This window comes from Pongo abelii, chromosome 19 (assembly GCF_028885655.2).
Source record: "Pongo abelii isolate AG06213 chromosome 19, NHGRI_mPonAbe1-v2.0_pri, whole genome shotgun sequence".
Classification (NCBI taxonomy): domain Eukaryota; kingdom Metazoa; phylum Chordata; class Mammalia; order Primates; family Hominidae; genus Pongo; species Pongo abelii.
Genome location: NC_072004.2, coordinates 19,853,460 through 19,994,064, shown reverse-complemented (window position 1 = coordinate 19,994,064; position 140,605 = coordinate 19,853,460). Strand labels below are relative to the sequence as shown.

At 47.7% G+C, this 140,605-nt stretch overlaps 7 protein-coding genes and 1 pseudogene across 8 annotated transcripts; 2 read left to right on the top strand and 6 right to left on the bottom strand.

Annotated features, from left to right (window-relative positions):
* Positions 1–1,739: 1,739 nt before the first annotated feature.
* Positions 1,740–13,254, bottom strand: LOC129051033 (TBC1 domain family member 3F-like). The gene is made up of 10 exons (XM_054535520.2): positions 13,131–13,254; positions 10,934–10,973; positions 9,626–10,458; positions 8,321–8,369; positions 7,246–7,345; positions 6,431–6,525; positions 5,987–6,052; positions 5,412–5,511; positions 4,878–5,025; positions 1,740–3,915 (listed from the first exon to the last, which is right to left on the bottom strand). The coding sequence occupies exons 3-10, from the start codon at positions 9,730–9,732 to the stop codon at positions 3,876–3,878; spliced, it is 705 nt and encodes a 234-aa protein (XP_054391495.1). The 5' UTR covers positions 9,733–10,458; positions 10,934–10,973; positions 13,131–13,254; the 3' UTR covers positions 1,740–3,875.
* Positions 12,645–15,354, bottom strand: LOC100445217 (uncharacterized). Its single transcript, XM_063719047.1, has 5 exons — positions 15,280–15,354; positions 14,362–14,442; positions 14,152–14,281; positions 13,830–14,015; positions 12,645–13,285 (listed from the first exon to the last, which is right to left on the bottom strand). The coding sequence occupies exons 1-5, from the start codon at positions 15,352–15,354 to the stop codon at positions 12,645–12,647; spliced, it is 1,113 nt and encodes a 370-aa protein (XP_063575117.1).
* A 5,429-nt stretch (positions 15,355–20,783) lies between these two features.
* Positions 20,784–22,922, top strand: LOC129051032 (CMT1A duplicated region transcript 15 protein-like protein). Of its 2 annotated transcripts, XM_054535519.2 has the most exons (3): positions 20,784–20,866; positions 21,121–22,018; positions 22,159–22,915. In XM_054535519.2, exons 2-3 carry the CDS (start codon positions 21,754–21,756, stop codon positions 22,737–22,739), a joined length of 846 nt encoding a protein of 281 aa, XP_054391494.1. In that variant the 5' UTR covers positions 20,784–20,866; positions 21,121–21,753; the 3' UTR covers positions 22,740–22,915. The 2 variants fall into 2 exon arrangements, with proteins under 2 accessions (XP_054391494.1, XP_054391493.1); XM_054535518.2 differs by lacking the exon at positions 20,784–20,866 and having other exon boundaries at positions 21,021–22,018; positions 22,159–22,922.
* A 2,843-nt stretch (positions 22,923–25,765) lies between these two features.
* LOC112131430 (zinc finger SWIM domain-containing protein 5-like) lies at positions 25,766–38,092 on the bottom strand (annotated as a pseudogene).
* Positions 38,093–45,810: 7,718 nt separating this feature from the next.
* LOC134759386 (uncharacterized) lies at positions 45,811–53,356 on the bottom strand. Its single transcript, XM_063719046.1, has 4 exons — positions 52,806–53,356; positions 52,521–52,618; positions 50,613–52,274; positions 45,811–46,200 (listed from the first exon to the last, which is right to left on the bottom strand). The coding sequence occupies exons 1-3, from the start codon at positions 53,354–53,356 to the stop codon at positions 51,823–51,825; spliced, it is 1,101 nt and encodes a 366-aa protein (XP_063575116.1). The 3' UTR covers positions 45,811–46,200; positions 50,613–51,822.
* On the bottom strand, positions 53,291–85,866 carry LOC129051030 (envoplakin-like protein). Its single transcript, XM_063718052.1, is given in 14 exon segments — positions 53,291–53,420; positions 53,885–54,010; positions 55,736–55,831; positions 55,949–56,056; positions 56,142–56,255; positions 56,257–56,303; positions 56,473–56,511; positions 56,699–56,824; positions 57,580–57,707; positions 57,788–57,942; positions 58,306–58,405; positions 75,937–76,012; positions 78,936–79,065; positions 85,754–85,866. Coding segments are annotated over 10 exon segments (897 nt in total). The 5' UTR covers positions 58,369–58,405; positions 75,937–76,012; positions 78,936–79,065; positions 85,754–85,866; the 3' UTR covers positions 53,291–53,420; positions 53,885–53,989.
* LOC129056810 (protein FAM106C-like) lies at positions 81,311–82,611 on the top strand. Its single transcript, XM_054546877.2, has 2 exons — positions 81,311–81,404; positions 82,066–82,611. The coding sequence occupies exons 1-2, from the start codon at positions 81,311–81,313 to the stop codon at positions 82,584–82,586; spliced, it is 615 nt and encodes a 204-aa protein (XP_054402852.1). The 3' UTR covers positions 82,587–82,611.
* Positions 85,867–85,931: 65 nt separating the features above from the next.
* On the bottom strand, positions 85,932–136,059 carry LOC129056808 (ubiquitin carboxyl-terminal hydrolase 6). Its single transcript, XM_063718051.1, has 32 exons — positions 134,779–136,059; positions 133,611–133,764; positions 133,261–133,333; positions 133,016–133,098; positions 131,258–131,297; positions 130,704–130,784; positions 130,144–130,251; positions 129,708–129,817; positions 128,412–128,460; positions 127,766–127,886; positions 126,981–127,075; positions 126,529–126,594; positions 125,966–126,065; positions 125,443–125,595; positions 124,043–124,464; positions 122,770–122,851; positions 121,211–121,285; positions 120,570–120,708; positions 120,207–120,312; positions 118,594–118,767; positions 117,878–118,052; positions 117,280–117,431; positions 116,250–116,361; positions 114,678–114,889; positions 107,540–107,724; positions 101,625–101,702; positions 99,337–99,457; positions 94,205–94,396; positions 91,931–92,219; positions 90,076–90,512; positions 89,315–89,407; positions 85,932–88,168 (listed from the first exon to the last, which is right to left on the bottom strand). The coding sequence occupies exons 3-32, from the start codon at positions 133,330–133,332 to the stop codon at positions 87,995–87,997; spliced, it is 4,296 nt and encodes a 1,431-aa protein (XP_063574121.1). The 5' UTR covers position 133,333; positions 133,611–133,764; positions 134,779–136,059; the 3' UTR covers positions 85,932–87,994.
* Positions 136,060–140,605: the final 4,546 nt, after the last annotated feature.

Sequence of the window (140,605 nt, the reverse complement as noted above, 5' to 3'; positions counted from 1 at the left end):
GGTAGACTGTAATTAAACAATTGAATACCTGACTACAAACATTTAAATCTAAGTTCATATATTTGGTGATTTGGACCTGGAATGTGTCCTTAGTTTGGTTGAAGATGGAAAACATTCTTCTCTTTCTGACCTACTTATTAAACATGTTTGAATGATAGCATTACATATATTATGCAAAATCTTTCTCAAATATCACAAGATATATATAGTCTAGGAAGCAACTACTATATGACTTTATTAGCATTTTCACTGCTTAATAAATGCATTTTGTATTGAAAACTTAATAAGTACCCAAAAAATAATTAGGATATTCCTCCAAAATATTATAAATAATAAAATTAAACAACTATGGAAACGGAAAGAAAGGGTCAGCAGTGTGTGTTATGGCATAAACATTTGTTTCCCCCAGAATTTATGTGCTGAAGATCTAACTCTCAGTGTGATAGGATTTGGAAATAGGGCCTTTGAAGGTAATTAGGTTTACATGAGGTCATGAGAGTGGGGTCCTTATGCTGGAATTAATGCCCTTATAAGAAGAGGCCAGAAAGCCTGTTCAAGAACCAAATCAGCCATTGTCTTTGTCATAGACTTCCCAGCCTCCAGGGCTGTGAAAAATAAATGTCTCTTGTTGAAAGCACCCAGTTTATAGTATTTTGTTATAACAGCCTGAGGAGACTAATACAGCATGTAAATATTACATAATGACAACAGAATAAACAATGTGGCTAAAAAACAACAAAAGAATCTGGGACCATTATATCCTAAAGTCTGTTACAGCTAAATAAAAAAAATTAAAAAATTAAAAATGCACTTTCATTATGTCAAAAGCAGGCAGAAAAAAATAACAATTATCTAAGAGTGCTTGTGTCCAAGCACACAGTATAAAAATATCTGCACAATATATCATTAAATCTTCATAACGAAGCAGTTTTATGCTCATCTGTCATAAATGAATAAATTATAAACAATTGAAGCTTAGGGAAAACTATCAGCATACTAGTTAATAATTAGAGGGTCTAGAATCAGGAAAATAAACTTAAGTACGGTATAAGTGACTAAAGTATATTTAATTTAAAAATACATTAAAATACTGAAGACAGAATGTTGCTCCGTAAGCTTGTAACGCACCAATAATCAATTTATATAAATTATTCCCAATATTAATGAACATGGAGAAATCAGTGAATAACACATTGAAAAATGAATGCCTAGGAGATGAAGTAAAACTTTGGTCTTTTTGGAATATTTAATAAATTCCTACTTTAAACTAATGATGAAAAAATGAACACAATTCCAAATATGACAAACGAAAAGAGACAAAGAGATATACGAGACATTTTTTAATTCACAAAATGGTACCTGTTAACTCTAAGTTGGAAAACACGGATCACTAAGTGATTTTGTGAAACAAACAACAAAATCATTAACACAGAAGTTATACCAAAAATGCAAAGGAGTCTTTCCACCTCCGCACAAAACAACAAAAGCACAAAAGTTGTTAGGCTGAGACATTTCAAAGTAAATTATTTTATTACCTCAAGAAAAAGATCATATAAAAGCTATTTATTATTTATCAGTTCCAGGAAAGTTTCCAAAATGTTTAATCAAGTCAGCATAGAAATGATACCAAAATCTAGGAGAAAACGCGTAATAAAATAAAATGCTGCAAAACACAGTTCATCCTCCGTTATATCAGTAAAATACCCTAAATAACATTCTTGCCAATACAATGCAAAAACAGAGACAGAGTAAGAAAGGACACCGAGCAGGAGCCCACGAGGTTCACAGTAAGAAAACAAGTTGGCTGAGCAGCCGGACAGAAAGCAGCCCCGGGATTCTGCCACGTGACGTGCGGTGGACCCAGCCGCAGGGACCGGGCACGCTGCCCGCCCTTAAGCCTTTCAGCCCCTCAGCCCCTCACCCGCGTAAGCCCCTCATCCACTTCAGCCCCCTAGTCCCTCAGCCGCGTCAGCCGCCCTATCCCCTCGGCCCCTCAAGCCCCTCACCAGCCTCAGCCCCTCAGCCGCCTCAGCCCCTCAGCCCCTCAGCCCCTCACCAGCCTCAGCCCCTCAGCCGCCTCAGCCTCTCAGCCGCCTCAGCCGCCTCAGCCCCCTCAGCCCCTCAGACGCCTCAGCCGCCTCAGCCGCCTCACCCTCCTCAGCCCCTCAGCCGCCTCGGCCCCTCAGCCTCCTCAGCCCCTCAGCCGCCTCAGCCCCTCAGCCGCCTTAGACCCTCAGCCCCTCATCCCCTCAGCCCCTCAGCCGCCTCAGCCGCCTCAGCCGCCTCAGCCCCTCAGCCGCCTCAGCCTCTCAGCCGCCCGCGCCGCCGCTAGCTCACCCGCCCGGCTGCCTTAGGGGTTGGCGCTGCCCAGCGGGCTCCAGCGCAGCCTCCTGCCGGTCTTCCCACCGGCGGCTCCCGCCGCTGGCTCCTGGCCGCCGGCTACTACCCTCGCTCCGTGGGCAGGGCCAGTCCGGGGGAGCGGACCCCGAGAGGCGCGGCGGGTTGGCAGGCGGTGTCCAAAAGCCTCTGAAAGCCGCAGCCGGGCGCGAGTCGCTGACCGACCGGGAGGCCCTGATCTGTCCCAGCCAAGGCCTCCTGGCGCCATCACTCACGAGGAGTCCTGGGCGGGGGCATCGCTCCCTCCACGCTGTCGCGGGCTTCTGCCAGGCGGTGATCCGCGTCCAACGCCACCAAAGGGAAGCTTGTCCCCGAGAGTGGGGGAAAATGCATCCTTCACGGGGATCTGAAAACTCCAGGTCCTCCTGCTAGGAGCCCACGGCCTCAGATGGGGCCCAGGATGCGCCCGCGCTGGGGAAGCGCCCCCTGCACCTGAGCCCGAAATTGTCCCCAACAAACCCCACACCCGCAGGGCTGACGTTTGGACTCCGGGGTGCGGTGTCCATGAAATGGGCACCGCGCGCTTTCCATGCAAAAGACACGAAGTCTGGAGTTTATGAAATTATTGAAGGAAAGCCGCGCCAGTGCCGTGAGATCATGGCCCAGAGCTGGCAGAACCGATCTGACCAATGCTGAGCAAAAGGCCTGAAGAAGACCATCTGGAGGAGCATCCCGAGGGCCTTCCCCAAAGCACCAGATCGCCTTCCTTTCCGAGGCCACAAGGGCGAGAACCTCCAGAAATAGCATGAAACACGGTGACTTGGTGACTCCCAAGCCTGCTGCCACCGTGGTTTCCGGCAAGGCAGAATCAAGGCATGAAGTAATCCACCCCAACCACGCTCCTCTGAGGGCTGAACAAGACGTGGATAGTGGGTGAAGGCAAGTGTTTGTCCCAGGAGAGACCCAGGATGGTTGCTCCCTTGAAGTCACCCGCCAGTCTGAAGGCCCAGGTGACTTGAGCAATACCAAGAACTGGCCACGGTCACTAGGGTAAATATTGGCATCTTACCTGCAGAAGGGAGGGATGCAGCGAGCCAGGGCGGAGGATGCAGTGAGCTGAGATCGCACCACTGCACTCCAGCCTGGGCACAAGAGCGAGACTGAGTCTCAAAAAAAAGAAAACGAAAGAAAAAGAAAAGAGGAAGAAAGCAAATTTATTGTTTTCAGTGGCTTGAAATAACAAAAGCTGATTGCCAAATACAGTATGTGAAATAATTCCTGCTTAAATTGTTTAAGAAAGAAATGATATAGGGCAAACACAATAAATTAGTCTTGTGTGACATTTTTTGAGTACTTGAAAATTCTTCTATTTAAAAAAGGAACTTTTAAAAAGGAAAAGGAGTTTTGATTCATCTTGTCCAGCATTTAAAACACGAGCATGGCAGACATGGTCCTGAAGCCTCTTCCCAGTGAGGGTCTTCAGTGGCATTTACCGCAGTTGTCAGCTGATGCTGTGTCTCTCCTGGGCCTGGGTAACTTCAGGGACCTCCACTGAAGGCTTCTCCTCTCCTCAGGCTTCTAGAAAAGTAACAGCCAACCAGGGAAATAGATTTATCATTTTAAACAATCTTGACAAATCGTAGAAATTTTATTGGTACTACTCACAGCTCTAGGTTTTTGAGCATTTTTTTTCCATGGAGATTAGATGATAAACATTGGGTCTGTGCTTCTACATGTGTTCATGACCCAATTGGCCTCTTTGATACTCGAGTAGTAACACTATTCTGAAGAAGTGAAACTGTTGAAATATATTATAAATACGTATATTCTTATCTATAATTTATTAACATACACGTTCAACAATCTGAAATCTTTAAATTTTGGCAAACTTCAATGCTGACCGGTATAATATTCAATGAAATAGCTTCTTTAATTTTTAATCACTTTAATTTTTAATCACTTTCAATTTATGGCTCATTTGTTAATTTTTATGTTTTCATGCTCTTTTAGTATGTGAACATATAGTACATTCTTTTTCCTTTTTTGAGACAGAGTTTCGCTTTTGTTGCACAGGCTGGAGTGCAATGGCACAATCTTGGCTCACTGCAAACTCCGCCTCCCGGGTTCAAGCAATTCTCTTGCCTCAGCCTCCCGAGTAGCTGGGATTACAGGCATGTGCCACCACACCCAGCTAATTTTGTATTTTTAGTAGAGACAGGGTTTCTCCATGTTGGTCAGGCTGGTCTCGAACTCCCGAACTCAGGTGATCCGCCCAATGTGGAAAGTGGGGGAGGGGTGTTGCGGGGTCCTGCCCATGTCCCCTGCCTGTCCACACAGCATGTCCAGCACACACCCACGTGTGCTCAGCACCTGCCCTGAGAACCGGCAGACCCATTTGACTTTCTTAGAATAGAGGAGGGAGAGGAGGAAAAAGACGTGCAGGAGGAAGGCCAGGTAGGAGGGCTGATGGGGCCATGTCACTCCCCACCATTGACTGCCCCAGAGGGTGACTCCAGAGGGGACCTGGTGCTGGAGCCCACCTGGGGGTGGCAGGTCCCGGTGTTTTTTTGTGAGTTCCTTCATAGAGGTTTGAAGGATCCTGAGGACTGTGTTGTCCTCCAGGGCCCAGCTCTGAGAGAGTCGCTCCTGAAACTCCCAGATGATGCTCCAGGAAAGCTTCATGAGGTGCTGTAGGGACAAAGAGCCTCATGAAGCGCTCTAGGGACAAAGTATCAGGCCAGGAGGGTTCCCTGGGAGAGGTCAGTGCCTGCACCCCATTTCCACCAGGCCCCACCTCCCACTGGGTGGTGCCTGGTCCTTTTTGGCCACCCCGGGGTCCAGCTGTGCACAGGAGGCTACAGTTGGGGAAGGCAGGGCAGGGAAGTGCTCACCACACTCCTGACTTTCATCTGGGTCATGTGGGGGGAGGACTCAGTGTCATCATGCCTTGCCCAGCCCACCAGGCCAGATCCCCCCAACCTGGATGGAGCAGGCAGCGTAAGGACACTTCCCTCAGGCCAGCCGGGGTCTGTCGCACGTGTTCCCCCAAGCACCCTCGGGCACACGGGACTTACTCCTGTGTATTTTGAATGATGCATGCACCATGGCCGTCAGCACCCACTCGCCCTCCAAGATGAGCACATCCCACAGTCTCAGGGTGAGTCCGAAAGATTTCTGTGGGGACAGCAAGTGTAGGAGAACCTGGCCTTTCCAAGCTGGGGCCAGTGGCCTGAGCAGGGCCCACTGGGGTTTCACTCTCCTGGAGTGCTGGGGACCCCTCTCCATGGGATGAGACCCCCCATAAGACTGAGTCAGACAAGGTCCTGTAGCTCCTTGTGAGGGACTCATCTCAACTGCGCTGGGGCTTCTGGAAAGAGGACTTCCTGAGGACTTGGGGCTTCCCTGGGCCCTCCCAAGTTGGGTCCTGCCCCAGTCTGCCCACGAGGCTGGGCCTGAGCCCTGGCTTCTGCCATGGGATGCCCCCTCTTGAGCAGAGCCTGGCTTGTGAGCCCTGCAGGGACTTGCCTGTGCCTCCTGCGGGCTGGGGGTGAGCCAAGTCCTCCTGGGGGAGCTGCAGCCCTGAGCTGAGGGAACCACGCACTGTGGGACAGGAGGGTCCCTGGGCTGGGGTCTCCCTGTGCCTCCTTACCCCATCAAGGAAACACCAGAGGAGCCTCGTCAGCATGGAACCCTCAATGCACAGCCCTTCCTTGCACTGAAGGGAGGAGCAGAGGTGCTCAGAGCCCCCTGGGCTGCCCTGAAATCCTCCCACTTCCAGGTCCCTCTGCAGACCCTTCCTCAAGGGCACAACCCACGACGGTGGCCAGGGCTCCAACACCCGCCCCATGCATGGACGCCGGGTGGACACACTTCTTTTAGCCCTGCTCAGCTGCAGCTCCGCCCTGGTCCCAGCGCCTCTGCCTCCACCAGGGCAGGAAAAGGAAACCCAATGCTGAATCCATGGGGAATCCTCATCCCAGGTCAGGCCGTGGCTGGGAATCAGCCTCTTGCCAGCCCCATGAGGGACTCGAGCCTCCCCTGACCTTTGGGGCCCAGGGCGTCTGGTTAGGAGCTGAGGGTGTCATCCACTCACCACGTGTCTCATGATCTTTGGGAAGGACTTGTGCAGCACCTGCTCCTGGTGCGATAGGAGCCTCTCGAGCCGGGCAGTATTTGGGCTGTAGAATACTGAGAAGCCCCAGACCCATCACCCCATCAGACCCCACTCCCAAAATGTGGAGGCATCAGCTGGAAGAGCTGGGCAGGGTGGGGAACCCTGGACCCCGAGGCCTCCTTCCCTCCCATCTGGTGACCCCAGCATGCAGCCTCAGCCCTGGGGAGGAGGGCCTGGCTTGAGGCGCTGCCTAGTGGCATCCTGGGTCCAGGTGCCAGGAGGGCAACCTGCCTTTGACACCACGAGGCAAGCACCAGTGGGGAGAACAGGGTGGGAGCTGGGGGCTATGTGGCTATCTCTTGGATGTGGGGGTCATGCTGGGGACATGGGATGGGCAGACACTGCCATCTAGGCTTTGTTGGCCCATCTGTAGGGAGGGAGGGTGGCTGGGATCACAGCCAGCTGGGAGGCAGGAGGAGACTCAGGGAGGTGAGTGGCACCTGCACAAAGTCGGGGCTGGCTTCGGGCGACAGAGGGCAGCCGGGGGAAGGTATCCATGCCCTCTGATGTTAGGGATGAAAGGCGTCTGACTTGAGGTGAGGGGATCCCTGTCCAGATGCAGGCTGCTGTGGGACCCTCAGCAGGTACATCTGGAGGCTTACAAATAAGCTGGGATACAAGGAAGGCGCCTTGCCTGGAAGTCGGGATCACCGGTCAGGGTGGCCGTCCCCTGACATGACTGTGTAACACCCCAGGGGCAGCTGTCCACCTATCCTGCAGGGAGTGCCTCTCACCGGCCAGCAGCTGGGTCAGTGCCCAGAAAGTATCTTCCTCCTGCAGATACAGGAGGAGGACGGCGGTGATGCGGCTCAGGTCCCTGTGGTAGCCCACCTCCTGCAAGAGCCAGAGTCACCGTGGAAGGATGTCACCTGGGAGGGCTGAGGCCACCTGGGAGGACTTATGTCACCAGAGATGGCAGAGGTCCTTCGGGACACCTGTCTCAGGCCCCACGAGATTTGAAGTGCAGCCTCTGCACCCCTCCCCTGGCACTGGGCATGAGGACTGAGCAGGTCACGCACAACTCAGTTGACAAGGAGCATGAGGGGACTCCTGCAGCAAGTGTCCAAGCTCACATGGCCCAAAAGGGCACAGTCAGGGATTGTTCACACCCCCTCCCCTGGGCCAGGCTGGGGAGGCCACTGTGCCAGGCCTGGGGCAGCACCTGTGAACTGCACCCGCCACAAGGGCAGGCGGCGGGGCGCTGACCACCACACAAAAGGTCCTGCAACAGCCCAAGGGCTGCCTGCCGGACACAGGGGGCGGCTGGGTCCTCCATGTGGGCAGCTCATGCAGTCAGCTCAGCACTCTCCCTGCCTGGAATGGTCTGGAAAGTGGAGGCCAAGCAGGAGCAGCCACCTGGGTGACCCCCCTCACTATCTGCTATGCTCCAATGGGGTTTGTGCAAAGGGGAAACTGGATCCTTGACAAGTTTCCAGTGAAGAAGAGACTCCCCCAGGATGCAAACTCATTTCATGACAAAAGCCTGGCCCATCAGGCACCTCAGCAACTTTTCAAACCTGTCTCCTACGAGGACCATCCTGCGTAGGACCCTGCCAAGCTCCTAGGCCCTGGGGCAACACCGGGAGTGGAAGGTCATTTCTTCATCTGAGACGTGGTGTTTGGGTCCATGTGACACCAGGAGTCTGGGTTTCAACCCTTTTCTGCCAGCAGCGAGCTGGAGTCCTGCCTACTACGTGCTATTGGGTCACGAACACTGAATTTTCAAGAAGTGCTGATACTCCTGAGAGACACCCATGCCTGTGAATACGGGCACATGGCCCAGGAATATCGCTGCCCGGGAATACTCACAGGGTTATATGTAGAGGAGGCCATGAGGATGTCACATAATTCCTGCTGCCTAGAAAAAAGGGAAAAGAGGGTTTTCTTTGTTTTATGCAGATGCTGTTAGTTTCATTTTGTCTACAAACCCGGACAAGGTACACAATTCCGGGTTCAGATCATCCGCCAAATAAGCAGTGAGCTCTTCAGGACACCTGAGTTTTTAGGTGTTTTTTCAGTAAAATCCACGTTTCTTGCAATGCAAATATCACAGGTGTAAAGTTGGATTAGTGATCATTTTCACTCTGGTTAATTTTTTCTTCCCCTCTTTCTCGGTTTGCACACATGGAAGTCCAGTCTTTGGGACGTGCAGTTCCACGGTTCTGAACCAATGTGCAGAGCCTCCCATCCATGGCTGCAGCCCTTCCCAGGGCAGCTCCTTCATCGTCCAAGTCCCCAGCGTGTCCCCTTTGCAGCCGACATCTCTCAGCTCCGTCAGCGCCTGGCCATCCTGACTTGTTCTCTGTCTCTGTGGTTTGCCCTTTCCCAGAATGGCCGATGAATTGGAATCCCACAGTGGTAGCCTGAGGGGTCTGGCATCATTCCCTCAGCAATATGCACCTGAGATCCACCCATGTTCCTGCGGGCATCAAGGGTTCATTCCTTTTCCTCACTAAGTCATTTCTGTCTGAAGAGTGGAACCCCCTTCCTCCTAAGTACCTGTGTTGAAGATCATCTTGGTAGCCTCCGGGTGTGATTGACAATCAAGTGGTGAATGTGGCATGTGGCTTTTACTTGGACATCAGTTTTCAAATCAGTGTGGTCAATATCTGTGACACTTTGGGGGTGTGTGGTACAAGGCCACTGAGCTTTGTGAGCCATGGCCCATTTGACCTCCAAAGTGGCTGTGCCCTGTCACATGCCCAACAGCCATGGATGAGAGTTTCCAGGGCCCTGCATCCTCCCTAGTATTTTTGACTGTCAGTGTTGCCTGGCAGGTCTCCCATGCCCCGCCATCCTGCCACTTTCCCATGGGTCCCTACCCCGGGTAGTTGTGGGTCAGGAGAGCACTTTTCACCATCTGCATGATATTTTTTTTCTGCCTTCTGTCCTCTTGGGAGCCGCCTGGGTTCTAGCTCCACATGTTCCAGCCTGGCCCAGGGCTTAGAGCCGGGGTGGTGCTCAGTCTATGGTGCCGGCTGCTCCCTGGGCCAGGAGAGCCCTTGGTGCTCTGTCACCCCTCCTGGGTGACCCTGGCCTCTGCCCTGGGGACACCCTCATTCCTCTGGATTGCCCCCATCTTCCCTGGGACCCCTGCAGCCCCCTAGGCCTTACTTGACTCCGAATATTTGTATGAACATCAGGTGGTTCTGTAGGGTGTGGCTGACATCTAGCTGGATGTGGTGGCTGATCCTGGAGGACCTCTTGCCCTTCTCCTTCATGACCCGTAGGGCAGGGCCAAGAGGAGGAAGCAGCCTCAGAACAGACAAAAGATTCCCTGCCCCTAACAGCAGTCATCCCACAGTCAGTACTTCTGGAAGGAAGGGAGGAAGGTTTCCTTCTGCAGAAAGCTCCTTTTTGCCTTGTTTCTGAAGCCAGGGAGGGTCAGCAGGCCCTAGTGCACCTGCAGTACCTGAGTTGCCATCTATGTCCAGGATGTGCATCTGACCACAGCCCCCACCCCCAACCCGGGCTTGACATTCCTTCCAGCGGGAGTCCTGGGCTCCTGATACAGCCTGCTTGTTTGTCCTGCCCTGGCTGAGTGTGGGAGGGTCTTACCTTATATTTTCCTGGGTTCTGGGACTTGACTTTGTCAATATCTAGCAGGAGTGACCACACCCAGCCCCACACTGCCAGGGGAATGCCTTTATACACTCTTTGAGACAGCCACAGACAGAAGAACACTCCAGTGAGACAGGACACAGGGCGACCCCGTGGAGGAAAGGTGGCAGACAGGCCTGCTATCCTATGATGAGGACAGGGTGCCACCCACCCACTGAGAGGCAGACAGTGCCAGGTCTGCCATGGGCGCCTGTCCCCTGGCTCTGCAGAGAGCAGTCACAGGGTCCACTCCCTCCCCATGTTACCTTCTTGCTGCTTCTATATTTTGTCCAGTCTGCAAACATCTTTAGCCACTTGTTGGTATGTTTACTTTCCTTACGTCTTTGCTGTCAAATGAGCCATGATGGAATTAGCGGAGGTACCAGGCCCCTGGCAGTGGCCCGTGGATGCTGGGTCCAGGGCTTGAGGCCCTAAAGGGACCCAACCTGAAGGAGCCAGGAAAGGGCAGACTCCAGGGACTGAGACCCTCTGAAAGAACTGGAGCTGGTGGTCTGGACTGGTGATGCCAGGGCACGCTGTCCTCAGGCCACAGATGCCCCGAGTTTTGGTCAGGTCTCAGCCTTCAGCTGGGGACTTGGTACAATCAGGCAGTGGACTCTGAGCCAGGATTGCAGTGCTTGGTTTGGGTTTTGGTCAAGCCCTCATGAGAACAGAGTCCAGCAGGAAAGGCTGCCCCTCCCAGTGACAGCCGTGGCCCACTTACCACCTGCTGGGCCCACTGGCCACCCCCTCTGCTTCACCAACCACCCCTGATTCCTGGTCCCTGGACTGGCCTCCCACGCAGCAGGCACAGGCTCTTACCTTCACCTCCAGGGCACTGACCGGGTGCAGTTCAGTCTCACTGTAAGGCAACCCAGGCAGAGCTTAGGACCTGCCCAAGCCAGGAGCCATCCCCCTCCCTGAGAGGGCCCCAGGGAAGGACTACCTTATCCCCATCCACCCTAAGTCTCAGCCTGGGACAAGGCACAGAGAGGGAAGGCAAGGGCCTCCCTGCGGACCTGACACTCATGAGGCACTGGGACCCTGGAGAAGAGGGAGCTCCAGGCTGGCCTGGAAGGGGCGACTCAGGGCCCATGGGGTGCCTCAGGCTGCACAGTGGGGCTGCTCCTCTAGGGCTGGAGGTGACACCCTCTGTGGATGTTGAGAAAATCCAGTCCTGAGACAGCATGGGTGCTGCCCAGGGTGGGTAGCTGAGCCCTGACTGACAGCATTGCCTTGGGAGTGACCACATCACCCACCAGAGTCCAGGGAGCCTGGCCTGAGGGCTGCCCAGTGCCCTGAGTACACACCTGGCGCCCATCCCACCCGATATTCCCCATGGGCCTTGCAAGGTGTGACCTCCCAGCGTGCACCTGCCTCTGCCTGCGCCCTGGCCGCTGACCCTTCCTATTCCCCACCTTCCCCCGTCCTGCCTGGCCCAGACTCCCTCTGGCCACCTGGCCCTTCTTTGGCCCTTTTCCTGTCAGAGCCTAAGAATGAGCCCTCCCTCCCTGACCCATCCACACCCCTGCCTTGGCCACTTTCTCACGGGGCTGCCCAGTGCTGCTGGGGAGAAGCCTGGGGTGACAAGGGTGACCAAGGGCCCTGCAGGCAGTGGGGATGCCCCTACCACCCCACCTCCAGCCTCGGCCAGCTCTCAGGGCAGTCAGCCTTTAGCCCTCAGCCTCCTCCCAGCCACTGCAAAAACCAGGACATGGGGTGCCTGACTGTCCTCCCCCTACTGTCCTACCTGCCCCGACTCCACCTCCCCCATCCACCCTCTGTGGTGCTGACTGAGCCAGTGGGAAGCAGAGTCTCTGGAGGGCCATGCAGAGCCTTGGGGACTGACCAAGTGCCCCCACTGAGGGGTCCCACCTGGGCCACAGTTCCCTGCCTACCCCATCTCCCATGGGATTCATTGGGGGCTGTAGGTATGCAAGATAATTTTGGGGGGTGCAGGGTGAAGAATTTCAGTGTACATTATCATGTATTATCTTACTGTGTAAATGCTTCTAAGAATAGTTAAGTAACTTAAGGTTTGCATGCTATTCAAAATATAGCTTTAAATGCTAATAAAAAATGGATGCAAATGAAAAGTCTGTCTTGCTGTGGTCCAGGGAATCTCGATCTTTCTTTCAGAGAGACTTGCAGCTTTGAGTTGGAGCTGCCCTCTCCTTCCTGTCCACTGCACACCCCCACAACACACACACATGCACACACACACACATGCAGACACACATGCACACACACATGCATACACACATGCACACACACATGCATACACACATGCACACACACATGCATACACACACGTGCATGCACACACCTGCACATACACACACACTGTGCTTCATGCCCTCACTAAGGAGGCATAGAAGGGAATGTGTGTCTATAAGGAAATGAAGACGGCTCAAGCACCTGGTTCCCTGGGTGTTTGCACAGGCGCCCTCCCTGCAGACTGCTCTTTGGTCTCTTTCTCCCTCTTAGTGAAAGAGAGAAGCAGAGCCCTAGAGGGTACCCGGCTGCTTAGGGCTCAACCCAAGGTCACAAGCTTCCTCAGGAGCTTGGTGAGATGGGGGCACCACAGGTCCTCCCAAAACGAGGGGGCAGCATTTTGTGGAGCCTTGAGCCCAGGAAGGTGATAGGCGGGACATCTTGGTTCATTAGACACAACTACAATGCAGTGAGGAAGGGCAGCTGCCAAAGGCTTTATTCTCCAGGAGGAGGGGCTCTCGGGGGCTGTGAGCAGGAGGCACAAGGACTTTATTGCACATGTGTTTAGGTGATGATGACCTACAGCTGCACTCGGAACTGGGACCCAGAAAGCCATGACCTCCTGCTCTGTCTCTCTCTTCCTCTCTGCCTCCTCTGTTTCTCTCCTCTTCTCTCCTTTCCTCTCTGTCTCTCTCCATCTCTTTCCCTCCTCCTGTTCCTCCTTGCCCCTGTTCAGGCACCTGGGACCCTCTCCAGGGTGCATCCGCACACAATGCCAAGGCCACCATCTATCAGGGCACCTCACAGGGTGCCTCCACCTTCCATCACCCACGGGGTTGAGGGTCCCAGGTATGACCGCACTCTCCTGGGTGGGGGTCCTGTGATCGGGGAAGCAGAAGCTGCAGGTCTCCACTGGCTCAGGAGATGTGCCCACAGGGCTGCTGGCTTCCACCTCGTGATCTGCAGAGGCGAGAGTGGAGGGTGTGGGCCAGGCCTGGCCCTGCACCGGGGTAGGGGTGATGGTGTGGGCAGCTATACTCTCCCCTGACCCAGGAACTAAGGGCAATCAGCAGGCTATGATCACCAGGGGGACCAGGGGACCCAGGTGGGTGTCAGTGTCCCTCACTTTCTGACCAGAACCTGTGCTGGGGCAGGGGTAGGCAGGCAAATCTTGGCTCTCACTTCTGTCCAGGCCCAAGCCTGCCATGCCCGCCAAAGGGACACCTCCTCCAGGGCTTAGCCCTGATGTCCCTGAATCCTGAGAACCCCCAGCCCAGGCAAGCCCGAAGCCCAGCACCCCACACCCACCCTTCCCAGGTGCCGCTCTCCTAGGTATCTGCCTGCCAGGATGTCTTAATCTGATTTTATCAAGCTACAGTGAATAACAGGGATGAGCCCCAGGCCTCTCCACCTAGAAGCAGGGGCAGTGACAGGACTGAGGGATGGCCGGAGGCTTGTCACCCAAGCAGCAAGAAGGGCGAGGACCCCAGTTTCATGCACTCACCCTGGGAAGACTTGGTCGAACTTTGACAGGGCCTTGAGCAGGGCTGGCAGGAGCAGGGATCCCCCCTCTTCTTGAGGAAGCAGGCCATTGCCACTAGGAAGCAGCAGAAGATGGCACACAGGCAGAGCCCCAGTATACTGTAGACCAGGGCCAGCTGATCCGCACTCAGCTTCAGCCCCAGGAGAGCTGCAAGACAGCATGAGACCCCTCTCTGCAGTGCCTCCTCCTCTTCCCCTCATTAGGCTCAAGCAATCCACATGCCCCCAACCCACCCTGCTGTGAGCCTGTCTGGCTCCTGGAGAGGCTGGGCTCCTTTCCTGACCCTGAGGCTGGCTGGGATGCTCTCTGGATCCTGGAGGAAGTTGATCCACACCCCATCCTGGTGGCAACTTCCCAGGGCCTCGAAGCTGGACAACGTGAGCTGGTCCAGGATTAATAGGTCCAGGATTAATCTGTTACAAATCTGATGAATCTCTCACTGGCCGTGGATTTCAAACTCACATTGGAAACAGAAGGCTCACATTGCTATTGCCAGAGAGTGAACTTGTTCCACGATGGGGGTCACCCACGCTTGCAGCAGATGCTTCCGATCTGAGCACTGGAGATACAGACCCTAGAAAGACAGAGAGATTTCCTGCATGGAGCTTACTGTCTGGGGGAGCCGACCACCTCACCATCCCAAGCAGAAACAGACCGTCACAGTGCAACAATAGCCTGCAGGAGGGGTGCATAGAACCCTGGCAGCTCATGCTGGAGAAGGTGCTCTAGTCTGGGAAAAGGCTTCTCAGAGAAAGGGGTCTGTTTTATTTTTACTTTTTCATCGTAGGGAGAGTGCACAGTTTAAGTGTTCAGCTTGATGAACTTTTACCCACGGGTGCACTCAGGCTCAGCCCCCAGACCAAGCTGCACAAGACCAAGTTCATGACCAGCCCCTAAAGGGCTCTTTTGTTCCCTCCCATCTAATATTTCCCTCCAGAAGTAACCACTCTTCTTAGCCCTTTGCTGTAGATTAATTCTGCTTCTTTTTGCCTTCTATAGATGCATGCAGAAGGTGCTCTTTTGAGTCCAGCTTCTTCACTCAACAATGACATCTGTGAGATCCTCTTATATTGTTGCATGTGGTCATAGGTCATTCTTTTTCATTGCTGTATAGTATTTCATTGCATGAATACACTGTCATTTGTTGATGTTTTCTGTTTATGGATATTTAGGTTGTGCTAGACTGTGATAGTTTTGACTGAGTAGAAGTTACCTTGCTATGCAGCGGCAGAGACGATAGGAAGGAACATTTGAGAAGGCAGGAACAACATGCACAAAGGTCTTTGGCAGGAGGGAGCCTGCCTGGGGCCCTGAAGGCTGGTATGGCTTCCTGGTACCCCGCTTCTAGGCCACTGTGTTCTGAGTGCCTGCTGCCCTGGCCTGGTGTGTGGCCCTCCACACCCATTCCCACCTCCTCCTCCTGTGCCTTCGTGACCTGCAGGGGCTGGGAAGCTGAAGGGGAGTGATGTAGCCACAGAAGAAACATGTGGAACCATGGCAGCTGGAGGCGGTGAGAAATGGAATCCCCCTAGGCCCTTTGCAGGAAGCGCGGCCCTGCCAACACCTTGATTGCAGATTTCTCACCTCTAGAACTGTGAGAAAAATAATTTCTATTGTTTTAAGCCACCAAGGCTTTGGTCAATTGTCACAGATCCACAGGAAACTCATATGTGTCTCACACATTAGTAAGCAGCATGGTATTCTGGATCTACTGGAACAATCTTGCAATGAGTTCAGGCAAGAATTACTAAAGGCAATTGGTGAAATTTAACATCTTTCCAGCCTGCTGGCCAAGGTGAGGAGAGACAGCTTTTTACTGGTATTTGCCCATCCTTGTTCACATTTCTGCCCTTAACCTCTAAAGTCACAGAGCACAGAGAAGGATTTGCTTAGTCTATTCCACTCATGAAGCCAGCATTCCAGCTTGAAGGCCTGTTAGATTGCAGACAGATTGGCAGTGGGATACAAAAAGGAAACACCCAAATTTCTGATGGTAGACAGTTCGAAGTGTAGTTGGGATGTGGAGAATCAAAGCAGAGAGTACAATGCACTGATAAAGAATATCAGCTGGGCACAGTGGCTCACACCTGTAATCCTGGGACTTTGGGAGGTCAAGGTGGGCAGATCACCTGAAGTCAGGAGTTTGAGACCAGCCTGGCCAACAATGGCAAAAACCCATCTTTACTAAAAATACAAAAATTATCTGGGAGTGGTGGCGGTTGTCTGTAATCCCAGCTACTTGGGAGGCTGAGGCAGGAGAATTGGTTGAACCTGGGAGGCAGAGGTTGCAGTGAGCTGAGAAGATCGTGCCAGTGCACTTCAGCCTAGGCGACACAATGAGAAAAAGAAAAAGAGAGAGAGAGAGAAAGAGAGAAAAGAAAGAAAGAAACAAAAAGGAAGGAAGGAAGGAAGGAAGGAAAGAAAGAAAGAATATCACAGAGTTATGCCCAGACTCTAGTCTACTGCAAAGCAGAACACCTAGTATAATACGGGGCTGAGTAGCACAGGAGGGCTTCCTGGAAGAAGTGGCACCTGAGTTGAGTTCTGAAGATTGAGTGGGAGTTTGCCAGGTCTATTGGCATGCTTTTAGCTGCTAGTAACAGACAATTAAAATCACTCCCGATTTTACCTCCAAAACATTGCCACTATTTTGGAGTTTTCTTCCAGATATATGTGTGCATATGTGTATCTCATAAGTTTAAAAAGTTTTAGAATAGGCCGGGTGCAGTGGCTCATGCCTGTAATCCCAGCACTTTGGGAGGCAATGGAGGTTGGATCACCTGAGGTCAGGAGTTCGAGACCAGCCTGACCAACATGGTGAAACCCCGTGTCTACTAAAAATGCAAAAATTAGCTGGGCGTGGTGGTGGGCACCTGTAATCTCAGCTGCTCAGGAGACTGAGGCAGGAGAATTGCTGGAAACTGGGAGGTGGAGGTTACAGTGAGCTGAGATCACTCCATTGCACTCCAGCCCAGGCGACAACAGTGAGACTGCATCTCAAAAAAAAAAAAAAAAAAAAAGAATAATCTTGTACATGTTATTAACTTTCATTTTGCATTTAACTTTTTAAAAATGATTAAACTTTTCTCAGCATATTCTCATCATTAAATATTATTTAAAACATGATTTTAAGGTTAGATAGTATTTTATCATACAAATAATTCATATTTACTAGTCCCCTGTTGTTGAACATATATGTATTATTGAACCTTTATGTTCTTTCCAGTCTTTCAATATTGTAAATACTTTTTTCATCTGTCTTATTACTTATTTAGTAAAAATTCCTAGATGTTGAATTACTGAGTCAGAGCATAAACATTTTAAAGGCTTCTAATATATCCAGCCAGATTGCCCTTCAGAAATATTAAACCAATTTGTTCCAGCAGTCTTGAGAACACGCACTTCCCTGAGCTCTTGCCAACACTTGATATTACATTGTTATTGCCTTCCAATCTGTTAATCATTTCTTTTTCCTTCTTTTTACCCTTTTTGCTTGGAAATATCTTCCCTAGCCCAAGATCAAATAAATGATAACTTTTCTCATTTAAAAATTAATCAGTCTAGAATTTTGGTTTTTGATATAAGAATCATGATGATTGTATGATATTCTGCTCACCAACCAGAGCAGTGCTGGAGAGGTGCAGAGATGGCCTCCTGTTTCCTGTTTCCTCCAAGTTCTGGGTCTGTGATTTAGGGATCTGCTGCTGAGAGAGGTTCAAAACATCTTCCCACCTTATTTCATGGACTGTCATTGTTTCAAGAAGCAAATTATACCATCAGCTCCAGGAAGATTTTTCTCCATTGCTTCATCTGTCTTAAGATCAGTCCATTGCAACCTGATTCTGCATTCTGCCATCTGATGGGCTTCATGGTGGGTCATGTGAGGAGTTTCTATCTTTGTCTGTGTTCTAAATTTGCAGATATTTTATTTAAAGTATAGAAGTAGTTTTAATAGAATTTACTAGCCAGGCTCTGCATTAGGTTTTAATATCTTGTAGAATAAGATTACTTTCTCTTTTTTTGCTTTAAGATTCCTCATTACTCTTTTTTTATTTTTGAGATGGGGTCTCGCTCTGTTGCCCAAGCTGGAGTGCAGTGGCACCATCTCAGCCCACTGCAAGCTCTGCCTCCCGGGTTCACGCCATTCTCCTGCCTCAGCTTCCCGAGTAGCTGGGACTACAGGCGCCCGCGACCACGCCCGGCTAATTTTTTGTATTTTTAGTAGAGATGGGGTTTCACCATGTTAGCCAGGCTGGTCTTGATCTCCTGACCTTGTCATCCACCCACCTCGGCTTCCCAAAGTGCTGGGATTACAGGCATGAGCCACTGCGCCCGGCCTAGATTCCTCATTATTCTTTTGCATAATGTTTAATCTCCCAAGTGGCCCTTTTTGAAGTTCTTCCCCAGTCCCTCATCTGACTCTTTTATTATATTTACATATTTATTACATTTATTTATTTATTTATTTATTATTTTGATTGGCATTTGCATTATATGTATTAACAAGAAGTAATTTGGCATCTTAAAAATGTCTTATTCTTTCCTGATCATAAAATCACATGTTCATTACAGAAGATTTAGAAAATATAGAAAAGTGTAAAAAAGAAAAGTATTACCTTTAATTTCACCACTTAAAGGAAAAAAACTGCAAACATTTTGCTGTCTGTCCTTTCAGATTTGTTCTTAGTTTATACATGTTTGAGCATGCATAAAACTTGCATTGATATGATTATGATATTTCATCTTCCTATCCAGAAGAATAGAATATGTCTTTCCACATTCCATTACAAAGAACCAGTTGGATTCATTTATTTATTCCACTGTTAATCTGTTTTGATTAATTCTTGTATACTACTTTTTGGACATTTCTTTGATTTCTCACTAGTTTCTTGAGTAAAATTCTTTGTTCATTTCACTTTGTTCTTTCTTGATTGATAATGAAAGCATTTAAAGATATGAATTTGACTCTTCTTGTAGCTTTGGGTAAATAGAGACAATAAAATCTAGAAACTTCTGAAATAAATTAAACCTAATTTAGAGAAAAAAGGAAAGTGTACATTTTCTGTAGAGTACAAGGCACTATATATGTTTAAAATTAAGCTGTTATTAATATTATAAAATCAAGTTATTATTCATATATCCATATCTTAGTGCATGCTAGCTAGAATTATCAAATACTAACAGCAGGACAAAGAAGTCCTCACTAGTAATTTTAGGTGAGCGTTTGAGGCAAAGATGTGGGCATGATATCACATAGGGTTGCTTTCATATCTATCAAGACCTTAGGTCTCTGATTTTCTGCTTTCTTATATGCACAGAAACTGATTTGTAATTGCAGTGAACTTGTAACATACTAATCTTCCTGCCTTTTTACATTACCATAGATAAAGCAAAACCCAGACCTCCTAATCAAACTGATAGCTTATTGTATCTCTACCTCAGAATATCAACTATAATAATATATATAATTTTGTGTCTGCCGCAAGGGCAGAGTCCTCATGGAGAACCTCTGCTAGGGCAGGGTAGAAGTGAAATGTGGGGTTGGAGCCCCCATACAGGGTCCCCACAGGGGCACTGCCTAGCAGAGCTGTGAGAAGAGGGCCACCATCCTCCAGACTCCCGAATGGTAGATCCATCAACAGCTGTACCATGTCCCTGGAAAAGCTGCAGGCACTCAATGCCAGCCTGTAAAAACAGCCAAAGGGGCTATACCCAGCAGTGCCACAGGGGCAGAGCTGCCCAGGGCCTTGGGAGTGCACATCAGAATGCCCTGGATGTGAGATATGAAGTCAAAGGAGATCATGTTGGAGCTTTAAGATTTAATGACTCCCCTACCAGATTCGGGACTTGCATGAGGCCCGTTGGCCCCTTTGTTTTGGCCAATTTCTCCCATTTGGAATGGGAACATTTACCCAATGCCTATACCTGCATTGTATCTTGGAAGTCACTAACTTGCTTTTGATTTCACAGGCTCATAGGTGGAAGGGACTTGCCTTGTCTCAGATGAGACTTTGAACTTGGACTTTTGGGTTAATGCTGGAATGAGTTAAGACTTTGGGGGACTGTTGGGAAGGCATAATTGGTTTTGAAATGTGTAACGGGCATGAGATTTGGGAGGGGCCAGCAGCAGAATGATATGGTTTGGCTCTGTGTCCCCACCTAAATCTCATCTTGAATTTTAATCCCCATGTGTCAAGGGAGGGACCTGGTGGGAGGTGATTGGATCATGGGGGCGGTTTGCCCCATGCTGTTCTCATGATAGTGAGTGAGTTTTCATGAGGTCTGATGATTTTATAAGTCACAGTTTCCCCTGCTCTCCCCTGTCTCCTGCTGTCTTGTGAAGAAATTGCCTGCTTCCCCTTTGCCTTCCATCATGATTGTAAGTTCCCTGAGGCCTTCGCAGCCATGCAGAACTCTGAGCCAATTAAACCTCTTTTGCTTATAAATTACCCAGTCTCAGGCATTCTTTAGAGCAGTGTGAAAATGAACTAATATATGTGAATTCAAATGATAATACTTAAGAGACTCATGTTCGAAGGATAACAGGAGCAGTTTTAGAACAAAACTAAAATGAAGGATCTAAAGTGCTGTACTGGGTTCTCTTGACTTACCCAGTGAGCAATGTTATGACCTTGGGCAAGCCCCTTTACATTGTGCAATGTGGAATTGAAGTGTGATGGTGGATGGAATCTTGTCTTGAACCTAATTCTATGGGAAGCATTTAATATTTCATCATGACATATGTTTGTTGTAGGCATTTGGTGCTTACCTTTTATTACCTCATGCAAGTATTTTGCTAAGAGGGGTTTCATTTGTTTGTGGTGTTTGGTTTGTTTGCTTGCTTGTTTTTTAGAGAGACAGGGTCTCATTCTGTCACCTAGGCTGGAATTCAGTGTTGTGATCCTCACCCACTGCAGCCTTGAACTCCTGGGTTGAAGCGATCCTCCCACCTCAGCCTCCTGAATAGCTGGGACTGCAGGCACATGCCACCATGCCTGGTAAATTTTTTAATTTTTTTTTAGGAGATGGGGTCTCACTATATTGCCCAAGCTGGTCTCAAACTGTTGGCCTCTAGTGATCCTCCCACCTTGGGTTCCCAAACAGGTGGGATTACAGATGTGAGCCACTGTACCCAGGCAAAAGATAACTTTGGAACACCAACTGAAAATGTTACTTACAATGAATCCTATATCCTCATTCTCATTTACTTATTTGGATGGAGTTTCCTGAAATTTGTCTCACTATCATCTAGGATCCTTTTTCTTTCTCCAACTGGGAGATTGTGTCTGGTTTGGAAACTGCAAGCCCTGCTCAGGAAAAGGGAAAAGACCCAAGGTACACACCCAGTCCCCAGGTGATCATCAGGCCCAGGTGAAAACTCAGGGCTTAGGTGCACATCCGGCCTTAAGTGGACACCCAGGCCCCAGGTGATCACCAGTCCCCAGGTGGACACAAGGCCTTAGGTGAACAACAAGACCTGGTAGGCCATCAGGCCCCAGCTGGATACAGTCCCCAGGTGAACACAAGGCCCCCAGAGGGACATAGGCCCAAGGCAGACATCAGGCCCTAGGTGGACATCAGGCCTGAGGACATCCGGCCCCTGGTGAACATCAGGCACAGGTGTCCAAACAGGCCCTGGGTGGACATAACTGTGGACAGGTAAGGAGTTGACCTGGGGGGAGGGTGAGCAGTCAGCAGCCCAGTGGAGTCCTGAGTAGGTCTTAAGGAAGGAGGGGGCCGAGGGGACAGAACCTTAAAGAAGCGACCTCACTTCCTTGATGATGACACACAGGAACAGAACTTAGAACTCTGGTAACCAGGTGCCCATATCCTAGAGTCAGTGCCATAACCAGCTCACTTGGTGGGAGACGCTCAAGAGAGCAAGATGTTCTCGTGTTGCTTCCCCACTTCAAGAGGTTGCTGCTTCAGGAATGGCAGGAGTGACAGCCTTTTCCGACGATGCCAAAGAAGGCTCATCCCTCACCCCAGATGCCTGTGGCCCTTTGTAAGAAGGCGCACCCAGGTGCCACAGGGCAGCCCGGGGCAGGTCCTAGCAGGCCAGGCCACACCAGAGATCCCATCGGGGCTGCATCTGCACATTGTCCCTGTCCAGGAGGAGATTCGGGAGCCCATGGAGGCACAGACACATGGTGAGGTGGCTGCAGCCTGGAAGACTTTGCAGGGGTGGTGCTTTTGGGATGGAATTCCTTTGAATTCAGTGAGGTTGTCTCTGTGTTTGGAAATTCCAGTGGAAAGTGACTGATGCTGGTGACCCTTTCTCCATTTTCAGCTCCTGGTCAATATGCAGAAATAGCAACACCTGCGGCACCAGCTGTAGAGCCAGAGCCAGCATGGGAAGAGCCCCCTCCAGAGAGAGTGCTGGAGCTGGAGGGAGCTCCAGCCAAGGACCAGATCAAGGAGGATCTGCCTGAAATCATGGCACCTACTGTAGCCACTGGCCTTAGCCCTGGAGCTGAAAGCGTGGGTGGAGAGAGAAGTGGGAGGGAAGGGGTGACTAGCACAGCTTCAGCCAGCAGCTCCCATGCTGCCCCTCATCCTGGGCATGGTGGCAAACATGGAGGTGGGGACCAGGGCATTCAAACTGGACTCCTGTACGTTGCTGGAAAGGAGCTTCTCTCATTCATTAGAACCACAGCCCTGCTGCTGCAGGGCCTGTTTGTTGTGCTAATACTGCTGGGATATATCCTTGAGCAGAAGGTGCTCAAAAGCATTAAAAGAAGGCTGGGAAGAAGAGTTCCAGTAGCTCCTCCTGCTCTCAGATGCAATCTCCTCTGCCAGGCATGGATGCGTGTCTGCAACTGGGCATCCAGGCTGTTTGCCCCTAATGTGCTGCCCCGAACGGGCTCTTAACAGGTGGGCAGGGGTTGGGGGACCAGGAGGTGGCTCCAAAGGGTACAACAAGGAAAGCTTTTAAAGACAGCTGTTGTGCCCCAGGCTCTCCATGCCACCACCTGCCCTACCATTTATTAATAGTGTTAGAATTACAAGTTTATGAAATGAAATATAAATAAAGTTTGATTTCTGAAACTTCTCACCTTTTTGAACTCCCTAATATTAGATGGTGTTTTTGAGGCTATCCTGAAAATCTCTGATAGTTGTGTCTTTTGTTGTGGTTGTTTGTGTGACTGAATTACCATCGAGTCAACTGTTATTGGAAACTTTTCAGGTATGGCTTTTAGAAGACCTTGACCCACTCTTGCCTGTTTTGACTCTCTGGTTTATTGTGGAAAGAGGGAAGATGTAGGCTCATGTCTCCAGCAGATCAATCACCTTTTGCCATCAAGGATTTGGCATCAGAGTTTCCAAGAATTATGTGTGCAAGTTGACATGCTGGTACTTTAGCTAATCTGGGTGTCAAAACAGAATGCCATAGACTAGGTAGCACAGAAAATTGATTTCTCACAGTTCTGTAGATGGTAAAATCCAAGGTCAAATGGTCAGCAGATTCCATGTCTGCAGAGGGCTGGTTTCCTGGTTCAGAGACAGCCATTTTTTTTACTGTGTGTTTACAGTGACAGAAGGGATGAGGGAGCTCTCTGCGGTCCCCTTGATAGGGGCACCAATTCCATTCATGAGGTCCCTGCCTTCATGAACTTTATCACCTTCCAAGGCCCCACCCCCAAATACTATCACATAGAATTCAACACATGAATTTGAGGAGGACAATAACATTTGCTTTACAGAATCAGGTCACCCCGAGCCATATGCACTCACAGGAAATCTATAATCTTCTATTAAGTATTTGCTGGTCCCCTCTGGGGATTGTCTAAACAAAATTGTCTAAACAAAAATTTAGACAATTTTTGTTTTCTTTAAGAAAAATGATCTTTCATGTGATCCGTGGTTTATTCATAGAAAAGCACTGTGAGTTCACACATTTGCTAAAAAGAAGGGCAATTGTGATACAAAAATGAGAGTGACCTCTCTCTCTCATTTCTCTCTCTCTTTAACCAACCCAATGGGCTGAGACATTGTAGGGGCTCTTGGCTGGGCAGTAGGACTTGAGTAGCCATGAATGGCAAATACAACTTCTTGGTCAGTTTGGAGTAGAAAAGGTGACAGTTTGTCAACAAAAGAAAAAGTAAAGCAGATGGGGAAGTTCTTATTTTGCATTCTAGCTATACCACCACTTCTTTATCAAACTCCACCCCCAACTCAGGATCTAACACATAAAAGAGTAAACACGAAGGCACTGGTAACCAACTGACTCTTCTGAATGTCCTTGCTGTCTCCTCCAACAATTCCAGGCTGAGCATAGGGGTCGGGAAGGTAGCAGGAACATGACGATACACTGTGGAGGGCAGCCAGGGCTAAGACAGGGCTGCTCACTAGGGCTAGAAATTAGGAAGGGAGAGGCTAAGTGCAGACCAGCCCTAGCCTCCAAGTCAGCAAGCATTGGACTGTGACAAAAGCAGGCAGAGGAAGCTTGAGGTAGAAAGGCAGGGGAAGAAAGCAAGTATGGGGTGAGAAGGGAACTGTGCAGTGAAAGCATCCAATCTGATGGCAGAGGGAGACCGGTGCTTAGAAGCTCATTTGGTGAGAGAGAATGAATAGAGGAGGCACAGAGATGGGGAACAAACATTTAACTAGTGAGAGAGATTGAAGACGACTGCGAAGAGAAACCTCGCAAAAAGGACACATTCATGCAGATCCTCAAAGATGAACATGCAGTCATCCCTACATGTAGAAATACGCTCAGTTACACATATAAAATCACAGATGCATGGAGAGCAAGCATACACACAGACACATATTTCTACACATGCACTCATGTGTGCCCAGATACACACACACTAAACATGCAAAACATGACAGCATTTACACATAGATATGCACCCTCACATGTACACAAATGTTACATCCTCACACAGAGACCCACAGTCCAGTGTGCACATATCCACACAGGTACACAGCCATAGAACTGACATACGTACACATCAACATATAATGTGCACATACAGACAGGCATGCGCAGATATATCTATGCACATAGACACATGTACTCAGTCATACAGATACACACACTCTCTAACACAAAGGTGACCAGTGTCGATGAATATTGTGAGCTCTGTGGCTTCCCAGACCTTCATCTTTTCCCTGCAGTTGTTTCAAAGGTGCTCAGCAGACTCCTGGCGAGGCTGTGTGAGGCAGGGGCAGGAGCTTCAGAGTCCTCACAGCTTTGTGAGGCAAAAGTCTGAGTCCAGTCCTGGCCTCTGCCACTCACCCACCACTGGGCTATTAATGTCCTGTCTGTAGGTGAGAGATTCTGCATAGACTAATCTTGGGATTTTTTCTAACTGGCCATTTTTCTCCTTGGCACCCCCACTATCCCACTGGTAATGGCATACACTCTGCAAGGGAAACCTGAGAAATGGTTGTGAGTCTCCTCAGACAATAAGCATATCCTCCCACCCACAGCTACCTCAAGCGCCCATCAAATCAGAACCAGAATTATAAATACTTATGACTTTAGATTAATTGACAACACATATACTATAGTATTTACAGTATCATAAATGCATCTATTTCTCTGGTTAAGCAATCTCTGAGATGGAACAGTGTTCTGTGTTTGCCAGTGGAGACAGGGCCAATGCCCAGGACACGCAGGACATAGGGGCAGAATGTGGCATATTGTGGAGGTTTCTGGTCGATTTGCAGGGCCCACTTCCTCCATCAGCAGTGGGCTGTAGTGAGAAGCTTGCAAAGGTATGCATATCGACTAGAGTTGGACTCCCCCATCCTTAGCCCCGTGGTCCTTTGGCCTCAGCCACAGGTGCTCAGAGTCCTCTCAGTGTGGACAAATGTTTCAGTGTTTTTGGCCTGACCTGATACTACCTGGGGACCCAGGCTGCTGGGCCAGTGAGCTATCTGCTTTCTCAGCCAAAGGGCTCTCGAACCAGCAGCATCAGCTTTTTCTTGCCTTTGTAGATCTGTTTGTGGTTGTTGATGAACAGGGCAAATTGCAGGTAGCCATCCTAGGGCAGCAGGGGGGTCTCCCGAGCCTTGCTTAGAAACTCAATGAACTGTCCATACTGGCAATGGCTAATGTGTGTTAGGTGTAGTGTGTGGTGTTGATGTAAGCATTGCATCAGCAACTGGTGCCATGGAGCTCTGTCAGTGGAGATGAGCTTTCCAGAGCTGCGGCGGCCTGAGGTGCTGGCCAGGCCAGGTGCAGTCACCTTGCAGCCTTGCACACAGGATATCTGAAAGCACCATGGCAATGTGCACACTCTTCATCACCAGGGGGATGAGAACTGCCAGCTCATTCTTGCCCAGAGAGTGGCTGAGGGCACAAACCCAGAGCACATCATTGATGGCTGTGTGGGTATCCTGGTTATGAGCCAGGTTAAGATGGCTCATGGCCAATGAGGCCAGCTTGAAGGCATGGAGCGCGTAGCCACGGAGCTCCACATAGCAGGCAATGGTGAACAGCTGTGAATGGGTCATGCCACCGGCAGCAGCCTCAGTGGCAATCTGGCAGGCTGCCTCAAAGGCAATGTGGTCTTTCTCACAGAGTGTAAGGGCTGACAGGGCACAGCTCTGTGGATGCTTCATAGCACACTGCAAGGCCAGTGTGCAAGCACAGCTAGCCAGTTCCTCCCGCTGTGGATAGTCAAGACTGAGGCACAGGATAGTGGTGTGGGATATGGCTGTGGCAGCTACAATACTAGCAGCCTCAGTATGGGTGAAGAGTGTGTACCAGCTCTGCAAGATGCTCCCTGGGGCCCGCACACCTGTCAGGGAGAGCCTGAGCTCAGCCGTGGCCATCTGGGTCCTGATTCAGGTCGGCCCAGATTACCATGTGGGGTTTGAACTTGGCCTACAGAGATAAGTTCTCCCTCCTCCTCGGCAACCTTGAGATGATCTGAGGCAAACCAGGGAAAGGGAAGCCTCCCAGATGGCCAAACCTTGTTTAGGGTCTCTTCCTATCTCTTCCTTCCCCAGGTCAGAGGGTTGAAGGTTTCTGCAGGTGCTCTTAGCCCCTCACAAGGATGGAGCAGTAGAGCCTGAGGTTTGCTTGCCCCGAGGCCAGGGTTGCAGATCTGCCAGGGGTTCTAGCTGAACTGGGGCCTCTCAGGGTAGAATCTTGTGCTGGGGCTTTGGGCTTTAGAAACGGTCCTGAGCCTCCAAGCTGTCTGGGGTTTCTCACAAGCATGGACAGGGACGGGGACCAAACCACCAGGCCGACTACCTCCCAAGGACACACTTGAGTATTGGCAGCTGAAAATTCATTCCCTTAGACTTGTCTCTGATGAGAGGGTCAAAGTGCTGCTGACATCAGCATATGGTTGGTTTAAGCAGTGAGGACAGAACTTGGGCTGGCTGAACAGAGGCCATCTTCTCCCACCAGCAGCCCCATCCTTTCTTAGGCCATCAGGAATAGGAATATGAGAGCTCCAAGTATTCGTTGTCCTGTCCCAAGAGTAGAGTATAGAAACTCCTTTCCTGTGGGGGTAGAGGGAGGTGGGCTATACTCATTTCTGAAGCACAGGTCACCAACCATCGTACCATCTCTCCGTGTCTCCAGTTAAGGGATGATAAGGTCATCTCATCACCTGTAACCCAGGTTCCAGGGCCACGTTGAGCAGGGTGCTGTCAGTACTACTGTTAGTGGGAGCAGCAATCTTGAACGCATTTTGGGCCACTTTGAAGATGAGGGGGGAAGAATGAATGTGCTTCTGCATTGCTTCCAGAATTGTTCAGAGCCTCAAAGTGTCTCCTTTGGCAGCAGTCAGCACGGTGGAGGCCAGTTCCCACCGCTGTGATTCCAAGTGTCCAAGCGTGAACCAGGGAGGATAATGGCTGGGCACCAGAGACACCATATGGTGAGGGAGGGACATGTCACCTGCACAACATGAATTTTCTAAAACAGGTAACCTTATGACACGTAAGCCTAATTTACAGGTGGGGTCTGGATCGTGAGACAGCAGAGCTGAGAACAAATACTTGGCAGAGATATGAATGGAAACACTCTCTCGGTGGATGACTTCTCCCAGATCCCTGAAAGGGCCCCCTTCCAGCAGCAAGATGCACTATTTTTGGAATGTTTGCACTGGGTCATCATCCAATTGCTGTTCTTGGAGTTGGCTGAGGAGCTGTTCCTCATTACGGCACACCTTGTCCTGTGCATAGGAGACTTCAGGCATTACCCTCTGTGACCCAGGCCCATGGATGCAGCCTCCAGGGCCAATGACAAGTAGGACTCACTGCTGTTTGGGGAGCTTACAGCCACAGGTACATGTTGGTACACAGGGGGTCTGCTTTCATTCATATCTAGATAGCCATCATCATTCAGGAGGCAGGTCTCAGTCAAAGTTAGAAAGAGGCAGCCGATGGGATCCAGGGGGTGGCCAACCCAGCCTTCCAGGTTTGTGATGGTTGTGGCTCCTCTCTGCAGCACTTGTTTCTTCTGATGCTTGTAGATTTTCAGGTGCCACCGCTGCTGAACCTCAGAGTATTAATAATGGCCACTGTGAGTCTGAGGGCCTCTTTTGGATAACCATGGGAATGTGGGGCATCAACCCGAGCACAGGATGTGGCACATGCTGAAACCACAGTGGCTGGCCTTGGGAATTAAAGAATAGTCTTGGCTGGGCATGGTGGCTCGTGCCTGTAATCCCAGCATTTTGGGAGGCCAAGGTGGGTGGATCATGAGGTCAGGAGATCAAGACCATCCTGGCCAACATGGAGAAACCCCGTCTCTACTGAAAATAGAAACAATTTAGCTGGGCATGGTGGTGGGCCCCTATAGTCCCAGCTACTCATGAGGCTGAGGCAAGAGAGTCATATGAACCTGGGAAGCGGAGCTTGGACTGAGCCGAGATCATGCTACTGCACTCCAGCCTGGGCGACAGAGCGAGACTCCATCTCAAAAACAAACAAACAAACAAACAAACAAAAAATATTAGCTTGGCATGGGGGCACATGCCTGTAATCCCAGCTATTCGGGAGGCTGAGGCAAGAGAATTGCTTGAACCTGGGAGGTGGAGGTTGCAGTGAGCCCAGATCGCCCCACTGCACTCCAGCCTGGCAACAGAGCTACTTGATTCTGTCTCAAAAAAAAAAAAAAAAAAAAAAATTGCACAGATCCCTGAAAATATGATTATATACATTTTCTTTTTTGTTTTGTTTTGTTTTGGCTTGGTTTTTTGTGATGAAGTTTCACTCTTGCACCCAGCCTGGAGCAGTGGTGCATTCTTGGCTCACTGCAACATCCGCCTCCCGGGTTCAAGCCATTCTCCCACCTCAGCCTTTCAACCAAGTAGCTACTTTTTTTTTTTTTTTTTTTTTTTTTTTTTTTTTTTTTTTTGAGAGGGAGCTTTGCTCTTGTCGCCCAGGCTGGAGTGCAATGGTAAGTTCTTGGCTCACTGCAACATCCAACTCCAGGCTTCAAGAGATTCTCCCACCTCAGCCTCCTGAGTAGCTGGGATTACAGGCTCCCACCAGCAAGCCCGGCTAATTTTTTTGTATTTTTAGTAGAGATGGGGTTTCATGATGTTAGCCAGGCTAGTCTCAAACTCCTGACCTCAAGTGATCCACTCGCCTTGGCCTCCCAAAGTGCTGGGATGGCAAGCATGAGCCACTGTGCCCAGCCTGATTGTATACATTTTCAATAAACATATATGAAAATGGTCTCAGGCATTTTAATAATTAGAAGACCAAAATCAATGAAAATGTAATAACATTACCCACTAACCAGAATATATAAAAGAAAGACTGACAAAATCAGGTGTTGGAAAGGACATCTAATTAGAATGCTCTTAAACTTGTGGTTGGGTTGTGTATTAGTCAAAAAAACTTTGGAATTAAAAAACTTAATTGATAAATTGTGTGTATTTGTGGTGTACCACATTGTACATATATACACACACAGACACGCATTGTAGAATAGCTGAATCTGTATGTATATATATAGCCACAGACATACATTGTAGAATGGCTAAATCAAGCTACCTAGCATATCAGTTAGCTTAGAATCTTATCTTTTTTTTAAATTTTTTTATTTTTAGATGGAGTCTCCCTCTGTCACCCAGGCTAGAGTGCAATGGTGCAATCTCAGCTCACTGCAACCTCTGCCTCCCAGGTTCAAGTGATTCTCCTACCTCAGTCTCCTGAGTGGCTGGGATTACAGGTGCCTGCCACCACACTTGGCTAATTTTTGTATTTTTAGTAGAGATAGGGTTTCACCATCTTGGCCAGGCTGGTCTCAAACTCCTGACCTCAAGTGATCCTCCTGCCTTGGCTTCCCAAAGTGCTGGGATTACAGGCATGAGCCACTGCACCGGGCCTCTTTCTTTTATTTCTTAACCTAAAGCAGAACTTCCTAGTGTATATGAGTTGGAAGGATTCTTTTTTACATGAAAACATTTCATAAATTTCTACACAATAGTAGTTGTACTTTCATCCAGTCTACAGATAGTATTAAATAATGTAAAGAGTAACTTACCTCCCATCTTAAGTCATGAAGCTTAGGAATCACATACGATCTAGAGAATGAATAAAATGGGTCATAGAAGCTATGACTGGGAGAAATGGTATTATAAAGTATATCTGGGATGAGTGTGCATTTTATTTTGTGATTTGGTTGAGGTTTTTTATAGACTTGGAGACCTTTCATTTCTTTGTATTGTTGCTATATGTAATTAAAATTGATATTAACCAGTAGTACTGACAAGACTTGCTTTTGTTGACAGTATTTTTAAATGACTAGATTTTTTCTTGAAAGCACTGTGTAACTAACTACAAAATAAAATTGTTTTCCATCTATGAATTCTTGTGGGAATAAGACCATTTAAAGCTGCTTTTGCCATTATGATATAAGTTAATGCACTTTGGCAATAATGTATTAATTGCTCAAACATTGTCTGGACACAATTAATGTAGATCCCAGAAGTGTTTGTTAGGACCCAAGAGTAGTTTATGTGTCAGGAATTTCTTCTTAAATGATTAAATATAAAAGTATGCTAGGTATAGATTATTATATTTAATCTATATTTGTGACCTTTTTCTTTTATGTGCAGTTTCTGTGAAAAGAGCTTTTAAAGAAACTGTTCCAAATAGAATGCTACTATCTCTGCACCTCCATTGACTTCCTTTCTGTAAAGCCTCAGGTTGGCTGTACTGGAGATCATTTGCTTTCCAAATTACCATCTGATGGCAAAGAAGTACCACTGGTGGTGCCAAAGTTTAAGTTATTTTATATTCAACCCAGGACACAAAGGAACTCCTTCACCTCTGGAAGAACTTTAAGGCAAACAAAAAAAAGCATTTAAAAATCAATATGTAGCATTTAAATGCTGTTACTTTCTCTTTTATATCTTTTTTTTTTTTTTTTTTGAGACAGAGTCTTGTTCTGTCACCAGGCTGGAGTGCAGTGGGGCGAACTCGGCTCACTGCAACCTCCGCCTCCCAGGTTCAAGTGATTATCCTGTCTCAACCTCCCAAGTAGCTGGGACTACAGGCGTGCACCACCAGGCCTAGCTAATTTTTATAGTTTCAGTAGAGATGGGGTTTCACCATGTTGGTCAGAATGGTCTCGATCTCTTGACCTCATGATCTGCCTGCCTTGGCCTTCCAAAGTGCTGGGATTACAGGTGTGAGCCACTGCACCCGGCCAATTTGGACTTTTTTAAAGAAATAATATATAATTGGCCATCCATATCCATGGGTTCCACATCTGTAGATTTAACCAACTGCAGATCAAAAATATTCAGAAAAAAATGATGGTTGTACTGTACATGTACAGCCTTTTTTCTTTGCATTTTTTCCTGAATGATACAATACAACAACTATCTCAATACGATTTACATTGTATTAGGTATTATAAGTAATCAAGAGATGATTTAAAGCATATGGGAGGATGTGTGTAGGTTATATGCAAATATTACACCATTTATATAAGGGACTTGAGTATTTATGGATTTTGGTATCCAAGGAGGGTCCTGGAACCAATCCCCCACATATACTGAGGGATAACTGTAATAATAATACCTCAGTTATCTTTCCCATATCTAGAATGAAAGAGAAAGGAATTATTTTGTATTTCATTAGTAAACATAGAAAACATGTCTCTTATCTATTATTTTCTAATATTTGGTGCAATGAAAAATAGGGAAGCAATCAAGTAGTCCTTTTCCTTCCCTGCTTTCTCCACCAGTCTATACTTCCCAGTCTAAATAGTTACTTGAATAAGGTAGATCCATTGGCTGAATTTGGCTGATGAAGCCAAAGGATTAATAGAGAGAAGATGAAACAACATGTAGTTCTTGTTTTTTAAAGAACAATTTGTCTTAGCCCATTGAAACACCATAAGCCACAATGGCTTTTTTCCCCTCAAAATTTTATTAGAAAAATTTCAGGTCAGGTGCGGTGGCTTACACCTGTAATCCCAACACTTTGGGAGGCTGAGGCAGGTGGATTATGAGGTCAGGGGTTTGAGACCAGCCTGACCAACATGGGGAAACCCCATCTCTACTAAAAATACAAAAATTAGCTGGGTGTGGTGGTGGGTGCCTATAATCCCAGCTACTCAGAAGGCTGAGGCAGGAGAATTGCATGAACCCAGGAGGTGGAGGTTGCAGTGAGCTGAGATCACGCCACTGCACTCCAGCCTGGGTGACAGAGTGAGAATGCGTCTCAAAAAAAAAAAAAAAAAAAGGAAAAGAAATATTTCAAACATCCAGGAAAGTAAAACACTTAATAGCAAATACCCGTATGTCTTCCACATAGATTCTGCCATTAACATTACTTACTACACTTGCTTTATCAAATATCCATCCTCCAATGCATTCTTCTATCCATTATTAATCCTCCTTTTGGGGGGAATGAATTTCAGAGTAAATTGAAGACACCAATAAATATTTCCTTCTAAATACTTAAACATATACATCATTTACTGGACTTCAACAATCTCTTTACAGTTTTCTTCTGACATCAATTTTATGCACAATGAGCTCTACAAGTGAATGTTTGTTGAATTTTGTGTATATTTGTGAATTTTAAGTGTATATTTATTAAATATTGACAAACGTATGGCGGTATAATACAAATCTCTATGAAGATCTACAGTATTTGTCCAAATATGTTTTGTCTTATCCCCTCTCTTTTCTTCTTCTGGGATTCCAATTAGGGAAATAGGTATATGTTGGACCTTTTGATATGGTTCTGTGGGTCTCTGAGACTGTTTTTTTCTAGTATCTTTTTTCTCTCTTCTTTAGAGTCAATAATATTGATCTTTTTTCAAGTTCACTGTCTCTTCTTCTGTTATCTTCATTCTGCAGTTAAGCCTATCGATGAATTTTTTATTTAGACATTGCATTTTTTTAGTTCTAGAGTTTACAGTTCGTTGTTATAGTTTTCCTCTACTGCAATTTCTGATTTTTACATTATTGTAAACCGATTTTCTTTCATGTATGTGAGCTTTAAAATCTTTTTCTGCTAATTTCAGCATCTGGGATCTGGGTTTGAATTCTGTGGATTGTCTTTCTTCTTGAAAAGGGATCACATTTTCTTGTTTCTTTGGAGTAATTTGGGGTTGGATTCTTGGTATCAGTATCAAAAATATTGAATGTTACGTTGTGGAGACTCTAGGTTCAGTTATATTCCTCTGAGAAGGTTCCTTCCTCCCTCCCTCTCTTCTTTCCTCCCTCCTTTCCTCCTTCCCTTTCTCCTTTCCTTCCTGATATGGTTTGGATGTTTGTCCCCTCTATATCTCATGTGATTCCCAATGTTGGAGGTGGGGCCTGATGGGAGGTGATTGGATCACGGGGCAGATCCCTCATGAATGGCTTAGCACCATCACCTTGATTCAAAGTGAGTTTCTCGCTCTGAGTTCCTGTGAGATCTGCTTGTTTAAAAGAGCATGGCACCTCTGCTGTGCATCTCTTGCTCCTGCTGTGACCAGGTGATGTGCCTGCTCCCCCTTTGACTCTGGCCATGAGTGTAAGCTTCCTGAGGCCCTTACGAGAAGCAGATGCTGGCACTATGCTTCCTGTGCACTCTGCAAAACTGTGAGCAAATGAAACCACATTTTTTTATAAATTACCCAGCTTCAAGTATTCCTTTATAATAAGATGCAAACAGCCTAACACAACTCTCTCCCTTTCTTTCCTTTCTTTCTTCCTCCCTTCTGCCAGACAAGTAAGTTGGTTGGACTTAAACTACAAATTTTGTCTTGGGTGGTAGTTCAGAGATCAGCCAGATATTTGAACAGGCTTTATTTACAGAATTTGGGAATCTCTCCTTTCCAGGAATCCCCACCTTACTTTTCTGCAGCTCTGATTTCCCTGAACTCTACCCTGTGGTTCTTCAGGCCAGAAAGACTGAGTTTTCTATTGGAGCTTTACATAACCTGTGTGGTGCCAACTTTGATGTGTACTCAGGCTAAAAGTCATTAAAAACAGATAACTCACTTTGTGCCATTACCTTTTTCCCAAGAGTCAACTGCTGTCTGGATCTGTATTACTTTTCTTTACTCTTCCTTGCCTAAAGGATTTTTATTTGCTTGTTTTGTTTTAGTTTTGGTCTAGAGTTTATTGTTACCTGCAAGAGAGTTGGGTCTGGCAGGAGTGATTATTTTTTTAATTTTAATTTTAATTTTAATTTTTTTGTTTTGAGACAGAGTTTCACTTTGTCACTCAGGCTGGAGTGCAGTGGCGTGGTCTGGGCTCCCTGCAATTTCCACCTCCTGGGTTCAAAGAATTCTTGTGCCTCAGCCTCCAGAGTAGCTGGGACAACAGGCACACACCACCACGCCCAGCTAATTTTTGTAATTTTTAAGAGTAGAGATGGGGTTTCACCACGTTGGCCCGGCTAGTCTCCAATTTCTGTCCTCAAGCAGTTCACTCACCTTGGCTTCCCAAAGTGCTGGGATTACAGACGTGAACCACTGTTCCCCGCCAAATTTTCATTACTTAAAGAAAGAAGAAAATATGGACCCAGTGTCCTGCCTACCATCTTATTTTGTACATATCAATAGTACTTCTCAAAAAACAGTTTTTGAAAGTTCTGGCTCACAGATTGCCCAATCAATTGATCTCTGTCTTTTTTTCATACTTGTTAACAATGTTGGGATCAAGCCATGCAGCCTTGTAATCTGTTTTATCCACATAATATATTGTGACCATTTCATGTTTGTTGCTTTTTGATGACTTCATAGTATTTCTTCATATGGATTTACCATAATTCGTCCAAAAAATTTTCTATTTTTAGGTAATTTTGAGTTTTTAATGTATTATTGTTATCAGAAAAAAGGTAAGAAATATCTTCCTGGCAATATGTGATAGCTTTTCTTATGTTCTTCACGTCACACTCATCAAAAAGCATTGCCTTTTAAGTTGAATGAGGGAGAAATTGGTTAACTCTTAAATTATAGGCTATGTATTAGAGAGAAAATTACTTTTATTAGAGTCAAGAAAGTAAGGTGGTACCTCATTATAAAGAAGCTAAATATGTGTATATATGTATGCATACATATGTGAATAATGGGTTGAGATAGAGAAGATTTTGAGAGGATAGGGCAGACTGCTATCAATGACTAATATTGTCTTTCAAGAATAGTCATGAATCATTTAACAATGGGGATATGTTCTGAGAAATGTGTTGCTAAGCTATTCCATCATTGCATGGACAGTATAGAGGCACTTAACACAAACCTAGATGGTTTAGCCTACTAAACACTTAGGCTATATGGATATAGCCTAAGCTGTCACATATTGTAGCTCCTAGACTACAGACCTATATAGTATGTTACTATACTGAATACTGTAGGCAGTTATAACACAATGGAAAGTGTTAGTGTATCTAAATATATCTCAGCATAGAAAAGGTACAGTAAAAATATGATATAAAAGATGATACACCTTCTATTAGTCCATTTTCACACTGCTGATAAAGACATGCCTGAGACTGGGTAATTTATGATGAAAAGAGGTTTAATGGGTTCACAATTCCATGTGGCTGGAGAGGTCTCACAACAATGGTAGAAGGCGAAAGGCACATCTTACATGGCAGCAGGTGAGAGAGAATGAGAGGGAAGCCAAAGGGGAAGCCTCTTATAAAACCATAAGATCTTGTGAGACTTATTCACTACTACAAGAACAGTATGGGGAAAACTGGCCCCATGACTCCATTATCTCCTACCACGTCCCTCCCACAACATGTGGGAATTCTGGGAGCAACAACTCAAGATGAGATTTGGGTGGGACACAGCCAAACCATATCATTCTTCCCCAGTCCCTCCCAAATCTCATGTCCTCACATTTGAAAACCAATCATACCTTCCCAACAGTCCCCCAAAGTCTTAACTCATTTCATCATTAACTTAAATGTCCACAGTCCAGTCTCATCTGAGACAAGGCAAGTCCCTTCCACCTATGAGCCTGCAAAATCAAAAGTGAGTTAGTTACTTCCTAGATACAGAGGGGGTAAAGGCATTGGATAAATACACCATTCCAAATGGGAGAAATTGGTCAAAATGAAGGCGCTAAAGGCCCCATGCAAGTCCGAAGTCCAGGGGGGCAGTAAAATCTTTTTTTTTTTTTTTTTTTTTTGTGAGATGGAGTCTCACTCTGTCACCCAGGCTGGAGTTCAGTGGTGCGATCTCGGCTCACTGCAAGCTCCATCTCCCAGGTTCATGCCATTCTCCTGCCTCAGCCTCCTGAGTAGCTGGGACTACAGGTGCCCACCACCACACCTGGCTAATTTTTTGTATTTTTAGTAGAGATGGGGTTTCACTGTGTTAGCCAGGATGGTCTCAATCTCCTGACCTCGTGATCCACCTGCCTCAGCCTCCCAAAGTCCTGGAATTACAGGTGTGAGCCACTGCACCCGGCCAGGGCAGTCAAATCTTAAAGCACCAAATTCATCTCCTTTGACTCCATGTCTTGCATCCAGGTCACACTGATGCAAGAGGTGCGTTCTCATGGTCTTGGGCAGCTCCACCCATGTAGCTTTGCTCCTGGCTGCTTTCATGGGCTGGTGTTGAGTCTCTGTGGCTTTTCTAGATGCACAGTGCAAGCTGTTGGTGAATCTACCATTCTGGAGTCTGGAAGATGGTGGCTCTCACAGCTCCACTAAGGCAGTGCCCCAGTGGGGACTCTGTGTTTGGTCTTCAACTTCACCTTTCCCCTCTGCACTGCCCTAGCAGAGGTTCTCTATGAGGCCCCTACCCCTACAGCAAACATCTGCCTGGACATCCAGGCATTTCTGCACATTCTCTGAAATCTAAGCAGAGGTTCCCAAACCTCAATTTTTGACTTCTGTGTACCCACAGGCTCAACACCACATGGAAGCTGCCAAGGCTTGGGGCTTGCACCCTCTGAAGCCATGGCCCAAGTCATACCTTGGTCTCTTTTGTCCATGGCTAGAGTGGCTGAGATGTCCCTAGGCCGCACACAGCAGGGAGGCCCTAGGCCCAGCCCACAGACCCATTTTTTCCTCCTAGGCCTCTGGGCCCATGATGGGAGGGGCTGCTGCAAAGGTCTTTGACATGCCCTGGAGACATTTTCCCCATTGTCTTGGTGATTAACATTTGGCTGCTTGTCATTTATGCAAATTTCTGCAGCTGGCTTGAATTTCTCCTCAGAAAATGGGTTTTTTTATTTTCTATTGCATTGTCAGGCTGCAAATTTTTTGGACTTCTGTCCCCTGTTTCTGTTTCAAAACTGAGTGCTTTTAACAGCACCCAAATTACCTCTTGAATGCTTTGCTGCTTAGAAATTTCTTCTGCCAGACACCCTCAATTATCTCCCTCAACTTCAAGGTTCCACAAATTTCTAGGGCAGGGACAAAATGCCACCAATCTCTTTGCTAAAACATAGCAAGAGTTGCTTTTACTTCATTTCCCAACAAATTCCTTATCTCCATCTAAGATCATCTCAGCCTGGATTTTATTGTCCACATGATTATCAGCATTTTGGTGAAAGCCATTCAGCCAGTCTCTAGGAAGTTCCAAACTTTCCCACATCTTCCTGTCTTCTTCTGAGCCCTACAAACAGTTCCAGACTCAGGCTGTTATCCAATTCCAAAATCACTTTCACATTTTTGGGTATCTTTATAGCAGCACCCCACTCCTGGCACCAATTTACTGTATTACTCCTTTTTCATGATGCTGATAAAGACATACCCGGGACTGGGTAATTTATGATGCAAAAGATGTTTTATGGACTCACTGTTCCACTTGGCTGGTGAGGCCTCACAATCATGGTGGAAGGTGAAAGGCACATATTACATGGTGACAGGCAAGACAGAATGAGTGCCAAGTGAAAGGGGATACCCCTTATAAAACCATCAGATCATGTGAGACTTATTCATTACCACAAGAACAGTGTGGGGGAAACTGCCTCCATGATTCAATTATCTCCCACTGGCTCCTCCCACAACACTTGGGAATTATGGCAGCCACAGTTGAAGATGAGATTTGGGTAGAAACACAGTCAACCCATATCACACTTGTTTTGGGCATTTACCATGAATGGAGCTTGCAGGGCTGTAAGTTGTTTTGGGTGAGTCAGTGAGTAAGTAATGAATGAATGGGAAGCCTAGGACATTACTGTATGTATACTATTGTGGACTTTATAAACACTCTACACTTAGGACACACTAAATTTATTGAATATATTTTTGTTCCTTCAATAATAAATCTTAGCTTACTATAACTTTCTTACTTTATAATCCTTTAAATATTCTTAAACTTTTTGACTCTTTTGTAATAACACTTGGCTTAAAACACCAAACAACAGTGTGCAGCTATCCAAAAATACTTTCTGTATGTCCTGACTGTACAAGCTTTTTTTCTATTAAAAATTTCTTTTTTTTACTTTTTAAACTTTTTTGTTAAAAACTAAGACCCAAACATACACATTAGCCTAGGCCTACATATCTTGATGACAACCATCGCGATGTCACTAGGCGATAGGAACTTTTCAGCTTCATTATATTCTTATGGCACCACTGTCGTATATGTGGTCCATAGTTAACCACAACATTGTTATATGGAGAATTATGATAATTTAAACCTTTGAAGAATTTAGTTTTATGTCTATACTAGTCCCAATGTGATCACTAACCTTGAAAGGAATTTGAGCTATGTTTTATCCTTTTTAAATTATGAGATACAATACACATAGAAAAATCCACAAAACAGAAATATACAGCTCAGTGATTTATTACAAAGTGGAACACCTGTGTAGGTATCACCCAGGTAAAGAAAGAGTATTACTAGTAACCCAATAGCCTCTCTCTTTTTCTTTGCCTTTCAGTCATTCTAGAGTAATCAGTATCACAATTATTATAATCATAACTCTTGCTTTTCTTCAACCACCAACTTGACTTCTGTTTCCATAAATGACTTTTGCCTGTTGTTGTTTTGTTTTGTTTTGTTTTTCTTTTTTTTTGAGGCAGAGTCTCGCTCTGTTGCCCAGGCTGGAGTGCAGAGGCACAATCTTGACTCACTACAAGCTCCGCCTCCTGGGTTCATGACATTCTCCCGCCTCAGCCTCCCGAGTAGCTGGGACTACTGGCACCTGCCATTGCACCCGGCTAATTTTTTGTATTTTTAGTAGAGGTGGGGTTTCACCATTCACAGGATGGTCTCGATCTCCTGACCTTAGGTGATACCACCTGCCTCGGCCTCCCAAAGTGCTGGGATTATAGGCAGAGCCACCACGCCCGCCCTGTTTCAGCCTATTTTTTATGTGTCTTTTTATTGAGGAATAATCAATATAAAATAAACCCCTGATATTTAAAGTGCCCAATATTGTGTATTTTAAGATGTTTATACACCCTTGGATAATCACCACAATGAATCAGTGATTCCATCAGAAGAAATCGGTGACTGGTTCTGGCAGAATCCAGGGAACTCTCTCTAATATCTCGTGAAATTCTACTTGGACTCAAGTAAGAAACTGGGCTCTGGGGCTCCCAGCCACATCTTGGGATCTAAAGATGCATCGGCCTTTGCAAGGATTTTGCACATTGCGGTGCTGCAGCCTGAGAATGGGTCTATCTCGGGGTCTGCACAGGGGCAGTGGATTTCACAGTGGCTCTGAGGCTTACGCAGTGCCCCAGGCCCATGGGAAAGTGAGATACAAATCTTCCCTCTGCTCTCTAGGCCTGGTGCAGTGATCCCAGTTGGTGGCTCTGACAAATCTAGCTCAGAATGTAACTTCTGTTGTGAACACCTGATTTTCCTTGGACAAATAGTTCTGACAATATCTTATTTCAGTTCAACTAGTATATTGATCCATTGCTCATAGTTCTCATTCCATTCTTGCTTTCACAATTGGTGGACCCTGTCTTGTGCCCACAGTTCTCTGCCTCTCTCCCTGCTAGTCCAGCCTCCTGCAATGGTTCAGCTCCCAGAAGAGACTCCTACATCCACTGCCCTGGAAGAAGCAACACTATGAGTAGAATGGCAAGATTTTATCACATCGGCACTGGGGATATCTCATCACTACTCTGGGCCCATTGAAGCAATCACATACTCTCTGAACCTGAGTTTTCATTTTTGGCTCCATGTAACCCTACCTCAGCAGCTTTTGCTTTCAACATGGGGATGAGCTGAAGAAGAGGTTTGTAAATGACAAGTATCGGTCACTCTTCACCATGCAGGGGTGGCTGTGTCCTTCTGTGTCAGGCTTTGTGCCAGCAGGGCTGTGCCCCACAAGCTCTTCCAAGGTCCTCCATGTGGTCCATGTTCCCTCAGCTGGCCACATTGTCTGGAAGTTAAGGTCACCTCCTCATGCACTGGAAGAAGCAGCAGAGTCAAGTGGACAGTGTGGCTTGGCACCACCAGCTCCTATGGGAGCCCTAGATGGTAATGCCCGCTGGTCTCCAGCTTGCAGGTTTCTGATTTCGGGCTCTTGCTCTAGGGCTGGCCACTTGGGCTCCTGCAATACTCTGGGATCCTGTCTGAGGATACAGGTGATGATCACAGTCAGGATGTGGAAAGGGCTCAGTGTTAACCCAGGACACTGTCTTATGGGGACACGAGGCAAAAGCCTCCCATCTGATCCCACAGCCTGGCCTATAGACTCACTTTCATTTTGCATGACTGTCACCTGACTCAGGACATTCCTGCAGTCATTTTTTCCTCCAGGACTGATGGACTAAGGCCTTTCCATTTGTCTGTCACCTCATATCCAGTCAACCTATATACTGGGCTTTTAGGATAAAACATTCCCAGCCTGGGCATTGCCACACAGGCGGGTAGCTCAGAAGGAAAATACTCTTGGTGATTCCAGATCTCTGGGTACATGGACTTGGCATGTGTTTGTGTCCATGACTAAGGTCAGGTTTGGGGTTAGGAGTGAGAGTGGTCACTACATGGTCCAGGAAAAATGTGCTGAGGTTTCTGTTGTCAAAGATAAAATTTATACACCTTCCTGCCCTTCCCTGTACCTGAGGCAGCCTCCTGAAGCCGGCAGGTTTCTGAGATTCTCCATAAATGGAGAGGAAACATCCCATAGAATGGATGACTGGGACAAAAAGACAAGACAGGATGAGGGTACAGATGTCAGCAAGGGCTAAACAGCAGGTGTGCACTTGATCATGCCAAAGAATACTGAAATAGCTTTGAGGGTAATTCAGTGTCCTTGAGGATTAAAAACAAATTGGAGATTGAGGGCTTCAAACCCCCATTAGGTCCTTGTGCAAACAGATGCTGAATTCCAACCCACATTAAGAAAGAGGCGAAAAAGATGAGGAAAAATCTCTGAAAGACAGGAGGAGGGGATTTCTGCAGTTTCTTGATGCTTAAGAGACAGGGACCTACCAGGCACTCACCTAAAAAATCCTGCAGGGTCACAGCACAGGGAAGGAAATGTGTTGGATACATAAGATGACTTTGATGTTGAAAATACCACCTCCACCACCGATAATGGATTTCATCATTCATACTTAGGTGCATATACAACCTCTAGCAACCATAATTACCACAAAGAACAGGCATTGTGTAAACTTTTATGAGGTTCTGTGTTATAAAATAATTACACAAAATGTATAAATAATGTGGGCACTAATAAGGTGAGGTTATATGTTGCAATATCTAGGGTTCCTATTGAATTTATAGAATGTAAAACTAAATAGGTACCAATGTAAAATGATACAGTTAGAAACACTTGATTCCTGAAAAATAAAAAGTGAATGAAAAGAAATAAAGCAAAAAGCCCAAATAAGATAAAGAGAAAGGTGAACTCACACACAATATCAGCAATTATATTCAATGTAAATGTACTGATGAACCAGATAAAAATACATTTCCTTAAAATAAAGTTACTTGTGTGTTAAATTTTAAAGGATGCTAAAAATACACTATGCAAACATTTACCTGCAGAAAGCTCTTGTGGTTGTCCTGTTATCAGACCAAATAATTTTAATGAACATTATTTACATCAGGAAATGTGGGACATTTTATGTGTATAAAATGAAATATTCAACAAGAACACATAACAATTATAAAATACACATGAGTCCATGTGTGGTGGCTCACGCCTGTAATCCCAGCACTTTGGGAGGCCAAGGCAGGTGGATTGCTTGAGCTCAGGAGCTCTAGACCAGCCTGGGTAGCGTGGCAAAATTTCATCTCTAAAATGTACAGAGAAAAAAAATTAGCCAGGCACAGTGGCATATGTGTCTGTAGTCCGAGATACTTGGGAGCCTGAGGTAGGAGGATCCCTTGAGCCTGAGAGGTGGAGGTTGCAGTGAGCCAAGATAGCGCCACTGCACTCCTACCAGGGTGACAGAGTGAGATCCCATCTCAAAGAACAACAACAAACAAACAAACAAACAAACAAAACAAAAAAACACACACAAAAAAAACCAAAAAACATGTCCCTAATAATACAATCTATACAAAATATAAATTAGCAGGACTAGGGAAAAGAATCAATTCACAATTATAGTTATAAATAATGGCACACACTTTTATTGACTGAGTGAATCAGCAGAAAAAAATTGCACATAACAATATGTGAACAACCTGATAAACCAAATTCACCCACTGACACCAGGAGCCCAAACCTGAGGAGTAGTTGGCTAGTGACTATGTATTACTGAAACAATTGAATAAGTGCAAGAAGAAATAAATGAGGCATTCATTATTTCTGCCCGATTTGATGCTTCTCCTCTCTGTCCTGTGAGCAGGGGGCACTCCTGTGTCTATTCCTAATCCCGTTCTTATCTCCTCCTCTCTCTCCCCAAGACTGAGCTGCATTCTGCAGGGTGGCTCTCACACCCCGGAGTAAATGACTGACGTGAGGAGCCCTGTCTTCCAGTGCTGCTGTTTTCATCCTGCTCTGGTTTGAATGTCTCCCTTCCAAAAGGATTTATACTTAATTGCCAGTGTGATAGTACTAAGAGGTGTGGGCCTTCAAAAGGTGATAATAGTCTTGAACATGGAGACCTCATGGTTGGGATCAGGGCTCTTATACAAAGGCTGGAGGTAGCGGTGTGCTCTGTCTCTCTTCTTTCCACCATCTGCCATGTGAGGACACAGAAAGAAGACTCTTATCAGATGACAGTGCCTTGATCCTGAACTTCCCAGCCTCAAAAACTGTGAGAAGGCCAGGCGCAGTGCCTCATGCCTGTAATCCTAGTATTTGGGGAGGCTGAGGCAGAGGAATCATGAGATCAGGAGTTTGAGACCAGCCTGACCAACATGATGAAACTCTGTCTCTACTAAAAATACAAAAAATTAGCCGGGCATGGTGGTGCACACCTGTAGTCCCAGCTACTCAGGAGGCTGAGGCAGGAGAATTGCTAGAACCTGGGAGTTGGAGGTTGCAGTGAGCCGAGATCGTGCCACTGCACTCCAGCCTGGTGACAGAGCGAGACTCTGTAAAAAAAAAAAAAAAAAAAAAAGTAAACAAAACAAAACAAAAAAACCTGTGAGAAAATGAATATCTGTTCTCTATTAACTACCCAGTCTGTGGGATTTTGTCGTAGCAGCACAAAGTGGACTAAAACGTGTCTGTGTCCTACAGACCTGGATTTTACAAAAAGAATATAAAACAAATTTGCTTCTCTTCATATTGCACGTGCGCTCTCTCTCTCATCCTGCAATAACAGCAAATGAAGACAAAAACCAATCAACCCAACTGCAGCCATCAGCCTCATCCCCACTCCTCCCTCACTTTGTGTCAAGGGCCACAGTCACCCATGGGTTCTTCCTCCTGAGCCTCCTCCAGCTCCCAGGGACCAGCCCTCAGCCTCCTGACACATCCTCACCTGCTCTGCTGCCTTCAGGCTCTTTGTTGAAAATGACACCAATGATGTATTTCTAAAGTGTCTGTTTCATCCATCCTGTCTCCTGTCTACAACCCCAGAGAATGAACCAATCCATTCTTTGTGGAAGGAGCTGCTCAGGCCTCTGCTCCCAGAGCCCTCTGCATTCTCCCCTCACTGCAGCCTCCTCACATTGGACGGTCCTCATATTCCTTACATGCCCTTCTTCTAGTAACTAAGAAATCCTTATGGAAAAGCTCTTTGTTAATATCAGTAACTCAGGACAGAGTGAGTGTGTGACCCATGGATGCTGTGGACCGACGGGGACCAGGCTCTCAGGTGACTCCACTCACATGATTCCCACTGAGAGACTGCGATCTAACCAGTGAGCAGCAGGGGGCACTGTGAGTCTGCCTCAGGGTCTGCACAGAGGGAACCCACAGCTGGGCCACCCCCAGACTCCCCAGGGCAGAGTCTCCTGCCCACAGAACCGTGGAAGGTCCCAGCAGCTTCTTCCTCCCTGGTCCTTCCCATGGGGCCAATTCTGAGTCTCACACATTAGTCGTCTCCGTACCAAGAACCAAGCTCAGACTGCAGCTGCTTCTCAGGGTGGGGCCGCGGTCACCAGGAAGACAAACAAATGTGTAGGAACAGCCCCTCCTCTGTCAGGCCAGTGAAGAAGATAAAAGCAGCCTCAGGTGACAGAGCTGAGACTGGTGTGTCAGCTGTGCCCACCATGGCCTGGACATCTCTTCTCCTTGTGCTTCTCTCCCACTGCACAGGTGAGGCCAGTTTTCTGGGACCTGGGGCAGCCCCCAGCCTGTGTCAGCATCTCTGGCTTTGAGCCCCAAGGAGTTTAACACTTAACAGCTCCATCACCAAAGTGTGTCTGTGTTTGCAGGTTCCATCTCCCAGCCTGTGCTGACTCAGCCACCCTCCCTCTCCACATCCCCGGGAGCATCTGCCAGACTCACCTGCACCCTGAGCTGTGACCTCAATGTCAGTGGGAAAAAATTGTATACTGGTACCAGCAGAAGTCAGGGAGCAACCCCCAGTATCTCCTGAGCTCCTACTCAGACTCAGTTAAGCACCAGGGCTCTGGAGTCTCCAGATGCTTCTGTGGATCCAAAGATGCCTCAACTAATGACCAATGTCTCCATCTCTAGATTCTCATGTCTGAGGAGAGGTGAGAATCTATAGATGGAGACATTAGTCATTCCAGTCAATGAGAAAAGTGACTTTGGCCTGAACCTAAGGTCATCGGATCAGGGAAGGGGCCAGGAGGAGCTCCTTGAAGGGAGGCTGCAGAGCTTGAGAGGTAGGTTGAGGCAGATCAGCATGATGGCCCCCCAAGAAGGGCTCACAGAGTCACTGAAAGACTGACATGGCAGGGACAAGCTCACATGGGCCTTCGGTTAGTGACCCTCCAGTTGCAATGAGAATAAAATGGAGAAGATCTGGGACAGGGAGAGAGGCTGGGGGTGCTGATGCCATCCTGGCGAGATGGTGGTGGGTGGTTCTAGGTTGGTTAGAGTGGGGATGAAGAGCATAAAGCAGCTTTGTGATGTCTTTATGTTACAGGAAGACATAAGAGGACTTGGACTTTGTGCATGAACAATATAGATGCTTCCAGGCTGACTCCCATGTTTCTGGCTGAGAATTTGGATAGTGACTATAGTCCAAAGAAACAAAGAACATTGAAATCATACTTTATTTTATTTTTAACTCACCAATTAGGAAGGTAGATATTTGTATGTTTTTTCTTTATTCGCTCAATAATTTTTTTAATAGTTAAAAAAATTACTTAGAAACTACTAGGTGTCTATATTCTCTAGGGTTTTGTCTCCTGTCCTGATATCTTTTTTTCCTCTGGGTTCAGGAGTCACTTCCCAGGTTGTGGTTACACAGGAACTTCCACTGTCCACACCTCCTAGAGGGACAGTGACATTCACCTATGGCTCCAAAATTGGGGCTGTCATCAGGGCATCTCATGACAGCTGGGTCCAACAGAACATCTGTGAATGTCTTCGGGGTCAATGGTGGATACAAGCAATCAGGTCCTGGGACCCCTGCACAATCTACTGGTTCTCTGCATAAAGAAAAAACCACCCTGATTATAAAGGGGGACAGAACAAAAATGAAGCCCAGTATTACATGATCAGTCAGTGGCATCTGCAACATCAGCACAGGGACAAATACAGGTGGGAAGCTAGACTCTAACACCTTGGATCAAGCCTCAGTCCTGTGCTTCTGAAGCACATTTTTTGCTTTTGAAGGCTAGTTTCCAACTACTGCAGACTCAGGTCGTTAGTTCCTCAGGCCCCCAGTGGATCACCACAATCACTTTTTCTATCAATCATGGCAGTCATTTCAGATTAAAGGTACGCTTCCTCCTACTTAAGTTATAGGTAACACTGTGACATATTTGGTGACTTCAATTTAAAAGACTAAGGTAGAGGATGGGAGAGATATGAGGCTTCAGAAACATTTCAGCAGATGGAAAGCAGGCTACAGAGTGATTCATTTCCAATATGATTTGATTGATTAAAAAATCTGAAATTAAATACATACAAAGGGGAATGTATCTCATTTCTCCTGATGCTGACAAAGTTAAAAAATAAGGAAAAAACAAGAAAACAAAAGTAAGTACTATTTCAGATCTATTGACAAAACTCTAGAAAGTCTTATAATATCCAGAATATCTAGGATACAGTAAAAAATTAACTTTCCATATGAAGAACCAGAGGAACACAACTTAAATAAGAAAAGACAATCAACAGACACCAATACTGAAATAATTTAGGTGCTGACATTATGTAACTGAGATTATTTAAGCAGCAATTATACAATCCCTTCAGTGAGCAATTTTAGACATTATTTTTTGAAGTTTTATTTTAGGCTCAGGGGTACATGTGCAGGGATGTTACATAGGTAAACATGGGTCACAAGGAACATTCTTGAAACAAGTGGAAAAGAAGTAAATCCCAGAAAAGAAAAAGAGGTCACAAAAACAAACCAAATTAAAATTAGAGAACTGAAAAATACAATAAATTAAATTAAAAACAATAGTCTGGAGAGACTCTGGAACAGGTAACAGCAAAATTAAAAATCAAGCATTAGAGGAATTATTTACCATAGAGAAGTACAAACAATAGTCATCTAATCCCAGCAAGGGGCGCTGTGGATCTTCTCAGAGGTGAGTAAGGCCTGAAATTAACTCCCAGGGCTCTCATTTATGGCTCCCGGGCCCATACTCACTGGCTTGAGTTGGGGGTCAGGGCAGGTGCTTTCTACCAAAGGGCAAATTCAGAGCTCCCAGCAGCCCAGCCTCCCTGACAGAGCGGCTGCTCCCTGGCTGAGCACTCAGAACCCATGGAGCTGGTGGTTTTGGTAAAGAACCCATAGTTGCGTAATGCTCCACCCAAACACACATCTTCACCCAGGGAGCTGATGAAGAGCTAGAGGAACTGTCCAAGAGTCCAGCAGTGGCTGAGGGTCCTGGGGATCTTTGGAAAGTCCACACCGTGGCCTGGATGCTTCTCCTCCACCTCTGCTTTCTCCTCAATCTATGTCTGGGTTCATGGAGATTTCAGAGACAGGCCTTTGGAGGTATCCCTCTGCTTCTCTTCCTCATTCCTAACATGTATCTGTGTTTGTTTCTTGGTTCAGTTCTCAGGCTGTGGTGACTCAGGAGCCCTCACTGACTGTGTCCCAAAGAGAGACACTCATTCTCATGTGTGGCTCTGGTCAGCCAGGAGGAAGGAGGAGGGAGCAGCTCCAGGTGCCCTGGAAGGAGGTGCTGCACTGTCCTTGCTGGGTTTTTTGCTCTGCTGCCCCCAGTGGAGGCTCCTCAGGGAGGAAGAGCTCCAGGACTGCCCTGTAAACCACACAGGGAGCTGGGCAGGTGAGTCCAGGGGGAGGAGGGCTGTGTGGAAACCTGAGACTCAGGTACTTAGTGGCATGGACCCTGTCCAGCTCTGTCCTTTTTGGGGAGGACAAAATGGGCACTGGAAGGGACAGCATACATGGGTGCATCTGGGCCTTGGGCAGCAGGGGACACTGAGGCCTGTGCTGTGGATCTTAGCTGGGAGACCCGCCCCTGGCCCTGCGCTGGAGTTCACTGCCCCCACCCACTGGGGCCAGCAGCTGTGTCCTCACAGGTCCCTGTGGAGCCACAAAACAGCCCCACCTAAGTCCACACCCCCAGGGTCAGCTTTCCAGGCAGAGGTAAGGGGCAGGTCCCATGGTGGGGTTTAGACAGCCCAGAGGAGGAGACTTGTTTGCATGAAGTGTCCCCCCTTGGCCTGGGCTGCTGGAGGTAGTAGGAGGGACTTGGGCAGCTCAGGCCCAGCTGAGGATCCTCAGGATGCAGAGCTGTGTGGGGGTACCCACCACGGCCTGGGATTCTCCCCTTCTCCCTCTTCTTATTTACTACGCAGGTGGCTGGGGCCAGGCATCAGGGCTGTAGATAAAAGGACCAAGGATTGTGCATGTGTCTGTACCCACCGTCCTGCCTCTGTCACCCTGTGTTCGTCCTAATGTCCGGGACCCAGGGCCCAATCCGTGCTGACTTAGCCATCTGCAGCACCCGAGTCTGTGGGGAGACGAACACCAGCACCTGCGCTGGAAGCAGCAGCAACGCTGGGCAAGGGCATGGTCCTGATACCAGAAGTTCCCAGTGGGGTCTCCAAACTCCTCATCTATGACAGCCGTCGTCGGCCCACAGCAGGTGAACACTGCCTTCCTGAGCATTTCTGGGCTCCTCATCCCAAGGATGAAGCTGATTATCCCTGCTCAGCTTGGGACCGGGACATCAAGCTCATGCAGTGCTGCAGGCACTGTGAGACTAAAACATGTGGCACACGCAGTGAGATGTTCTCCCTGTGCAGCCCCCAGCCCTCGGCCAAGTCAGCGGCTTAGCCCCGGTGGGTTCTTTCTTTCTCTTTTTTGTTTTTTTGTTCAAAGTTTAGAGATTTAGACCCACCGCAGTGAATATGGTCTAGAAACTGTGTCTCCTTCCTCTCAATTCTACCCACACATCCAGCCCTGACAGGAACACATTGTCATATTGTCTCATATTAAGAAATATTTCTCAATACCAGGGTCAGGCTGCCCTGAGAATCTGATGGCTCAGGACAGAACCAAAGACAGAGTCCACTGTCCACAGAGTGACCCAGGATAGTTTATTCCCAGAGGTCTGAACACCTACTGTGTGCCAGCTTCAAGTCAAGGGGCTCAGGACACAAGATGAACAAAACAGGAAGGCTCATTGTTCTTCTTGGCCAAGCGTTAGCCAAGAAGCTTACATCATCTGGTAGAATAGATAAGACTAACAAGCATATATGTCAATGCAATTAGAGAAAATTACCTGTGAGGAGAGAAGCGCTCGGTGGGCAGGGGGTAGGGGAGAGGAGCCATTAGAGGGTTAGACTGGGATGACACAAGATCTGACTTCAGTTTGTGCAGAAAAGTTTAGATTTCTCAGAGAAGATGGACAAGGAATTGAGAAGTGTGAAGGCTGTGGGACCAGCCTGGGTCACTGGAGAGAATGGTGGGATTCAGCATGTGTTTGGGGGAGGGAAAAGGGACTGAAGCCTGGGTGAGGAGAGAGGGCTCAAGGCTGGCTGCCTTAGGACCAGGATGGGGCATACTGAGCCTCCTGCTGGGAAGCCTTCATGGGCAAGGGGAGTTGGGGAGGCCCTAAGCTCATCGCCACAATGGAAACATTGAAAACTGCCTCCTAGCATCATTCAAAGGTGTCACAGGAACTTTTCCTTTTAGATGGCAAAAGCAGAATCTCCCTCTGAGACTTAATCTGAGATGTCCCTTCTCCATGTCCTTTCCTGTCCCCTGGCTGAATTCCCATGGGAACAAAATACCTCTGCTGTCCTGGGAATCACATTTGGATACAAACCCTCCAGAATGATTAAGACCTGGAGTCCCTGACCTACTGATCAGGAATCCTGGCCTTCAGGACAACTTGTCTAGATCACTCACACCGTCTCCCCTGACACCATCATAGTGACTGGGAGTGGACAGTCAGATTGGTTGGATAGTGCATGGCCTGTCCCTGGAGCTGCAGCTGGTGTTAGTCATATGCTAACCATGTGGCTGGGTGATTTGTGGTCCTGACAGGAGAGGAAAACAACAGGTTTGCCTAAGTGGCCCAGTATGTGTATCACTGTGGCCCACACCTGCCCCCTTAGCTCATGATGAGCGTTGTCCTGTGGATGCTGGGACATGGGAAGGGACACAGGCCAGGCTGTTTCTATCACAGAAAGTTACAGTTCTGGCTTCACGACCTTTCCAATAGTCCTTCAACAGCAACCAGGTCAAGACACAGCCGCTCCCATGTATAAAACATCAATCTGAAATTCAGGCAGTCTTGTGAAACAAGGGAAAAAATACCCTTGTGATGGCCTTCTCATCCCAGAGGGGAAAGAAAGGAAAAGAAGTTCAAGGAGTTATGAGAGTGGCCACTGTCCACCATCATCTGGGTACCTGTCCTCCACTTGCCCGTTCCTCAGGTGAAGACCAGGTTCACAGGCCAGCACCTGCACCTCTTCCTGTGTCCACGTGCTCCACATGGGGGCTCTTCCTCCTCCCATTCCAAGACGACTGCTCCCCCAGGTCACCTCTGTGTCGTTGCTGAGAGTCCTGGTCACAGGGATCTGGGTCAGTGTCAGCCTGACTCTGATTCAGCTGGGTGACCGCCCCTTCAGGACACAAAACCAATTACTGGAGCCCTGAGTGAACTCCCCTGGATTTCCCACACCCTGAACTCCCATTCTGTGTTCTCCTAGAATGTTCTGCCTCTACCCAATAATGTCATGTTACGTTCTCAGACCTGCAGCCATTTATGTCCCCAGTTTCTACACTGTCTCATGTTCTCACCCCATTTCACGGCTCATTTTCTAGTAATCATCCGATGACTCCAAACGTTCCTCTACAGCTCACTGTCCCATGAGCTGGGCAACATGGCAAAACCCCATCTCCACCAAAAAAATTAGCTGGCTCAGTGTTGCACCTGTGGTCCCAACTACTTGGGAGGCTGAGGTGGGAGGATCACTCAAGCCTGGGAGGTGGAGGTTGCAGTGAGCTGAGATTATACCACTGCACACCACTGCACTCCAGCCTGGGTGACAAAGTGAGACCCCATCTCAAGAAACAGACCAGGCGCGTGGGTCACGCCTGTAATCCCAGCACTCAGGGAGGCCAAGATGGGTGGATCACTTGAGGTCAGGAGTTCGACATCAGCCTGGCCAACATGGTGAAACCCCGTCTCTACTAAAAATACAAAAATTAGTTGGGCATGGTGGTGTGCACCTGTAATCCCAGCTACTCCGGAGGTTAAGGCAGGAGAATTGCTTGAACCTGGGGGGCAGAAGTTGCAGTGAGCCGAGATCGCGCCACTGCACTCCAGCCTGGGTGATGCAGAGAGACTTTGTCTCAAGAAAATAAAACAAACTAGTTTGGAAAGATAACCCAGACTGTGGCCCGATGTGGGTTTCACTTTGAGCACTTTTGGGAGTGTTGAGTCCTCGTGGCAGAGAGCTTGCTGTTCTTGGGTAAGGAGTTTACACAATGCTGCAACCTCCCCAGGAAGGCTCCCCCTTGCAGCCAGGGGACATCTCTTCCTCAGATTCTCCAGGCTTCCTTGCTATTTCAGGAGCTTTGCCAGAATACCTCCTGGGGGTGTTGACATTGGGCCCTACTGGAACCTTCCTGAATGATCAGGTGAGCTGGGCATTATTACGTCTGCTTCAAGGATGAGGAAACCAAAGCCCAGAAAGTTATCTAGTCTAAGATCACAGAGCTGGTCAGTGGAGGAGCCAGGAGGGGAATAAGCTTGTCTGAGCCCGGGTCTGTCCACACCCTTCTCCACCTCTGTCCCAGCCACTGCTCCTGCACTTGCCTCACCTCCCTCAAGTGTGAGCACCAGGGCCGGGCCGCTTCTCATCCCAGCCGCCCCTTTCCGCTGCTTACCCACCTCGTGGCTGTGGATGTGGCCCCCCAGGTCCTCCAGGGGTGTGGTGCGGCTCAGCTGGGTCGGCGCCCAGGCCAGCACCTGCCTCTCTATCTGTCCCAGGTCTCCATCCAGCCGGGTCATCTGTGTCAGGAGCTTCTGGGCCTGTGGGTTGGCCAGGGCCGAGCCAGATGGAGCTGGGGGCAGAGGTGTTGGTGGAGGGCCCAGGGCCTATCTCCAGACTGCCAGATGCCCCCACCAGATGCCCACAGAGGGTCCTGTTGGGGTAGGGTGGAGGGGATGGGCAGGGCCACCCCAGAGATGAAATCCCCAGAGTGATGGTCCCTAACCCAAGGCGACCTCTGCCCATCACAGACCAGTCGGAAGTCAGAATCTACTCCTTCTAGCCCCACAGCCACCCCTCCCCGGGCCACCCTGGGTACCCTGCTGGCTGGGCCGAACAGACTCCGCAGCGCTGGCCTTCAGGCGGCTCTGGACTGTGGCCCATTTCTGCTTCAGGGCCTGCAGCTCCGAGGCCAGCCTAGAACGAAGAGGGGATCAGAGAAAGAGGTCCTCACTCTGCCTCTCTCCCTCCCCAGCCCCAGTAGACGCAGCTTCAGGTGGAGGCCGGCCTTTCAGCAGGGGTCTGCCGGGCCATAGGCTTGGACAGCGCAGGGCCGGCCTGCTCTGCCTACAGCCTGCCCCTGAGTATCCCTCCACAGACCTACCGGGAGGCACTGGCCACGGCATCAGGGTCTGGTGCTGGGATGCAGAAGCAGGCGGTGGGAGCATACTTGTTCTCCCCACCAGGGCCTCGCATGACCCAGGTGTGCGGGTCAGTGTTATCTATCAGCTTATACCACTCACCCCGCAGCAGCTGCACCTGGGGGCACAGAAAGGGAGCGGCTCCTGCGGGCTCAGGGGCAGGGGTCCAAGGCCAGGGCAGAGTAGGGGCTGGGGACAGAGACAGATGGGGACAGCAGCTGGAACAGGGACAAGAGTAGGGTGGGAGGTGCTGGGGTAGAAAAGAGGCAGGACAGGACTTGGAGAGAGGAGGGTCTGGGTCAAGGGAAGGAGTAGGGCAAAAGTGGGTGCAGGAGACAGCTGGGGATGGAGCAGGGATGGGCTTGGGCAGGGGCAGGGGATGGGCTGGGTGGGGCTGGATGGTGGCAGGGGTGAGGTGGGGGAGTTCGCACTTCTCCTGAGTCCCAGTCACAGATGCTGTCCACGTGCAGGGGCTGCTGAGGCAGGCTTCTTTGCTGTGGCAGAGGGACCACATCCTGGCTTCGCCGCTGCAGGTCCCCAGTGGCCCTCTCAGTGACGGCCAGCTGTTTCTCCTCTGCCTGCCGGGGGCCCAGGCAGAGGGGACTCAGGCCAGGCTGCATTGGAGGCTGGCCACACCATACCTGTCCTTCAAAAGGACTAGAGGCTGGCCTTCATGAAGGCAGGGGTCTCTAAATCAGCAAAGTAAAAGGAGCCCCTCTCTGGGGGCCTAGGATCCTGGGATCTGCTAGTTGCAGGGAGGGGGATGGCACAGCATCACCCAGGCCTCTGAGCAGAAGCTAGACAGGCCTCAGAGCTCTCCCAGGCTGCCCTTGTCCCACTGCAAATGAGGAAACTGATGTCCAGAGGTGGGAGGAGCTTGCTGGTACCTGGCCAGCCTCCTGCTAAAGCAGACCCCTCGCCAGCACCCAGGCCAGGGCTTGGGACAGGACTAGGTACCGAGGCAGAAGGGTTGAGGCCCAGAAAGATGGACAGGACCAATTCGCAGAAGTCGGGTGCAGATGGCCTGGTGGGGCTGTCTCACCTCCAGCTGTTGCAGCAGCTCTGTGGGGGTGCCAGGGGGGCCCCCAGGTGCAGGGCTGGACTTGGCATCCAAGTTGGAGTTGAGCTTCTCCAGGGTCTGGCTGACTCAGTCGGCCTCTTCCTGGAACTGATTTCACTGGGTGGTCGAGGGCAGAGCCTGGGGCAACCTGCTGCCCATTGACTCTACAAACCAGCTGAACTTAAGCCAGCTAAACCTAAGCCAGCTAAACACAAAGCAGCTAAACCTAAACCAGGTAAACCTAAACCAGCTAAACTTAAACCAGCTAAATCTAAACCTGCTAAACACAAACCACCTAAACCGAAACCAGCTAAACCTAAACCAGCCAAACACAAACCAGATAAACCGAAACCAGCTAAACCTAAACCAGCTAAACACAAAGCAGCTAAACCTAAACCAGAAAAACCTAAACCAGGTAAACCTAAACCAGCTAAACTTAAACCAGCTAAATCTAAACCTGCTAAACACAAACCACCTAAACCGAAACCAGCTAAACCTAAACCAGCCAAACACAAACCAGATAAACCTAAACCAGCTAAACACAAACCAGATAAACCTAAACCAGCTAAACTTAAACCAGCTAAACCTAAACTGTCACTCTCTGCTACTCTGGTCGGTCTTTCTTTTTCCTACACAGGCGGCAGGGCCTTTTATCACTGGTGTGCTCTTGCAAATGGGCTCTTATTCGTGCACTGAACTTAATTTTTTTAAGTGGGTCATAAAACACTTGGTCTTTGTCCTTCCTGCACAAATGAAGGGCACCGTCACCTGCCTCCCTCCAGCACCTGAAGTCTTTCTTGCTGGGACAGAGGGTATTGGAGCTGCACTTGTCCCAGCCCGGGAGAAGAAGCTGTGCTTTAAAGAAGCATTCCAGGTGCTTTTACGGAATTTTTGTCAGTGTGTGATCACAGTCTTGTGGTTCTATAGGAAAATGTATGAAACATTATCTGCCCCCAAATCCCAGTTGTATATTATATCAGGGTTTCTCAACCATTTTTTTCATTATTATTCTCCTAAAGAGCCTTTTAAGAAATCTTTTCTTTTTTCCCCCCACCTCATCCCCATAAAATTTTATTTATTTATTTATTTTGATAGAGATTTATCTGTTTGTATAGAGACAAGATCTTGCTATGTTGCCCAGGCTGGTCTGGAACTACTGGGGTCAAGCAATTCTCCTGGCTTGGCCTCCCAAAGTGCTGGAATTACAGGTGTGAGCCACCACACCTGGCCCCCATGAAATTTTTATACCACAGATATGCTGTATACAGCTTAAGTGCTGTATGTGGATCTGTACTTCATGCATAAAAAGAGTTATTTTTCTGCCATTAAGAACCGATTTTCACCCCCCCCCGGGAACCGCTTCACCCTGTTGAGAATGTGCCCATGTCTTTCCTTCCCTCTGGGACCGAGTGGCTACCACACAGCTCTATTTTATTTTATTTTTGAGGTGGAGTCTCTCTTTGTCACCCAGGCTGGAATGCAGTGGACCAATCTCGGCCCACTGCAACCTCCACCTCCTGGGTTCAAGCGATTCTCCTGCCTCAGCCTCCTGAGTAGCTGGGATTACAGGCGTGCGCCACCACGTCTGGCTAATTTTGATATTTTTAGTAGAGACGGGGTTTCACCATGTTGGCCAGGCTGATCTCGAACTCCTGACCTCAAGTGATCCGCCAGCTTCGGCCTCCCAAAGTGCTGGGATTACAGGTGTGAGCCACCGCGCCCTGCCAGCTCTGTCTAGTTGAGAGGTGCAGTGCCTCTACTGTGGGCAGGTGTGCTGTGGGACCTCCCGCCCCTGCCGCCCCTGCCGCCCCTGCCGCCTGCCCCAGGGCTCACCTGGCTGTAGTCCTCCAGGTGCTGCAGCTGGGTCTCCTGGCAGATGCACAGGTTCAGGAAGTTCTGCCACTCCATCTTCAGGGCCTCCTGGTGGGCCTGGGTACGGCAGCACGGAGCCCTCCGACCACGCCCCGCTCCCCCCACGTCCACCCCACCTCCCCCTCTTCTCCACCCACCACGTCCCTTCTCACTCTTGCCCTGTCCCCAGCGCACCTGAATGGGCCCCACCGCGGGGTGCCGCAGCTCCACCATGCGCTCGCCGTCGTCCTCCAGCTGGTTTAAGCTCTGCTCCTGGCTCAGCAGCTCGTGCTGCTTGAAGTGCTGGGGGCGAGTCGGGTGGGGAGCGGCGGTGAGGACCAGGATGGCCCTGGCCGCCCCCGCCTGGCCCCAACCTCTGCCAGCCGACCTCGTATTTCCGCCGCACGCCCGCAGGGTCGGCCATGAGGTCGCTCCAGTCCTGCTGCAGGATGCGGCGCTGCTGCTCCGCCAGGGCGCTCAGCTGCCGCGTGCAGCCCTGCAGGTGCGTGCACAGGCTGCCTAGGCTCTGCCCGCGCCACGACACCGCCTTCTGTGCTCAGGACCCGCCGCCAGCAGCAGGGTGGGGAGAGAGAAAGGGGGGCAAAAGGCGCCATTGGGCCGCGCTCAGGAACACTGGCCCCGGGCAGGGTCCAGGCAGGGTCCGGGCCGCCACCCAGGCCCACCCGCAGCCACCCTGCCCGACCCTCCCTCCTGCTCACCAGTAGGTCTCGGTATTGGCTCCGGATGGTGGCTGCATCCTGCCTCGACCAAGGGGAGAAACAAGCCCGTGAGAGGTGAGGTGCAGGGAGACGGCCCCCTAAGATCTGGGCCAGCCATCCCCAACCCACCCCTATCCCCAGGGCCCAGCCGATCTAGCTCCGGCTCTGACTGGAGAAACAGGTGCTGGGGCTGGCCCCGGATGTGACATCCTGCCGGCTCACCCACCGGCCCCACGAGGCTCCGCAGCTGCTGTCCATAGGCGTCGATCTCCTTCTGCAGGATGTTGAGCTCGGCGATCTGTTGCTCCAGCTCCGCCATGCCGGGCCCGTACTGGCCTGCGCAGACCTGCTTCTGCAGGAGAGCCGGCGGCTCAGTCACCACAGGACCGCGGTGGGGAGCCAGAGAACCCACGAGCCTCCCACTCGGAGAAGTGGACTTGGTCATTTGGGCAGAGCGTGGACGAGCCTGGGAGCAGCCCGGGTGCACGCCCTGAAGCTCACCCAGGGGCGAGGCCATTCTGCAGTGGCCCCTGAGTCCTACAGGTTCCCAGACGCTGCTGGGCTCAGCCTCTGAGAAGTCTCCAGCTCCATCCTGCCTTGTCTGTGAGCCAGCCTCAGTGCTTCCTGCCTGGACACCTCCAGCCAAGCTCCAGGGCCCTCAGAACGCCCTGCTCCACCCGGGCCCTTCCCCACTGTCCCTCTGTTGTCATGATGACACCCCTTCTGTGTGGCATCAAAGCACAACTCCTCACCCAGGGATCAGAATGCCCCATGACCTGGCTCTGCCCACCTGCCCAGAAATCCCCATTTCCCGTCGAACCCTAGGCTTCCTCCTGGCAGGAACCTTTGCTCCTTCTTTCTGGAATTGTCCTCTCCTCACTACTTCACCCTGGCCCAACCGAGCCCTCTCACCCCTCTGAAGTCTCTTCATGTGCCTCCTCCTGCAGGAAGTCTTCCCTGACTGCACTGTCTGCTCTGCTGTCTCCCTGCCCAGACCCCTGAGCCACCCCTACACCCTGACTGTTCAAGCCTACAGTCAGGCCCTGGGTTAAATTCAGTTCCTTATCGCCCTCTGATCACACTGGGGTGTGACTTTGAGCTCCTGACCTGTTTCTGCTCCAGCACGTGTGCCCAGTCGATCCTGGGTCCCATGTCGGGGCGGCAGCACCATCTTCTCGTACAGGGCACGGTACTCGGCCCACTCCTGGGTTACCCGCTCGTGCAGCTGCTCGATGCTGTCAAGAAGGTGGCCGGCAGGTCAGGCTGGGCCTGGGTCTTCCCCAGGGACCCCCAGCCCTGCCGCAGCCCCACTCACTCCTTCTCAATCTCCTCAGTCTGTGGGTGCTTGAGCCGCCGGGCCTTGTCCACGTCCAGGAAGAGGTCCTTGAGCAGCACCTCGGCCTCCTTCAGGCTGTGGCCTATCTCCTGCTGGTGCTGCAGGGCCTGGCTCTGCTCATTGTTCAGCTGGTCCTGTGGGCAGGGGATGGGCAGACTCGCCAGGGCCCAGAGCCCCCACACCCCTGATGCCCATCACTGTGGGCCTGAGCCCCACCTTTGGGACCACAGCTATGCTGGCCAACCTCAAGGCCCACGCCAGGCACAGGGTCAGGCCCAGGGCGTCCGTGGGGCAGGTGACAGGACACGGGAGCCCAGCAAAGAAGGAAGCTGAGCCCCCTCTCCCACCGTGTGTTAGGGGACGGGCGGTGCAGGACAAAGGTCATCTGTCCCATCTTCACCATCACCAGGGGGCACTCAGGGAGTGCCAGGCCTGATGATGGGCCTCCCATGCCACCCAGCCTGCCTACACCATGCCAACTGCTGCCGGGGCCTCACCTGCTGCAGCCTCTTCTGCGTCTCCAGGATGTCCCGCTCCACCTGGTCGGTGCTGGCTTGCATGTGGCAGATGAGCAGGGCCAGCTCCCGGGTGGCAGGCCTGGTGGGTGGAGGGGACAGTGGGCAGCTCGGTGGAAGAGGCCCCTCTGTGCCCCATCCAGGTGGCGTCCTCTGCCCTCCCTCCACCCCATCCTGCCCCCACAGCCTAGCTCACTGCCCTGACTTTGGGGTCTCTCTCTGCAGGAGGCTCTGTGAGCTAGAACTGGTTGGGGGTGTTAGCACTGCCCCACCACATGAGGGGTCAAAAGGTGAGGGTCTCAGGTCTCTCTGGTGCTGCGGGGGGGGGGGGGGGGAAGGCGGCCTCGGTGTCCCAGCCTCAGCCAGCTGTGCTGGCAGTGAGTTCCTGACCCCACCCAGCTGCCTGCCACCTCCTCCCCGAGAGCCAGTGAATCAGCAGCTCAGCCACTAGTACCTGAGCCAGCCTGGCTGGGCCCTGGGAGGGGCAGTTGGGTTGGCTGGAGCAGGGAGGCAGCAGCATGTCCCCCACCCCCACCTCCTCCCACTCCAGCCCTGTGTTCCCCTATACCTCCTCCACCCCGGGGAGCTTTGCCAGGATGCTGGCTTCAGTAGCCGTCTAGAGGAGCCTCACACTGTCGGAGCCGGGGAGCGGGGGCAGGCGCAAGAGACTGCTGGGCACCCTAACATTCTCCAGAGTTGAGGGTTCAAAGCCCAGATTGGGCCCTGACTTGCTCTGAGTCACATGGTCAGGGACGGAGGGGAAACCTTGCTTCCACCCCAGGGCTTTTTCTGTGCATTCGCCCTGCAGCCTCCATAGAGCACCTGCTGTGTGCATGCAGTCACTCTGTGGAGGTCACGAGGTCAAGCAGACCTAAAAGAGGGCAGATTGGTCCAAGCCTCATGAGCACAGTGCCTTATGGGGGATCATTATCCTGGGGCAGGGGAAGCCTTGAACTGGGTCAAAGGATGCCCCCCCACTCCCCCCAAGCAAAGGGACAGTGCTGGTGAAGGCACAGCAGTCTGGAAGAACTCTGTGGCCAGGACAGCCTGGTTTCATCTTTCTCCATCATTAATGCTGTGTGACCTTGGACAAGTTACTCAACCTCTCTGTGCCTGAGGTTCCTCGCTCGTAAAGCGGGATTTTAATAAAAATATCTATGCCTTAGGGCTATTGTGAGCATTAATTGAATTTATCCGTCTGAAACATCCAGTGCAGGCCTGGTGCAGGGTCGGCACCCAGCACGTGTTAGTTTTTATCCCACTAGAGGGCTAGTGCCTTGAAGGCAGGGGCCTGTTGGTTCTGTCTACAGCAACATCTCCAGTGCCTAGAACAGTCCTGGCATGCAGTAAGTGCTCAGTAAGTTCATGTCAAACGAGTGGATCGCCCGTGAGGTGATGCAGAGCCAACAGGGCCCTGAGGACCGAGCTGCCCCATGCCAGGAGCGCACTGCTGGGGAACCTGCTTGGACAGTGGGAGATGCAGGTGCTGGGCCCCAGGTGCTCCTGCTCAGGTCCCGCCTCCTGGGATGGCTGCTCCCACCGGGAGCTGCATGCTCCACCCTGGGTGGGGCTCAGGTGCCCCAGGGAGGACAGGTCACTCAGCGAGAGTGTTAGCTGAGAGTCTTAACCACTGTCTTTCCCATCCGCCCAGACGCCCAGCCTCGGTGTCTGTTGGTGCCTTGATCCCTATCGGGGTAATGGGCACCCCCACTCCCACACCAGCCTTTCATCCCTGAGCTTATCTCGACACCCTGGACCCAGGCGGGCTGCCGCCTCCTCTGCAGACGAGCTGAAGCCAGTGAGTGGGAAGAGCACCACCCAGTCCATCCACAGAGAGCTGGGGCTGGGTGCCAGAGAACCGGGTGGTCCAAGGGAGGCCCAGTGCCCCCTGCACCACACCCACTGGAAAAGAAGCCCCAGCTCTATTTTGTTTTGTTTTAACAGACAGGGTCTTGCTCTGTCACCCAGGCTAGAGTGCAGTGGAGTGATCACAGCTCACTGCAGCCTCGACTTCCCGGGCTCAAGTGATCCTCTCACCTCAGCCTCCCAAGTAGCTCTGACTACAGGCATGCACCACTACATCCAGATAATTTTTGTATATTTTTTATGGAGACGGGATTTCGTCATGTTGCCCAGGCTGGTCTCCAACTCCTGGGCTCAAGTGATCCACCCGCCTCGGCTTCCCAAAGTGGTAGGATTGCAGGCGTGAGGTATTGCACCAGGATTTTTTTTTTTTTTTTAAAGACAGAGTCTCAGTCTGTCACCCAGGTGGGAGCACAGTGGTGTGATCATGGCTCACTGCAGCCTCAAACTCCTGGGCTCAAGCAATAGGCACGAGCCACCATGCCTGGCTAGTTTTTACTTTTATTTTTTTATAGAAACAAGATCTCCCTATGTTGCCCAGGCTGGTCTCGAACTCCTGGGCTCAAGGAATCCTCCCACATTGGCCTCCTGAAGTTCGGGGATTATAGGCATGAGCTACCGTGCCCGGCCATGAACCCCTAACTCTTCAATACAACAAGGCCCTGGGTGAGAATTCTGGGGAGGGCTCTGGCTTAGACAGGAGGCAGCACAGCCCCTGCGTCCCTACCCCAGGGATCCCACCCCGCCCCCTCAGTCCTCATGCCCTGCACCCAGGCTCCAGGGGTCATCCCAGCCAAGTAGAGCCTTGGGACAGAGCTGCAGTCAGGCAGCCAGGCTCTCCTGTCTCCCAGCCTCTGGCAGAGGAGGGCATCGGTGCAGGCTCCTGTCCAGCCCTTCTCCCGCTGAGTGGCCTCAATCCGTGGCCCGCAGGCCCCCTTAGAGGATGTAGGGAGCCCCAGGCCACCCCCTGCCTCCTGCCAGGGCTGAAGTTCGGCCTGGGCCTGCGGCTCCCAAGGCAGGGAGAGAGTCCACCCCTGGGCCCTTTGGCCTCGGGACACCAAATGCCAGCACGGGGCTGGTCCTGGGCTCTGGGCCGCCGCCAGGTGGCTCAAGGACCTGGGCCTGGCACCACCCCCACCCCAGCTCCCCGGCTCCCCATCCCCCAGTCCCACTCACCAGCTATGCTTGCTGGGAGAGCCTTTGGGGGACCCCTTGGCTGGGAAGCCCCTGGGGGACCCCTTCCCCTGGGAGCCTTTTCTCAGTCCCTTGAACATGGTTGTAAAGGCAGGTGCTGGCTCAGGCTGGGCTTGGATGGCGAAGGAGGGCAGGAGGGCAGGTGGGAGGCAGTGGGCGTCCTTGCTGGCTGGTCAGCTAAGTCTGGCAAGGTAGGGCGGCTGGGCACTGGGGAAGGGAGTTTCTGGGAGGCCCCTCCTTGCAGGTGAGGCAGCAGGCAGCCAGGCCTCAGGCTTGCCGTGCATGCACCCACAACGACCACACTCATGCCTGCTCTTGCATAACTAGTCTGGGAGGAAAGGGCACACAGCCTTGAGGGCAGGGCCGAGCCTGCCTGACTCCCACAGAAGGTTTGGACTTGTTACACCCACATGCCCAGGGGAGCGCGGCGGCGATCACACCCAGATAGGGAAGGAGCTGGGCCAGGACAGACAGGGCTGGAGACAGACGTGCACATGCAGGCGCAGGCTCGGCGGAGAGGCCCCAGCCCCGGAGCTCAGGATTAATAAACACCTCCAGCCAGCTCAGAGGCCCTGCTGCCAGGCAGGCCCCCACTCACAGCTCTCAATCCCCCAGGAGAGGAGGGGGTGTACTGCCAGCCCAGGGCCTGGCTCTCTGTTCTCCACTGACGTGATGGGGCAGCCAGGGGACGTTCACTCCAGACAACTGGCACAAGGTCCATTTTTTTTTTTTTTAAGAGACAAAGTCTCGCTCTGTCACCCAGGCTGGAGCGCAATGGCATGATCTTGGCTCACTGCAACCTCTGCCTCCCGGGTTCAAGCGATTCTCCCGCCTCAGCCTCCCGAGTAGCTGGGATTATAGGTGCCCATCACCACGCCCAGAAAATTTTTGTATTTTTAGCAGAGAAGGGGATTCACCATGTTGGCCAGGCTGGTCTCGAACTCCTGACCTCAAGTGATCCACCCGCCTTGGCCTCCCAAAGTGCTGGGATTACAGGCATAAGCCACCGCACCCGGCCCCATTTTATAAAGTGTGCACAGTGCAGCAGCACCAGGGCTGGCTTCAGGTGCCACTAAGCCTGGGCTCTGGCTGAGGCCCGGGAGCCTGATGCACTTGGCTTTTCCTACCTGCCTCTTGCCCCACCCGGAAATGGCCCCTGGTGGCTTTTATGAAGTCAGATTGAGTGGCAGACAGTGATGCCAGCTTATTAGTCTTTTCCTCACACTGGGGACCAGGGCTGCTGCCTTTTCCTTCTGTGGTGACCCTGAGCATCTTCAAGAAAGGGGTGATGGCATCTCCCTTTCCAGGCGCTCATTTCACTGTCCCAGCGTAACAGGCCCCTTCTGCGGAGGTGGCGTCGCTTTCCAGGTCATTCCTGAAATCCCCGTGGTTTTAGTGGAAGGAGGGCTTGAGGGGGAGCCAGGGGATGGAACAGGCTGACTGGGTGACATCACCTGGTCATCCTGGCAGGCCTCGCTGAGGACAAAACACAGCCTGGCAGGAGAGAAAGGTCCCAGCAGACGGGGGAGACCAGGGACCGACGCCTGATACTGGCCTCAGGCCCCCATGAGATAGAAAAGGCCTGCGCCCTTTTTGGCTGAATCTCGTGGGAAGCCCCTGAACTTGGCTGTGGAGAGGGGATGCAGGAAACCCCCATTCCTAGAGGTGGAGGAGCTGACAGGGGCAGTGGGGGTGGGGAGGGCAGCGGTGGCCCCTGACAGCAATGAGGAAAAGTGGCCTCCAGTGTCCTCAGCTCCCGGCCCATGTCTTCAGTGAGATGTCACCAGAGATGACTGGCCACTCAGCCTCTGCCCCAGCCTGCTCCCACTTTATTCCTGGTGACACTTGTCTTCTAACCACTCACTGTACGCCTGCAATCAATTGTCTTCAGAAAGGAGCCGTTTGTGTGAATGACTACGGGGGCCAACGCCAGCCTCACCCCTGGCCTCCCTGACTCACCTTTTCTTTTCTTTTTTTTTTTGAGATGGAGTCTCGCTTTATCACCCAGGCTGGAGTGCAGTGGCACCATCTCGGCTTACTGCAACCCCTGCCTCCCAGGTTCAAGCAATTCTTTTGTCTCAGCCTCCCGAGTAGCTGGGACTACAGGTGCACGCCACCACACCCAGTTAATTTTTGTATTTTTAGTATAGATGGGGTTTCACCATGTTGGCCAGGCTGGTCTCAAACTCCTGACCTGAGGTGATTCGCCCACCTCAGCCTCTCAAAGTGCTGGGATTACAGGCATCAGCCACCGAGCCCGGCTGCTTCACCTTTGAGCTTGGCCCCTCCCTGGGAGGTGGCAGTCATTGGAAGTGGGGCCCTGGGGAGAGGTGTCCAGACTCCAGACAGAGAGCAGCCAGGCAAAGCCTCTGAGCTGTGCAGTGGGAGGTGCCCTGGGCGGAGGGCAGCGAGTCTGAGGTCTGGAACACTGGAGCTTCGACCCCTCTGCAGAAGCCCTCCAGGAAGGAAATGAGCACTGTAGGGGGCCCTCACACGCCCCGGAGATTAAGGGCTAACTCATTTACTGCAAGAAATTGTGGAAGTCAGTGTGGCGATTCCTCAGGGATCTAGAACTAGAAATACCATTTGACCCAGCCATCCCATTACTGGGTATATACCCAAAGGACTATAAATCATGCTGCTATAAAGACACATGCACACGTATGTTTATTGCAGCACTATTCACAATAGCAAAGACTTGGAACCAACCCAAATGTCCAACAATGACAGACTGAATTAAGAAAATGTGGCACATATACACCATGGAATACTATGCAGCCATAACAAATGATGAGTTCATATCCTTTGTAGGGACATGGATGAAATTGGAAATCATCATTCTCAGTAAACTATCGCAAGGACAAAAAACCAAACACCGCATGTTCTCACTCATAGATGGGAATTGCACAATGAGAACACATGGACACAGGAAGGGGAACATCACACTCTGGGGACGGTTGTGGGGTGAGGGGAGGGGGGAGGGATAGCATTAGGAGATATACCTAATGCTAAATGGCGAGTTAATGGGTGCAGCACACCAGCATGGCACATGTATACTTATGTAACTAACCTGCACATTGTGCACAGGTACCCTAAAATTTAAAGTATAATAATAATAATAATAATGATAATAATAATAATAATAATAATAATAAAAAGAAAAACAAGAGCTGACTTCCTGGAGTGATCTTCTCATGCCAGATCAAATCAGGCCCAGCATCTCTGATAAGGGCTGCCAGGCGGCAGGCAGGAACACCCCGAGCCCTGAGGCAGTCTCTCACGTGGGATGCTCCTGTCTGATGGCAGCAACCCTGGCCCCAGAAGAAAACAGGAGAAAGGACAGGGACACAGAGTGGGGCATGGCTGTCTTTGTGCTTCACCTCTGGCCTCACACTTTGGAGAGAAAGGAGCCCTTTATCTAAAAGGTCAAGATGGGGCTGACTGCCTGGATCAAGACCCTCAGCGTCCGTTTCTGTAACCACAAGTCCTGCTGTGTGTGGCTACAGTGCATTCGAAGGTGCCCGGACCAAAGTGAGATGTGTTATACATGCAAAATTCACACCAGATTTCAAAGACGTACTATGGAAAAAGAATGTAAAACAGCCGGCTGCGGTGGCTCATGCCTGTAATCCCAGCACTTTGGGAGGCCGAGGTGGGCAGATCATGAGGTCAGGAGTTCAAGACCAGCCTGACCAACATGGTGAAACCTCGTCTCTACTAAAAAAAATTAGCTGGGCATGGTGGCACTTGCCTGTAGTCCCAGCTACTCGGGAGGCTGAGGAAGAAGAATCACTTGAATCTGGGAGGCGGAGGTTGCAGTGAGCTGAGATTGTGTCACGGCACTCCAGCCTAGGAGACAGAGCAAAACTCAGTCTCAAAAAAAAAAAAAAAAAAAGTAAAGCATCTCATTAATTTTTCTATTGATTACATATTGAAATATTTTGGATATGTTGAATTAAATGAAATGTATTTTTAGTTTTATTTGTTTATTTTTTTGAGACAGAGTCTTGCTCTGTTGCCTAGGCTGGAGTGCAGTGGCACAATCTCAGCTCACTGCAACCTCCACCTCCCGGGTTCAGGTGATTCTCCTACCTCAGCCTCCCGAGTAGCTGGGACTACAGGCTCGTGCCACCACGACTGGCTAATTTTTGTATTTTTAGTGGAGACGAGGGTTCACCATGTTGGTCAGGCTGGTCTCGAATTCCCGACCTCATGATACGGGATTACAGGCATATTTTAAATTTTGACCTGTTGCTTTTTACTCTTTAAAATGTGGCTACCGATAAATCTAAAGTGACAAATGAGGCTTGCATTTGGGGCTTATCGGGATTCCTTCAGACAGCTCTGGCCTGGAAGTTAGATAGGATGCCCCGACCTTCAACCCTCCTAAGCCCTGGCTTCTGCCATGTCTCTTTGCTTGCAGTTAAAAAAAATTTATTTTTGGCCAGGTGGGGTGGCTCACACCTGTAATCCCAGCACTTTGGGAGGCCAAGGCGGGCAGATCACCTGAGGTCAGGAGTTTGAGACCAGCCTGACCAACATGGAGAAACCCCGTCTCTACTAAAAATACAAAATAACAAAACCAGGCATGTGCGTGGTGGTGCATGCCTGTAATCCCAGCTACTTGTGAGGCTGAGGCAGGAGAATCGCTTGAACCCAGGAGGTGGAGGTTGCGGTGAGCCGAGATCACACCATTGCACTCCAGCCTGGGCAACAGGAGCGAAACTCCATCTCAAAAAAAAAAAAAAAAAAAAAAAAAAAAAAAAAATATATATATATATATATATATATATATATATATATGTTTTGGCCAGGCACAGTGGCTCACGCTTGTAATCCCAGCACTTTGGGAGGCCAAGGAGGGTGGATCACTTGAAGTCAGGAGTTCGAGAACAGCCTGGCCAACAAGAGTGAAACTCCATCTCAAAAAAATATATATATGTATATATATTTTTTTTGGCCGGGCACAGTGGCTCATGCCTGTAATCCCAGCACTTTGGGAGGCTGAGGAGGGTGGATCACTTGAAGTCAGGAGTTCAAGACCAGCCTGGCCAACATGGTGAAACCCCATTTCTACTAAAAATACAAAAATTAGCCAGGCATTGTGGTGGGTGCATGTAATCCCAGCTACCTGGGAGGCTGAGGCAGTAGAATCACTTGAACCCAGTAGGTGGAGGTTGCAGTGAGTCAAAATTGTGCCACTACACTCCAGCCTGGGTGACGTGGGTGCCAGAGTGAGACTTCGTCTCAAAAAAAAAAAAAAAAAAAGCAAAACCCTGTCTCTACTAAAAATACAAAACAACAAAATTAGCCAGGCGTTGTGGTGGGTGCCTATAGTCCCAGCTACTCGGGAGGCTGAGGCAGGAGGATCGCTTGAACCCAGGAGGTGGAGGGAGGTTGCAGTGAGCCGAGATTGAGTCACTGCATTCCAGCCTGGATGACAGAAGTGAGACTCCATCTAAAAAAAAAAAAAAAAAAATTCTTTTGGCCAGGCACGGTGGCTCATGCTTATAACCCCAGCACTTTGGGAGGCCAAGGTGGGTGGATCATGAGGTCAAGAGTTCAAGACCAGCCTGACCAACATGGTGAAACCTCGTCTCTACTGAAAATACAAAAATTAGCTGGGCTTGGTGGCACACACTTGTAATCCCAGCTACTCAGGAGGCTGAGGCAGGAGAATCACTTGAACCCGGGAGGTGGAAGTTGCAGTGAACCGAGATCTCATCACTGAACTCCAGCCTGGGTGACAGAGCGAGACTCCGGCTCAAAAAAAAAAAAAAAAAAAAAAAACAAAATTTTTTAAAGGCATTCATACAAGGATAGCATCTCCCCACTTAAGGGCCTGGTGAGTCCTTCCCCTCGCCTGGCCCTGGCTTGTTCCTTGGTGGATTGAGAGGTTAGAGATGAAACGATCCCTGGGGCTGCTCAACCCTCTGCCAGCCATGATTTTGCGTGGCAGCTTACTCACTCCTTGCTCCTGGAGCTCCACGCTGATGTGGGCAGCTGGCAGCTCACCTGGCCTGGGACGTAAGCAAGAGGCCTGATCAGACCGAAAACAGTGAGACTCTCGGCTCCAAGACTGCCAGACACAGCTGGACACATGTGCAGCCCAGCCACAGGGTGGCCGCTTGGCAAGTGTGCCAGCAGCTAAGCCCTCTGGTGCCCACTATCTCCTCCAGCTCTGGGGCTCCTGTGGGGAGGCATCCTTCTCCCTGCTGAGGCTGATGGTGGTGATTGCCTCCTTTGCCCCGGGAGCCGTAAGCTACCAGGCACCCATGTGTTCCTGATGAGGTAAGGCTTTGCTGTCTCAGGAAATTGCCCTGTTTGTACAAAAGCTCCGCTGCCAGACCCTTGGACCAAAGTTGAGTGATGACCTCTTTCCTTCACTCCTCTGGCCCGCTGAGCAAAGCAGAGGTGCCCTCCTCCAGCTGGGCCTAGAGGAGCACAGTCAGGTGGACTGGGGGTTCAAGGGACCAGCCTCCTTCCATTGTCTGCAGGTATAGTGTTGAGGGGTAGAGGCTGTGGCCCAGGAATCTGCAGGGCCACCGGGAGGAGGCTCTTTTGGCTGTGAGTCTGCCTAGCAAGTCCGATAAAAAGAACTGAAATGCCAAGGTCAGCCTAGAGAGAAGCAAAAGGTGGCACAGCTTGCTTAACCAGACAAGAGTAGAGAGGAACAGATGCTAGTGATTCCTTTTGGGACTTTTACGGGGAAGACTTAGAGGAAGCAACTACAAAAACTCCAAAAAACAGAAAACAACCAAATCTTGTGTGTGTTAAGAGAGCAGGCAGGATTCCTCATACTAAATGGCAAGAAAGAGAACATAGAGGGAACCCCTGGAATCCTCAAAACCAAGGCTGCCTTAGGGTATCTCTACCTCCCTCTGAACCATCCCCTTTCCCTGGAAGAAAGGGGACCCACCGCACCAGCCCCAGTTCAGCTGTAGGACTGGTGCTGGTGCAGCCCACTCCCCAGCCCCTGCAGCCACCTGGTGCATGAGCCATCCCTGCATTCCAGAAGTCTGCAGCCCAGCCAGTTTTACTCAGGAACTGGTAGGCCCAAGAGCTCTGGGCCTCTCTGCCACCTTTAAGTTAATAGCTGTTCTTACTAGCTAGGTCTGGGGACCTGCAGCCCTATTTTGGAGAAGTGCAGATGTGACAGAGGCAGCCAGCTAACTGTGCATGCCAAGATAACGACCCGTGTGGCCACTTGAGAAAATGTTCCACCGGCTGCACCACAGCAGCAGGGGTCTGGTGGCATCTGGCACTGTTCACTGGTCAGAGGGAGAAAAAGGTTTATAAAACAGACAAACATGAAAACAAAGGAACAAGCAGTTCTTATAGCTGCCTCATTTGTCTCTATTGTCAGGAAGCTGGAAAGGGGAGGTTAAACCGCCCAGCACAGACAGCGGCTCGTCAGACCCAAACTATTGTCTGAATGGCATTGCATAGACTTAGGAGGACTTCCTGGGAAGGGGAAGACAAGGACGCAGGCTGGCTGAGTGGAAGGCTCTGTCAGCTATGTGTGCCCATCGACTCGGGGTGCAGCAGCCCACGCTGTCTTGGGGTCTGGGCTCAGAACATTTTGGGGGAACCTCCTCACTGTCTCCTCCCAGTAACTTTGAGACACAGCCGCCCCTGTTGTACAGGAGCTGGAGAGTGCTCAGCTAGACTAGTAATGGACTAGTAAGTGCGGGGCAGGGATCCACCAGCTCGGAGGACCCTGGGCACCTGCTGTCTCTCTGCCTCACACCTCTTCTTAGGCAGCATGGGTGGCACTGCCTGCCGAGGCCTTTGCACAGCCACACCCATCTCCATTCCACAGATGAGCTGCAGCTAACGTTACTCAGCTTTCACTGGCCCAGGTACCTGCCCGCCATAGCTGGATTGCTAGGTCAGAAGATCCCTGGGGAAGCACTTTGGGAGGCCGAGGCTGCAGATCACCTGAGGTCAGGAGTTCAAGACCAGCCTATTCAACATGGTGAAACCTCATCTCTACTAAAAATAGAAAAATTAGCTGGGCTTGGTGGCGCATGCCTGTAATCCCAGCTACTCAGGAGGCTGAGGCAGGAGAATCACTTGAACCCAGGAGGCGGAGGTTGTGGTGAGCTGAGATTGTGCCATTGCACTCTAGCCTGGGCAACAAGAGTGAAACCTCATCTCGGAATAATAATAATAATACCTCTAGTGGACGCTTGTAGAGCCCCTCACTCTGTGCCAGATGGTGCTTAGAGCAGAGGGTGGACCCAGAGGCCAGGAGCTATCTAATGTGTGCAACCTGCACAGCCTGCCACCCCAGCTGGCCCTGGGCGGTGCCCCCAGCCATGACCCCTCCCAGGTCCTGCTCCCAAGTGTCTAACATTATAACAGGTCGGATTCTTTCAGTTGGTGTTGTCAGGATGCAGACAATTTCCAATTTATCCTCTTTGCTTTGGAGCATCGATAAATTTTACAGCTAAATCTGCTTTCCATCCCCTCTGTAGCAACAAGTGTCTTCAAACAAAAAATTAGAACCAACACATATTTTTACTATCTTTGGATATTTTCCTAGACCTCTAAATGTCCCAGGCTTTTCAAGGCTGCAGACAGAATTGTGCTGTTTAGAATTCTGTGATCAGTTAGCTTTTTTGTGTGTGACTAACGACACCTCGTATGTGAAAAATTAGCGCTGCCACAGCAATGACAGTGAACAGAGCACGGTCCCACCCTCAAAGCCCCTGGTGTTGGCCTTCCTCTCCTAGGGGGGTGAAGCCTCTGCCTTGGCTTTTGGGAGGAAACTCCCAGCTCTGGCCCAGGGCTGCTATGGGTTGAGGGTGCCCTGTCATCACAGGCTGTCACCTTGTGGTCGTGGTGACAGGCTCAGGTTGCCACCAGGGGAAGGGGTCAGAACCAAGCCTGGCACCATTTCATTTCAAGGAGGGAATCCAAGAGTTCTCACTGATTTAATGTAAAACCAGAGAGGAGACAGCACATCCAAACAACATTTGGGAAGAGAGGAACAGGCCCGGAGACCCAGCAGCGAAGGCCAGTGCCATCCTCAGCCACCTCACGCTCCTGACCCTCACCCAGCAGGCCTGGTGGGGCTTGCCTGGAACAGAGAATAGAAACCATGGTCACATAGGCCGGGCGTGGTGGCTCACACCTGTAACCCCAGCACTTTGGGAGGCCGAGGCGGGTGGATCACGAGGTCAGGCATTTGAGACCAACCTGGCCAACATAGTAAAACCCCATCTCTACTAAAAATACAAAAAATTAGCTAGGCGTGGTGGTGCATGCCTGTAATCCCAGCTACTCGGAAGTCTGAGGCAGGAGAATCACTTGAATGGGAGGCAGAGGTTGCAGTCAGCAGAGATCACACCACTGAGCTCCAGCCCATGCGACAGTGTCAGATTCCATCTCAAAAAAAAAAAAAAGGCCAGGTGCGGTGGCTCATGCCTGTAATCCCAGCACTTTGGGAGGCCAAGGTGGGTAGATCATGAGGTCAGGAGTTTGAGACCAGCCTGGCCAAGATGGTGAAACCCCATCTCTACTAAAAATACAAAAATTAGCTGGGCATGGTGGTGGCCACCTGTAATCCCAGCTTCTTGGGAGGCAGAGGCAGGAGAATTGCTTGAACCTGGGAGGTGGAGTGAGCCAAGATTGCGCCACTGCACTCCAGCCTGGGTGACAGAGTGAGACTCTGCTCAAAAAAAAAAAAAAAAAAAGGAAAGAAACCACGATCACAGCCACAACAGACCAACAGACCTCGGGCAGGCTTTAAAAGTATGAGACTGGGCCAGGCATGGTGACTCACGCCTGTAATCCCAGCACTTTGGGAGGTTGAGGCAGGTGGATCACTTGAGGCCAGGGGTTTGAGACCAGCCTGCCCAACACGGTGAAACTCCGCCTCTACTAAAAATACAAATATTAGCTGGGCATAATGGCACACACCTGTAGTCCCAGCTACTTGGGAGATTGAGGCAGGAGAATCACTTGAACCTGGGAGGCAGAGGCTGCAGTGAGCTGAGATCATGCCACTGCACTCCAGGCTGGGTGACAGAGTGAGACTCTGTCTCTAAATAAATAAATAAATAAATAAAACTATAAGGGACTGAGTGGAGCTCTCTTCGTCCTCTCTTGCTGTTGGAGACAGAAGCCTCCTCCAGGGTCAGAGCTTGCTGACAGCACCAGAGTCCATCCTGGAGGAGGGACCGGAGCCAGCACAACACGGGAACACCCACTTGGAACAGACCCATTCGCGGCCCCCGGGGCCTCATCTGCATGTCATGCTCCGTGGGAAGGCAGGACTGTGTGGCCCCTGAAGTATCTTTCTGTGAAAACCCCCGGCGAACAGCCTGCAGGGCCCAGGGGCAGTGAGGGCCTGATTTGAAACCTGCTCCCTTCAGAGGCAGAGCCGCTTCCCAGGAGGACAGGAGGGGGTCCTGCATCTGGCGCTCTGTCTCCCACGACACAGCCTGCTTAATGTCCAGGAATCCCACGTGAAGGGATGTGAGAGCTTGCCAGAGACCTTGGCCCTGCCAGATCTGTCTTCTTATGTAAACACCTGCTTTTAATACTAAACAGCATCACTGGCCGTTAACAGCCAATGCTGCTCAGAGCGCCTGGCAGGAGCACCGGGAGGAATGGAATTTGTAGTGTGGCTGTGAGACAAAGCATTAGGCAACCTGAGAAGGAAAAGGTGCAGTTGGGATTCGCCTCCATCTCTAGTTTATAGGTCCTGGGTCCCCACTGAGGCCAGCACTCTAGAGTGGGAGGAGCTGGGAGGGCTGTGGGCAGGACAAAGGGACATCTTCCAGGAGGATGAGCAGTTCCCCATGCCCGTCCCCCTCACAATGCTGCAGACAACGGCCTGAGGCAGGCTTGAGACTGCAGCACAGCAGGGCCTGCAATTGGATTCTTGGAGCTGGAGGACAGCGCGGCTGTCAGCACAGAGACGAGACAAGGGAGGTGCAGAATCTTGGCCCATGGCCCTGGGAGGAGGATGAGGACATGGATGAAGACCCCCTAACCCCCAAACTGTGGTTCCTCAGCCCGCAGGGACACTGACCTGATCAAAACCCAGGACCTCAACCTGAGACCAGTCATCTGTGCTATATATATTTTTCTTTTAAAAAAGTTTTTTTGGTAGAGACAAGGTCTTGCCATGTTGCCCAGGCTGGTCTCGAACTTCTGGCCTCAAGTGATCTGCCTGCCTCGGCCTCCCAAAGTGCTGGGATTACAGGCGTGAGCCACTGTGTCCAGCCTATCTGTGCTATATTTTCAGAAGTAGGGGTGAGGTTAGTCCTAAATTTATATGGCATAGATGATGAAACTTTCAATTAAAAAAAAAACCCAGCTTCCTGAGGCTCTCCAACCCAAAACAAACCCCAGGGGATCAGGGCCCCTCTGCGAGCATCTCAAGGTTCTAAGCCACCACACCATTCTAACAAGAAGTCTGATTTGTGTCTCACCATCCTTTCTAGCTCTTAGCCTTCCCTCCCTGCAACTTACTGGGAAAACAAAAGGCACAGCCAAGCCCACAGTGGCATTCTAAAACCACCTTTACAAAAATTCTAATGGTGAGATTATTAGAGTGAAAAAGGTCTAGCCTAACCCACTCCACCTTGCTTCTAACCTCCAAGCTGTCCTTGTTCATTCCTGGGAATAAGCCGAACTAATTTTGGGAGAAGTTTACAGTTTAACTGTTTAACTTTGAAACAAAGATGGTAACGGCACTTTCCGGAAATAAACCCCCTTCTTGCCTGGGGACCAGACTGCCTTTGTAGGACTAACAAATTAGCCACAAGAATTGAAATTATGGTTTAGGAGTCATGCAGCCAGAGGCCCAAGATTCTGAGCCTTGCCAGTTGCTCCTAGGGATGACATCGCTATTGTAAAACCTAAGAATGGTGCTCAAGATATTTCTCAGACCCTGCACTTTATGGATCAGCTGGCACCATCCATCCAAACTGGCTCATCTGGTCTTGTGGCCCCCACCCAGGAAACCGACTCAGCACAAGAGGCCAGCTTCAACTCCCTATGACTTCATCTTCAACTCCCTATGACTTCATCTCCAACCTGACCAATCAGCACTCCCCACTTCCTGACCCCCTACCCACCAAATTATCCTTAAAATTCCCAGTCTCTGAATTTTCAGGGAGACCAATTTGAGTAACAAACTCCAGTCTCCTGTTTAGCTGGCTCTGTGTTAATTAAACTTTCCCTCTATTGCAATTCCTCTGTTTCGATGAATCAGCTCCATCTGGGCAGTGGGCAAGAAGTCTCAGGGGGTTACAATGCCATCCTGAAACAATGCTCTTGGATTTTTAACCAGTTGGCCTTTTCTTCAAGCCACTGGGTTTGCTCAAAAACTGAAAACATCTAAGCCAACATTTCTCATGGTGAATTTTCTTTCCTATGTGACAGGTGAGTTTTGATTTCCAAAGGGAATCATAAGTGTCAGGTACATGTTTAAATCACTTTTATTCCTTGCTTTCTTACATTGTTTGTGTGACTTCTATTACTGATGTTATAATAGAAGTGAAAAGGGATGACTAAGAAAAAATGGGGGGTAACGAAGGGGATTAAAATGTAATAGCATCTAAAAATTACACATTGGGAAGTCCTGATAAATAGTGCCTCTAACATGTGTATCCAGCATCAGCCTCACCTAGTTGCCGGTAAGTCAGGTTACACTAGACCTCACCAGCTTCACACAACCAGGCTCCCAAGGAGAGAACGGGGACTGGACATGAGGGAGAGCACATAAGAAATGGGCACAGTCTCCATCATCTTTGCCTTTTAATATAAGATTTGGTTTCATCATTTCTGAGTGTAACATATTTCTTCTAAAAATAGAGCTCTCTGCTTGTCTGAAACTTTTTAGCGTTCACTGGGAGGTGAAGGGGAATAAGGCTGACCGTAATTCTGGGGTGATGTTGCCAGTTTCATAGTCACAGATAAACTTTTCAAGGGATCCTGGATGCTCACAGCAAGGATGAGTTCATTTCAAATCATGACATGACATGACATGAAGCATGACAAAGCGTTTCAAGGCCCCATCTGTGCCTGGTGTGGACTCCTGAACGCATTACTGACCAAAGGCAATCAATCACAGCTCACAGGGCACCAGACAGCAGCGGCCCCTCTCCCAGGAGGTACAGGAGACAGGATGACCCCGCACACATTTACCAGAAGACAACAGGGTGCTCTCCTAACACACTGCTTAAGACTGTGTGTACAGACACAAGCTGTAGGAATGCAGGGCCAAAGATGTTAAACTCTTGCCCCGGGCCAATGCAGACCTGGATTTAATATCATGGAACTTGCTGGGATTTTCTCACAATACAGATTAAGAGTCAGGATCTCCCCTGCCCCCGAGGAAGAGCCTGGTTAGCTCCTGAATCCAAAGATGCCCTTGATGTATCCAGTGAGGCCACTCTTGGTCTTCTGTTCCAACTTGTCCTCGAGGGGTGGGAAAGCCACGTGGCTGAGGGCCAGGTCAAAGGACAAAGGCTTGCAGGGGACAGGCTGGAAGCCTGGTGGGAAGCGCACAAGGTTGGCTTGCCTGGTGACAAGGGAAGGGTCCAGGCAGAATGTCTCAAACCGTTCAACCAGAGGCTGGAAGTCAAATCAAACAGACATACGTAGCATCGGTCACAGAACAACACCCTTGGTGAACATTCCTGAGTGCCGACTGCTTGGTTCAGAGCTTTACAGGGGCCATCTCCCTCAATCACTCAATCCCGACAGCCTCCTACGAGGAGGGGCTACCACATCGCTGCCTTGTAGTCAGAGTCACTGAAACCCAGAGAGGTTAAGAGAGGGCCAGGCTAAGACTGGGGTGCAGGTCTGTTGGCCATGTTACAAGTTAGAGCTCTTACCCACGGGTGCTACTCTGCACAGCAACAGGTTCCTCAACCCTCTTCCCAGGGATGATCTGACATCTTGGAAGATTTATGCAAGAAGCTTTGAGGTTGGGTAAGAGAAGGGAGGGAGGTGGGGGGTTTCCTTAGAAATTTAGGGTCCACTGCTCTACAATGAGCATGCATTCCTAGTTTGTTGCTAATCCTGCTTCATATTCCTCAAAAACCATGGCCCAGACTTCCCTTATTGTCCTTGACTTGGGAGGAGGAGGTCTCTGTTTGATGAGTGTCATTTGCATCTGAAAGTTTGTAAGAACAAGGATTTATAATAGCACACTAGTCACAAATGAGACCTATCACACAGGTGGCCCCTACATCCCAAAAGCAAAAGGAGCCAGCACGTGGGGAAGCCAGTCCTGTCTCGTGCTGAGAAGTGGTGGAGATAAACAGATCAATCCCACATCCAACGCCGTCGGCCTGTGAAGCCAGTACAGTTGCATGAGAACAGTAACAGGGAGAAGGACGAGTGTAACAGCACATCTCAAAATGCTTCTACGTGATCTGATGCCCAGCTGGTGCAAGTATAGGCCAGGAACATCTTACAGATGAACCGAGACAACCCTTTCAACCTTAAAACAGTAGTGTGGGGTGTGAGACAGAAGGGGAGTGGCAGGAAGGGAAGTCTGGGGATACAAAGGCCAGGCAGGGGGCTCACCGAGGATGGCTGCGGCCTGCAGGGAGCACTTCTCTGACCACACTTGAGTGATGAGCTCTTGCATGTCAGGCAGGCCCTGTAAGATTCAGAAAACCTGTACTCCTGAGCCAGGGCCAGGTCAGAGAAGCACACCAAGCTAACCTGAGTTAAGCGAACCCACTGGTATTTTCACAGGACTTTAGACTTTCTAAACGGTTCTCCGTATTAGAACAAAACAAAACAAAACACTAGCCTGTTTCAAATGGGAAAAGCTATGCCATGGCTTAAGTAATAATGCCTGGAAATAAAGATGATGTTGATAATATTAATAAATTCATCATACACTAAACAGTGTGCCAGGCATTGTTCTAAGCTGGTTACATAATCACTAGCTTAACCTTCTCAATAATCCTGAGGCAGTTTGCACTCCCATTTTACAGATGAGAAAATGGAAGCATGGAGAGGTTAAGCAATGTGCGGGCCATGCCCCCAAGTGGCAGCGGGCTGGGGTAAAGGGCTGGGCCATCTGGCTCAAGGGCATAAGCCCTTAGTCATTACATCCCACTGCTTCATCGAGGGTGATGAATTTTCCTGGCCTCGGTCTCTTGCTTGGCGTATTGGGAATGACCCGAGAAGGTCTGGAAGCCACAGAATCCATCATGCCTCCATTCTCTGACACTTCCCCCACAAAACAATTCAGCACATGAAATCAGGTCCACACTGGTTTGCACCACATCCCAAGATGATATCCCATGGTGGTGATGCTGCCACGTCCATCACCCCCACCTGCCCACATCCCTCTGCTCTTTCCTAGCTCTGCCTTTGCTGGGGGTCTCTCTTACTTCTTCTGCATCCATAGGTGGGCTCCTGCATGCCAGTCTGTGGCTACAACAAAACTACAAGCTCTCTGAAGGCAGAGAGCTTCTTCTCTACTCTGAGCTTGCACGGGATCCAGCAGCTCCTACACTGGTGTGACTCCATCAACAACAGGAACCTTTGCTTGCTTTTCTTTTTTTCTTTTTCTTTTTTTTTTTTTTGAGATAGAGCCTTGCTCTGTCACCCAGGCTGGGGTGCAATGGCACTCTTGGCTCACTGCAAGCTCCGCCTCCCGGGTTCACACCATTCTCCTGCCTCAGCCTCCTGAGTAACTGGGACCACAGGTGCCCGCCACCACGCCCGGCTAATTTTTTTGTATTTTTAGTAGAGACGGGGTTTCACCATGTTAGCCAGGATGGTCTTGATCTCTTGACCTTGTGATTCGCCCACCTCAGCCTCCCACAGTGCTGGGATTACAGGCGTGAGCCACGGTGCCCGGCCCCTGCTTGCTTTTCTAAATGGTCTCTACTTGTCAAATATACATGGATTCCTTAGACCAGCTGATGTTGCAACAAGTTCTATATCATCACAGCAGGCCACAAGCTGAAGAAGCTAGTTATCTTTCAATAATCAGTAAAGCACCGGGCGTGGTGGCTCACACCTGTAATCCTAGCACTTTGGGAGGCTGAGGTCAGCGGATCAAGAGGCTTGATCACTTGAAGTCAGGAGTCCAAGATCAGCCTGGCCAACGTGGTGAAACCCTGTCTCTACTAAAAATACCAACATTAGCCGGGCTTCGTGGCACATGCCTGTAGTCCCAGCTACTTGGGAGGCTGAGATAGAACAATCGCTTGAACCTGGGAGGCAGAGGTTGCAGTGAGCCGAGATTGTGCCACTGCACTCTAGCCTGGGAGACGGAGACTCCATCTTAAAAAAAAAAAAAGTAAAGCAAAGCAAGCCTTCCATGGCTGCACTTTATTTATTTATTTTGAGATGGAGTCTCACTCTGTCACTCAGGCTGGAGTGCAGTGGTGTGATCTTGGCTCACTGCAACCTCTGCATCCCAGGTTCAAGTGAGCCTCCTGCCTCAGCTTCCCAAGTAGCTGGGATTACAGGTGTGCACCACCACGCCTGGCTAATTTTTTTTTATTTTTGTAGAGACAGGGTTTTGCCATGTTGCCCAACCTGGTCTTGAACTCCTTACCTCAAGTGATCTGCCCACCTCAGCTTCCCAAAGTGCTGGGATTACAGGCATGAGCCACTGCATCCAGTCCTGTGGCTGTACTTTAGATCAACCATTTCCTTAGCTTTAATGGACCCCCAAATGGCCTGGGGATCTTGTTAAAATGCAGATACTGGCCAGCATGGTGGCTCATGCCTCCAATCTCAAGGTTTTGGGAGGCAGAGGCAGGAGGACTGCTTGAGGCCAGGAGTTCAAGACCAGCCTGGGCAACATAGTGAGATCCCCATCTCTACAAAAAAATAAAAATTGGCCAGGCATGGTGGCTCATGCCCGTAGTCTCAGCTACTCAGGAGGCTGAGGTGGGAGGGTCACTTGAGCCCAGGAGTTCAAGGCTGCAGTGGACTATGATGGTGCCACTTGCATTCCAGCCTGAGTGACAGAGTGAGACCCTGTCTCAAGAAAGAAAGAAAGAAAAAAAACAAGCAGAAGGTTCCGGGTGGGAGCTGAGAGGCTGCATTCCTAGCCAGGCCCCCGCCGCTGCTGCTGGTCTTGCACATGCCCTGCAGGATGGCTGCACCAGTGCTTCTCACTTTGTTGCATGTCAAAATCATTAAGGGGCCTTTCAAAGTCCCAGTGCCCACTTCAGATCCCTCACACTGATTAGAACCACAATCTCTGGGGGTGCCACCCAGACATCTACCTTGAAAAAAATCTTCCTAAGAGATTTCAATGTGTAGTCAAGTCTGAGAGCAGTACTTCAGGTTTTCCTGTGGAGGTTTTTGTTTCTTTGAAATCAGAAAAACGCCTTCCCTTCTTCAAACTTAAATCCTCCTCAGGCCTGGAGCACAGCCATGAGTGACACAGCCTGCAGCTCCTGGGCAGTCAGGGCCACACCAGGTCCCATGCACAGCCAGGGAGGACCAGCCTGAGGTGGAGCCCAGCTGTTGTACCCTCACGGCTCCTCCACAGCCAACTCCATAACGTGCCAGGGCTTACAAACAAGGAGAGGCCAACCTCTCACCTTTAGGCTGTTCTTGAAGGTGCCAGCATCAGAATTTACTTCATCTGCATATTTCAGGATGCTATCATGCAGGACAAGTGCTTCACTCCACTTCTTCACCAGCGCATAGGACTGAGCAATGAAAAAACACCTGATGGGGAGGGGAAAACAGCCACAAAATTCTAAAGCTGCAATTACCCAAGACCAAGGCTTTCCTTGCAGTTTAGGCAAAATTTCACATTTGGAAACAGATTTCTTAATGTGGGGTCACCACATGGAAATCCGCTTCATGGGAAGCTTTCAGATTTGTAGGCTACCCTGCAGAGATGCTTCCCAGCAATCAGAGATGCCCAGGTAGGCCCAACACTGAGCCATGGTTTTTTACTGACTGGCTGACTCTGCAGAGGAGGAACAGTTCCCAGAAGGAGCATGGTGAGACCAGGGACAGGACAGAAGGAAGAACGCTGCCCAACTCAAACAGAAATCCCACCCCCATCCACACACCCAAGTCACAATCATTCATCTCTGCTCATCGCTTTCCAACAACAAAACTCACAGAAGGTTCTTCCTGAGTCAAATTCCTCTCCTGGGCTCAGCAGAGCCTGAGCACTGTGGGTCCCTGACAGGACAAAAGAGGCCATGCAGTGAAGACAGGCCACGCTGGAGCGCCAGAGCACACTGGCGTGTGAGGGCCAGATGAGGAAGGGCAAGAATGCATGGGGCTCTGCCTTCCGTCCCGGCTGGGCCCCATCGTGCTACCCAGCCCACTTCCGAGTTCCAAATGATACAAGTCATTTAAGAAACTGAGTTTAGCTTTATCCCGAGTTAGTTCAAGTTCCTTGAACTGGCCACACTGGTTCTGCTAATTAACACCCTTTCAAGGCATGCCCCTTTTCCCCTGGGAGGGAGGAGGCAAGTAGAGGAAGACAAGTTTTTTGTTTTTTGTCTTTTTTTTGAGATGGAGTTTCACTCTTGTCACCCAGGCTGGAGTGCAATGGTGCGATCTTGGCTCACCGCAACCTCTGCCTCCCAGGTTCAAGCTATTCTTCTGCCTCAGCCTCCTGAGTAGCTGGGTTTACAGGCATGCACCACCATGCCTGGCTAATTTTGTATTTTTAATACAGACAGAGTTTCTCCATGTCAGTCAGGCTGGTCTCAAACTCCCGACCTCAGGTGATCCACCTGCCTTTGCCTCCCAAAGTGCTGGGATTACAAGCCTGAGCCACCATACCCAGTGAGGAAGCCAAGTTTAACGTGTGTGCTCCACTCCTCCAACATGGCCAAAGGGCAGTCATCATCACTGGCCACTACTGACCACAGCCTTTAGAAACTCCCCTTGAACATGCTGGGCTGACCTTCCTCTGATCACAGGCAAGGTAACCATACACTCAAGGCCAATGATCCCATCTGCTATGGGCTGGGTCATGCTCCCAATGCTTACAGAACCTGGGAGGCAGAGGAAAACTCTGCCCATCCCATGGGACATTACCTGTAAGCTTTGAACACCAGAATCTTGAGGCCTATCTCTTTCTGGAAGACTTTGTCTTCCTCTAAACCAGGAAGCTGGAGCAATTCCAAAAGATTCTGTACAACAGATGCAACAAGAAAATTCATGAAGAGTAGATCTTAGGTTGAATTTTTCACAGAAGACCTTGTAAGAACAGACAATGGTGAGAAAAAAAAGCCCGAGATCAATACAATGGGGAAAAGCCTGTGAAGTGACCTGGCAGCAGCCACACCTGCTGTCACCTCCATTCCCCTCTCATCTTGGAAACATATTTGCCCTTTTCAACTCAACTCATAGCTCACCCGCCTTCAGAGACTTCTTGGCCCATCTTAGCTGGAAGGGATCTGTTCCAGCTCTGAGCTTTTATTTTGCTTAGCATCTACTCAGATGCCTTGACTGTGTGTGTCTCACAGTCCTACTGACTGACAAACTCCCTGGGGGCTGAGATGGCATGGATTCAGGTCTCAGATGCTCTATGGCAGCTGGGAGCATCTTACATAGGTGAAGTGCTCAGTGATGATCTGGGGTCACTATTCTCTGCAGATCAGCATGTCTGAGAGGTAGGGGCTCACAGACTGTGGAACTGGTGTAAGACATTTGTCTTTTCCCAGCTACTAATAGATTCTGCTTGTCATAGCCCTTCCATGATACAAAGTTAAGTCATTTTGTGTCTGACACAGGCAAAGGAAAACGACAGGCCCTTGCCTTCCCGGTCCTCAAGGATCAGCTGTAAGATGATGTCATAAAGCCGGATCAGGTCCTGGGGCCGGGGGGAGCACTTGCTGTCATCCTCTGGATGCTGCTGCAGCAGAGCCCTGTGCAGACCTTTGGCCATGCTCTCATTATGCTTGATTGCCATTGACAGCTTGATGTAAGTCAGATAGCTGGAATGCATCACAAGTCAGCTCAAGTTATACTCAGAGAAGCAGAGGAACTGGGAGGACTGGACTACAAGCTGGGGCCGACCCAGAGGAAGTGCGGGGGTGAGTTGGGGCAAGGCCACAACAGGGCCATTTGGCCTGGGCTTCAAGGGACCCTGTAATCCCAACTACTTGGCAGGCTGAGGCAGGAGAATCACTTGAATCTGGGAGGTGGAGGTTTCAGTGAGGCGAGATAGTGCCACTTCACTGCAGCCTCGGCGACAAGAGTGAAACTCCGTCTCAAAAAAAAAACTAAAATAGGCCGGGTGCAGTGACTCACGCCTGTAATCCCAGCACTTTGGGAGGCCCAGATGGGCGGATCACCTGAGGCTGGGAGTTCAAGATGAGCCTGACCAACATGGAGAAACCCCATCTCTACTAAAAATACAAAATTAGCTGGGCACGATGGCTCATGCCTGTAATCCTAGCTACTCAGGAGGCTGAGGCAGGAGAATTGCTTGAACCTGAGAGGCGGAGGTTGTAGTGAGCCGGGATCGCTCCATTGCACTCCAGCCTGGGCAACAAGAGCGAAACTCCGTCTCAAAATAAATAAATAAATAAATAAATAAATAAATAAAATAAATACATAAAATAAATAAATACATAAATAAAATAGATATGTATTTATGCAAACCATAGAAAAATGTTTGGCAGCCATCCCAAGATACCTGACGATGTGAAATACTTTTATTACAACTGGCCTGATCTTCAAAGGCCTTCGCAGCTCCTGCCTTCCTGTTACCGTCTACTATGTTCCTCATGCACCTTCCACTCGGCACAAGCAGGATGCACTGCCTCCGAAATGCATCACTTGAATCCTGCCTCTGCTCCTTTGTCCATCTGAATCACCCTCTCCACATTTCTGACCCTGTAATCGTGATCTCACTTCATGAGGCCGTTTGCTTCCCTTTTGCATTTAGCTTTCCCGGGGGTACACTGTCAATAGCCTACTGTCTGATGTCATCAGTCAGCACTTCATCAGAGGCAATTATGTCTACAGAGCTTTTGGCTCATTACTGTCACTCCTCCTTACATGTGTGCATATGCATATCATCTTTCCCTAATGAGATGGGAAATAATGATTCATTCCCTCGAGCAGTGGTTTCCATAAATGACCAACCCACAGACCAGTGCAAACGGGCTGCAAAAGAGCTTCCTCTGAGGAACTTATTAGAATGCAGATTCTTGGACTGCGTGGGAGAGGAGGATCTCATAAATCTGGGTGTAATAGGCACAGAACATTAAGTGTAATATGGGCAGGACTCTGGACTCAGCATATCCAACAAGCTGCTGGCTGATTCCGATGACGCCGATGAATTGCCAGGTTGGGAACTGCTGCCCCCAGAGAACCTAGCAGAGAGCTCTGTACGTGATAGGTGCTCACTCCCCTATTGTTTGGGTGTATGCCTCCTGATAATGAACTTGATCATAACATTATTGTTGTATTATGCCTGTATTGTTTCCTTAAGTGAAGGAAGAATGCTTTTGAGTACCTAATAGGTGGCAAGCTCTGTGCCTGCTTACATACATGAACTATTCCTTTTAATAACCTTTGGAAATAAAGTGGTATTTTCATTGGGCATTAGAAATCTGAAAACTTTGGTTTACAGCTGTTGCAACAGCAGAACTAGAATTTGACCTCCGACATAATGGGCTCAAAATCTATGACCTTTCTGCTCACCAGAGGGCGTGAACTGCTGGTTTGTACCTGGCTTGCAGATACCTTCTTTGGGCAGCACAATGTTCAATATTAAAAAAATTTACCAACACTTCTAAACTGGATACTTTGTATTAATATCTGGGTTTCTGGCTTCTCTTCATGGGGGAAAAAAAAAAGGTTTGGTGAACACTGGGGCCCACATTCCTGCAGGGCAACAGTCACATGGAGCCTTTAGATGGGCATGTGCCTAGAACACGCTAGAGTCCCCATCGCTCCCCATTCTCTTACATTCTATTCCCAACTAGGTTCTTATAGGCCCGGGTTTGTGACTGTTGCACACTTATCTACTCTCTTGCTTCCCACTGGTCAGGAAGTCTGGCAAACTTAAAAGGCCTCTTTTTGTTGCTCTCTCCTGTATGGATCTCTGATCACAGAGGTGTGTGCATTTCTGACTTTGTGATTTCAATACTAAGGAAGCTGTTGGCACATTATCAAGGGAAACTGGGATCGCTGCTCCCCAACTTACACATTCTGGTGTGTCCCAGTAAAATTCTATATTCAGCCTCCAAACTAGCTGGGAAAAACATGGCAAATCATCTACTTGCTCCAGTTCAATGGTGTTTAGAAGTAAAAAGTCACTGTGAGCAGTGCCACCAAGTGGTGGAGAGACTCCATGCAGAATCGCCACCTTCAGCCAGAGAGGCTGGGAGGCCGAAGACCTCTCTCAATGCACAGGGCCGTTCAGAAACTAGAAATGAAATGCTTGCCCATCTCCCTAGGCCGCTCCTTCTGAGGCTTTTTGAGACAAGGTCTCACTGTCACCCAGGCTGGAGTGCAGTGGCACAATCGAGGCTCACTGCAACCTCAACCTTCTGGGTTCAAGCGATCCTCCCACCTCAGCCTCCTGAGTAGCTGGGGTGACTACAGGCACGGGCCATCACACCCAGCTGATTTTTTTTTTTTTTTTTAGTAGAAATGAGGTCTCGCCATATTGCTCAGACTGGTCTTGAACCAGCCCATTTTTAGCTTTTTAAAAGACAGCCGTGGCCAGCCATGGCAGCTCACACTTGTAATCACTGCACTTTGGGAAGCTGAGGTGGGCAGATAGCTTGAGCTGAGGAGTTCAAGACCAGCCTGGGCAACATGGTGAAACCCCATCTCTACAAAAAATACACAAATTAGCTGGGTGTGATTGGGCACATCTGTGGTCCCAGCTACTGGGGAGGCCGAGGTGGGAGGATTGCTTGAGCCTGGGAGGTCAAGGCTGCAGTGAGCCATGATTACCTCACTGCATTCCAGCCTGGGCAACAGAGACCCTGTCTCTATTTAAAAAAAAAAAAGAAAGAAACCTAAAAACAGACTGGCACTTAAAAGAGTTGTGCTTCATTTTTTGACTTTCTGTACTCATTTTCTGTTTGTTCCTTTCCTTAAACAAGCTGCCACTGCTGCTGATTCAACGTTTCATTTTATATATTTATATATATATATATATATATATATATATATATATATATTTTTTTTTTTTTTTTTGAGACAGAGTTTCGCTCTTGTTGCCCAGGCTGGAGTGCAATGGTGTGATCTCGGCTCACTGCAACCTCTGTCTCCCGGGTTCAAGCAATTCTCCTGCCTCAGCCTCCCAAGTAGCTGGGTTTACAGGCATGCACCACCATGCCCAGCTAATTTTGTATTTTTAGTAGAGACGGGGTTTCTCCATGTTGGTCAGGCTGGTCTGGAACTCTCAGCCTTAGGTGATCTGCCTGCCTTGGCCTTCCAAAGTGCTGGGATTACAGGCATAAGCCACTGGGCCTGGCCCATTTTATACATTTTTAATGTGTATTCTTGTTTTTGGAAAATGTGAACAGAGGACTATTAAACTCTTTTAGCATCAGTATAGCAAGGAGGTAAAACAACAAACAACAAAACAAACAAAAAAAACCCTTTTTGTAAAATAGGATTGAGTATCGTTGGATTGAGCACTTATCAAGCAAATGTGCCAGGCATTTGTGTCCTTCATTTAATTCTTACAAGCCTGAGTGTTCAGTATTTTAATTTTATAGGTGAACAAATAGAAGCTGAGGGTGAAGGACCTACAGCTGTCACGTTCATCTCTTCTCAACACTGCCAACTGTCCCCTTGGATCTCCCAGACAGACAAGGGACATCTCTGGTTTCTCAGTGCCCCCTAGAAACCTAGGGTCATTTCAAGGCATTATGCAAATGAGAAGCTTTCCTTCTCTTCACCTCATCTCCTGATCTGCACAAAAATGACTGTAGGACCCACTGCAGGTACCGATGTAGTCACCAATCCTCAGTTTACCACCTGCTCTCTACTTGCTTCCCTGCCATAACTTTCTAAAAGGGATGTGAGCCATGTTTAAAGTCACCTGGTCACTGGAGGGATCTTGTTCTACCCTCTGTAGTAGTACCTCTGTAGGGTAGTACCCACTGTAGGGATCTTGTTCTACATCAGTGGTTGCCAACGTTTTTGGCTCCAGGGACTGGTATTGTGGAAGACAATTTTTCCACGGACTGGGGGGATGGGGGAATGGTTTCAGGATAAAACTGTTCCACCTCAAATCATCAGGCATTAGATTCTCATAAGGAGCACACAACCTAGATTGCTAGCATGTGCAGTTCACAATAGGGTTCATTCTCCTGTGAGAATGACATGCTGCTGCTGATCTAACAGGAGGCAGAGCTCAGGTGGTAATGAGAGCAAGGGGGAGTGGCTATAAATACAGCTCACCGCTCACCTCCTGCTGTGCAGCCCGGTTCCTAACAGGCCATGGACGGTACTGGTCTGTAGCCCAGGAGTTGGGGAATCCTGCTCTACAGTTTCCAACCTCAGAGATGAAGCATCCCCTCTGTAAGTCAGAAAGAAACTATTCAAGTAGGAGAATTAAAACAGGATCACAGAGAGGGAGGCTGAAGAGTTTGACATTCTGTGTTTACTTGTATGAGGAAAAACAGCACATAGAGGCATCCACAGTATTTAATTCGTTTGGATAACAGTTACAGATAAACAGGTACACCCATATACAATTACCAATACTTTTTATACAGTTCATATTTCAGTACATCAACACTATTTTATTTACACTCTATTTATGTACATTAACATCTTTCTAAAGCCATTGCATTGTCAACAAGTTTTATACAGTAATTTACAAGATGAGTGTAGTTAATAGTTAATTTAATAAATTTTCAGCTAGTTCATGAATTAAAAAAATTAATTACAACCAGTATAACAAACACAGAGCAAACAACATTAGTAGATTGTGCTACCTGCTTAAATAAAACATCTGTAAAGAAAGTATTTAAAATCTTCCACTTTTTAATGGGATATGTCCAGGTAGGAATGGACAGATTTTATATACTGAAAATCTTGAAACTATAAAGTATGCATTTTGTCTGACTTTATTACATTAGACAATTTAGGCCACTCCTACCTACTTGCAATTATATTTTTTCTGAAAAGGATTTCAATTTAGGTAGCCATTTCAGATAACCTTTCCAAATGCTCTGAGAACTAGATATTCATAGTTACTGGCCTCAGATATCAGAACGCAAATGCTTAGTTACACTGGTAATTACTACCTATGAGGAAGAAAGGGTAGTGGAATCTGACAGTTAATGAGAATCAACTTGCAAGGTCTAAATGAATAAACAAAGGCCAAAAATAAGGTGAAACATTTCCTTCAAGTATGTATTAAAAAACTACATGAAAAAAACTCTACCTGAAATAAATAATATTTATACTTTTGTTCCAGTCTTGAATAATTAGAGCAAAAACGAAGTAAACAAAGAAACATAACTTTCAATGACTACTGTAAAATTAAAAAAAAAGGCAAATATCAAAATAAAAAAATTAGTGAACATGCAAACAAAGCAAAACTAAAGTTGACTTCCTAAAACCACCAATTTCATTAAATATACTTATGAACTCCTAATGTCTGGGACATGTTTTGTTTGTAATTTATAGCCCTTAGAGCCACCAAATACACACAAGCAAGTTCATTTGCATGTGTTCTCTCTTTTTTAAAATGCAAAATAAACACAGAAAAGAACAACCACTAATTGCGAAACGTGATCTAGCTCTGATGCCGCTTACTTTCCCAGAAGCTCTTGTTGCAACATGTGCATGTGAAGATGCTGCAAATATTGGCAACTGCTCCCCTTCCCTCAGCATGGGCAGGGCCAGGGGTGCAGAATACATTTCTGAGGATACTTGAAGTATCCTAAATGTAAGATGCCTCCACTGGGAGGGCCATGGTAGCTGGATTTCCCAGGATGTTTTTCTTTCTACTGGGTCTCCCTCTGGGTGGAAGGCACATAGCTCTTAAGAGAGCCTCCCTTTCAGACTGATCACTCTATGCCCCTGCCACCAATGACTGGTTGTGCCTCAAACATAAACACAACGGCAAAAACAAAAAGCAAGAAAGACAAAGAAAGGGTATGGAAACTTTAAAAAATAAATTGAAAAATCCTCGCCCGTGCCGTAAGAATCATTTGCACACCTTCATGATCTGGCTTTCTCCATCTTGTCAATATAATGGAATAAACTTCGGGAAGAAGGAGGTAGCATATCATGTCATCCCTAGACAACATTACAATTTTTTGTTTTTTACTTTGACTCCAAGGAAATCTTTAATATTTGTTATGATTATTGGTAAACTCTATACTCACTACATATTTGTTCATATCTGGACAAGCACAATTGAATTCTTATTTGGTCCCAGGTGGCTGGTGCCAAACCTTTTGTTTGCAGGCTGATGGTGGGATCTGCCTGAAAGTTCTCTATCGAACAACTTGTATGAGAGTTTAAAATAAAATTATTGCTACTCTTAAAGTTAACTATTTTAATTAGAATTTGTATTCTAACAGGATAAAATAACTACATTTAGCTTGCCTTTCAGTGACACTTTTGCCAAGTACAGCTTGGCAAGGAGTCATCTCCCTCACCACCAAGCTGTCTAGCAGCCAGAGTGGTAGCTTTACTGTAACATACAGTACTTTTTGTAATCAGACTCAAAGTCTTCATCCATACTGCTTGTGTCTGCCATCTTTTTGTCATCAATCTTTGGCAGAAATTGTGCATAGTCTATCCCCTGCTGCTCATAGAAAAGAATGTAGGCAGAGTCGGTGTCAATTTCATCAGGGTGACATTCCTGAAAGGGCAAGAAAAACCTTTAACAAAAAGCCATCGCTATTATGGCTCTAAATCCTTGCCGGGAAAGGGAAGACCAACCCTCTGTAATTACTAAACCTGATTGCTTCCAATAAGCTCACTAGTTTGGCTGTCTCACACCTGCCCCTTTAAAATGAGCCCCATTATTTCCAATGTTTGCTTTGGGGAAAATATTTTGACCACAGACAAGTCAAAACAGAATGACCTAAAACCCCATCAAATTCTATTTATTTATTTTGTATGTATGTATTTATTTTTTTGAGATGGAGTCTCACTCTGTCACCAGGCTGGTGTGCACTGGTGTGATCTCAGCTCACTGCAATCTCTGCCTCCTGGGTTCAAGGGATTCTCCTGCCTCAGCCTCCTGAGTAGCTGGGACTACAGGTATGTGCCACCACGCCTGGCTAATTTTTTGTATTTTTAGTAGAGACAGGGTTTCACCATATTAGCCAGGATGGTCTCGATCTCCTGATCTCATGATCCACCCTCCTTGGCCTCCCAAAGTGCTGGGATTACAGGCATGAGCCACCGCACTCAGCCCAACCCCATCGAATTCTAACAGTCTAGAAGATAGGAGCTTTTTGCATTAACTAACTCCTTTTTTTTTTTTTTTTTTTTTTTTTTTGAGACAGAGTCTTGCTCTGTTGCCCAGGCTGGAGTGCAGTGCTATAGTCTTGGCTCACTGCAACCTCCACCTCCCAGGTTCAAGCCATTCTCCTGCCTCAGCCTCCCGAGTAGCTGGGATTACAGGCATGCGCCAACATGCCCAACTAATTTTTGTATTTTTAGTAGAGATGGGGTTTCACCATTTTGGCCAGTCTGGTCTCGAACTCCTGACATCAAGTGATCTACCTCCTAAGCCTACCTCAGCCTCCCAAAGTGCTGGGATTACAGGCATGAGCCACTGTGCCCGGTCAACTAACTCTTTATTTTTCCTCACTACTCATGTTTTCATTCCCTACTCTGCATATCACTTTTGTTCCTTTAATACTGACAGCATCTATATATTGATTCTAAAAGAAATATCTATTTCCTATTTAAGAGATAGTCCATTATTTCAACAAATGTTCCCCAGTTCTGTTGATATTCTGTTTCTAACTTTCATTCAAAGATTGAGAATGTTTACCTCACAGATGCTGTCATTGTAGCAGTACCACTTGCAGTTTGGATTTTTGGCATAAGTGACGTAATGGCCCCCACTCAGAATTCCTGAATGGCACTGTAAGAAATAAGAGAATGGAGGTATGTTAGTAGTTAACTGTACTATGGCCAGGATATAGCACTAGGATCTAAGCAGAAGAACACTGATCATGTAAAGGATCAGTAGGTGAGAAAATATTTTAGAACCCTCTAACTTTCTCTAAAACCAAAATAAGCAAAAAGCAAAATACAAAAGTCATAAGCTCCAAGTCTTGTGTGGATAAACAATCATTTTATAATGTAATTACTATTATTATTATTATTATTTTGAGACAGGGGCTTGCTCTATCACCCAGTCTGGGGTGCAGTCAAGTGATCACAACTCTCTAAAGACTTGACCTCCTGGGCTCAGGTGATCCTCCTGCCTCAGCCTTCCAAGTAGCTGGGACCACAGGCACATGCCACCATACGTCGCTCCATTTTAAAATTATTTGTAGAGATGGGGCCCAGGCTGGTCTCAAACTCCTGGGCTCAAGCGATCCTCCTGCCTCAGCCTTCTAAAGTGCTGGGATTACAGGTGTGAGCCACCACACCTGGGCAAACCCAGATTTCTATGTTAACTTTGACTATCACTAAGCTCAATGCTAGGAAATAAGCAGGACCTGAAAAATACTTGCTCATGAATACATGAAGACAAGTGAACAAAACACAGACCACTCTCTGAAAACCATACAATAAACCACTTACTGAAATTGCATATAGATTATAAATAGGCTTAATATGAGTGTCTTCTCTTTGGTCATCAGTGCTGTCTTCTTCACTGTGGTTACCAAGCTGACCATTGCTGTAGCCATTGCCACAGCCATTGCCACATGCTTCATGCTCATAAAAGAATCCATTGACCAAAGCTACCTCGTGGTCCTGAGGAGTGACCAGCTCTGGTTGGCTGTCCCCCTGCATATGCCCTTGGCTCAAGGCATCAGCCAGCTCACAGATCTGCCCAGCCCCATTCTCTTGGCTGGCATCCAAGTTCTTCTTACTACTTGACAGTTTATTTTTGCTGCCAATCTGGGGCAGCCGGAGCCTCCCTTTGCTCCTCCCCAAAGTCTGTGGGCTGCTATTAGGGCTGCTGTTTTTGCTGGAGGGACAGCTGGTTCCACTTTTTCTTGATGAAGAAGGAGAACCTGTGAACAGGACAGAAGAAAAGATTCACAAATCCAAATGCCACAAAGTAAGCCAGCCCCAAATGCTAACTCTGAGGTTAGCTTCACAACTGTAAACACAAAGGTAAAGACAGGGGAGTCATGACTGGCTACCCTTTAGTTCCTATTATGTAGCCAGTAAGTTACATTTTTGTCTTCTTCAATGCCGAGTCCCTATAAGCAACAATGTCCTGAAAATGTAAAGTACATTATAGGGACTCAGAAAATAGCAGAAAGATGATTTATGTCAGATTCAGTTGAAAAAAAATCTAACTATTAGAGTAAGGAGTTCTCCAAATACATATTCCTCCCCTTTGTAAAATTAGACAAAAAATGTGACCACCATTTACTGAGAACTTCCTATTGTTAGGCATGGTACTGGGAATTTCTTGCTGTCCATTGTTACCTCTATGACTCACAAAAATCCTGTAAGGCTTTAAACTTTTTGGTTATAGCCTCTTACCCCTACCCCCTTTTATACATTTAAAAATTATTGAGAATCTTTAGAACTTTTATGTGAATTTTATCTATCAATATTTTCTGTATTAGAAACTAAACTGAGGCATGAAAAAGTACAATACATTAGCACAGACTTCACTGTCAAAGTGACGATATTCTTCCATGTCATGTTGTCTCTTACACCATTGTACATCTGTGAGAGAATGAAAGTGAAAAGGCACATATTGTCTTAGTATTTTTATGAAAATAGTTTTGGGCCAGGCACAGTGGGTCACACCTGTAATCCCAGCACTTTAGGAGGCTGAAGCAGGAGGTTCACTTGGGCGCAGGAGTTCGAGCCCAGCCTGGGAAACATGGTGAAGCACCGTCTCTACAAAAAATGCAAAAATTAGCCAGGTGCAGTGGTGCGTGCCTGTAGTCCCAGCTACTCAGGAGGCTGAGGTGGGAGGATTGATTGACCTCGGGAGGTCGAGGCTGCAGTGAGCGGTCATCTGTGTTGCACCACTTCACTCCAGCCTGGGTGACAGAGTGAGACCCTGTCTCAAAAAAATAAAAAATAAAATAAATATATAAAAAAAGAGTTTTGATCCTCTAGACCCCCTGAAAGATGGGGAACCTCAGAACTTTCACTATAAGGGGACAAGACAGCAGCTACCATTTCTGTTTACCATACATCAGGCACTGTGTGAAGTGCTTTACTCTCCATGTGTCAAACTCTCAACTCTGTAAACCTGGCATTATCTCCATTTTACAGATGAGAAAATAGATTCAGGGAGGCTGAATCTCTTGCTAAAACTTACATAGCTTAAATACAGATAGGTCTGATTCCAGATAGGTTCCTTCCACTGAACCAACCTGATGTTCCAGAACAGAAGACAGAGAAACATATGTAGCCTACAGGAGTCCCAAGAAAGCAACTGCATAAGGCCCCCAGGCCTCACCTTTTGGGCTGCTGCTGATGTTAGCGCTGAGTGAGGATGGGCTTTTGCTCAGGAGCATGTCCTCTTCCCCAGCCGAACTCTGTGCATCCACTTTCTTCACCCCTCTTGCCAGAATCCTGGGCTTGGAGAGCTCATCCCCCTGGTGTGTGAATGGTTTATGCTGGCAGAGAGCTGGGTCTCGTGATACCAAAAAAGCACTCGGATCAAAACTTTCCCGAGGAAATTTGACAATTTTCTGTGATTTTATCCACTGATCATTTACAAATTGAAATCGCTTAAGGTGAATAATCTGGAGAAGCAAAGGTAGAAAACATCGCATTAAAGCATTCTGAAGATACAAAATTTACAGGAAAAAACAAGTCAAATACATGTGAATGTTTGGGAGTATATAACAGAACATTTACTCTTCATTATTTTTTAAAGACTTCAAAAATATGGTTTCATAAAGGCCTCTACAGAGGCCCCAGTGCACTGGTGTGCTTGTGCACACACACTCAACTCAGCAGTGTGGCACAGCCACATGACTGCACAGTGGGTATTGTCTCCAGGCTCAGTTGCTCTTCTAGAGTCCACAAAGGGCTAGCCTAAGCTTCCACTCTCCACAGAGCCAGAAGTTCAACCTCTCCTGAAGTTCAAATTCACCACGTTGTACCCCTTGTGGCAGTTCTCACATCACACTGAATTGCAGTTACTGGGCTACATGACTGCTCTGCTTGTTTTATTTGATGATTATATGAAAATATATACTTGTTAAAATTCATCAAACTGGATATTAAAAATCTATGCTTTTAATTGTATGTTAATTATACCTCAGTTTTTTTAAAAGGTCTCCCCCTCGGCCAGGTGTGGTGGCTCACCCCTGTAATCCCCACACTTTGGGAGGCCGAGGCGGGTGGATCACAAGGTCAGGAGATCGAGACCATCCTGGCTAACACAGTGAATCCTCATCTCTACCAAAAAATAAAAATAAAAAACACCTAAAAAATTAGCCAGGCGTGGTGGTAGGCACCTGTAGTCCCAGCTACTCCAGAGGCTAAGGCAGGAGAATGGTGTGAACCCGGGAGGTGGGGCTTGCAGTGAACTGAGATCTTGCCACTGCACTCCAGCCTGGGTGACAGAGCGAGACTCCATCTCAGAAAAAAAGGTCTCCCCCTCCCCGTCACCCACCTTGTCCCCAAGCCTGCCCCTTCCCTCTAGTTCCTATCTGTGGAGCTAGCTGACAACCAGTGTTATTAATTTCTTGTGCATCATTCCCTAGGAAGCTGTTCTGGTCTAAGAAAAACCTACATTCAGCTTCACAGAGTAGTGTGACAGAGACATGAATGGAATAAGAAAATACGGCTGGGCACGGTGGCTCATGCCTGTAATTCCAGCAATTTGGGAGGCCAAGGTGGGTGGATCACCTGAGGTCAGGAATTCGAGACCAGCCTGGCCAACATGGTGAAACCCCATCTCTACCAAAAGTACAAAAATTAGCCGGGTGGTAGTGGTGCGCGCCTGTAATCTCAGCTACTCAGGAGACTGAGGCAAGAGAATCACTTGAGCCTGAGAGGTGGAGGTTGTGGTGAGCTGAGATTACAACACTGCACTACAGCCTGGGTGACATAGTGAGACCCTGTCTCAAAAAAACAAAAAAAGAAAATACATATAAATATCTGATTAAAATATGCCAGTACCTTACAGTTACACTGATCTTAATGAATAGGAAGATTTGTCACTTCAAACTCTCCTGACAAACAAAAGGACAGTCTCCTAATCCATGATGGGAGAAGGCAGAAGTAAATTAAATCTAAAAGAACACACAGGCCCTAGTGCACTGGTGTGCTTGTGCACACACACTCAACTCAGCAGCGTGCCACAGCCACATGACTATGTGCAGTGGGTGTTGGGGGCTCCGGGCTCAGTTGCTCTTCTAGAGTCCACAAAGGGCTAGCTTAAGCTTCCTCTCTTCACAGAGCCAGAAGTTCAACCTCTCCTGAAGTTCAAATTCACCACGTTGTACCCCTTGTGGCAGTTCTCACATCGCACTGAATTGCAGTTACTGGTCTACATGATCTCTTCTTCTAGGTTATAAGATTTTTAGGAAAAGGAACTACCAAATATTTGTAGAAAGATTCATCTCTGTATTCAACATAAAAACCTTGTACAGAAAGTGTTTTAAATGCTGCTGCAGGAAAAGTCTTACTCTCAAAAATAACAAAACCTCCTGTTTGTTCATGTCTTCTTTCTTTTATGCTAGATTCCTGCTCTCTCAGAGGCAGGACTGTAACATACCAGGAAGGGTGGAAGCCTCCAGAGATCCAGCTTCTGTGTTGCTAAGCAGTGGGTCTTACACTTGGAACAGTAGTACATGTCATTTTCCCCTAGCTCTTCCTCACTGGTGAAAGCACGGAGACAGCTGTCCAGGTTGATGGGCTTGGCTTGCGCTCGCCGACTCTGCTGCACACTTTCATGCTTATCTACAACCTGTAGGTAGAGGGAACAGGAGGAAAGGGGTATGTGGGAAGGCATTTAAACTGGTGATATAGCTATGCATCAACCTCTCGGTCACTCACCCTTATTTTACTCTATATAAGGAAAAAGAAAATACAACTGGCTGGGTATGGTGGCTCAGGCCTGTAATCCCAGCACTTTAGGAGGCCGAGGTGGGGGGAATTGCTTGAGTCCAGGAGTTGGAAACCAGCCTGGCCAACAGAGTGAGACCCTGTCTCTGTAAAAGAAAAATCTGAAAATTAGCTGGGCATTGTGGTGCACGTCTGTAGTCCCAGCTACTCAGGAGGATTGCTTGAGCCTGGGAGCAGAGGTTGCAGTGAGCTGTGATTATGCCACTGCACTCCAGCCCAGATGACAGAGAGAGACCCTGTCTCAAAAAAAAAAGGGAAAAGAAAACACAACCCAAACTAGAGTCCGAGCAAATACAGCACCTACACATTTATTCACAAATGTTAGTTACATTGTAACATTCTGGATAAAATTTCTATTTATATGACCATAGCTTTTCTTGAAAAATTTTTGAATGCTTCAAAATGACAAAAACAAAACGAATTGCATTTATTTAACAACTTTGGAATCTTATAAGGGATTACATGTGAGTTGGCCCTCAAGCCAGGGGTGCTGATAGTAGGCCATTTATTTTTAATCAGAAAGCCAGAGCATTATTAGTATGCTGCAGAGTTTACAGAGGCTAGGAGAAATAATGTGAAACACAGAAACCAGAGCCGGATGAAATAAGGGCACAGAAAAGCTCACCGTGAGAAGACAACACAGCAGAGCATGAAACACCACAGGGTACAACTCATTTGCATCTGATCCCATGTATCACAGAGTTATCAGAATACCAAGTCTATAATTATCTGTCTCCTCCCTCATGGGGCCTTTTTATCTGAGATGGCAACAAAAGGAAGAACAAGCTCAAGAGTGTGCTGCTTTTGTTGAGAAGGCCCCTAATACCCACCCAAACCTTTGGGGTCCTGTTAATCAGCATGTTAGGCTGTGGAGCAAGAAGGAGTTAAGTGTAAGAAAGGAGAGAGAGCAAAGAATGGGCGGGGTGCATGGATGTATGTTGGGGGTGGTGTAGAATGAAGAAGAAGGAGAGAAGGAAGGATCTAGAGTGCAGCAAAAAAGAAAGAATTTTTCCCTCTCCATGCCTGGCTGCTACCTGACAAACAATCAAGAACCATAGAGCTGGGATCCTTCTGTTTGTCCCTCTAATGTATGGGAAGGTGGGTGAAGCATCAGGGTTATGAATGCTACCATAAGACTTCACACAGTATATATTTGTGTCCCAAAGCAGAGCCCGGACCACAAGGCCCACACTGACTGCCTCTCTGTGGCAAACGTCACATATGTCCATCACCCACCCTATTTATTGCTCCTCCCTTCCAGAGGTGAACTTCCTCCATGAATTTCCCTTCCTGAAACTCATGATGGGAACCTCAGGCTGCCTGGAATACAAATTGGCACAGCTCAGGACATTCAGCTTAGCATGGGTTTTTCAGGCGAGACTTTTTCCCTATATGAGAGTCACGAGGCTGTCAAATGCTGTTATAAACTAGCAAGGTTGGGTTTGATCATGCAGTTAAGGTTCTAGCACTGCATAACTATCCAGGCTAAAGAGCTCATTTAAAAAGGGGAACTTAGAGGAAAATTCTTTTTTTAGAAAGGGAAATCTGGCTTGGACTTGGGTTATAGACTTCTTTTTTGAGTACAAATTCTGTAGTAACAAGATATTAACTGTCATCATCTTTTGAACTGGTCACTCAAGGAAAAAACTGACGTGCTTCAAAAGCAAACATGCTGTATCATAGTTGTTGCAATGAGTAGAAAAAGGGGTGTATCATATACGATAGTGTTTCCTTTCTCATAGCCAGTTAAATATTATCTCTATTATCTCTACCAGGAATACTTTATGGCCAACCACAAATTAGAGTAAGCTAGTAAAGAATGTTGATTTTTATTGACTATATTTTCTGTGGAACACAGGCTACAGTGCTAGATGAAGACAGGGAGGAAAGAAGGCTGATAAAAAACATGTTTGTGGACTGTACTGACAATAATTTCTATTTATCAGTAAAATTTCCCAAAGTGATAAAGATTCCCTTTACCTCTTGGGATCCATGCTTAGATCCTCTACTATTGTTTAAACACTCAATAAATTACTTATAGGCACCCTCTTCTTTTCAGAGTTGCTTTAAAGCTCATCTTAACACAAAACACAGGAAATGAAGTAATAGTTTTCATATAAGACTATTAAAAAAAAGAGAGAGGCCTAAGAATTTGTCTAGTTTAATTTTCTTTTTTTCTTTCTTTCTTTCTTTCTTTTTTTTTTTTTTGAGACAGGGTCTTGCTTTGTTACCCAGGCTGGAGTGCACTGGTGAGATCACAGCTCACTGCAGCCTTGATCTCTTGGGCTCAAACAATCCTCCAACCTCAGCCTCCCAAGCAGCTGGGACTATAGGTGCACACCACCACACCTGGCTAATTTGTGCATTTTTTGTAAAGACAGGGTGACATCATATTGCCCAGGCTGGCATCTAGTTTAATTTTCTACTGAGGAATCTGAGGTCCAAACAGGAGAGAAATAAAAAGGATAAGAGTGATTTTCCCTCTATTTTTTTCTGATTACTAGTATAATATTCATGTGGAAATTTTGGAAAGCAGAGAAAAATGTAAAAAGGCAGGGGATCCTTTTATATTCTTAATACAAAGGCAACCACTGTCAAAATATTGGCAGATTTTCTTCTGTCCTTTTTCCCAAATAGTATTATTTTCAATATTGAAGGTATTATTTCCAGTATATGCAACTTTATGTCTTGTTTTTAAAAAAATGTTCACATATCATAAGCATGTTCCCATAAATGTTAGCAAAAACCCCAGGTAATCATTTTCAACAACTGCATTATATTTTATCCAATGAATACACCATGCTTTATTTAACCATTCCTCTAATGTGAGACAAATTTAAGTTGTTAATAACTTTTTACTCTCCTAAAAAATGCTATGATGATATCTGCCTGCAAATTATGGAGTAATTACAGAGTATTCTCCCCTCAGATAAATTCCTAAAAGGGAAATCACTGGAATAAAAAATATAAAGCATATGGGCAATAATCCCAATTTAAAGCACGGTATCTCTTTTGTCTACATGACTTTCTAAGCACATGCAGAAACTCTACATGTAGTGGAGCCCAGATTAGGCATATGGCCCCACTCCCTAGCAAGGCATCAATAGCCCTTCATTTCCATGGTATCCTAAGTGCATCACTGAAAGTGGAAGTAGGGTGAGATTTAACAGGTCATGTAGGCCATTTCCTATAAGCAGGATGTCCTAAAGAGCTTTTCAGATTGCACACTGGATTTGTTAAAAAGGGGAAGAGATTTATAGAGCCAAATAATTTATCATCATTGACAGTAATGTCTTGTCAGAATAATGCCCTGTCAGATTTTGTGCTGACAAAGATTTATCAATCTATCAACTGGTAAAATTTTCCCTCCTTGCTAGTGAGCATGATCTAGAACATTAGTTTCTCTTCAGCTTTCTTTAGCTTTAGCCTAGTGATCTTTCATTTGACAAGTATCCACAAATTATACTTATTCCTGGCTAGAAAGGGCTCCCAGGAGCCTTGGTGTGTGGGGCATATTTTGGGATCTAAATAGGAAACTAGGTCTAGAATTGGTAATTTCCCCAGTCCTCCATAGAATAACAAGACAGAAAAGTCAGTTACCATTACTAACTTATCCAAAGGGAATGCTTTAAAAAATAGTAAAGGAAATTTCTGCCTATCAAGAGCCATAAAAATGCAAAAACCACTACAATTCCTCATGTGACTTAAGGAACCCCTTTGACTCTGTGGCTTTTACCTCTCTATCAGATTCTTAATGTCTTTACCTTTCAAATAATATTTGGTTGATTAAAAACTGCCCGAGGTGAACATTTTTAGGTATGGAGTTAAAATTATTTCTGAAGCAACATTTTCAAAATTTAAAAATTGCTCTGGCCAGACAGTGACAATAGAAGAATGTGAAGTGTGAAGAGTAGCCATTGAGATGTGCTCTTAGGTACCCAAAATTGAAACATTTCAATCCTTTCTCTAACTTTTCTGATCACTATGCCTATTAAAGGTAGCAGCTATAGCCCTGGGACACATTTGAACTAAGTAACTGTGATTACCAAATGCTGCAACTTCAATAATATTTAACAGAGAGATGCTTATTGATATGCCATGGCCAGACACAGTTTGGTTTCAAGGTTCACTGATTAATATTTTTGAAATTTCATGCCTGCTCTAGTTTGGATATGGTTTATTTGTCTCCACCAAAATGCATGTTGAAATCTGATTCCCAATGTGGTGTTTTTAGGAGGTGGGGCCTAGTAGGAGGTGTTTGGGTCATAGGGGTGAAACTTTCATAAATGGTTGGTGCCATTCTTGCAGTAGTGAGTTCTCTTCTGAGAACTTAGTTTCCAAGACAGCGGGCTGTTAGAAAGCGAGGATCTTCCTCCTGTTTGGTCCTCCCTCTTGCCTGTGTCTGTTCTCCTTTGATCTTCTCTGCCATGTTATGATGCAGCACAGAAGCCTTTGCCAGAAGCCAGGACCATGTCCTTGAACCTCCCAGGCTGCGGAACTGTAAGCTAAGTAAACCTCCTTTCTTTATAAGTTACCAGCCTCATGTACTCTGTTATAGCAACACAAAATGGACAAAGACAATGCCCCAATACAATGAACTTCAGAAGCTGGAAAATGAAAAAGCTCAAGCAAACATGTCAATATATTAGGTGCCATAGAGGATGCCAATGAAGGCTTTTCTGGTTGTTTTTAAATTGTCTAGAACAGAAATGGCCTAAGAGTTACACTGGGGGAAATTTCCCATATAAAAACCACCATTTTATGGCGGCCCTAAACACTTACCCTTTCCTGGGACATTTCATAGTGGAGGTGAAGGGCTGTGGGGTCCCAATCCACAGCAATATAGGCATTTCCAATGAAAGCTCTGTCTTCCCCACAATCAATTTTACACCCTCTGCAAAATCTAAAAAGGGGGGAAAGATCCACAGAGGAAGAAATAATTATGAAGGAATTTAAATTTTCTTAATAAAAAATATTCTCCCTTCCTACTTTTCTGCTTTCCTCTTGGGCCTCACAATTTGTCATGGGCTTCTAACTTCAGACTCTGATAAATGTAGGGATACCTACTAATAATTATTATCATTTCAGGGAATCATGCTTTTCACTTTTCAAGTCTTTATTTTTACAAAGTACTTGATAACCATCTGTTAATCACAGGAAGTTGTGAACTTTATGGCAAATAAATGACATGGGAATTGACTGTTTGAGATACTACAGCATGCAAGAAATTCCAAATTCAGTTATTTAATGCTCTGAGGTAGGACAATTTATCTGGTATAACACCTAGCTCCTTGTTTGTAAAATGGCAGTTTAAATAAATGCATATAAAAGTTTACAGAGGCTGGGCATGGTGGTTCATGCCTGTAATCCCAGCACTTTGGGAGGCCGAGGTGGGTGGATCACCTGAGGTCAGGAGTTCGAGACCAGTCTGACCAACATGGTGAAACCCTGTCTCTACTAAAACTACAAAAATTAGCCAGGCACGGTGGTGGGCACCTATAATCCCAGCTCCTTGGGAGGCTGAGGCAGGAGAATTGCTTGAACCTGGGAGGTGGGGGTTGCAGTGAGCCGAGGTCATACCACTGCACTCCAGCCTGGGCGACAGAGTGAGACTATGTTTCAAAAAAAAAAAAAAGTTTATAGAGTTGCAATGGTAGGGTGGGAGATGGGGTAGGGGAGGAGGATATAATAAAGTCATGGTTCCAATGCCTACTTTATTAATATTATTATTATTTTTCTTGAGATGGAGCCTCGCTCTGTCACCTGGGCTGGAGTGCAGTGGCACGATCTGGGCTCACTGCCAGCTCTGCCTCCCGGGTTCAAGCAATTCTCCAGCCTCAGCCTTCCAAGTAGCTGGGACTACAGGTGCCTGCCACCATGCCTGTCTAATTTTTTGTATTTTTAGTAGAGATGGGATTTCACCGTGTTAGCCAGGATGGTCTCGATCTCCTGACCTTATGATCTGCCCACCTCCGCCTCCCAAAGTGCTGGGATTACATGCGTGAGCCACCACGCCCGACCAACGCCTACTTTAGACTCAGTTTAGTAAGTCTATTGCAGTTCTCTAAAGGTGGACTTTAGTATCATTAGGCACTTTCCCTGCTGTAACAGCAATGACCAATCAATCTCTGTAACTCTTTAAAAACCAAGAACAGATTTCCAGCGAAGTCTAGTAAAGACTAAGATCTACTGTGCTCAGAACTGGCAAACATTTATATTTAAGGAGAGGCTTGGCATGGTGGCTCACACCTATACTCTCAGCACTTTGGGAGGCTGAGGTGGGTGGATCACCTGAGGTCAGGAGTTCGAGACCAGTCTAACATGGTGAAACCCCATTTCTACTAAAAATGCAAAAATTAGCTGGGTACAGTGGTGTGCACCTGTAGTCCCAGCTACTCGGGAGGCTAAGGCAAGAGAATTGCTTGAACCTGGGAGGCAGAGGTTGCAGTGAGCCAAGATTGAGCCACTGCACCCCAGCCTGGGCAACAGAGTGAGACTCCATCTCAGAACAAAACAAAACAAAACAAAACAAAAAAGGAGAGGTGAAGTTATAGAGTAATAAATGTTTATCACAAGCTATGAATTTGGTATGGACTGTAGTTTATAAAACCAGCTAAGTCTCAAAAGCAAAACTTATCTATTGACCTCAAAAGGAAGTGAAAAACATTTTTTGAGACAGAGTTTCACTCTTGTTGCCCAGGCTGGAGTGCAATGGCACAACCTTGGCTCACTGCAACTTCCGCCTCCTGGGTTCAAGTGATTCTCCTGCCTCAGTCTCCCAAGTAGCTGGGATTACAGGCACGTATCACCATGCCCCACTAATTTTTGTATTTTTAGTAGAGATGGGGTGTTACCAGGTTAGGCTGGTCTCAAACTCCTGATCTCAGGTGATCCACCTGCCTCAGCTTCCCAAAGTGATGGGATTACAGGCGTGAGCCACCGTGCCCAGCCACAATTCTTAAGTTTCTCATTATTCACTATTTACTTCTCAAAATTGGAAATCTTAGGAAAACTGTATCATATCTAAAGCTGAAATTCTACTAATGTAATTCTTTTGCAGGTCACTTTACCTATACTCTGGGCACCAAGCACAGGAGTTCCCATCTTTCTGCACAACTCGTAGAGTGAATGGATATTGACAGCCGATACTGTCATCATGGAAAGAGAAGAGAACAAAAAGAGTGTAAGAAGCATTTCTGGTTCGAGGTCCAACTCCTTTTCATCTTCTCTTGAAGTAATCCTAGGAAGGGGCATTTGCCACAGCAGTATGCTCATGTTGACAGCTCAACGTTACTTACCCTAATCCATTAGCTGCAGCCCAGTACCAAATACACTCTGGCTTCCCATCCTCTATCTGGGCTTACAGAAGGGTAGACATATGACTGCCAGATGTCTCCAAGGGAGCCATGTGGCCCATGAAAATTTTACAAGATAAGCTAATCATGAAATCAAATACCAATTATCCTTCAGCCTTAATTCTATCAGAGGATTTAATTCACATTAAACTAAAATAATTAGATCTTTCCATGACAAGAACACTGACACATTGCGGAAAGCTGTATATTTAGAAGTCTTCTTGAATCAGAATCGCTGATGTGGTACATGCTAAGTACTGCCTTAACTATTCAGAGTTATAAGCTACATACCATTTTTGGAGTAACTTCTTTTTTTTTTAGTATACTTTAAGTTTTAGGGTACATGTGCACAACGTGCAGGTTAGTTACATTTGTATACATGTGCCATGTTGGTGTGCTGCACCCATCTCATACCAATTAGAATGGCGATCATTAAAAAGTCAGGAAACAACAGGTGCTGGAGAGGATGTGGAGAAATAGGAACACTTTTACACTGTTGGTGGGACTGTAAACTAGTTCAACCATTGTGGAAGTCAGTGTGGCGATTCCTCAGGGATCTAGAACTAGAAATACCATTTGACCCAGCAATCCCATTACTGGGTATATACCCAAAGGATTATAAATCATGCTGCTCTAAAGACACATGCACACGTATGTTTATCGCGGCACTATTCACAATAGCAAAGACTTGGAACCAAGCCAAATGTCCAACAACGATAGGCTGGATTGAGAAAATGTGGCATACATACACCATGGAGTAACTTCTTTTAACTGCCAATGATTAAGTCAAGATGGCCCTGTGGATTTTCCAACTTTTAAAAAAATTTACTCATCCTTGCCCTAACAAGGAGCAGTGCAACAATTTATACATATTATTGAAACATAAGCTGTACACCTTGGATGCATATAAAATTCCTCCTTGTCAATTATAGTTCAATAAAGCTGGGGGTGGGGAGAAGGAAGCAATGCAAGGAATATAACATAAGAGTGGCATACTTTACAGCTCATCTGGCAACTGATAGGAGTTATTACATGGGCTATTAAAGGTAATGAAACCATGATAAAGAGTCACTGTAAGGGCAAAAGTGAGAATCACATCTGGCATAGGAGTTCCCATCTTTCTGCATAACTCATCCAGTGAATGATCACTGATAGACTGTACTGTCTAGTACCATGTCCAACTTAGGCCAGCAATAAATGAGGAATCAAAAGAAAGATAACAGGATAAAACAACCGAGTAGCACTCTCACAGAAAGCTGTGCAGCACTTCTCTTCTGAAAATTTCTTTTACCTTTTTGCTCTAACTGAATGAAGCCTGGCTTTCTTGAGAATCCTGCTCCCCCTGCAGACTTTTTCCATTTTTCTTTTTGAGACGGGGTATCACTCTTGTTGCCCAGGCTGGAGTGCAATGGCATGGTTATGGCTCACAGCAGCCTCCACCTTTCTGGGCTCAGGTGATCCTCCCACATCAGCCTCCCAAGTAGCTAGGATTACAGGCATGCACCACCATACCTGGCTAATGTTTACATTTTTTGTAAAGATGGCATTTTGCCATGTTGTCCAGCCTGGACTTGAACTCCTGGGCTCAAGTGATCCTCCTGCCTCAGCCTCCTAAAGTGCTGGGATTACAGGCTTGAGTCACCACACCCTACTCTCTGCACTTTTTTTTCTAATACATTCCAGAACCTGGAGGTAAAATAGATCTCTTCCTTATTCCTATGCCACTTGTATATGATCTCTTCTTCCTTCCTTTTCTAAAACATTCCAGCTTTTTTGTAGCATGTGCTACTGAATTATGCCACCAGCTATTCCTCCTTGGAAGGTACATATCTTCTTTACTCACTAAAGATTGTAGCACCCAGTTCACTGTGTTTTTTCTCCACCACTTCTCCTGTTATTATTCTTGGTGACATCAACATCAATGCAATTAATACAACAGTAACTTGGTCTTCTCTCTTCCAACAATAACTTCCCCCACCCCATATGTAAACCCTCTCCAAATGTCATATTCTAGACCTTGTGAATACAAAGTTTTCTGCCTCCAAAATCTCAATTCCCAGTATCCTACTTTGCAACCACAACCTCCTATCTTTTTAGGTTACTTACTTATTCAAACATCCCTATTCTAATGATTCTTTCACCCAAGAGAAACCTCCAATCGCTGCCCTGAAATCCTCACTTGCCTCTTTACCCACTGTCCCTGAAAATAATCACTCTTCTACATAGACCCTTAATTCCAGGATTTTGTCCATTTCATCTAAAATTTCCAGTTTATTGACATAAACACTCAAGAAGTCGAGAACTATACAATGAACACCCCATGTATTCATTACCCAACTCTAAAAATCATCAACTCCAGGCCACTCTTATTTCATCCATAACTTTACCAAGTACCACTAGAATCAGGTGAGAGCTACCATGCCTGGCTATCTTTTTTAATGTCCGAAGGACCATTCTCTCTTTAACCCACTCCAATCTCTGCTCCTTTACCTATACTAAAATAGCTTTCACAAAGATCACCAAAGACCATGTTATCAAATCCAGTGGGCAATTCCCAGTCCTCTGTAGCATTTGAAACAACTATCACTCCTTTCTTCAAATACTTCCTTCACTTAACTCCTGGTTTTCTTCTTACATTATGGGCTGCTCCTTCTCACTCTCTCTCTCTCTCTCTCTCTCTCTCTCTCTCTCTCTCAACAGCGTCTTGCTCTGTCACCCAGGCTGGAGTACAGTGGTGTGATCTCAGCTCACTGCAACTTCCACCTCCAGGGTTGAAGCAATTCTCATGCCTCAGCCACCCAAGTAGCTGGGATTACAGGCATGTACCACCATGCCTGGCTAATTTTTTGCATTTTTAGTAGAGACAGGGTTTTGCCATGTTGGGCAGGTTGGTCTTCAACTCCTGGCCTCAACTGATCCTCCCACCTCGGCCTCCCGAAGTGCTGGGATTACAGGCATGAGCCACTGCACCCAGCCTCGATCTCTTTTGATGCTTTTTTTTCCCCTTTTCAATCTCTAAATGTCGGAATGCATATGAACTCAGTTCAGAGTTCATGTATAGATCATGGGAACCTTCTCTATTTAAATCTCACTCTCTAAATGTCAATCATCTGGTCTCAGGGCCTTAAATACCACCTATTTGTTGATGACATTTATATTTATATCTCCAGCAGAGGACATTCAAGTGAATTTCCCACTTGAATATATAATAGACTTCTTGAATTTAACTTCATTCCTGACTTTTCTTGCCAAAATCTGCTCCTTACCCAGTTTTCCTTTTTCCATTAAATGGTACCACCATTCACAAACAATTGTTCAGGGTAAAAAGGCAGCCTAGGCCAGGTGCAGTGGCTCAGGCCTGTAATCCCACCACTTTGGGAGGCTGAGGTGGGATCATGAGGTCAGGAGATTGAAACCATCCTGGACAACATGGTGAAACCCTGTCTCTACTAAAAATACAAAAATTAGCCGAGTGTGGTGGCGTGCACCTGTACTCCCAGCTACTCGGGAGGCTGAGGCAGAAGAATTGCTTGAACCTGGGAGGCAGAGGTGCAGTGAGCCGAGATCATGCCACTGCACTCCAGCCTGGTGACAGGGCAAGACTCCATTCCCCGCCCCCCCACAAAAAAAAGAAGTCAGCCTGGATTCCTCTTTCCCTATACTCCACATCCAATTCATTAGCAAGTCCTGGGAAAAGCCCTCATCTAGAAGCTCTTTCATTCAATTACTTGACTTCAAATTTAATCTTGTCCAACTTTCATCTTTACTAAACACAACATTTGTTAACTAAACTGCTTATCTATTATTTGCAGTTTTCCTTTAGGATTTATTTAAATCTTAAAATAAATATTCTAAATAATTATTTATTTAAATAACTTATTTTGGCCGGGTGCGATGGCTCATTCCTGTAATCCCAGCACTTTGGGAGGCTGAGGTGGGCAGATCACTGGAGGTCAGGAGTTTGAGACCAGCCTGGCCAACCTGGTGAAACCCTGCCTGTACTAAAAATACAAAAACTAGGCAGGCATGGTGGTGGGCACCTGTAATCTCAGTGACTCAGGAGGCTGAGGCAGGAGAATCACTTGAACCCGGGAGGTGGAGGTTGCATTGAGCCAAGATCATGCCACTGCACTCCAGCCTGGGTGACACAATGAGACTCCGTCTCAAAAAAATACAAAATAAAAATAAATAAATAATTTATTTAAATAAAGATTTATTTAAATCTTTAAATTTAAATCTGCCCAGGTGTGGTGGCTCACACCTATAATACCAGTACTTTGGGAGGCCGAGGTACTGGTATTGATCACTTGAGGCCAGGAGTTCGAGATCAGCCTGGCCAACATGGTGAAACCCTGCCTCTACTAAAAATACAAAAATTAGCTGGGTGTGGTTGGAAGCATCTGTAATTCCAGCTACTCAGGTGTCTGAGGTGTAAGAATCACTTGAACCTGGAGGCAGAGTCTGCAGTGAACCAAAATCACACCACTGCATTCCAGCCCGGGTGACAAATTAAGAATCAGTCTCAAAAAAAAAAAAAAAAAAGATGTATTTATCCTAAGCCCTACCCTAATCATCAAAAGACCCCATATCATAACAAATAAGTAAAGAACTTTTTTTAGTTACCATAAAACAGAACTCTCATTTGTACCGTGATGGTAAGAAAATGATCTACAGGCTGGGTGCGGTGGCTCATGCCTGTAATCCCAGCACTTTGGGAGGCTGAGGCAGGTGGATCACCTGAGGTTGGGAATTTGAGACCAGCCTGACCAACATGGAGAAACCCCATCTCTACCAAAAAAAACAAAATTAGCCAGGCATGGTGGTGCATGCCTGTAATCCCAGCTACTCAGGAGGCTGAGGCAGGAGAATCATTTGAACCCGGGAGGTGGAGGTTGCAGTGAGCCAGGATCATGCCATTGCACTCCAACCTGGGCAACAAGAGGAGAACTCTGTCGTAAAGAAAAGAAAAGAAAAGAAAAGAAAAGAAAAGAAAAGAAAAGAAAATGATCTACAATTTGATTGAGATAAAAATAAGACATCATCACAATCCCAAAAATTATTCAGAGTAAATGAATTTACTCATCAAATAGAACAGTGGTAGGAAAGGGAAAGAAAACAGAAAATGTTAATTATTTTAATCTAGATTTATGAAATTACTTCACGTTAAAATGACATGCTAAGGGAAAAAGAAAAAAGAATGACATGGTATGGAAATAATCCAACAGAATTATTTTTTGTATCATGAGACTTTTTCAGAGTTCATTTATGCAGTTACTCTCATCTTGAATTTCAGAGGACTGAGATTATACAAATTTTCTGGTGAATTCATACTCTCTACTTTTGCAACACAGAAGACAAGGATATTACTTGAAGCATTAGCAGGACGAATCCAGGCAAAAGATTAGAGAATGGAAGGATTATTAGACACTAGAATGTTTGGCAAAAGGAAGCTGTATCGTCTCTCCTACTCCAAATATCAAACCAAATGGTTGAATTGTATGCTCTCTGAGTGGTTCTTCCAAGAGTGATTAAGTTGCCATAGGCTGGGTCCTATCAGTCATGTAGAATTCATATAAATTATTTTTCTAGAGTTTGGAAACCACAGGTTAAGATGGATCCCCTCAACTCACCAATCCTGGGCATGATTACTAGCTTCCTGAGGTGGGAGTGGCCTCGTTAACCAGGATACTTGCATCCAAACTGCATCATATAGGTCTTTCTTCCGGGTATGTACAGTACATGGAACAATCAATGGCATTCCAAAGAGGCTGGGGCTATTCTCCTGAGGTGACAGGAAATACAGTTCTGTCCTCATCTGTATGTATAAACGAGAATAGAGAGTTGAGAAGACAGGCCTCTGATTCCTCCCTTTAGTTCTTCTAACCCTGCCAATGACAGGCATTATCACCGTTTCAGATTAGTCACTATCACATTCTTCTCTATGTTTATAAAACCATCTTTATTGACACAAAGAGAACAGTTACGGTGGAGTCATTAAAAGCGCTGAGGTATTGCCAGTTTTAGAATTGTTGTCTATTCTAACAAACTTGGGTTTCAGCAATTAATATATTCAAACCACAGTTTTCTCTGATAAACATTTCTCACATACACTGAATCACATGTAAAAACTAGTAATAGCTTCATAGCTAAAGGCTTTTAAACAATTAAGACTCTTTCTTTCTCCAGAAAATATGCCAGTAAGCTTGGTGTGGTGGCTCATGCCTGTAATCCCAGCACTTTGGGAGGCTGAGGCAAGAGGATCCCTTGAGCCCAGGAGTTTGAGATCAGAATGGGCAATGTAGGGAGACCCCATCTCTATAAAGAAATAAATACAATTAGCTGGGCATGGCGGCATGTGTCTGTAGTCTCAGCTATACAGGAGGCTGAGGTGAGAGGATTGCTTGAGACTGGCAAGTTGAGGGTACAGTGAGCTGTGATTGTGCCACTACACTCCAGCCTGGAAGGTAGAGTGAGACCTGTCTCAAAAAAGAAAAAGAAATGAAAAGATGCCAGTGGAAAAAAAAAAGACTCTCTCAACTATAGTTTTCTAGGGATAAGCTGTTGATAGTGGTTGTTGGAGTGGCAATTCCCAAAGTTTTGGAGATTTGTGAAACCTAGTAATCCTATTTTGTAACAAGCTTATCCACCTTCCTAAAAGCAGTTAAGTGATTTTAATCTTTTTTTGTTTCTGTTTTTTAAATACAGGATAGGATAAAAGTACGGTAAAGTTTTTAAAATTTTGCTTTGAGTATGTTAAAGAGATATTTATGATATTCCTTAATATAGAGATACTGCACAGAATTATCCTGGAAATGGCTGTTTAATAAACATTTAGTATAATGGAATGGTTGGTGGGAGTGGCAGGTTATCCAAAGCTGCTGAACCTTTGAACATTTAATTCCCTAAGAAGTTTGGTATTTATTGAGTAGTTAGAAAAGCTAAATCAACAACTTGTCAACTCACTAGGGGTTAAGTTAGCTAGTTTCTAAGTAAAAAGACCCTTCTTTATTCAGATTATCAAGCATTTTATTTTGTCATTTTCATTTAAGCTTAAATACATAATTTTAAGACCGTATTTCATATGCTACTATTATTATAAGACCCAGAGAAATCCAGACAGAGTTCAGTACAAATATTTTATAAAATTTTAAAACATAGCTAAACCCACACAATTTTCATCCTCTCATTAAGGAACTTCTCCTAGTGCCCTAGGGCCCATAGTTTCTCAGTTACTACTGAGATAAATTCTACTCCCAGTTATTAACATGGTTAGAAACTTCCAGCCAGGGCCAGGTGCAGTGGCTCATGCCTGTAATTCCAGCACTTCGGGAGGCTGAGGCAGGCGGATCATGAGGTCAGGAGTTCGAGACCAGCCTGGTCAATATGGTGAAACCCTGTCTCTACTAAAAATACAAAAATTATCTGGGCATGGTGGCAGGTGCCTGTGGTCCCAGCTACTTGGGAGGCTGAGGCAGGAGAATCACTTGAACCCAGGAGGCAGAGAGTACAGTGAGCCAAAATCGTGACATTGCACTCCAGCCTGGGCTGGGTGACAATAGCAAGACTCTCCCCCCCACCAAAAAAAAAGAAAAGAAAAAAAGAAACCTTAAACCAAGGGCTACTAATTCAGAGAAAAATAAAAATCAGAGGTAAAAGCGTACATTTCTGGCTGGACGTGGTGCCTCATGCCTGTAATTTCAGCACTTTGGGAGGCCAAGGTGGGTGGATCACCTGAGGTCAGGAGTTCGAGATCAGCCTAACCAACATAGAGAGACCCTGTCTCTACTGAAAATACAAAATTAGCCGGGCGTGGTGGCGCATGCCTCTAATCCCAGCTACTCGGGAAGCTGAGGCAGGAGAATCACTTGAACACAGGAGGCGGAGGTTGCGGTGAGTTGAGATCGTGTCACTGCACTCCAGCCTGGGCAACAAGAGTGAAACTCCATTGCAAAAAAAAAAAAAAAAAAGTACATTTCAAATAATTATCACAAAGCAACTAGCTTTCCATTATCACTGAGTTTAAGAAACAGAATATAGTGAGCACTCAAAAGCCTCCCATTTGCTTCCTCCAAATCACAAATTCTCCCTTCCTCACAAAGGTAACCATTATTCTAAATGTTACAGTAATCACTTTCTTGCTTTTCTTTACAGTTTTATATCCTATGCAGAAGTCAATAAACACTAGATTTCATTTTCCCTGTTTTAAAAGTTTTTATATTTATAAATAGAATTACTTAATTCGTTTTTTTTGTTTGTTTTTTGAAACAGGGTCTAGCTCTGTCATCCAGGCTGGAGCACAGTGGTGTGATCTCAGCTTGCTGCAACCTCCACTTTCTGGGCTTGAGAGATTCTCTTGCCTCAGCCTCCCAAGTAGCTGGGACTACAGGTGTGTGGTACCACGCCAGCTAATTTCTGTATTTTCTGTAGAGATGGGGTTTCACCATGTTGCCCAGGCTGGTCTTAAACTCCTGGGCTCAAGCAATCGGCCCACCTCAGCCTCCCAAAATGCTGAGATTACAGGTGTGAGCCACTGTGCCTAGCCTAATTCTTTTTTGTCTGGCTTCTTTCCATCAACATTAGGTTTATGAGATTCATTTATACTGGATATAACTACAAGTCCATTCATTTTCATTCCTGTATAATGTTCTATTATCTTAATATATCTCAACTTCCCAATCCCTTCTACAACTAATGGACATGTAATGTGTTCATTTTGGGGCTACTATAGATAACGCTGCTATGAATATTCTTGTACATATCTCCTGGTACACATATCTTTTGGGTGGATACCTACAGGTAGAACTGCTTATCTTTAACTAGAAAATTGTATTCCAAAGTAGTTGTATTAATTTATATTCTCATCAGCATGGTATGAGAGTTCCTGTTGCTCTACTTAGCAACCCTGCCAGTCTGTTTAATTTTACCTGTTCAGGTGAGTGCACTGATATCATAATATTGTTTTAATTTACATTACACTGATTACTAATGTCGTTGATCACTTTTTTTTTTTTTTTTGAGATGGAGTCTCGCTCTGTTGCCCAGCCTGGAATGCAATGGCATAATCTCGGCCCACTGCAACCTCTACCTCTGGGGTTCAAGCGATTCTCCTGCCTCAGCCTAGCGAGTAGCTGGGACTATATTCGCCCACCACCACACCCAGTTAATTTTTGTATTTTTAGTAGAGGCAGAGTTTCACCATATTGGCCAGGCTGGTCTTGAACTCCTGACCTTGTGACCCATCCATCTCGGCCTCTCAAAGTGCTGGGATTATAGGCCTGAGCCACCGCACCCAGCCAGGTTATCAATTTTAATGAAGTCCAATTTAATCTTTTCTTTTATACGAGTAGTGTCAGGAATGTATTCACCATTATTATCTTCCAAGGGCTGTTTCATTGTTTTGCTTTCAAATTTAGCTCTGTAGACCACCTGGAATTGTGGTGAAAGGTAGGTGCCAAGTTTCATACGGATATCTAATTGTCCCAGCACCACCTGCTGAGAAAACTGTCTTTCTCTCACCACCCTGCAATTTATCTTTGTTATAAATCAGGTGTTCATACATTTGTGAACTGGTTTCTGGGCTCTCTATTCTATCCCAATGGTCTATTTGTCTTTTCTTGTACAATATGACATTAAGTATCATATCTTTGTGAAATAAATCTTGATATCTGGATGATATCTAATCTTGATGATATCCTCATACCTTATACTTTTTCGAGAGTATCTTGGTTATTCCTGATGCTTTGTATTTCCACATGTGAGAATCAGCTTATAAACTCACACACCACACACACACACACACACACATACACACACACACGAACACATGCAGACTTTGCATTTTTATTGGGATTGTGCAATATGTCATCTGTAGATTAGTTTGTAGAGAACTGATATCTTAAAATATCGAGTCTTCTAATCCATGAACATGGTTTACTCCTTCCAATATTTAAGTCTTCTTTAACTCCTATCAATATTTTATTTTCTATATAGATGTCTTATGTGTCATTTTAAAAGTTTATTCCTAGGTACTTAATTTTTCTCAGCATTTAATTTTTTTTATACTAAGATAAATAGTATCTGTAGTTGAGTTGAATGGTAGCCTCTAAAACAGTATAACCATGTTGTAACCCCTGGAACCAGTAAATGTGACCTAGTTTGGTAAAAGGATGTTTGTAGATATAATTAAGTTGAGGATGTCAAGATGAGATCATCCTGGATTATCTGGGTGGGCCCTAAATTCAATGACAAGTATCCTTATCAGAGAAAGACAGAGAGAAGGCCATATGAAGAGGCAGGGATTGCAGTTATGCAGTCACAAGCCAAAGAATGCCTGAAGCCACCAGAGGTTAGAAGAGACAAGAAAGCATTCTCTCCTAGAACATTTGGAGGAAGCCCCCACCCTACTGAAACCTTGGTTTCAGACTTCTGGCCTCCAGAAGGTGAAAGAATAAATTTCTGGGCCGGGTGCAGTGGCTCACACCTGTAAACCCAGCACTCTGGGAGGGCGAGGCAGGCTGATCACGAGGTCAGGTCAAGACCATCCTGGCCAAAATGGTGAAACCCCATCTCTACTAAAAATACAAAAATTAGCCAGGCATGGTAGCGTGTGCCTGTAGTCCCAGCTACTTGGGAAGCTGAGGCAGGAGAATTGCTTGAACCCAGAAGACAGAGGTTACAGTGAGCCGAGATTGTGCCACTGCACTCCAGCCTGGGTGACACAGCGAGATTCCATCAAAAAAAAAAAAAAAAGAATGTATTTCTGTTGTTTAAAGCCACCAAATTTATGGTAATTTGCTATAACAGTCCTAAGAAACCAATACAGTACCTTTTTTACAATTTCATTTTCTCTTGTTGCTGCTATACAATCAATTTACTTGATCTAGAAACCCTGCTTTCCTTTACTTTATTTTATTTACTTATTTTATTTATTTATTTTTTTTTTTAGATGGAGTGTCACTCTTATCACCCACACTGGAGTGCAATGGCATGATCTCGGCTCACAGCAACCTCCACCTCCCAGGTTCAAGCAATTCTCCTGCCTCAGCCTCCTGAGTAGCTGGGACTACAGGTGTGTGACACCATGCCTGGCTGATTGTTTTATTTTTAATAGAGATGGAGTTTCACCATATTGGCCAGGCTGGTCTCAAACTCCTGACCTCATGATCCACCCACCTCGGCCTCCCAAAGTGCTGGGATTACAGGCATGAGCCACTGTGCCTGGCCTTTCCTTTCCTTTACAAAATTAGGACACTAAAGTCCAAAGAGCTCAATCAGCTATCTAGTGGCAGAATTAGAACTAAAACCTAGGTGGCTAAATTCCTAGTTTAGCGCCCTTTCTACTCTACCAAGTTGCCACTATACCCGAAGACTACCTCTTTAACAATTATCCACTGACCACAGTTTTCAAACCTTCCTTTTTCTTTTTTACCAAAGAGTGAACCTTTAATGCAATAGTTATATATTAGACTATCAAGAGAGGAATCATGCACAACTTGATTTTGCCCAAGAACATTCTTGTGTCCTCTAAGAAAAAAAAAAAAACCCAAAACAAAAAACTTTTCCAAAGCCATCCGCATTTATGTGGCAGTGAAGATGTACATACCTACATAAACACACAGGAAACATAAATTTTGTGTGTGTTGGTTTTTGTTTTTTTCTAATTTTTTAGAGACAAGGTCTCACTTATTGCCCAAGTTGGAGTGGAGTGGTTATTTACAGGTGTGAGCATTGTAGCATATTATAGCTTCAAAATCCTGTCCTCAAGGGTTCCTCCTAAACATGTCTGGCTTAGGAGATACTTTTTTTTTTTTTTTGAGACAAAGTCTCGCTTTACCACCCAGGCTGGAGTGCTGTGGCACGATCTTCGCTCACTGCAACCTCCGCCTCCTGGGTTCAAGCAATTCTCCTGCCTCAGCCTCTCGAGTAGCTGAAACTACAGGCACACGCCACCATGCCCAGCTAATTTTTGTATTTTTAGTAGAGATGGGGTTTCACCATGTTGGCCAGGCTGTTCTTGAAATCCTGACCTCAGGTGATCCACCTGCTTCAGCCTCCCAAAGTGCTGGGATTACAGGTGTGAGCCACTGCACCCAGCCATTTTCTTTCTTTCTTTTCTTTTTCTTTTTTTGAGACAGGGTCTTGCCCAGGCTGGAATGCAGTGGTGCAAGCAAGCATGGCTCACTGCAGCTTTGACCTCCTAGTCTCAAGTGATCCTCCTGCCTCAGCCTCCAGAGTAGTTGAGACTATAGGCCCACACCATCATGGCTGCTAAGTTTAAAAAAAATTTTTTTTTTTGGTAGAGACGAGGTCTCACTATGTTGCCCAGGCTAGCCTTGAACTCCTGAGCTAAGGTGATCCCCCTGCTTCAGCCTCCCAAAGTGTTGGGATTACAGGTGTGAGCCACTGCACCTGGCCAGGAGACACAAATTTTTCAAGAAAGTAGTACTCAGATGCACTGACTATCCTGTTGCCTCTTAATATATGGATGAGGAATGTCATTTCATACATTAGCCATCATGAGTAATACTAAATCCTGGCTCTGATCACTTATATTAGCATATATAATACATTGAAAATGCATTCATAGCAACAGATTTTGAGGACAGGATAAAAAAGTAAAAAAATAAAATTTGTAAATGTATTAAATTTTAAAAAATTAAAGAAAAAAAGAGAAGAAAATGCATTCAACGATGTTGCAAAGACAGAAAATGGCTATTTCACAAATGACACTAGCAAGACTGGCAGTGAGTTGCCTAACATTTAACTAACCATTTTTCGGTGGACTGCAATGAGGTAACCTGTAAAGGGGCCGTCAGGAAGAGATGGCATGTGACCATTAACCATTCCATTTGTGAAGTTCTTCTCAGTTCCACATGGCACAACAGCGTTTGGCATTCCACTGGGGACGAATATTGGTCGGGGTAGGTCCCCATTGGTAGTTAGGGTGGATGTTCCATTTGTAGATGGCGAAGAGAAGAAATCTACAAATTCAAAGATAAGTAGAGCATCGTAAGCTTGTGGTATTTTCATCTTTGCTCTTTTCTCAAGTGTCCTGAGGACCAGAGACAGTGTAGTCTCTTAACACAGGGCAGGGAGAAATCATAGTATAAATAACTCTAGATTTATTGGAAGATTTTAATTTCCAGTTTTACTTCCTTAACTCACACTTTTGACCAAATGAAAAGGAAAGAGTAACTGCTGGAAACTCTTAAGCAGAATTTTTGCAGAAACCTGTATCAGCACCATGTTGTAGCACACAAACAGTTCTACCACTTGTTTTCTTTTCCTTCTCTTCACCTTTGAAGACACTGTCCAATACGGTAAACTCTACCCAGATGTTACATTTAAAATTTAAATCAGGCTGGATGAGGCAGCTCACATTTGTAATCCTAGCACTTTGGGAGGCTGAGGTAGCAGATCCCTTGAGCCCAGGAGCTAGTGACCAGCCCAGGCAACATGGTGAAAACCCATCTCTACAAAAGATACACCACAGCTGGGCATGGTGGTACACATTTGTAGTTCCAGCTTCTTGGGAGGCTGAGGTGGGAGGATTGCTCCAGCCCATAAGGCAGAGGCTGCAGTGAGCCAAGATGATGCCACTGCACTCCAGGCTGGGTGACAGTGAGACCCTTTCTCAAAATAAATAAATAAAATAAAATAAAAATTACAAATGCATCATTCTCAGTCACACTAGCCACATCTCGAGTGCTTAACAGTCCACGTGACTGGTGGATACTATATTGGATGGCAAAGATCACAGAAGTTCCCACCACTGCAGAATTCTATTGGACAGTGATGCTCTAAATTAAAACTAAAATTAGATCATCCACCAACTCACCATCAGGACTATCTACCTACTACACATCAATGAGGGGAGCCTCATAAAGCCCTTTGTAGTTGGGGAATTAGCCTAATTGACCTAATTGTAAGTAACATAAAGAATAGACAAAGCATACTAGCGGTTAAAAGGACTCAGTGAGTGACCACATTAAATTACATATAATATTGGATTTCTTTCTAGCTATATCTATTGTTTATATTTTCTGGTAGTATGTTCCTCTCATACTAGCTGTTGCCATGTTAGTATTAGATAAAAGTTCAAAGAGATCTGAATTCCAAGAGTATGTTAGCTAACAACTACCTATCTAACTGAAGTCACTTGGGTTCTCTAAATTTTAGGTTTCTCATCTAAAAAATATGGAATAATCAGTAAGGTTTCCCTTGGGTTCCAAAACTCTTCTGCTATAATATCCTCTGCATGAACAAATATAACAAAGATGACAACTCTTAGACAAATATTTAAAGGTGCAATCATGAGAAGGAGTTCTAGTTCTATCTTACCTGTCTGTGTTGGACTAGAAGCTGAAATTGGAGATGCAGGGACAGGAATTTCAAATGCACACAAAAATCCACTCACTGAGAGTCCTACTTTTTGGTTGTCCTGAGGAAAGTTCTACAGAAACAGCAGCAAGATGAGAAGGGGGGGATGTTTCAGATAAAAAGGAAAAGTTCTCTCTCTAATGTGTTTCAAAAGAATGTCTTAGGTGCTTTCATCCGTAAAACCAACGAGATGATTGAATAATTTTTCAACTACATAAAGGATGAATGCTTGATAAAAATAACTGAAAACTAACCTCAATTGTTGAACTATTATCTCTTTTCACAGGAAGAAGTGTGTTGTATATGACTGACTTCTTCAGTTTTGTCCTTTGTTTCAGGGATCTAAATTCCAACCCTCAGACACCCCATTTTTGCATTTCATATGAAGAAAATGTCAATGAGGTGAGAGTGTGTTCAGAAATCCCAAAGATGAATATAAATAATACCAGTTGCAGGAGCTTAATTTAGAGTAGGCAATATATTTATTAGATTATTTGTTTCCCCAGCTGGTATGTAGAAAGACATGATTGGTGTCAATTTGTCTTTACTCTTAATTTCTTAGTGTGTTAAAAGACCAAGTATATATATTCATAAATACTAAAAACACACATTCATAAATACATAAAATACTTTAACCTAGAAAGAATTCTAGTAACAGTGGTAATATAGAAGAGCTGTGAAGTGTGATAGCAGCAGTCTTTGGAGGAAACCTATACTATAGTGACACAGCTAGAACACTCCATACAGGCAGCCTTACATATTTCCCTTCTTCAAAAATACCACCATCAGTATTATCCTTTTATTCTAGTAGAAAACTCTTTTAAGTTTCTGGGTTGGAAAACTTGGCATTTTTTGTTGTTGTTGTTGTTCAGTTTTCACTATGTTTTAGTATCTCTCTTGGTCACATAACCTAACAACTGATCATAATAATCGAGGAAAATGTCATCTTTGAAGGATAGAATCAAAAGTTTCTTAGAGTAGTTAACATTACCTTTATGTTGGAATCATGTACTTCTGCTAGAAGGATTTGTTCTGAATTAAGTGCACAGAGATCACTCAGCTGTTTTTTTAAACCTGTGTACTTTTCATCCGTATTCAGTCTTAGTCCATACCGTACAGGGGTAGTACCATCTAACTTAATCACTAGTAAAGAGAAAAGATCTTTTATCAGTAAAATGCAGGTTTCATTGAAAGCCTTAAATGCTGTGTACAGATATATCTGACCTGTAAATATAATAGCAAATATTTCAGCCTAGAATTTTTATTTTATGTGTAAACACTAAAACAGATGGTACTTAGGGATAATATTAAGTGAAATCCGTATTTTTTTTGGTGTTCATCTGACATAAAAGTATGAGTGGCGTTGCGTGGTTTTAAAGAGAGTTGCTGGCATATTTGAAACCAAAAAAAAAAATGCCCCAATCTACATCTTTCAAACCTCAAGTCATGCCTAAAATTAGCTTGCTCAGTTATAATATGCTGACTACCAGTCTTTATTTGTAAACAAATAACTATGCTTACAAATTCAGGCTATTTAAATAAAGTAAATTTAATGGAGTCAAGTAATTTTTCAGAACTTTATGACCTACCTGTTATTTCTAAGTGCATATCACTATCCATTGGTAGTGGCAAAGACAAAAAATTGAAAGGGTCAAATCGGACACTTATATGCCCACATGTCTTGCATTTGACTTGAGATCTTAGCTGCCCATGGAACAAATCCACAACAATTGATCTATTTCTTTCTAGATGGTTGTCCCAGGCCTAGCAATAAAAAAGATGAGAATTTTCTCTCAAAATCCATAAGAGAGGCATTTCTATATAAATTCACAGAAACTGGTTAAATATATTGCATTTAAATGTAAAGAATATAATCCTTACTCTTCATTTAACATAAAATATTAAATTGAGATGGAAAATCCTGTTTTTCATTTGTTCTTATCAAGGTAACAATGGTAAATATTAAAGTTATTTGTCCATTAACAATTATAAAGCATGCCTATAGGTCACTGTATACATTACTTTAACAATTAGGGGGACTCTTTAAATTCCACTGGATAATTATTCCTACATCCAGTCCCATAAAGTTTACAATGTGAAATGGCAACAGTTTTCTATATTCATTAAAGGTATTTTTGTTTTGGCATTATTGCATAACAATTAACCACAGGAACAGAAATTCCTTCATTTTCGCTGTAAAATTCTGATCTCAGGATAGTTTAGTTTGCATTTAAGTTGTGCTACATGTATTTGTGGCCAGAACATTTTGTCTATTGCTTACATTAGAAACTCAAAACTGACAAACCTCTGCAGCTACTTCCCAGTCTGGTCGGCCATCACTGTCCTTCAGTTCCACATACGGCTTTTCATGGACTCGGTTGAGATCTTCATGAAGACCATCCAAGAGAAAAGCCAGAAGTTCTTGGGAGTCTTGTTGCTGAAACCCATTAAACCTGGGAGCATATTTTGCTATGGTCCACTATAAATATAAGAGAAGTATCAGTCATTATTTCCTACCCATAAAATTTGGAATGAACATGTCATATAATCCAATCAGAGCCATTGTAAGAAAATAAATAGTATAGTACTTAGTCTGCCTCCATTTCAACAAATGTATTTTGGATAATCATGAAATCTTTTGAATCTTAACGTCAAATGACCAAAAAAAAAAAAAAAAAAAGAGAACTATTTTGGCCAATACTGTGTCCTCTGTCAGTATCACGTAAGCAAACTGTTCTTCAGGCACACAGATGTTATTTAAGACAGAAATACTAAAACAGCATTTGCTCACATTGAAAGACATCCTGTTCTATAATGTTTTACACATTTTTATATGCATATAAAATATGTATATTTTATAGGTACATAATATATACATAACATATGCATAAAATAATGTGTATATAATAATACATAGAATGTATAAAATAATATGTGTATATATTATTTTATATAATGTAATGTTGTCTTCAACAATTACATTTTCTGGTCTGGTTGCATCCTAACTTTTATTAACTGCATTAGAATTATTTAGAGGGTACAAATTAATTAGAATAGTGTCGGGTAAGAAGTAAGTAGTCAAATGTGTAGCTGTTATAGTTAATAATTTGTAATATAAAAAGCTTTTGCTTTGTATTTAAATAAAAATAATGAATAATCCTAACTTCACTAAAATCTACTACATCTGATATTAATATAAAACTTATATTCATTAGTTTCATTCATTCATTCTTCTACTTTTTTTTTCTTTTTGGAGACAGAGTCTTACTCTGTTGCCCAGGCTGGAGTGCAGTGGTGCGATCTTGGCTCATTGCAAACACCACCTCCCAAGTTCAAGCATTTCTCATGCCTCAGCTTCCCAAGTAGCTGGGATTACAAGCATGCACCACTATGCCTGGCTAATTTTTTTTAGTAGAGACAGGGTTTTGCCATGTTGCCCAAGTTGGTCTTGAGCTCCTGGCCTCAAGTGATCCACCCACCTCGGCCTCCCAAAGTGCTGAGATTACAGGCATGAGCCCCTGCTCCCAGCCTCCTTCTTTGTATTCTACAGATAGAACTATCTTAGTTATGTTGAAAATGGATTGGATTGGATGTAATTAAGAAGACTCTGAGGTCCACCTTGCAGTTAGAACACTGCTAATAGTGAAGTGTTACCAAAAAAGGTTTACTCTTCATATAAGATGTTTGACAAATTAGGAAAATGAATGACATCCCCAATTTAGAGTGTACCTTTGGTCTTTATCCTACCCACTACATATACAGTAGTATTTTGCAAATATTTAAACAAGCAAAAGAATTTGGCCTCTTGTTTATACCAAGTGAAGGATCCAAAAGGCTAAACACAAAAAACAAGTGCAGAAAAATGATTAAACAACTATTTAGGAATTAAATACTTTTATATTATTTTAACCTGCTTACCTGAAGCTTTAATGGGGCAACACTCTTCTGAGTTCCACTCCAAAGTTCCTGTACTAAATCACCATAGCATTTAGCCATATGCCCCTTCATACCAATGGGATTTGTCCTAGAAGTTTGAGAGGAAAATTTGTTGCCAAAGATTCTCATAAATTACAATCATGTGGGCACAAAAATGCCTAGCATCTCACATCAAAATATCTTTTCTTTTTGAAATAAGAGATGTATTCCTTGGCCTATTTCATATTAAATAGGGCAAATAAGATAAAATCTTTTTCCCGCAGGGTGAAAAAAGAGGAAATTTAGGTGATATTGGGTTTATATCAAAGTCACAGGTTAAGAGGCCAGTGACTCAAGAAAGATTACCTGTTGAGTTCATAAAGATGTCTCCCTGAGATAAAGTACTGTGTCAGTGGCTGTGTGTTACTAACGCACTGGATGCTTGAGTTCATGAAGCATGTGTTTCCCAGGTTGCTTAGACCTGTGGCTCCCTTTTCTATGGGAACTGGAACAAACAATAAGAGAACCAAAGCTTAGCTGTAGTAATATGCCATGGCACGAACAGTTACTTATATTCAATCAAAAGATTTTTTATAACTCTCATAATCAGCTAAATGGTGCTAATAATTCTCTAGCAGGTCTTTGAAATGCTAGAGAAGGTTTTTCATAGAGTGTCTGGCAACAGTGATGATCCATGCTCACTTGTAACCCAGAAGCAGCAATTATTCTTTTTAACTGCTATGATTTTTCAAAATAATTCAAACAATTCTTCTTCTAGTATGTCTTTTAAAACATATAAATTATTTAATTGCAGAGTTAGAAAGAAATTTAGAAAATAATTTGATGGTGGGTTTGCCAACATCAAATGCTGCTTCAGGAAAAAAGAAAAAGAAGGGCCCTAATTACTTTTGAACTAGAAAACCAAAAGTTGTTAGCACTTTAGTAGTTGAGAGAAGAAAAAAAATCATTTAAAATAATCTCCTTAAAAAATAATACTGGAGACCTACCCTTGTGTCTATCTATTTTACTACTATTTGCTATAAAAGACATCTCCTCAGGCCAACTCATATCTTTGTTGTGAACTGGAAGGACAGATAGGAATGTGTTAATTTCTTATCTATCTAATTTACACCCACTCAATTGCTTCTGTTTTTTTTTTTAAAGACATCTTATTCCTAAATCAGAAGTTTTAAAATCTAGTTAATTTTAGTACATGCATTGCTTACCGATGAGGTTACATTCTGAGAAATGCATCATTAGGTGATTTTGTCTTTGTGTGAATATCACGGTGTGTACCTACACAAACCTAGGCTATGTATGGTATAGGCTGTTGCTCCTTGGCTACAAACCTGTACAGTATGTTACTGTATTGAACACTGTAGGCAACTGTAACACAATGGTAAGTATTTGTGTATCTAAACATGTTAGAACACAGAAAAGGTACAACTAAAAATACAGTATTATAATCTTATGGGACCACTGCTATATACAGGTCTTTTGTTGTCAAACATCTTTATGCAGCACATGCCTGTAATTGGCTCTAAAACCATTCCTATTCTTCATATTGAGGACTTTAAAGTCACTTGGTTTGAATAATCTTTTCCCTCAATTACCTACTTGAAGTAAAATTATACTTAACCATCTACAGAAGTAATTAAAGTTCAGAAACAATGGAATTTCTTATACTTAAAACATTAGAAATATTACAATTCTTTCTTAAATTGTAACAACTGTCAGAGTAATTTATTCCTTTTTTTTTTTTTTTTCAGACAGTCTGGCTTTGTCCTCCAGGTTGGAGTGCAGTGACGTGATCTTGAGTCACTGCAACCTCCACCTCCTGGGCTTGACTGATTCTCGTGCCTCAGCTTCCTGAGTAGCTGGGACCACAGGCACGTGCCACCACACCCAGCTAATTTTTGTATTTTTAGCAGAGACAGATTTCACCATGTTGGCCAGGCTGGTCTTGAACTCTCAACCTCAAGTGATCCACCCGTCTTGGCCTCCCAAAGTGCTGGGATTACAGATGTGAGTCACTGTGCCCGGCCTATTCATTTGAATACAAAGGCAGCTAACAACGTTGCCACAAAACTTGATGGGAAAAGACACACTTAAAAAGTTTTTAATGGCATGTGTATGCCAGTGTGTAAATCTATGAATATACAAGTAGCTCTGTCAGTGAGTAGCCAGTGTTGATGACTAATGAAAGCCTGTGCTACTAACTATGCAAGAAAGTTGCTCTCTACTCAAACTCAAAGCAGCAACTTGAAAATTTTAAGGAAGTATAAATTTGTAAACTGAATTCACTTGTTTTTATCTACCATTCCCATCCTTTGTCAATGACTAAAAACAGAATATTTTCCCTTTAAAGCAATCTAAATCATATGGTAGGATTACATAAGAGTTCAAAGGGTTTTCTTTTTCTTTTTTTTCCAAAGGGTTTCTTTGTCATAAAAACATAATGATCAAATAATAGTTGTCTTGGAGAAAATTATAAAATGGGTTATTAGTAACTCTTTAAATTCTTCCCCTTGAAAATTTAATATAGATGCATGCTTCCATCTTGTACCTTCAATTACCAGGTGTTGTTCATCCTGGATTTTCAAATATTCCAATCTATGATCCTCATCATCCAGAAGAGTAAGGCAGTTCTGTGTAAGGAGGAGGAAATGTTTTTATTATTTGGTTAGTAAACTTCAAACAAATACAGAGATAAAAATGAGTAACAATTAAAAAAAACTTCTTTGTAGTTACATAACTTATATCACAAATATCTGGCCTACTATAGTTGTTCATAAACATAACTTAGGTGGCAGTATGAGAGAAAGACAATGTGTACTTCACAAGCATTATCTTTCTCTTTTTAAAAATTTCAATAGGTTTTTGGGGAACAGGTGGTGTTTGGTTACATGAATAAGTTTTGTTTGTTTGTTTGTTTGTTTGAAGATGGAGTCTGGCTCTGTTGCCCAGGCTGGAGTGTAGTGGTGCAATCATGGCTCACTGCTTCCTGGAACTCATGGGCTCCAGCAATCCTCCTGCCTCAGCCTCTTGACTAGGTGGCACATGCCACCATGCCTGGCTAATTTCTTTGACTTTTCTCTAGAGACAGGGTCCACCTATGTTTCCCAGGCTGGTCTCAGACTTCTAGACTCAAGTGAACCTGAACCTCCCACCTCGACCTCTCAAATTGCTGGGATTACAGTTGTGAGCCACCACACCTGGCCTAAATTTCTTATGTGCCATGCTACTACAAAACATCATTATTAGGGTCAGCTAGATGGAAGGTGTAGGAGGACACTATAGTGCCTTTTCAATATTTCTGTATATCTAAAATCATTTCAACAGGAAGAAACATTTATTTTAAAACATGAAGGTGGTTACCCTTCCATGAGTTTCAAGTACAAAGGCAGGCTCATGGTGTCATTAGAATTCAGAATGCTGGTCGCAGGGCTAGGGGTGCTGGGAGGGGCTGGGCATGGTTGGCTTTGTGATCTGGGTGCTGGTGTGTTCCATCTGTGCATGAGTTTCAAGCTGCACACTTTCTTAATACATTTTCATAAGTTTAACAAAAAATAAAATGAGGATGCGAAACCTGCTTGGGTTGTTAAGCCTCGGGAAATTACCTCTGCCATGAGCCCTGGCCCAGATGCTTCTAGAAGCCTGGAGGGAACTGAACACTTTCCAAGTAGAGGTGGCAGAGGCAAGGCCCTGAGGTGGGAGCGCATGGCTGTTTGTCCCTAGCTCTGAAGGGGGTGTCCTGGTTGGAATCAGTGCTGGGTGCACTGCAGGGCCCGGAAGTCTATGTCCACATTGGGGCTCAGCGCAGTGAAAGCCAATCTCACCCCCTCCGCAGAGTGCTCAGCCTGCCAGCAGGTGGCCAGCTGGTCCTCCTGGGATATGGCAGGGACCCAGCAGCTCTGTTCGAAATCATAATGAGGGAACCAAGGGCCCCCTACATCCAGGTCTGTCGGGAGGCGGGGCATCGAGTTCCACTCCAGGAATCTCCAGGAACCCTGAGGTCCTCCCTGAGCCAGGGCCAGGCTGGGCACACCCTGAGTGCCCACAGGGTAGGTGTCTTCCCAGACAGCGTCACCAGGACAGGGTGTGGAAGAACGAGGTGCCCATGGCTGAGAAGCTGGCCAAATGGGCCGCTGGAACCGGGCTGGTGGGCCTGGAGGGGCCTGCCTGTCCCCCTTGCAGATGGTCTTCCTGCCACGTGAAGCTGGCACAGGACTGGGTGCTGAGGACCCTTGCTCGGGCTTGGCTGAAAGGAAAACAGACGTGGTCAGTGTCTCCAGTGAGCCCTTTCCGGGCTGGGCCCCACCTGCCTGCATCTCTGGAGTCTTTGGGGTCTCTGTGTGGCCCCCGTGGTCTGACACTGAGGACACGCCTGTAGTCTGCTGATCCCAGAGGGAGGGGTGCATGCTGCCTGGCATGGGGAAGCCGTTGGGGCATGGCGGGTGGCTCCTGGGACTGCCCCCAGGGTTCAGACTGGCTGGGGGCTTCCTGCCACACACCTTCGTCCCAGGGCTGTTGGGCTTGGGATATGGCCCCCAGTCAGAACTCAGGTGGGAGGGGCCTTGGATGTCACCCAGCCCTTTACCACCTCACATGGGGACCTGTCTCCGCAGTGGGTGATTGGGCCCGGACGTGGGTCACCCTCTGCCTCCCTGGGCTGCCCAGTCCATGCCAGGACTGACCCTTCCCACATCTGGCTGAACTCTTGGCTCTGGCTCTGGCTCTGGGCCCGGGGTCCCACCTGTGCCCTCTCCCTGAATGCGCTGTGGGTCAGGGACACCCAATTCCCTTGTCTCCCTTGCTCAAGTCTTATTGTCCTGGCAACCCTGGAGGAGCGTGCAGGAGTGAGGGGCCTCTGCTGCTCTCTGAGGCTGTGGGTGATTGCAGGGAGGGGCAGGGTCTCCCACAAATGGGTCTGGCTCCTCTAGTAACTTTGAGGGCCCTGTGAGGGGGAGAGCAAGACACCATGGAAAGTGGGAGGGGGCTTGTTGGAGGGTCTTGCCCACATCCCCCTCCTGCGTGCACAACACGTCCAGTACACACGCACTGAGCGCCTGCCCCGAGGGCCGGTGGGCCTTTTGTACTTTCTTAGAGTCCAGGAGGAAGAGGAGGAAGAAAAGGTGAAGAGGAAGGCCCAGGTAGTAGGGTTGCTGGTCCGGGGCACTCGCCCACTACTGACTGCCCAAGAGGGTGACATGGGAGTGGACATGGCACTGGAGCCCACCTGGGGGTGGCAGGTCCCCTTGCTTCCTTGTTAGTTTCTTCGTAGAGGCCCTAAGACGCTTGAGCACAGTGTCATCGTCCATGGCCCACGTATCAAAGAACTGGTTCCGAAAACGTGCCCACCGGCCAGACCTGGATGTCTTCATGAGGCGCTCTAGGGACAGGGTGGATATCAGGCCAAGAGAGTTACCTGGGAATGGTCACAGCTCATACCCTGTGGCCACTTCAGTCTCCCACTGGGCGGTGCCAGATCCTTTTGTGGCCACCCCAGGCATCCACATGTACACAGGAGACTGTGGCTGGGGGGTGATCTGGGCAGGGAAGTGTTCACCACACTCCCGACTTTCATCTGGGTCATGTGGGGGATGGGCTCGGCGTCACAGTGCCCTGCCCAGCCCACCTGGCCAGACCTCCCTCTGGGCCAGAACAGAGGATCATGAGGACAGGGTGAGGAAGCTGCCCTCGGGCCAGTCGGGGTCTGACCGCAGGGCTCCCCAGGCCCCACTGGGCACACGTAGACTTACTCTTCTGAACCTTAAAGGCAATGCTTGTGATCGGCATCAACACCTGTCCTCCTTCCAGCAAATACACGTCCCACAGGCGCAGGGTGAGCCCGAGAGAGATCTGTGGGGACAGCAGGTGTGAGAGAACCTGGCCCTTCCAGGCTGGGGCTGGTGGCTCAAGCTGCGCACATTGGGGCTTCAGTCTCCAGAGTCAGTGACCTTCCCCATGAGGGCCGCCTGAGCCATCCAGAATGCTGGGTCAGACAAGGTCTTGCAGCTCCTCATAGGGGGCACTCATTTGAGTGGGGATGTGGCTCCTGGAGAGAGGGGCTTGCCCAGGGCTTGAGGCTTCCCTGAGCCCTCTCAAGTTGGGTCCTGGCCCAGTCAGCCCATGAAGCTGGGCCTGAGCCCCAGCCATTGCCCTGGGATGACCCCTCTTGGGCAGAGGGTTTTGCTTGTGTGACTTTCGGGGACCCGTCTGAGCCTCCTGTGGGCTGGGAGTGAGCCAGACCCCCGGGATGGGGAAGCAGGGCACTGCAGGGCAAGGAGGGTCCCTGAGCCAGGATCTCCCTATGCCTCCTTACCCCTTGAATCAACATCCGGAGAAGGCAGCCTAACGAGGAACACTGCCCGCATAGACCTTCCTTGTCCTGATGGGAGGAACAGAGGTGCTCAGGGCCCCCTGGGCTGCCCTAAAAACCTCCATCTTCCAGGGCCTCTGAAGACCCTTCCCCTAGTGCAGAACACTGGGCGGTGTCCAGAGCTCCCCACAACACTGTCCCCTTCCCACACTCCTGGTGGACACACTGCCCTTTGCCCTGCTCTGCAGGAGCTGGGCCCCCATCCCTGTGCCTCTGTCTCCTCCAGGGCAGGAAAGGAAACCAACTCCCAGCCCATGGAGAACCCAACGTCCCAGGTCAGGCCCTGGCTGAGACCCCGCCAGTCACCAGTCCCACGAGGGGCTCCAGTCCCCCTGCTCCTACAGCCCCACGGGAGGCAGGGCCTCTGAGAAGAGCCCAGGGGACCATAAACTCACCTGATGCCACATGGTCTTGGGTTGTGACTTGGGTACCACATGCTCCTGTTGGTCTTGGAGCCCCTGGACTGTCCCACCATTTGGGCTGTGGAATCCTGAGAAGCCCCAAGCCCATCATGAAGTCAGAGCCTTCCCCCAAGATGTGGAGCCATCAGCTGCAAGAGCTGGGCAGCTGCAGAGGCCCCCAAACCCGAAGGCCTCCCACCCTCCCATCTGGTGACCCCACCATGTGGCCTTTGCCCTGGGGAGGTGGGACAGGAACATCCCCTGGAGCCTGGCTGGATGTTCCCCTGGAGGCCTCCTGGGCTAGGGTGCAAAAAGGGCAAGCCTGACTTTGAGGCCACAACAGAGCGGCCAGAATAGGGTGGGGGCTGGGCTTCCTGGTCATCTCCTGGAAGTGGGGTCATGCCAGGGGACACGGGATGGGGAGATGCTGCCACCTGGGCTTGGTCAGCCCATTCGTGGGCACCAAGGGCAGCAGGAGCCCAGGCAGCTGGAGGGCAGGAGGACTCTCAGGGAGGGGAGAGTCAGCTGCACATAATCAGAGCCAGAGGGCGTGGCTCCAGGACACAGAGGGTGGCCAAGGGGAGGATGAGATGCCCTCTGCTGATGGGGATGAAAGGCATCTGTGGACTCCTGTGGGACCCTCAGCAGAGATGTCCTAAAGGCTCCCAACAAGCTGGCGACACAAGGATGGTGCCTTGGCTGAAAGCCGAGATCATCTGGCCACGGTGGCCGTCCCCAGGTCTGGCTGCATGAGGCCCCAGGGGCAGCTGTTCACCTACCTGGCAGGGAGTGCCTCTCACTGGCCAGCAGCTGCACCAGTGCCCAGAATGCATCCTCCTCAGGCAGGTAAAGGAGGAACAAGGCGGCGATGTGGCTCAGGTCCCTGCAGTAGCCCACTTCCTGCAAGAGCCAGAGTCACCATGGAAGGACATCACCTGGGAGGGCTGAGGTCACCTGGGAGGACTCATGTCATTGGAGAGGGCAGAGGTGACTGGGGAGGCTTCCTATGAAGAAGAGGCTTCCTCAGGATGCAAATTCATTTCATGACAAGAGCCAAGTCCATCAGGCACTTCAGCACCTTGTCCAAAATGTCTCCTGAGAGCACTGTCCTGCGTGTGACACTGCCAAACTCCCGGGCTTTGGGGCAGCCCCAGGAGGAGGGCGTCATTTCTTGTTCTGAGAAGTGGTGGTCAGGCCCAGGTGACACCAGGAGTCCAGGCCCCAACTCCTTTGTGTCTCAGCTTGACCCCTTGAGACCACTGCCTTGCTTGGAGGTTTATGCCAACAGTGAGCTGGACTCCTGCCTCCTATATCCTGGTGGGTCACAAATACTAACTTTAAAAGAAGCAACGACACCCCCACCAGACACCCACTCCTGTGAATATGGAAATATGGCCCGGGAACCTCACTGCCAGGAATACTCACCGGGTTATACTCCGAATATGCCAGGAGGATGTAGAATAGTTCCCGCTGCCTAGGAAACAGAGAAAGGGGGCTATGGTTTGGTTTGTGCAGATGCTGTTAGTTTCACTTTGTCTACAAATCCTAACAACAAATCCCATTTCAGGTTCAGATGATTCACAAGATAAGCAGTGAGCTCTTCAGGGCCTGAGACTGTTGAAGAAATGTTTCAGTAACATCCACATCTGTGACATGCAAATAGCCCAGTTCTACAGTGAGTTGACCGATCCTTTTCACGCTGAATGATTTTTTTTTTCCAGTTTGCACACACACCAGTTCAGTCTTTGGGTGTACAGTTCCTCCATGGTTCCAAACCAATGTGCAGTCTCCTGGCCACTGCTCCAGCCCCTCCTGGAGAGACTCCTTCATCTTCCAAATCTCCAGGGTTTCCCCTATGCACCCAGCCTCTCCCCGATCCGTTAGCCCCTGGCCACCCAGACTGCTTCTCAGTCCCTATGGTTTGGCCTTTTCAAGAATGGCCTAGGAATGGGAATCCTACTGTGGTAGCTTATTGGGTCTGGCTTCTTTCCCTTAGCAAAATGCATCTAGGATCCACCCACATTCATGCAGCCATCACTGGTTTGTTCCCTTTTCTCACCAGGTCTTCCCGTTTGAACGGAGGAACAGCCTGTCTCTCCCCATTCCCGTGTTGAAGGCCATCCCCGAAGGCTCCGTGTGTGAGTGACAATGAATCAAGCAGTGAACGTGGCATGCAGGTTTCATGTGGATGTCAGTTTTCAAATCAGTGGGTTCAATATCTGTGACACCTTGGGGATGCGTGGTTCAAGTCCATTGAGCTTTGTGAGCCACTGCCCAACTGGCTGCCAACGTGGCTGTGCCATGTCATGTTCCCAGCAGACCTGGATGAGAGTTTCCAGGACCCCTAATTCTCCCAGCATTTGGTGCTGTCAGTGTTGCCTGGGGAGGCTTATGGGCCCTCCATCCTGCCACCCTCCCGTGGGTCCTACCATGCGTCCCCATGGGTCAGGGAGAGCACCTTTCACCATTGTGTGTGATTTTCTTTGCTGTTTTCTGTCTCCTCAGGATCCTCCTGGGTTCTGGCCCCACATGTTCCAGCCTGGCCCAGGGCTTGGAACCAGGGAGGTGCTCGGTTCATGGTGCCGGCTGCTCCCTGGGCCAGGAGAGCTCTTGGCAGCTCTGTCATCCCTGCTGGGTGACCCTGGCTTCTGCTGCGGGGAAGTCTCCATCCCTCTTGTTCACCCCATCTCCACTGGGACCCTGAGGCTCCCGTAGGCTTACTTGGCTCCATATCGATCCTTGAAGAAGATATGGTTCCGGAGAGTCCTGCTCACGTCCAGGTTGATCTGGTGGATGTGTTCAGATGACCTCTTGCCCTTCTCCTTCATGATCTGCAGGGCCAAGAGGAGGAAGCAGCCTCAGAACAGATGGAAGCCTCCCTGCCCCAAATGGCAGTCAGCCCACAGTCAGCACTTTGGGAAGGAAGGAAAGAAGGAAGGTTTCCTTCTGCACAAAGCTGCTTTTTGGCTTGTTACTGAAGCCAGGGAGGGTCACCAGAGCTGAGTTTGTCTGTGGTGACTATGCCACTGTCCATGCCCAGGATGTGCATCTGACCATCCCCTCCACCCCCAACAGGGTGGGCTTGACGTTCCCTCCAGCTGGAGACCTGGGCCCCTGACACGGCCTGTCCTGTTTGTTGTGCTCTGGCTGACAGTACCTTATATTTTCTGGGGTTTTTCGACTTGATTTCCTGAATGTTCAGGAGGACTGACCACACTGGGCCCCTGATGTTCATGGGAACGCCCCTATAGATGTGATCTATGAGCTGTGGGCAGAAAACAATCTGGTGTCACAGGCCATGGGGTGACCCCAGCAAGGACCAGAGCCTGGGGATTCTGGAAATTGTCGGTTTTGGCCCCATGATTCCTCAGTAGAGGTGAGATCAAGCTGGGACAGGGTCTGCCTTCCCAGGACTGAAAGAGTGGATGGACACTCAGAGTCGAAACTCTGATCTGCACCTTTTTTTTCCTTCAGTTCACTAGGGCATCCCTAGCCTTGAACTCCAGGTGGTCCCAGCCCTAGATTCAGATTCCCTCCCAGCAAGGTGACACTTGCATGAATAGGCAGGCAATCTGGCGACCAGGCCTGCAGTCCTCTGGGCAAGGACAGTGTGCCACCCCCGCTCTGAGAGGCTGATGGTGCCAGGCCAAAGCCATGGGTGCCTGACCCCTGTCTCTGCAGAGAGTACTTCCAGGGGCCTCTCCCTCCACACATTACCTTTTTGCTGTTTTTATATGTCTCCCATTCACCCAGCATCTCCAGCCACTTGTTCTTTCTTTTTCTCTCCTGCCAAATTTGCTGCCAAATGAGACATGTTGGAGTTAGCGGAGCTGCCAGGCTTCCCAGAGCCGCCCGTGGATGCTGGGTCTTGGGCTCTGGATCCCTGGTGGGACCCAGCTGGAAGGAGCCAGGGAAGGGCAGACCCTAAGGGCTGAGAGCCTTTGAGCAAATGAGCACCAGTGGGCTGGCTTTGGGACCCCAGGATGTGCCATCCTCAGGCCACAGATACACCAGTCTTAGGTCCCAGCTTCTAGGTGGGTTCCTGATACAAGCAGGCAGCCACTTCCAAGCCAGGACTGTGGTTCTCACTTTGGAATCTTAACAAACTGCCAAAGTTACGGCAACTTGGGGTCAGGTCTCTGCTGCCCCTCCCAATGACAGCGTGTTGCCCTCACCCGCCACCACCCAGGCCAGCTGCTTCCTCTGCCTCACTGACCACCCGCCCAGTCCCTACATCCCTGGACCAGCCCCTCCATGCATCAGGCTCTTACCTTTGCCTCCCGGGCAGTCACAGGAGGGAGCTCCGTCTCACTGTAAGGCAACCCAGGCAGAGCTGAGGACCTGCACAAGGCCTGGAGCCGCCCAAGCCTGGGAGCCGACCCCCAGAAAGGACTGGCTCTGTCCCTATCCAGCTCAGGACTCAGCCCAGGAGAAGGCACAGGGAAGGGAGGACAAGGGCCTTCCTGTGGGGCTGACTCCCAGGAGGGGCAGGACCTGGGAGAAGAAGGAGTACAGGGACTCCCAGTACAGCCTGGCTGGGGTTACTGGGACCCTGGCATGGGGGGTGGTCAGGCTGCACAATGGGGCTGCCCGTCCTGGACTCGAGGTGGTGCTTTCTGCTGGAGCTGAGAAAGGTTAGCCCTGAGATGGGATGGGGGCCACCTAGGGTGGGCGACCGGGCCCTGACAGGAGTCCCTCAGGGAGTGACCACATCACCCCACCTGGGTCAAGGGAGCCTTCCCTGAGACCTGCCCAGTGTACTCTGGGTGCACCAGGGACCCATCCCACTTGACAGCCCCAAGGCTCTTGCAGGTTCTGACCTCCCAGCATCCACCTGCCTCTCCCCGCATCTGAGCCACACACCCTGCATTTCAGAAGTGGCACGGCTCATCAGCTCCCTCCCACCCTACCTCCCCCGGGATGCTCTCTCTCTCCATCCTATGATGCCCAAAGGATGGGCTCCTGGCTGGGCTCCTCTTACCTGGCCCCAGATCCCTTCCTGGCACCAGACACAGGGTCTTTAGTCACAAGCCCTGCTGCCTCCCTGGCCTCACTGTGACATGCCCAGAATGGGGCCCTGCCCATCTTCTCCCCCATTCCCCTAGGGCCACAACCCCCACTGTCCCCATGCCTTTCCCCCTTCCCCATGGGGACAGTGAGGGCTGTAGATCTAAGGACATGGGGGAGAACAGGGGCAGGTGGGCCCTCAGAGACCTGCTGGACAACAGCTCCAAGGCTGGCCAAGCATCCACCTGCCTCTCCCTATACCTGAGCCACACACCCTGCGTTTCAGAAGTGGCACGCCTCATAAGCTCCCTCCCACCTTATCTTGCCTGGCATCCGCTCTCTCTCCATCCTATGATCCCTGAGGGATGGGCTCCAGGCTGGGCTCCTCTTACCTGGCCCCAGATCCCTTCCCAGCACCAGACCCAGGGTCTTTAACCACAAACCCTGCTGCCTCCCTAGTCTCACCGTGAGATGCCCAGAGCGGGGCCCTTCCCGTCTTCTCCCCCATTCTCTTCGGGCCAAAGCCCCCACTGTCCCCACACCTTTCCCCCTTCCCCATGGGGACAGGGAGGGCTGTAGTTCTAGGGAAATGGGGGAGGACAGGGGCAGGTGGGCTCTGAGAGACCTGCTGGACAACAGCCCTGAGGCTGGGCCAGGTGTCTCCTCACCCTGTGGCCACAACCCTTGGATCTCACCAGGGTTGTCTCCTGGTACACAGGGCCAGAACCTCAGGCTGCCCCGCTCCTCTTGTGCTAACTTGCTGACAGAACTGCTGAGAGCCCAGGGGCCTGGCCTAGCCCAGTCTCCATTCCCACCCGCTCCCTACATGGGCCTTGCACCTCTGGCCCAACCACAACCTCAGGCTGGACCTCCAGGGGAGCCAGGGAGGAGTTCTGACCCTGGAAAAGAGGTTGGCCAGACCTGGCGAGACATGTCCTGCGTCAGAAAGGCTTTTCTAAAAGCAAACCCATCCCTGAGCTGAGACAGCTGCTTTAGGGGTGAGGGGAGCACAGAGGACTCACTGCAGAATCCCAAAGCGATCAATGCTGCTGTAGATTTCAACAGGCTCAGGCCCCTTGTCCTCTGGCAGCCCAGCTCGGTGTCCCTGTAACCCAGAGGGAGCCTTAGTGAGGGGTCCAAGGTAAACGGTGCAAGGGCCTGGGGGTATTGGCCACCCGTCCCTGCCCTGTGCTCCTAGGGAACCCAGGACCCTTTGACTAGGGTGCACTGGAAGAGACCTCCCTCCAAGGAGCAGACCCAACTGTACCTTCTGATACTTCATAATTATGTCCTCCCGCTCCTGTGCCTGCAAACTATCTGCATCCTCTATCATGTCCATCCTGTGAGACAAAATTGTCTAAAGGTTACACTGTACCCGACAGCTTCAGAGAACCCCTGAACCGCTCCCGTCGGGCTCCCAGATGCTGGCTGGTTGTATAACCTTCATTCCACCACTGCACTCCGGTAAAAAGGGGCCAAACCCCGTGGCCCACACCTCCATGGGTCTCTGCAGTCTGAAGCCCCAAGCAGGGGTGGGCATCTTCCCAAGGACTCAAGAAGAGTGGGACCTGGACAGAGAATCCCATTGTCCCCTTATGCCAGGAAATGCACACACACCTGCCCCGGCAGGGTGAATGGTGTCCACTTGCCAAGGGTGAAAAGCCTGTGATGGGCTATTCCAGGGATGTGGATGCGAACTGCGGTCGGGCACCAGAGGTCTCTGTACGATCGGCCTCCTTGAATGCTCAGGGCCACAGAGATGCCCAGTTTCCTACGGGGAACAAGATCTCTCCTGACTGCTCCGTTCTACCCTGCTCATCACTTGGGCTACCGTGGCCCTTCAGTCTAACCAGTGAAGCTGCTTTAGGAATAACGCCATTTGAGCAGGAGTGTGTTTGGTTTTGGGGATGAAATTGATCTACTGTCTCCAGAGCAGCCACTGTGCTCATGGAAACCATGTCTCTCAGGGAGGGACTGTGGACTCCACCATTCTGAGCTGTCCCTACAGGAGGGGGCTTCATTTTCCTGGGTGACTGATGAAGAACAGTGGGTCCTCATTCCTGGAGAACATCTAGATGGACCATCCTTCCTGAGAATACTCGGGGCAAAAGGAAAGCGAGGCCAGACAGAATAAGAAATACTTGGGGAGAACCCCAGTGCCTGGACCCCTTTGAACACAAGAGAAGATAGTCTCCCCTCAGCCAGCCCTCCAGGGCTCCTTCACTTTCCACAACTCCCCAAGGGCAGAAGGCTCCCCATGCCACTCCCAGACAAGGGACTGTGTGTGTCCAGTGGGTCCCACAGTGACCATCAGGACCCAGCTTAGGCCCCAGGTGTGTTCTGAGGACCCTTCCCTCCTCCCCACCCACAGTGGATCCATCCCAGTGTCTCTTCCACGGCCAGGCTCTGCCCCATCGGGATCGGAAATCTGGGCAGATTTGGGATCTAGAGCAGGGAGGTCTCAGGGTTGAGGCCTGAAGTCTAGCACGGCACACAGCAGGGCTGAGAGCAAAACCCAGGGTCATGTCTGGATTCTCGGGCCGGTTACCGCCTCTCTGACCCCAGATGTCTCACCTGTCGAATGGGTACATTCGGGAACAGCACCCACTCTACGAAGCCACCATGAGGACGAAAGAGAAAATCGTCTACACAGGCAGTGTAGAACGGGTGCCCGGTGACTGCTCAGGGATGACCCTCCTCTGTAGCTGCCCAGAGGCCAACACCGCCCATACCATAGCCACTGTCCCCAAGTCAGCCTGGAGGGAAGAGAGCAGGTGACACTCACCTGATTCTGATGAATCAGTTGGCCTGGGTTATGCCTCTCAGGGAGAAAACCTTTGAGTCCACAAGCTGCTCACCAACACCACTGTGTGTTAGTAACTGCTGTAGAACACAGACACAGGCTGGAGAGCGGATAGGTGCTAAGCACCAGTGACATTCTGATGTCATGGCACGCATCACAATGGGGCCTTGCCCGGGTCAGCAGGGCCCAGAGTCAGGTCCTCCACTGCCTGAGGCATCAACATGCCTGCCTGCATTGTGTTTGTGCACATGTGTGCACACGTGTATGTGGGTAAACATGTCTGTGCACATGTGTGTTACTTCTCTGGCCAGGCCTGGCTCCCCCACTCATGTGTGCACCCAGTTCCTCATCACTGTCATCCCCGGAGCCCAGGACCAGCATCAGACCTCCCTGAACTCAGCCCTCCCTAGCCAGGGTGGTCCTGGGATACACATAGGGGTGGAGGGAAGTGACTGTTTCTGTTGAATCTCAGAATACAAAAGCTAATACTATTAACTAATGGTTATTTAGTATCTCTAATGGTCTTTTTTAGTGTCTCTAATGGTATCACTTCTTCATTTCTGGTATTTTAACTGGGTATTTCTCTCCATGACCCTTGGATATTTTAGCTAGAGGATCCTGTGGGGAAAGTGCCGGGCACACAGTAGGGGCTCACTCCTCTAGACATGTTATCTAACACGTGGCTCAGCTGTCCTTCCACCCACGGCCTAAGGGATGCCAAAATCCAGGGTCCAGAAAGAGCTTGGGATAAAATGAACATCCAAGGGGAGGGCTTTGACTTGGGCTTAGTCTGCCTGTGCCATCCAAACGGAGTCTCAAGTCCTGAGACAGGGCGTCCAGATGCCCCAGTGCAGGGCCCTCCTGATCAACACCTGCTCCCCTGTACTCATTAGCAACCTCACCCACCCTACTCTCAAAGGATACTTGGCACTCGTATCTAGGAGCTCTGTATCTGTGGATTCAGCCAACAGCAGATGGAAAATATTCAGAAAATAAATTGGATGGTTGTGTCTCTACTGAACATGTGCAGACTTTGTTCTTGTCATCATTCCCTAAACAATACAGTATCACAACCATTTATATAGCATCTGCATTGTATTACACATCATGAATAATCTAGAGATGGTCTAATGTATATGGGAGGATGTGCATAGCTTATATGTAAATACTAGGCCATGTTATGTCAGAGACTTGAGTATCCATGGATTTTGGCATCCCTGGGGACCCTAGAACTAATCCTCCATGGATACCAAGGGATGACTGTATAAACTCACTCAGGAAGGCTTCTCACTGGAGGAAGGGCCCAGTTCAGGACTCACAGGGACATCTCCCTGGACTACTGTCCATTCATCCATTGTCTCCCCCGACTCCACATCTCGGACTGTACCAATGACAGGCCTAGCAAGAAGAGACAAGAAACAAGACAAGTTCACGCTGTCCAGTTTTGAGGTCTTGAAAGAAGTTGCACCAGTATGAGAAGAGTGGATCAGTTTTCTCCAGGATCCAGAAAGCATATCAGGCAGCCTTGGGGTAAGGAAAGGAGCCCAGCCTCTCCAGCAGCCACATGGGCCAGCAGTAGGATGGGGCTGGGGCTGGCCATGTGGATCACTTGGGCCTCATGAGGCGAAAGGAAATACCAGGGGGCAGAGGAGGAGCATGGGGGCAGCTGGTTGCCTAAGGAGAAGGCACCTCAGGGAAGGAGATTATATTCGTTTGTTTTCACACTGCTATAAAGAAATACGTGAGACTGGGTAATTTATAAAGGAAACAGGCTTAACTGACTTGCAGTTCAGGAAACTTGCAATCATGGCAGAAGGTGAAGGGGAAGCAGGCACCTTCTTCACAAGATGGCAGGAGGGAGTGAGTGGAGAACCAGTAAGTGCCACACTTTGAAACCATCAGCTCTCCTGAGAACTACCTCACTATCCGGGGAGCAGCACGGGGGAAACTGTCCCCAAATCCAATCCCCTCCCACCAGGTTCCTCCCTTGACACAGGAGAATTACAATTCCAGATGAGATTTGGGTGGGGACACAGAGCCAAACCTGTGAGGGTATCAGTCTATCTTGCAGCTCCCCTGGGGCTGAAGCTGAGTACAGATCTGCTGGCCTTGCCCTATAGCACACGAGGTCTCTGCCAGTGCGCCCCCATCTGCTGCTTCCTAGGGATGGTGGTGACTTCCTCAAGAGGAGGGTGGATTTGCTCTCCTGCTGCCCCTGCAGGGCCTTGTGGAGCCCCGGCCAAGTTCTCCCAGGGTAAGGGCAGGAAACAGGGCTCCTTGCCCTTCTTGCTACTTGAGTGACAACCCTGGGGTCATCCCTAGGCCCCGTCACTGCCCCTGCTTCTAAACTGAGAACATTTTGGCAAATCTTCCTGGCAGAGGCTGGGGACTCATCCCTGCTATCTGTTCTAGCTTGATAAAGCCGGGTTAAGACATCTGGGCAAGCAGACAGTAGAGTGGACCCCAGGAAGGGTGGGTGGAGGGTGATGGCCTTTGGGCTTCCCTGGACCAGGGTGGGAAGGGGGAAGTTTACCAGGAAATAGAGCTCTCAGGACTATGTTTAGGAGGAGGTGGTAATGCTGGTGGGGGGATGTCCATTCATCCATCCATTCATCCATTGTCTCCCCCCACCCCCCAATCTTGTACTGTCCCAATGACAGACCTACCAAGAAGAGACAAGAAACAAGACAAGTTCACGTTGTCCAGTTTTGAGGTCTTGGAAGAAGCTGCACCAGTATGAGAATAGTGGGTCAGTTTTCTTCAGGATCCAGAAAGCATATCAGGCAGCCTCGGGGTGAGGAAAGGAGCCCAGCTTCTCCAGCAGCCACACAGGCCTGCAGTAGGATGGGGCTGAGGCTGGTTTGGGGTGGAGGATAAGTGACAGCCAAGGTTTGTCAGCATGCAGAGGGGTGGCTGACTCATGGACTAGGGGCTGCAGAGCCCAGTGGTTGCCCTTAGTTCTTGGATCCTGGGAGACTTCTGGAGCCTGGATCTGGACAGCCTAGGAGTGGAGGTGGTGAGGGGCAGGGGTGGGGCAGGAGGAGAGGCCTTGCATGACAGGGTGCAGGGCACGAAGCCAGCCAGGGACTGCTTTGCAGTGGCTGCTCCCATCCCCATTCCCACCCCCAAACCCACCCCTCCCCCCACCCTGGTGTGGGGTCGGTCGTGGGCAGGTGTCCTCTGCTTTGGCCTCAGCAGATCCCAAGATGGAAGCTGGCAGCCATGTGGGCATATCACTTGCGCCAGCTTTGTCCTGCAGTTTCTGCTTCCTGGAGCGTGGGGCGCCCACCCAGGAGAGCACGGGCACACCCCACACCTCTCATTTTGAGGGTGCTGGGAGGTGGGGGACCTAGGTCCTGCAGCCCTGTGCTTGTGCCGTGAAAATTAGCCTAGGAGTCCCGTGTCCGCCCATCCACGTGGAGCCCCGGGAGCCTGAACAGTAGCATGCAGCGAGATGAGGAGGGAGAGAGAACTGGAAAAGGAGAAAGAGAGATGAGGAGAAGGGAATGAGAGAGAGGACGAGAGACTGGGAGAGAGACAGAGGAGACTGAGAGGATAAGGAGGGCGAGAGATGGAGAGAGAGACACAAAACGCAAAGAGACAGAGAGAGACGTGCATGAGTAGGAGGTTGAGTTACTCTGGATCCCAGTTCCCAGTGAAAACTGTAGGTCGCCATCACCTAACCACACGTGCAATAAAGTCTTCTGCCTGCTGCTCAGAGCCCTGAGAACCCCTTCTCGTGGAGCATAAAACCTTTGACTACTGCCCTTCCTCACTGCATTTTTGTTTTCTCTTCTGGTGAACCGTGATGTCTTGTCTATTGCCGTCCTGGGCTCAAGGATCCATCAAAAACTGACGCCGCTTTTGGGGAGGATCTGCAGTGCCTTCCACTCACCAGGCTCCCCAGGAAACTTGTGTACTTCGCTTGGGCCCTAAGCAGCTGGGTACATGCTGGGGCTCTGCTTCTCTCTTTCAGTAAGAAGGAGAACTAAGAAAGAGACTGAAGCATGGTCTGCGGAGAAGGCACTTGTGCAAACACCAGGAGAATGAGGGGCCTGAGTTGTCTTCATTTCTCCTAAAAGCATGCATTCCCGGCTGGGCGCGGTGACTCACGCCTGTAATCCCGGCACTTTAGAAGGCTGAGGTGGGCAGATCACCTGAGATCAGGAGTTCGAGACCGGCCTGACCAACATGGAGAAACCCCATCTCTACTAAAAATACAAAATTACCCAGGCATGGTGGCACATGCCTGTAATCCCAGCTACTCGGGAGACTGAGGCAGGAGAATTGCTTGAACCCAGGAGGCAGAAGTTGCAGAGAGCCGAGATTGCACCATTGCACTCCAGCCTGGGCAACAAGAGTGAAACTCCAACTCAAAAAAAAAAAAAAAAAAACCACATGCATTCCCTCCCAGGCCACTCTAGTGAGGGCATGAAGCACAGCATGTGTGTGCGTGTGTGTGCGTGTTTGTGTGTTGCAGGGGTTACAGTGGACAGGATGTGGGAGGGCAGCTGCAGCTCCAAGCTGCAAGTCTTTCTGATAGAATGCTTAAGATTCCTTGGACCACAGCAAGAGTGTTTTCATTTGCACCCATTTTTATTAGCATTTAAACCTGTATTTTTTGTAGCATGTAAACCTGAAGCTGCTTAACTATTCCTTGAAGCATTTACACCAGTGGTTCCCAACCTTTTTGCTACCTGAGACCAGTTTTCTTGAAGACGACTCTTCCACGGACCCAGGAGAAGGGGAAGGGATGATGCGGAGATGATTCAAGCCCATTACATTTATTGTGTGCTTTATTTCTATTATTATTTAACTGTAATATATAATGAAATAATTACACAACTCACCATAATGTAGAATCATTTGAATCAGTGGGAGCCCTGAACTTGTTTTCCTGCAACTACATGGTTCCATCCGGGGGTGATGGGTGACAGTCACAGATCATCAGGCATTAGGTTCTCATAAGGAGCACGCAATCCAGATCCCTGGCATGCGTAGTTCACAGTAGGGTTCGTGCTTCTATGAGACTCTAATGGCACCGCTCATCTCACAGGAGGCAGAGCTCATGCGGTAATGCGAGGGATGGGAAGTGGCTGTTTCTACAGATGAAGCTTTGCTCACTGGCTGGCTGCTCACCTCCTGCTGTGTAGCCTGGTTCCTAACAGTTGGGGATCCCTCATTTACCCAGCAAGATAAATACATTGTTATGTCAATTGAAATGATTCACCTTGAACCACCCAAAATTACCCCGCGTACCTACACCCACCCAAGGGTCCCGTAGCACACTTTAGGAGCTGCAGACAGTGAGCCTGGAGCTCCATGGAGCATTCCATCCCTTCACCATCTGTGGGCTAACAGGCTGCGTTCGTTTCCTAGGGCTGTTTTATAGTACCACAGACTGCACACCTTCAACAACAGAATGTTACTGTCTCACAGTACTGGAGGCCATGAGTCCAAGATCAAGGTGTCAGCAGGGTGGGTCCCTTCTGAGGCTGTGCAGGAAGGCTCTGTTCCAGGCCTGTCTCCTGATGCGTGGGTGGACGTCTTCTCCCTGTGACTCTTCATTAAGGGTGATTCTGGTGAGGGCTCAGAAGAGGAGACTTGGACAGAATGTTGGTAGATAAATGTGCCAGTGGAAACCAGAGGGTAGACGGGACTCCATCCATACCCGGGGCTTTCTGGGGACAGACCTGTCTAAGCAGCTGCCATTCCCAACCGAATTCTGTTTCTGAAAAGCCAGGTAACAGCTGGGGCTGGGCCCGCTTGGATTTGTTTAGTGACCGGATTATGTGGGAGGCCTGGAGTG

Coding starts and splice junctions, on each gene's coding strand:
- LOC129051033 (XM_054535520.2), bottom strand. CDS start 9,732: ATGAAGGAGAAGGGCAAGAGGTCCTCCAGGATCAGCCACCACATCCAG. Junction 7,346..8,320: donor CCTCCTCTACATATAACCCT/GTGAGTATTCCC, acceptor TGGCTCTTGCAG/GAGGTGGGCTACCACAGGGA. Junction 5,512..5,986: donor TCTGGTGTTTCCTTGATGGG/GTAAGGAGGCAC, acceptor CTGTCCCCACAG/AAATCTTTCGGACTCACCCT.
- LOC100445217 (XM_063719047.1), bottom strand. CDS start 15,354: ATGTTTCTTCTGTGGCTACATCACTCCCCTTCAGCTTCCCAGCCCCTG. Junction 14,443..15,279: donor CGAAGGCACAGGAGGAGGAG/GTGGGAATGGGT, acceptor CTGTCTTTCTAG/GGTCTGTATCTCCAGTGCTC. Junction 13,286..13,829: donor TTCGACCAAGTCTTCCCAGG/GTGAGTGCATGA, acceptor TCGCCTCTGCAG/ATCACGAGGTGGAAGCCAGC.
- LOC129051032 (XM_054535518.2), top strand. CDS start 21,754: ATGTTCTCGTGTTGCTTCCCCACTTCAAGAGGTTGCTGCTTCAGGAAT. Junction 22,019..22,158: donor CATGGAGGCACAGACACATG/GTGAGGTGGCTG, acceptor CTCCATTTTCAG/CTCCTGGTCAATATGCAGAA.
- LOC134759386 (XM_063719046.1), bottom strand. CDS start 53,356: ATGTGGTCCCTCTGCCACAGCAAAGAAGCCTGCCTCAGCAGCCCCTGC. Junction 52,619..52,805: donor GCCGTGGCCAGTGCCTCCCG/GTAGGTCTGTGG, acceptor TCTTCGTTCTAG/GCTGGCCTCGGAGCTGCAGG. Junction 52,275..52,520: donor TGTTCGGCCCAGCCAGCAGG/GTACCCAGGGTG, acceptor CTCTGCCCCCAG/CTCCATCTGGCTCGGCCCTG.
- LOC129056810 (XM_054546877.2), top strand. CDS start 81,311: ATGCATCACAAGTCAGCTCAAGTTATACTCAGAGAAGCAGAGGAACTG. Junction 81,405..82,065: donor GACCCAGAGGAAGTGCGGGG/GTGAGTTGGGGC, acceptor AGGCCTTCGCAG/CTCCTGCCTTCCTGTTACCG.
- LOC129056808 (XM_063718051.1), bottom strand. CDS start 133,332: ATGGACATGATAGAGGATGCAGATAGTTTGCAGGCACAGGAGCGGGAG. Junction 129,818..130,143: donor AAAACCCCAGAAAATATAAG/GTACTGTCAGCC, acceptor TTGGCCCTGCAG/ATCATGAAGGAGAAGGGCAA. Junction 126,066..126,528: donor TCCGGATGTTGATTCAAGGG/GTAAGGAGGCAT, acceptor CTGTCCCCACAG/ATCTCTCTCGGGCTCACCCT.